This window comes from Notolabrus celidotus, chromosome 7 (assembly GCF_009762535.1).
Source record: "Notolabrus celidotus isolate fNotCel1 chromosome 7, fNotCel1.pri, whole genome shotgun sequence".
Classification (NCBI taxonomy): domain Eukaryota; kingdom Metazoa; phylum Chordata; class Actinopteri; order Labriformes; family Labridae; genus Notolabrus; species Notolabrus celidotus.
The window spans coordinates 4,179,520-4,321,705 of record NC_048278.1 but is presented as its reverse complement, the minus strand read 5'-3'; the positions used below and the strand labels follow the sequence as shown (position 1 = coordinate 4,321,705).

Sequence of the window (142,186 nt, the reverse complement as noted above, 5' to 3'; positions counted from 1 at the left end):
GTTGCGCTTGGGATTCAGGACCTCTGGACAGCTGGAGTCATGGGTTTGAGGTTTGAGGTTTTCCTGCAGTAATCACTGAATCAAGGATTCTCCTCCTCCTCTCCTCATCCATGTTGTCTTTCTAGTCCTCTGAAAACCTCTGACCTTAATTAACCAGATGCTTTACTTCCTGTCCGGCTCCATCTGCTCAGTTGAGATTGATGCGTCGTGCAAAAGTAGAAGTCTTGTGTATCTGCTGCTACGGAAAGCTCTGACAAGCTGGATTTGAAGTGGAAGTCAACACATTGACTAGAATTGAAACTGGTGCCACGACGGAGCGAAGAGGGATCTGGTGGAATTTGTCCGTTTGTACCACAGTGGTGTTAACAGAGCAGGAGTGAGGTGCTGCTGGTAGTGTCTGTAGCATCAGGGTGTGTATGTTTACATTTTACAGACATGCTCAGACTCAGCTGTTGTTAATGTTTTCTTCTTGACTTGTTATTTAATGTAGTGAACATTCCTCTTCTGCTGTGTTGGATTAAATGCAGGTGTTGAGATTGTAACTGATATTTATAGGTCATATTTTCCCTCAGATTTCAGGAGCCTGCTGACCTGAGAATCCAGAATGAAAAGCTCATTATCCCTTACCATGTGAACTTACATAAACCTGCTCCTATTGTTGTGCCAGACTTTAGCACAGTCTGGCTCTGGAGCACTCCAATCCCTAAAGCTGGCCTCAGAGCGGGGGGATGCTGACACACTGAAACCGGCCACTGAGAGCCGAGCAGAGAGCTGCTTCCTGGTCGCTGCGTCACCACACACTCTCTGTCTGTCGGTGCGAGTTGGCCTGCGTACAACAATGTGTCCGCAAGGTGTGTGAGTCATACCTAACATTGTGTGTGTGTGTGTTTGTCTCCCTAAGATAGCAGCCAGACAGTGTGTGTACCTGGCTGTGAATGCAGGTGCTGTCTCAGTCTCTTTGACGCTGACTCTGCTGACGGTGTTTTTAATGGAAAGAGTAAATTGTAATTCTTACACTGACTGGACGTTGACCTCACGCTTCCTTTGAACTGTATGAAAGCGTTCTTTAAGGTGGAGCTCCCTCGTGTGAACGAGGCTGCACACATGCAGTAGTCACAAGACTGTTTGACCCATACACAGAAGTTGCAGCAACACAAGCCCAGAGCTCCCGGGTGATTGGACGGTTCTACCAAGCAGCAGAGACTTTCAGGTCTGAAGCTGTGACCCAGACAGACAAACTTTGAGTCACATTTTCTACAACCTTCAGATTATCTGGAACAGAAACTCCCTTTCTTTAAAACACAAGGAGATCCTGTGAGGAGGTTTCAGCTGCTTATAACAGAAGAAACAAATAACATCAGCAGGAAGATAGATTTATCTTTTTTACTGCCCGACATTATTACTTATTACCAGGCTTTGTTAAATACTTGATTCTGATTGGTCAAAATGCAATAACTGTGGTGATTCATTCTCAACAACATAAGTAACGACTTGGACAAACTGATCACAAACCTCATATCAAACTGACCAGGAACATTCCTCATGTGGGAAAAACATAAGAACGGAATGGCACGCATCAAAGAAGAACAGAATGGAACGGAAAGGAACGCATCATAAGAGAACAGAATGGAACAGAAAGGAACGCATCATAAGAGAACAGAATGGAACAGAAAGGAACGCATCATAAGAGAACAGAATGGAACGGAATGGAACGCATCAAAGAAGAATGGAATGGAACGGAATGGAACGCATCAAAGAAGAACAGAATGGAAGGGAAAGGAACGCATCATAAGAGAACAGAATGAAATGGAACGGAAAGGAACGCATCATAAGAGAACAGAATGGAACGGAATGGAACGCATCAAAGAAGAATGGAATGGAATGCTTCAATGCTTGAGACAGCTGGATCCCACGTCATATCAATCCACAGAAAGTAGAACTGAATACATCAAAGAAGAATAGAATGGAACGGAATGGAACGCATCAAAGAAGAACAGAATGGAGCGGAAAGGAACGCATCATAAGAGAACAGAATGGAACGGAATGGAACGCATCTTAAGAGAACAGAATGGAACGGAATGGAACGCATCTTAAGAGAACAGAATGGAACGGAAAGGAACGCATCATAAGAGAACAGAATGGAACAGAATGGAACGCATCAAAGAAGAATGGAATGGAACGGAATGGAACGCATCAAAGAAGAACAGAATGGAAGGGAAAGGAACGCATCATAAGAGAACAGAATGGAACGGAAAGGAACGCATCATAAGAGAACAGAATGGAATGGAGAGGAACGCATCAAAGAAGAACAGAATGGAACGGAAAGGAACGCATCATAAGAGAACAGAATGGAACGGAAAGGAACGCATCATAAGAGAACAGAATGGAACGGAAAGGAACGCATCATAAGAGAACAGAATGGAACGGAAAGGAACGCATCATAAGAGAACAGAATGGAACGGAAAGGAACGCATCATAAGAGAACAGAATGAAATGGAACGGAACGCATCATAAGAGAACAGAATGGAACGGAATGGAACGCATCAAAGAAGAATGGAATGGAATGCTTCAGTTCTTGAGACAGCCGGATCTCACGTCATATCAATCCACCGAAAGTAGAACTGAATACATCAAAGAAGAATAGAATGCTGTCGGTTGATCAAAGCCAAAAAGAACAGTGATTCATTCTAGACAGAAAAAGAGACACCATGATCAACCTGATCACAATCATAACAGATCAATCCACAGATAAGGAGTCTGTCTCATTCTCCCTCTGCCTGTTGACACTGTGGTAAAAACGTTAGTGTGGTTACGCTAACGTTTGTCCAAACAGTGATTCACAAACAATCACTTCCTCACAGAGGACAGCTTCTCGATAAGAGAGCTCGCTCTGCGTCATAGTATGACGACCCGGTCCTCTGATCAAGCTGTTGAGAGAAACCTTTTTATCGTTCACAGCCGACTCTTATCTTTCCTTTTGTTGGTGCACACTCTCTGATACACCACCAACACCCTACAGCTCTTTCTCCTATAGAATACATCGACCTTAACATGCTCCATGTTGCTCTACCTCTCCCCGGGACAGCGTCTTTCTTCAGATGGTGAACAGTCATGCAGAGTTGTCAGCTCAGAGCATCTTAAATCAGCTGCTAAGCTGCTTAGGTCGCTGTAGCGCTACCTCTCCCATCTTTTCCTCTCTCCCTCTCATCTTCTCTCCTCTCCTCTCCTCTTCTCTCCTCTCCTCTCTGCTCTGAGGAATGTGAGAACAATCGGATGCATTGTAGAGTCACAAAATAACATCCAATCCTTATCAATAATGGATGAGCTTTCAATCTAAACTTCTTCCTCTCACACACACAGACTATTTAAAGTTGAATCTATTCAGCGTATTTAACTCAGCTGCTACGACAGACTGTGAACTACGAGTGGAAGCAGGTCTGCTGCTTTTGTCCAACTATCTAAGTGGAGGGGTGACGTGAACACATTTCCTTTATGTACCGAGTACAGAGTATATCTTTATACTTCCTGCAGATTTGGAGGACAGGACCCCAGAGTACACTACAAAATTAGCAGCTTTGTATGGCCTTTTTTATATCATTGTTATTTTATTATTATTTACAATTTATTGTTTGACTGTTCTTCATTTATTTTGTAATTTTAAATAATTTTCAACAAATTGTTTTCTATTTCTTTTTTTTCACATGTTTTAATTAGGTAATTTGCTTGTTTGTTTATTTCATTGTTTTTATTTAATTTAATTATTCCTTTATTATTATTATTATTGTATTCATATATATTAATTTAAATATGTGTATGTATTTATTATTTAACAATTTATTCATATGTATATTCATTTATTTTAGTCATTTGTATTATATACTTTTTACTTTTTTATTTATCTATTGCATATTTATCTATGTAAGTATTTATTTATTTATCTATGTATTTATGTATTTTAATAAATATGTCTGAGCCCCTGTTTGATGTCTTTCTTATGTCTTGTTAAAATATTAAATAATAAAATAAATGAAATAAAAAACAGCAAACCTGAAAGTAGAAGTCCACAGAGAACCTTGAACCGAACAGATGCTCTTTAAGAAGTTTTAGTAGCAGCATCTGGTAACAAAAGAGGCTCTGTAGGTAGAGTCGTAGTCTCTCAATCGGACGGTTGATATCCATAACACACGGAGGACTGGACTGTTATTGTTTCTAACTCAGTCTGAGAAGCAGAGGGAGGGTCACAGGAAGCTGGTCATCATCTCAATAAGTCAATCCCGGGTTTCCCTGGGTGAGCTCACAAGAGAGACGCAGAGTTATAATCTACAAACTTAGAGCAAACTATGAGAAGAGATAAACATGAAGAGGTTATATAACACTGGTAGACAAAGTTTGCATAATAAGACAGACAGTATCACTGCTCCATCAATATTTATGAGTATATTTAACTGTAATTGAATCCTTGTATCCCATTAAACTGAAGAGTCTTCTTCAGTTTGACAGCTCTTACTTTAACTGACACTCCTGCAGAGTCAGAGAGACTCAGGGAGGTACAACAAGTACAAGGCTCTGATCTTTCATCGTTCTCTGATGCACAATGATATCAATAAATCACAAGGAGAACAGACGTCAGATACGTCTCTCTCTCTTTCACCATTAGCTAACGGTGATGTTAAAGGTGACATATTATGCTCTTTTTCATCAATATATATTGGTCTAAGAGGTCCCAAAACATGTCTTTAAAGTTTATGCTCAAAAAAAACACTTCGAAATCAGATTTTGGTCTGCCTGAAAACCCCTCTTTTTCAGCCCTGCTCAGAACACTGTTTTCTCTCTGACCACGCCCCCTCCGGAAATGGATGTGGCCTTGGCTGTCCAGCAGGTTGATGTAATGTTTACATGTTGGCTGAATATACACGGCTGCTCACAGACCGCTTTACTTCAACCCTCTGAATCTGATCCAGAATCTGATCCTGACGGAGAGGCGCCTGCAGCAGGACCTTTCTGAAGGATTGGTCACAGATTCTGTGTTTCTTGTTGTTGTATTTGTCAGTATGTTGACGTGTGTCTTGGTACACAGCTACGAACATGTAGCTATGTGGCTATGCTAACTAGCGCTAGCACTTATCCATGATAAATACAAATCATCCACTAGATCTTCAAATCTGTAGATGTGAGGAGTAAAACCGACCTTTGTGTTTATTAAGACAGCCTACAACTAGCATGCCTCCCTCTTAAGCTCCTTGTTAGCACACATGTGTGCAGGTAATGAAAAACAGAGGAGGGGTTGAGTTGTATTTTATACAGTCTATGGGCTGAACAATCTCCGAGCTCTGACTTCCGTTAAAGACCGGATGGCGTTGTGACGTATGAAAAACACTGAAAACTGAAACGGCTGGTTTCACACACATTTACAGAAAGGTGGAGAAATCAGAACAGGGGCAGAATGGATTCTTTTCATTATCGGGGGGTTTGTAGACATGCCAGGGACACATATTTCAGGTAGAGAACCATTAAATAGTCGATTTTGCATGATATGTCACCTTTAAGCGAATATGAAAATTCGAAATGTAAAAATGGAGGTCAGATCTCCTTCGGTGGGTCACTCAGGTATCGTCTATGTGTGAGAGCTCTGACCTGTCTGCACACCTTTGTTCAGCTACAGATGGAGATGTGATGACGTCCGACACAAGGAATTAAAGGCAGAGAGCGCCCTCTGTTGTTTGAAAAAGGTATCGCTGTTCATTTTTCATCTCACTGATTTGAGTCGACTCTTAAATGTGCTGACTTTCACAATAAGTACACCGTTACACTTCTAATATTTAGTCACACAGGTGTCAACAAAAGTAGTATCCAACAATTATCGAGCAAACAGGATCAAAAAACTGAGGAGAAAAAAAAGAGGATGTTTGCAAGGGATGGGAAAAGTGTGGAATCTCAGCTTCCATGGAGAAACGTGGAGCTTCTATCTGATGAATCAGGACAAGGTCAAAACCAAGACGGCGCCAGATGCTCTGCTCTTCATCAAAAAACACAAGATACATAAAGTGGCCAACAACAAGGTCATGAGTCTTAACCACAAGGAGTGACACTGTGCAGATTTAGATTCCTGCTGTCACTATCAAACCCTCATCTTCACATTTATGTTGAGTCAATATTTCCTCTCTGCCTCAGAAGCTGCAGACGTCGCCTCTCTAGGAAACGGCAGAAATAACTTCTCCAAACTTCGCTGCGCTGCAGAAACACAAAGATATCAGACTGAGACTCAAATCCTGCAGGATACTGCATCAGCAGTCGTCTGAACATATAAAAACCATATCACCTGTTCTCTGCCACTAAGATGCTAAAATGCAGAGCCCTGTCTGCGGGAGGTTGTGTCTGAAGTGCTGACAGAATTATTTATAACTAGCTCTCAGATTATGCAATAAAACACCCCGATGAAGCCGACATGAAAAGACAGAGAGAAGAGGCCTTTTTGCGTCTGGCCATACCGAGCGAGCCTGGGAGACCTTGGTTTATCTGGCGTTATGTAACACCACTTCTCTCACGGCAATGAGCATGCAGGAAAGTATAATGTACAAGAATCCATTATTATAGTGCATGATCCCAGGATGAGGATGACTGTGAGCTGAATGTATAACAGGAGTGTTTAGATGAGGAGCTGTCTTTTAATCCCCGTTTATCACCAACATGTCCTCCTGTCGTCTAAAAAGCTTCCACACACACATTTATTCCTCACTGTTGTGTCTGACTCACGTTTTCATTAAGTGTATTAATATTCTGCATCTTCTCTTTATCAGTTTGAAGGTAAATCTTGAATCTTGAGCTTCTCTGCATGATGTAGAGCCTGCAGGAATCAGTCTTTAATCAAAGGAGAACATCACCAGCCTGAATCGGTTGCCTGCAGAATGTGAGGCCCTTACCTTTTTGTAGAGCAGTGCTTTATGTTTATTTGTCGGTGCTTGAATCATTTTTAAATCAATATCTTTGATTGTTAAAAATCGAGGGGAAAGCCGGGTGACAGCTTCTAAACCTCATGTGATATAAAGTTATAAACCTTATACGGTGTGTCAAGAAGTTTGTAATGCACGTTCTTTGAAAAGGTTAACCGGCTCTGGACGTCTACTTCTTCAAACCTGAAGCTCAGGTGCTGTTTGGCTCAGTGGTTAAATGGTGCACCCCATGTACAGAAAATGTAATCATCAAAGCAGACAGCCCAGGGTTCAACTCTGACCTGCAGCCCTTTAGCGCCTGTCATCCCCCACTCTCTATCCCACTAGTGTCCTTATCCACTGCCCAATACTCTCAGTAAAGACATAAAGAGACACAAAAAGTAATCCTTTAAAACGTCGGTTTCAGAGACGATGCTCGAGAGACTCTGAAAGAGGAACAAGAGGAAAGAAGGAGAAGAGATAACTTTGTCTGGAGGCCCGAGCTACAGCATTTCAAACAATAAGAAAAGATGACAGCAGACAGCCACTGATGCAGTTAGTGATGTCTGAGCTTCAGCTACACACAGTGCAACTACACACAACAGCAGAGCCTCTGGAGCCGAAAAGACAGACCCCTGCTCTCTGACAGTCACGGCTGATGTTTGAACTGAGCCGATGACCACGCACACGCTGATCTGCAAACTTTCACTCTGAGGAAACTTCAGTGTTACATTGAAGAGTCATAGAAATGTTAACGCAGTGTTTGCTTATAAATTGAGCAGTGTAGTTCAGCCAGGAGACAAAGGCAAGCTTGGCCGACAGAACATCAGCTGCCCTGATCAGCTTCTGCCTGTCTTCTCTTCCCGCTTCACCTCCTCCACCCCAGCTCCTCCTTTCTGTTGTGTCTGATGTATCGCCACTGATGCTCGCTCTGTTCGGTAACCCAGGGGTCTTTGCTGCTGCTCTCCCTGCCTTTGCTTTTCATCTTTGCACTTGAAAGAGAGGGGGAGGTGTGCTCTCCCCGCCTCAGGCATTCCACACAAGATTGACCGTTCGGCACAGCACATTCACATGCAAATGCAAAAACGACTGAAACTGTTAGAGTGAGCATGCCGGACCAGAAGTTGGAGGCAAACTTTATAATGAAACACCTCCAACGAACACCTGTATTAAGCCATTCTTGAACAGAGTGGTGAGGACAAACAAACAAGAAGACGACTGCACATGCACACTCGAAAACTTTTTCTGGAGAAGCGTTGATAGTCCGCAGCATAAACACAGCTGGGAAGTCTGCCATTATTATCCCCCTACTCTCACAAGGCTATTTGACTGTGAAGGTAATAAACGGGCAAATGGGGCTGTGACGTCACTGTTTTCAGGATTTACGCATTGCCCGTTTACCTGGAGGTGGAAAGGGTTGCATTTAAAAAAATTCCACACAAAGAGTTTGCATTTTCAGTCACCCAAAACTGTTTCTGCGTTAATCCATCTATGCATTATCTTGAGTGCTTATCCCAATGGGGGTCGTAGGAGGCTGGAGCCTATCCCAGCTGACATTAGGTGGAAGGCAGGGTATACTCTGGACAGGTCACCAACCTATCACATGGTTTCTGTGGAAATGAATGGCTAAAATGCAACAATAGATTAACATTTTCTACTGAAAATGTGTCTGAGTTTACAAACAGTATTTGTCTACTCGCAGTTACTGACGACAACAGCTGAGTTCCTTAAAAAATAGAACACATCTGTGTCAGCAAAGGTTAATAAAGTTCACTGCAGAAGAGACTGCTCTGCCCACAGTGCTGATACTGACATTAACTCCTCTCAGGGATTGAAATAAGTGACATACATTTTGGTGTCAAAGTCATAATTTCAAAGTTAGCTGCTCATGATTTTTTCCCTCTTAGTTTCTATCCTGCTGCTGCTCTCATGTTTACTTTAACAGTGCCGGCTTCACTCATAGCCTGTTCCCGCTGCATCCGATTGCAGGTTTACAAATTATTAAGAGAGACACGGACGCTCTCCGTATTCTGCTTTCAAACACCAAAACACAATCTAAGCCTTCCAGTGGTGAAAGTGTTCCTCTGAGCGACTGAGGAAAACCTACCAGAACAACATCCACTCTCCTAGATAATGCCTTTTTATGATTTAATCCCCGACAAACAACAGCCAAAGTGGGGTTGAATAATGAATGGATGTCTGTCGTCCTCTTCGCCAAAACACGTCTTAATTAATCAGAGCACACGCCACTGATTCCACATTTCAGCTCCTCTGTGTGAGTGATGACGCGCTGCTAAGTCATCAGCTGGTGCACTGGCACAACCTCAAACCACTGCTCTCCAGATTTGGAATATGTGATCATGCACTGCAGGCTGTTTCACCTCAGACACAGGTCAGACTGGATTACTGCAGGATACGCCACTGTTAGAGGCCTATTCTCAAACATGCAAACAGAAGAGTTCACGCAGGTACAGACAGCTGAGCAGCGTCTCAGTCTGCACTGAGGTGTGTGATTATCAGCCTTTAATGCACAGCTGCACTCAGAGCTTCTGATCACTTCATATCAAAAGTTAATAACCGTCTGCTGCTTCAGTCTCTTGGATCCACTGTGATTGAAAACAGTCTTGGCCTTTGACACTCTCTTGTCTCATTTTTAACCCCCTTTATTATCCGTTTACAGCTGCAGTGCTGGTTCAGGCTAATTAGCTGCTGGGACTAATGCATACATCAGAAACACCACATTTCCCAGCTTCCCCTGGGGTATTTTTAGCATTAGAGCCCAGAACAACCCGGCGCAGTGGCAGGCAAGGGGTCGACTTCTGCCTTCAGCCAAATGTTCACTTAGTGTGGAGACTACAAGGCTCGCCCTCCTCCACACACACACACATGCACGCACGCACACACACACACACACACACACACACACATGCACGCACGCATTCAAACAGCACCACTTAGCTGTGCTTTCCATTCACATGTTTCCTTTAGCTGTTACAAGTGTTCACCAGCTCATATTTGTCATGCACCGTTACAAAGCAGGCAGTGACAGAGACACACACACACACACACACACACACACACACACACACACACACACACACACACACACACACTTCATTTTGGCAGAATATTCCATTACAGCTTTGATGTTTCAGTTGTCAGGCTGTGATGCTTGGAGTCAGGGATGTTTACCTGATACCTAAATCGGTCTTCCTGGCTGTGCTCACATAAGAACTATGAACTGCATGGGCAAACCCCAAAGGTCTAATATTCCACCCTGACTTTAGCTAGACGTCTTCCTCCTGGTAACATTTTTATAAGAAGCGGAGTGAGCTGAAAATTTGGGAAAATTTGCTGCAGGTGAGTGAAGTTGTCCAAGTACACATAGCATTAACACCTTAAAACTTCCAATAAAAGCCTGTCCCAATTATAGGCAGGGTCCCTTTTAGTAGCCTGGCGTGGCTGTACAGTTTCACAAATAAAGGCCGGTCTCAATTAGAAGCCTTTATTCATTAACTTTTTCAGCTGGCAGTCTGTGAAATGAAGCGCTTGATTTATATGCTAACAATGAAATGGCACGTCACATTTAGTGATAACCAAAGCTGCACAGGGGAAACCTGCATTTGAAAAAGTCAAGGCTGATTTATACTTCTGCGTCTCCCTTACACAGCAGGGGCTGACGCGGACATGGGTACCACATATTTTTGCATCGATGTGTCCGTGTCGCGCAGAAATTCTCTGCTGAATTGCTTGAGGGCAGTGTGGTCTCTCTGATAGCCTGTCACCTGCTTCCAGCCCCGCTACGATTTGTTTACTTTTCCTCAGAGATTCAGAGCGTGTTATGTTAATCTACAGCTGATACATGTTGCTGTTTATCATACAGACATGATTACATGAAGAATAGAGAGGAGGAGATGACATACACTGACAATGTTCGGCCGATGAGCGGGGATCCCGGAAGTGCTGTATATGCGGAAATACAAAGCCGCCGAGCGGACCAATCACAGGGCTTGCGGTCCATGTCGATTCAACGCGTTACATTTTGGAGGAGGTTCACGTCAGCTAGGTGTGTAGGCCTCCGCGTAGGTACGGGAGCTACATGGACCTCCGTTGAGACGCAAAAGTAGAAATCAGCCTTGAGTCTGCAAGATATCTGCATGGTGTGTTCTATGTTTTAAATCTATACTTTAGTGCTCGTAGGCCCTTTCTGCTAATGCCACAAGAATAATTCAGACCTGTGAGACAATCTGAGAGGCTACACTTTGTTTATAGTCTATACTTCAAACTGTTGCACTTTAATTGGAGGACAATGCCATGCCTGTTTTTTGACTGCTGGAGAACAGGTGGTGTTTGAGATTAAGCCTGAAGGTCTGGAGGAGTTGCATAAAAGAAAAGAGGAGCCCTGTGCACAATTATTTTAACTGACATGAATTAAGTAAGTTGTTCAATTTCCTTTCTTGTCCTCGATGAAACATACCAAAAGAGGAACCACCATTTTTTCTTAACCTTCCCCAATGGCTGAGGTGCTACAACAAAATCATGCTGCACTTTGTAAGAGTTGGACAACAACAACTCTGGTTTGGTTTAAACCAATGTCCACTCCTGATTTGATGAGGGGGCATGAGCAGCATATCTTTGGTTAGAGAGAAAAAGCTTTCCTGTCATGAAATCCCAAAGACTGCTGGGTATGAAGTCATGCTGCCACTTCCACACAACGCAGCTGTGATGACCGACATGAAAAGCTTTTCATGTTGCTGAAATAAATTTCAAAACGCAGTGCCAAGAGATCAGGGAAATTTAACACATTCCTGGGTGAGTTCCACCAAACTGTCTGTACCCTCACCAAAGGACACGACACCCCGGACCATGAATGTTTGAACATTTCTGGCAGCTCCACTCCACATTTCGGCTTCTTCTGCCAACTTGCTCCCAGCTTATTAAATCATCACAAAGCAGTCGGCATGTGGACAGCTACAGCATCTCTGCAGGACTGTTCAGAGTGCACAGACTGACGAACGTTCAGAGGCACCACCACCCAGGAGATTCACAGAAATCAATAGCAGTATACGTCAGCGGTGACATCAAACAACATCGACTGGAGTGAAGAGGTGTTTGATGCATGAGAGATAAATTAGCTTCCCTTAAAAGGAGCAAGTTCAGGGAAGTTGGGTCGAGGCTCAAAGTTGGCATCAAGGAGGCAAAGCGGTGACATCAAGGGAGACCAAAAGAAGAACGTGGTTAACATCAAACAGCTTTAACCAGGACCGCCCCACTCGTGTTGTAACACTTCAGAGCTTCAGCAGGATCCAGCTGAGAGCGAATAGGAGAGATAACCTCCCTGTCTGTGTATCAGGATCAGGTGCAGACCAGCTAGTCCATGTTATCTCTTAATTTTTTAACATATCACTGCAGAAGAATGATTCAACCTGCTTCAAGAGAGCCCTGTTTCTATGAAGACGCATCAAACTCCTGACAGCCTTTGAATAAACCTGAGAGGGTTTAAAGGAATACCCAGGAAGCTTATGCAAACTTCAGCTGTTCAGGAAATCTCTCCTCTTTTGTCAGTTTCTGCAGCCTGAGTCAATCTGAAACATGTTAATGAACATCACTGCAACTATCTCAAACATTTGTCTCACCATGAATCTTTGGTTTGAGCTTCAAACTCTGCATTAACTAGAAACTTAGAGCATGTGAACGCTGAACAAAGCACATGACCGTTGAAGAGTACTCGTCAGCTGAGTTGTCAGACACAGGTGAGAAAAATAAGACACAGGTGGAAACACTCAGAACACAATCAACATGGAGGGAAAATATACAAAGACAGGAAGTAAACCTAAACCAGACACATGGGGATTAGGAACTACAAAATAAAACACTAGACTATACACGGACATGAGGGTCCAATGTCTGATTTACAGGCAATATTCTTTAAAAGTCTTCACCCTGGAAGACATTTTCCAAAACCTGTTTTCAGTGAACTTACACTCAGTTTGTGTCGACGTAACAAAATGAAAAGAACAAACTATGTTAATATCCAAACATGTGGTCGGGGCTTCAGCCTCTGAATGAGATAAGAATGAAATCACAACCTCAGAAGGTCGAGACTGAAACAGGAACACAAACTGCTTCAACATGTCTGCTTTTAAAGAATTAATAGCTTCACTGGCCCAGTTTCTAACTAGAGAAACCGTAGGAGCTCACAGGTGACACAGTTTTTAGAGAAATACCAGACTCCAACTGGGACAAACATAGTGGAAGAAAATGAAAGAGAGGCCAAGAGCTTTAACAAGTCTTTGTTTTCTCTGCAGAAGAAGAAAAAAGTTGGCAGCTAAATTCCCCCATAACAGCTGGATGTGCCAAAACTGTCCGTCCACTTCCAACCGCAGGACAAGCAAGCGATGTGTGAGGACTGTGATTATTTATTTAGGCGTGACATGCGCCAATCTGTGTTATGATGCAGGTACCAATTTAAAGGGACACAGCAGAAACACGAAACAGGCTCTCACCTGTTTATGATCTTACTGTCACAACTGGCATGACATGTTTCAGCATGTCATGATATTGTTTTGTAGTATTCAATGTTAAAGCTAGAGTTGGTAGTCACAGAGAACTAGCATTCATTTGAATGTAGCATTTCCTCAGGACTCTGTCTAACCCCTCCCCACCTCCCCTCAGAGCTCCTCCAAAACGACGCCCCCGCTCACATGCACGAGCGTTGCTGATTCGCGACCATATGATGGTGACTGATTGAAAACCGGTCCTCAGCACATGGTTTGTGCTAAAACACAAACAAACATGAAATGTACGCTTTGCAGGAGGCTGGCAGAACGGCAGGACAAGATTTGATTGGTTTCATCATTTGGCTCCTGATGGCAGGGATTGGTTGGTGTTTTCCCAGGTTTGCTCCTTTTGTTCGCTCGTATAACATAAGGGGATGACGTTCTAACAGGATAAAGTTGTCACTAATTTGCATAAAGATGTCTCCATCTTTAAAATGTAATGTTTTCTCCGTTTATTCAGTCGCCGCTGAATCATTGTTCGTGTGTGTTGCTCGGGGAGATTACACCAGTTGACGTCACACGTCTGCATGCCGAACATGTTGGCTTGTAGAGCTCCGTTATCTCCCTATCTGTTTATACATTGCATCATTTTAACTGGATTATGAAATTACTACAGGCTAAGAGCTATGAAATGTAAGATAAACACAGAGTGCATGAACTGACAGATTAGAGTGCACTGAGGCCGCTGGCTCTGATGTTTGTGCTGCTTTAATTCCCTTGTGCTAATAAATGAGATAAAAGAATCTGCAGCCTCTGGAGCACTTTTCAAAGAGTGGACTTTGGTTTATACTTTTTGTGACATCTTGCTTAGGCTGATGTGAACTCTTACAGAAGTACACTTTGCACAGCACGGTAAAGTTTGAACAGGCTTCATAACATTTATAAGATATGTCGTCCATGCAAACTTCTCTACTTTCCGATTGAAATAATTCTGATTGAAGATTGAAGATTGAATCGTGTCTGGTGTTTACATGCTTCGGCAAATTAAATCAGAACAGCTGATGGCCATGCACCAAAGAGTTTGGCGCACCCTCCTGCTCCAGTCCATGTAAAGACAGCGGCTTCAAAGTCAAACTGGATGTCGTGTGCAAAGGTGTCAGGACTCCCATGCACACACATTTGGCCCGCGCCAGGAAGTATACGACCATATATAGACGGGTGGATCTTGCAGAAAATAACCAATATAATATGGAACAGATTTTAAATGAAGACTGACAGGCGCCTCTATTGGCGAACCACCATTGATCTTAATCAAGCGGCAACCTCAGGCCGTGAGAATTGAAGCCAATGCGGAAGTGCAACTGCAGTTCCTCAAGTGTCCGCTTGAGGCTGGCTCCAGAAGTACCGGAAACTACATACAAAAATTCAAAGAAGCTGATCTTTACAGCAGAAATAAACATGTTTACAGTCTGGTTCAAAAATCAAGTGTAGTCTGGATAGCTCATTTCTCTATCGGCACACACTGTAGTGGGGGTGAATATTTTCATAACTCAGCAGTTTCCATGATATTAAGATTACACATTTTCCATAATTAGAGGCACAGCTGACTTGATTGGCAGGTGGGAACACTGTAGCTGTTAGTGAGGAGCACGTAGCTGACATGCACCTACTCCAAAATGTAACTACACGTAGAATTGATGTAGACCATAAGCCCTGTGATTGGTCCGCTTGGCGGCATTGTGTTTCCAGCATTTACAGCACTTCCGGGATCCCCGACATCGGCCATGTATTCCATCTCCTCCTCTCTATTCTTCATGTAATCATGTCTGTATGATAAACAGCAACATGTATCAGCTGTAGATTAACATAACACGCTCTGAATCTCTGTGGAAAAGTAAACAGATCGTAGCGGGCCGGAAGCAGGCGACCGGCTATCAGAGAGACCACACTGCCCTCGAGTGTTTCGGCGGAGAATTGCTGTGCGACACGGACACATCGACGCACAAGTATGTGGTGCTCATGTCCGCATCAGCCCCTGCTGCGCAGGGGAGACGCAGAAGTATAAATCAGCCTTTAGGTTGAGTTCAGCATTTCCAATATGGCTCCCGCCGCTGATCAGCTTCAAAACAGTGCTTCAGAAACAGATGGGTGATGTCACGGATACTACCTCCATTTATAATACAGGATATGATCTAAATATATAACCTCAATTAAATGATTTCACTTTTTGTGTGAAATAAACTAAATCAATGCTGACCCTAGCTTTATGGAGCTGCAGTTTGGAAAATGATATAAATGGGAGGACATTTTTCAGGATGATGATGATGAAATGACAGACACACACTTGAAAGTTAATTTATTTTCGGAGAACAAACAGAGGAGTCATTTAGACGAATAGCTCTGTTAACAGCCCGGTGTCCAGAGACAACACATCCATTTGATTCTTCCTGACAGTTTACTTAGAAAATAACTGAAATGATGCTACATGACACACTTCTTCTTCTCTTCAATATTTATCCTTTTTAATTTACGTGTTTAGGCCTTAATTATCATCATTTTAATTCAGCCATGCATACTCATAGGATCTCTCCGTCTCTGAAGGATGGAAATATCCTGGATTGAATCCTTCGCTTTGTTTAGTTTTTTTATTTCTTTCTCTTCTTTAGAAGTACTTAGCGTTTGCCCAGAAGGGTTTTTTTTAGGGTAGAGGACTCTGAAACAACATTTAGCACAACGGAAAACACCGACTGGAAAAGCTAAAATTGAGGCCAGAGGCTCAGGAAGGCTTGTAGAGGAGAGAGGAGACAGAAGCAAACACTAAAACATTCAAGAGGGACAGATCTCTTTGTGTGCATGCACTGCATTATGCAACGACCAAATAAAAACACTTTCTGGATAAAATACTCTCATTTCTCAAAAACAGAACTTTAACTGTAAAGTTTATGATTTTTAAAGCTTTTCTTCCCCCCAACATTTAATGATAAGAACTGAGATTATTGTAGATGTTGTGAGATGAATAGATGAACTTTGTTCTGCAATCACTAACTACATAAGTTTATATATATCAAATTAAAGTGCTGAGTCAACCTAAGATGAGCAACTTGAGGCGATACCAACGTTTATCTATAAAGCATCATTCATACTAAGAGTTTCACCGAGTTAAAGTGACAACGGTAACATGAGCAGCATTAAAAGAAATACGACAGAAAGCAAACGCATTAAAATATGGAATATATAAAAATATGAGATCAAGAAAGAGAATGAATAAATATGCTGCTATAGGCTTAGACTGCCGGGGGAACTGACACTGGGATCCGGTCTTTCCCTCTCTCTCCTCTCTCTGCCTGTCTCTTACTTTAACTCTTCCTGTCACATCAAAGTTACTAACCATAGACCTTTCTGGAGTCCCTGAGCTCCCTTGTCTCGTAGGTTCCTCTGGATCTCTGCTGCTGTGGACGTGCCAGACTCCAACTGCTACAACTACTACTATCTGTCTCCCCACTTTCATCTCTCTCTCTCTTCATCTCCCTCTATCCCTCTCTCCAACACGCTCTCAGCAGATATGTGTCTAACATGAGTCTGGTCCTGCTGGAGGTTTCTGCCTGTTAAAGGAAGTTTGTCCTTGCCACTGTAACTTGCTAAATGCTGCAAAGTGCTCTGCTCATGGTGGATTAAGATGAGATCAGACTGAGTCCTGTCTGTAAGATGGGACTGGATCTGATCCGGTCTTGATGTTAATGATAGAACATAGAGTACGGTCTAGACCTGCTCTGTTTGAAAAAAGTCTGAGGAGAACATTTGTTGTCATTTTCTGCTTTATAAATAAAGATTGATTGATTTAAATAAATGTATTAAAACATATCTTATCAAATCAGTCCTGTTTTTTGTGCTTCCCTTTTAAAGTCAAATTTCAAAGTCATGATTGAAGAAAAGCTTCACATTGTGTCAGTCGAGTCTCTGCCTTTTCATACAATCATTCACAAAAAACTAACCATCGCTCACTCATTATCAAATTGAAACCTTACTTTGGGAGAAATAACTATACAACCTATCAACTCATGCGAAGATCAGAAGCTGACTGGAGCTGTTCTCAAGTTCAGCAAACATGTGGTAAATGATCAGCAGTACAGTAGAGCAGCACAACTAATCACATCTAAGCTGCAAGCATCAGAGTTCTGTTCAAACCTTAGCGTCAGATATAGCCACAGAAAACATCTTGCTTGCGGTGCATAAAGGACTAAAATAACAAACCCATTTCAGACCTTTGCCCCACATGACACACGTACAGTCATCCAGCCTGCTGAATTGTAGTTTGATATGAGCAGAAGTCTGGTATGATATCACTCAGCACACTGACAAAGACAAAGAAAAGGAAGAGCCATAAAGGGAAAACGAGGGAGAAACAAAGACTGAGAGAATTATACAGGAATGACAAGCAGGAGGCCGATCCCGTCCAGCCCCCCTTCAATGACAGACTTTAAGCTTGTTAAATTTTGTCTTTGAATCCATCCATGACCCCCTAAGAAGATTTACTGAGGCTTTGATCTTTTCAGCTGCTTTTTATGCAAAAGCTTGCTCAAACTTTTGGGGATCCACATGTGTTTTACTTTGAGAAAGACTGAAACTGAAAGGAAAGGGAAAAAAAGGAAAGTATGTCAAAGTTAAATGGGGAAAAAATCCTTCAAAGAGTTGGCTTATTTTCAAAGGCTGTGAAGCTGAAACTACTCCAAATTATATAATAGTACAAGGACCAGCCTGTTGGGATTCTGCGCGATCATTAAAACTCATGAGCCTGCAGATTTCAACAATGCAGGATGAAGTCTATCCCAATCCTCAGGGTCCAATGAAATGTGATTTCTTCTAATCTCACAATGCCTTTAGCTACTTTTGTCCCAATTGACCCATATTGTTCATCAGTTTGCAAATGATTTAAGTGATGCCAAAGATACAGCCTCTGATAAACTGATTCTTGCATCGCTGACTTCAGTTACTCTGACGTCTTCAAGCAAACCACAAGAACCAGAGATAAAGGCTTAAACTTTACACATTAGCTCCTAAATAAATGTGAAGGTGATGAAAATACTGACAGTACATATCCCAACGCAGAAGCTGAGTCAGGGCTCAAGCTCCTTTTTAGAAATGGGATGGAATCCCCGCCCCAAATTCTTCACAGAGTGGGGTCTTTAAATTTGGGGATGGGATTTATTGTGATGGTAAACGTACAGTGAGGATCTTCGTGCTGGTAGGAAACTGACCAAACTGAATGCTGAAAACAAACAAAGCCATCACAACTTCTCTCTGTACAGTTGTTGTTCTAATTATACTCAACAGCGCCACCATTAGGTCAGTGTTTGACAAAGGACTTGGAAATAGATACAGAAAGGACTTTGTTTATATTTCACAGGGACTGACAGTGAAGATGAGGGATTGAGAACTGGTTCCAACTAGTTCAAGCCATCAACATCCTTCACCTTCATGTTTAACAGGTCTTTCATCCGTGCAGTCCGTTTTGTTCCACATGTCTTGAGAAACAATGAAGTCATGCGTCACGGGAGGCAGTCAGCGCCATTGACGAGGACAAGGAGTCAAGGAAGTAATAACCGCTGACCGGAGACAGACGGAGTCCAAAGTGTGGCTTAATTTTACGCAAGAGTGGAAACACCAGCAAGTCGAAACATTTAAGCATTAAATATCAGGAGTAGGGATGGGTACTGAATTCGGTACTTTTATAGGTACCGACCGAATTCCGTCGGTACTACCGAGTACCGACTCGCATCAAATCAAACGGTACCATGGTTCGGTACCTGAATGCATCCCTGTGACTGTGAGGGAGTGGAAGAGTAGGTGATTTTCCAGACTTTCGCCCTGTAATAAAGTCAGAGACTGACCGGGTGGACGTCTCTGCCCTCTGCTCTCTGCATCTGCACGGGAGCGCGCCAAACGGAGCCTGCAGCTGACGGGCGCGCGCACTCACCGCGAGGCAGAACTTCATGAGGATTAAGTTTATTTTCTACAGTCTATGGTTGAGACTGACCCTCTCGTTCCGACTACCTAACCCCGTTTATAACCGTTCCTGTGTGCGTGAATGCCCAACAAGTAAGTTGTGTGTCCTGTTATTATAAAGAGACGGAGAGCTGACCTCTTTCCGTCCGCAGGCATTCATATGTGTTACTTGATAAACTCCCGAAAGAGCAATTAGACGCCACGAGCTAACTAATATATCTAATCACCTACATAATCCTGTTTCTGTTTAAATTAAACAAATTTGAGATTATTTTTTTTAATTAATATTTATTACCACATAAAAACACAAAAGTACCGAAAATTGGTACCGTTGACTACCAGTACCGATTCCCAGGTACCGGGTATCGGTACCGTATCGGTTCAAATGTGAAAGGTACCCATTCCTAATCAGGAGTGCCACGTGTTCGACGATTTACGCCATCAGTGTATCGGTTTTAAGAGTGACCTTGTTATCTGGCGACGTTCAATGGTTGTCAGTTACAACAGCTGTTTGTTCACGAGAAGAGTCCTCATGGATGCATCCTAGTTTACTTCTGCAATATACTGACAAAATATACTCGTTCAATACTTTTGCAATAAAAGCCTTTGTGAGAGTTTTCAATAGCTGTTGTAATTACGACACCCAAAGGTGCATTTTAATGAAAGTCACCAGTTAACAGGTTGACTTTTTAAATTGAAACACTGTCCTATGCTATCCTGTGTTAACATCAGCATGAAGCATGCAGGCTGTGGCAAATTAACAAGAACTGATAAAAGAGTCGATAAAGAATTGGGTCAATAAGTAGAATCACTAAAGGTATTGGGGTCAATGTAATCTCATTAGTTCCCATCCCTGGTGAAAACAGGGAAGTTAAGACTGACAGTGAGGATAAATGCTACTCATCATGTGCCCACACTTAAGGTAAACAATGTATTATTTTACCATTACAATTAGGATATTTGCCTAAGTCATATTTAAGTAAAACAAACGAATGTTTAGAGAAAGTTAATATTGTTCAGTATTGATAGCTCATAAATATCCCATGCTTATTTCTAATAAAGACTTTAAAATTGAAGGATTAAAGTGTTAAAATATGTGGGATTGTTTGTAACACAATCTCAAACAACAGCAGTATAAAGGTTCAACAACAAGAAGCCTTTTGTGGAATAGTCCTAAAAAAAGAATATACACAATCATGTTTGTTGACTTCAATTTCTTAATTACTATAAATATTCCCAAACTTAACTCAGAAACCTTGAAGAGGTCATGTGGCGTAGTCCGATTGGTTGGTCGGTGTTCAGGGTGATTGATGTGCTCGTACCTTTCTTAAGCTGCATCCACGTATGACCGAATGCACTGTATTCAAACCAAACTGTCCTTCCTCTACAAACCTATACAAATACTTTTGTGTCCACACCAGAATGTGATGGGATTCTTTTGAAGCAAGAGTAAAAGGTTAGTTTCAGGAGATGATCACAGTCAGGGCTAAAACAATACTCCAACACATGAAATTCTCTTTCAGAGCTGCCAGAGCTTTCTGGCAGGAAGCCCTGCACGCTCGCGGGCACGTTATTCATGTACCACGCTGTCATCGTGCTGACAGCCACAGAAAGGCTTCTGTGGTTGCAATGTACTTCACGTTAAAAAACAATGCTTATAAGCTGTGCTAGCTGACAAAGAGCACAGCATGTTCATGTACTAAATGCTACATATCTTACTTATTAAATTTTTCATTGACTGACTGCCAGATCTCTCACAGGCTGAAAATAAAGTGCCTTCAGAAAGGGGTTCTGGATGTGCAATAACATCCTTAACCACTTTCAAACAATCCTGCCCGTCCCGCACAAAATAAATTAAAATACAAGGCATTCACTGACTGATTATCCTAGACTGTGTGCTCCTACCCCTGTTTGTTTAATACAATGCATCTCACCCTCCTTGGTCATCCTTTTGAAAAGGGTATCAACACTTTAGCCCTTAAACAAGGTCAGATGACACATATTTTCTCTTAAGCATAGCATGGCATTAAAACCACATAGAGAAACAACCAGACAGAAATAGCACAGAGTAATTCGGGCATTTATAAAGGTTAGATATAATCTACTACGTTAAGGGTTATTAATAATAATAATAATAATAATAATAATAATGCATTTTATTTATAGGCGCCTTTCTTGGCACTCAAGGTCACCTTACAACATTAAAAACAAACAGAGTTTAAATAGCAAACAGTAAATAAAACACAATTTAAAAAGTTTGAAGTGAATGGACAGAGGAGTTGTGGTCAGATGGAGTAAGCCAGTTTAAACAGATGGGTTTTGAGTTTGGATTTAAAATGTGGGAGTGAGTCAGTGTTGCGGAGGTCAGGTGGGAGAGAGTTCCAGAGCTGGGGAGCAGAGCGGCTGAAGGCTCTGCTCCCCATGGTAACAAGGCGAGCAGGGGGGGCAGTGAGGTGGATGGAGGAGGAGGATCTGAGGGTGTGGACGGGTGTGGCAGTATGGAGGAGGTCAGAGAGATATGGAGGGGCGAGGTTGTGTATGGATTTGAAGGTGAGGAGAAGTATTTTGTAGTTGATCCGGTGTGTGATGGGGAGCCAGTGGAGCTGTTGCAGGATGGGTGTGATGTGGTGGAAGGAGGCTGTGCGTGTGATGATACGGGCGGCTGAATTTTGAACCAGTTGAAATTTATGGAGGGTTTTGTGGGGGAGGCCAAACAGAAGGGAGTTGCAATAGTCCAAACGGGAGGTGACGAGGCTGTGAACAAGAATGGCAGTGGAGTGGGGAGTGAGTGAAGGACGGAGACGGTTAATATTGCGGAGGTGAAAGTAGGCGGACCGGGTGACGTGGTTGATATGGGAGGTGAAGGAGAGGGTGCTGTCGAGGATGACACCCAGACTCTTAACCTGAGGGGAGGGGAAGAGGGGCGAGTTGTTGATGGTTAAACATGTACTAGAACTTAAAATGTTATAGTTGATTAAAAAGTTATGGCTGATACATTGGTGATGGAGATATTGTGCTTTAAATGTAAAACAATAGAAAATAGAACCGTATACTTGATAGTGAATAAATATACCTAGAAAATATAGGATTGATAACAAAATACAATATCGAATAAAATGTGTATAAATCAACTAAATGTTTTTGAAGATAATAAAAAGCAGTCTTTTAAAGAGGTATGCTTTTGTGATCTTCCTATAAGGATGTCAGCCCTAATGTATCTGTGTAAAAATAAATAAGACAGATAATATTAGCCTTGAGAATATTGATCTTGGTTCTGACCTCTCTCAATGATACACCAGGCCCCAGGTGCTATATACTGACGTTTCATAATATGTACAAAGTATGTTATCAACGAAACAAAGGCTATTTAGATTCAAAGTGTAACACTCTAGCTAACACTTACAGGGATTAAAGCAAAAAAAAAATTAACTGGAAAAAAAATTGACACCAAATCATGCTACCCGACCATCAACCCACCATGCCACACATGTAAGAGCCTTTTTTTTTCTTCCTATGGGTCACTTCCCAAAGGTTTTCATGTAAAAAGGAGTATACTGTGTACATGCCTCATAACAGCACAGGAAACACAGACACATGCTCATATAGGTAGAGTCATTCTCAGAACAGCTAAATGAAGCCACATTAAATCACTTTGAGGGACTCTTGGGTCCCAAGTCTTTGGCACCTATATTTTGGGGGTCATGGCTGGAAAGTTTGGGAGCCCCTGTATTAGAGGACAGTATACTGTGTACATGTTCTTGGGCTCAAATTAACCTGCTGCTACTGATGCTTTTGATAATTAACTGTTCACTAACCCTAAACTTAGGAGTCATCTGGCAAAAAGAAAGGCAGAAAAGTCATTACACTTTATATTTCAAGGTTTTATTTCAAGGTTAGCTACTATTTTTGACAATATTTTTACTATAATGGGTAAAATGTACTATTTTTAGTTAACTTAAAAAAAAATACATTCTGGAAGACCTCTCCCGACCCCCCATTTGTGTCTCCAGGACCCAGGAGGGGGGTCCCAACGCACAATCTGGGAACCCCTGTATTAATAAAGCATTTGGCAGGGAGGAGGTGTGCTGCAGAGCACGAACGGCGGCTTTGTGTGCATCCTCTGATTGATGGCGAATTATGACTGCACCACGTTCCAACAGGCTGTCCATTCTCCCCCACTTCATTTAACCAAGCACATCTTCATTTAACCAAGCACATCTTCATTTAACCAAGCACATCCCCATTTAACCAAGCACATCTTCATTTAACCAAGCACATCCCCATTTAACCAAGCACATCTTCGTTTAACCAAGCACATCTTCATTTAACCAAGAACATCTTCATTTAACCAAGCACATCTTCGTTTAACCAAGCACATCTTCATTTAACCAAGAACATCTTCGTTTAACCAAGCACATCTTCATTTAACCAAGCACATCTTCATTTAACCAAGCACATCTTCATTTAACCAAGCACATCTTCATTTAACCAAGCACATCTTCATTTAACCAAGCACATCTTCATTTAACCAAGCACATCTTCATTCAACCAAGCACATCTTCCTTTAACCAAGCCCATCTTCATTCAACCAAGCCCATCTCCACTTATTTCTGACAGTTTTGTCAATGGTCAAAACATCGGAGCCTTCCACAACAAACAGCGCGTCCATGCTGGCATACTAAATTAGCTTAACCTGAAAAACACTCAAAGTACTAAGAACTGGATCCAAGAACTAGATCCAACATCAGGGGCAGGAGAGACTTCGTCGGTCAAAATTCAAGTAAAGAGAAGCCGGCCGGCTACAGAGTCAGGCAGACATAGCTGCTTCTGTCGAGTCCTCATAAACTTATTGTTATCACACATTCATCCAAAAATATCATGAAGCCATAAACGATAAGAAGGTATAAAGGTTAGCTTGCACTATACAGTATTTTATACTATAACCCTCATCAAAATTAACTTCACAGAGACTCAATAACGAATAAAAACGTACCATAGAAGCTGCTCTCAGAGAACCCACCAGCTGTCCTCGTTATGTAATATATTTCAGAATCAGAATCAGAATCAGAATCAGCTTTATTCGCCAAGTATGCTTGAACACACAAGGAATTTGACTTCAGTAAACTGTGCTCTCTTTGTACAAGGCAGAATAGGAATAAGAATAAGAACTACAATAAAAAATAAAATAAAAATATAATAACAATAACCTTAGCTATAAATACAAAGAAACAACAAATAGGCTTGACTAATATGTACAGGCTAAAATAATATGATAAAGTGCAGTGGTGAGTTGCAGAGGTAGTTTTACATTATAAAATAGTAGTTAAATTCCACAGATAATGTTAGACCGTTCCACCCGTGTTAAATTTCACCAGGTTCTGATGATCTTGCAAAATAAGCATTCTCGTACCCGGGCCCATCGCGTATTGACAAATGACCCGCCCTGCTCTGCCTCTGATTGGTTGAAACAAGGGCTCTGGCTAGCTGTATTTGTTGTCAGTTTAATAGGATAGCCTTAATGGGACCACAACAAAACACAACCGGAGTTTTTCCCCCTCTCATTTTCCGAATGACGGAAATCCGTCGTGGCAACGGAAAACTTTAACCCATGCAATTATTATGTAGAGGAGCTCCCTTCTGATTTAAGTGAACTGTGTTTGAGTCCACCATCTTTTCTATCAATCCATCTATCGATCTATCGATCTATCTATCTATCTATCTATCTATCTATCTATCTATCTATCTATCTATCTATCTCAGACCTGCCAACACTCCAGATTTAAGCGGAAGTCTACCGCTTTTTAACCCCTTCTCCCGCTGTAATCCCGAGCTTTTATTTCTCCTGATAATCACCCTATTTCAAGTTGATTTCAATCAAATGAGTGTTCCTCAATTTCTATGGCACGTGCCCCGTCAGATATTTTAATACCTTAATTTTTTTTAAACCTTAATTAATTTTATACTATATTTTTTAATAGGATCCTCTAATATCTAACCGTTTATCAAGAAGTCCTATACTTGAGCCTTATATTAGAACCCCAAAAAAGACATCCACCCCTCCTCTCAATGCAGATGGTTTGATCCAAAAGATGCTGCATGAGATTGTTTCTGACAGCAGTTACACAGACACAGAGTGACAGGTAGATCTGTGACACCGGTAGCTGAAGTGTTCATTAGACAAATTGTTACGAGTTCAACAAACTTCTGCACTGTTGTTGTTTTTTTAAAGTTGTGTTTTTGGGATTTTTGCCTTTAATGACAGGACAGCTTTAGAGAGACAGGAACCGTGGCGAACGTCGAGTAGGACATGCAGCAAACAGTCAACCATCCGGGAGTCGAACCGGCAACCTCTGCAAAGAGGACTCTAGCCTCTAAACGTGGGGCGCTTAGACCACTATAGCCCACCAGTGCCCCTTTTGCACTGTTTAAAGATTTGATCCATCCCTCATTAAAGTGGGTTAGCCCTGTTCTTGCTTGCTAACTTAAGTTGTGGTGTGCAATAACGCAGCATCCTCTTTAGAGTTCATCAGGAGAGTTTAGAGCTGTGTGAATCTGATGGCAGAGTGCTGACAGTGTCACTATCACAATATCACAGGTGAAGTTATTAATCACTAAACTCTACCTGATAACCTCAGGTGGAGATGCAGAGGAAATCTCTTCCTTCTTTAAATAAAGAGCAGAATGCAGCAGAGGCTGAGGATGCAGAGGTTACTGTAGGTCAGATAACATTTAGCTGTAGGTAATAAATAGGATTTAAAGGACCCAGATAAATGACTTTAAAAACCACATAAAGATGTAGATTCATGTTACAGAGACTCCCTCATTGAAATAATACTATACATCAAAATATGGTGTCAACACAAACCTACCTGGAATATTTGTGTGTTACTCCTCACTGCAGTGGCTCACTCTACTTTAAATCTAAAACATGTTTATGAATGTTGTCATATTTGTAAGACATGGTTTTTTTTAAATGTTGTATGTTTTCATTGCCATATTTTACTGCAAACCTTGAAACTAAAAGACATTTTAAGTATTTGACTTACATATCCGTTTATTGAATGTATTAATCTGCAATTCAGGGTTATATATGGACGGGGTTGCTGGGTATAGGCTGATTTTACTCCAGGAAATCTCCCTATTTATTACAGTCCAATGCTGGCAGGTATTCTATGTATCTATGTATGTATCTATGTATCTCTGTAATTATTTCCCTACCTCCCTACCTGTCCCTGGTCACCCCCGGTCAGTCAGGTTAGCTCACCTGAGTAACAGAAGTAGTTTCCAGGCGGGTAAAAAGCCCGCCACAGAGCGCGTGTCCATCCTCATCTCTCTCCAGAGGCGGGAAACCCTTTCAGCACCGCGAACAGCGCTCGTGCTCCAGCTGCGGTCAGACAACAGGCTGAAACATACTGAAGAGACAGGAACTCCAAACAGACTCACAGTGTTCCTTTAGTTCCCAGTAAAGGAGTGAAAACAGCGAGAAAACTCCACATTTTACTGATTAAACACAGAGACAGAGAGCGCGCGACAGCTGCTCAGACTGCTGTGGGCTCGTTCTCTGCCCTCGTGCAGCGCGGGGGCACAGAGTCCCGCCCCCCGCTCCCGATTGGCTTGACTGACAGGCCGCTCAGCCAATCAGGGGCTGTGTTGGTAATTTTTCCAGTTGGGTCGCATCTGAAATTAGAAGGCCAGTGAGCTGGATCAAATGTAACACCCACCCATGCATTATTACACTTTCTCCCCCACTCTCTGTGTGTACAGTCATGGAAAAAAAATATCAGACCACCCTTGTTTTCTTCAACTTCTTGTTCATTTTAATGCCTGGTGCCACTATGGACAGATATAATGATATCAACACAAATAGCTCATAAGAGTTTAATTTAAAGCTGGGGTTGGTCGTCAGGTGTAGATACACTTTTTGTTCCGAGGGGGGGGTTAGACGGAGTCCTGAGGAAATTCATGCTAGTTTTCTCTGGCTACCAACCCTAGCTTGAAGAGCTGATATCTCGCTAATTTCCATGGTTTTCTTGATAATACCCAAAATCACCTAAGTTCTTACATCAATAGCTATGGCATTGTACTGCAAAAACAGTGCTTCTATGCATTCCATGTTTTCTTTTCTGTCTGTTTTAGTCACATGATACACACAGGAGTTCGTACTTAATGCATAACCATTGTTTTTGATGACTGCAGCCATGCATCTTGGCATGCTCTCCACCAGCTTCTGACGTTGTTCTGCTGTCACAGCAGCCCATTCCTGTTCAACAATTCAAAGAAATGTGCTTTGTTTTTGGGCTTGTGGTTCTCCATTTTGAGTTTGATGATTTTCAACAGGTTTTTAACTGGATTTAGATCTGGTGAATGAGTAGGCCAAGGCATGGTTCGAATGTTCTGGTTCTCCATCCAGGCTTTGACTGACCTTGTACATGACCTGGTTCATTCGCTCTCGCAAAATCGCATTTGTCCTGTTCCACCCATACTGAATCAACTCCAGATCATCACCGATCCACCCCCATGTTTTACTGTAGGTTTGTAGGCTTCTCCAGGCTTCCTCCTAACCAGTAAGTTGGCTGGGGTGGGCATCAACTCAAAATTGGATTCATCACTGAAGAGAACCTTAGCCCAATCATCAACAGTCCAATCCTTGTGATCCCGAGCAAAGAATAACCAGGCCTTCCTCTGTGTGACTTCAGACCAGCTTCAAGAATTCGGTTTCGAACTGTCCTTGCCAAAAAAGTCACAATTCTCAACAGTGCCCGCTCATTTTTAAGGTCCCTTGAGGTCTGAGGACGATTCCTGACACAGGAACGGATAAGTGCACAGTCATCTCGTGGGGCAGAAAGACGTTTCCTGCCACTTCCAGCTAGCAGTTTGGTAGTACCATGTTGGGCTTATTTTTTCTTGGTGTAATGAACGGCTGTCTTGGAGATCTTCAGTTTTTTGGCTACCTGTCTCTCACTCATGCCAATTTCCAGCAGTGCCAAGATGGCTGCCTTTGTGGCTTCACATAATTATTTTGTTTTAGCATTATGTGAGAGCTGACAACTTCTGAGTTGTGCTACAGCTTGAATGTAAGCAGGAAACCACTCGAGGCCTTTGCATGTGCAGCACTGCTTATGACATGAAATGTCCTCTTATATACCCTGGGAATACAATGAAGCTTAAGCATGTCAAATAGGAAATAAAGCACGATGTAATCAGCTGCATTTTTTGTCGTGTTCATTGTATTCTTCAGGTAATATACCTTTAGTGGTACCAGGCATTAAAATGAACAAGAAATTGAAGAAAACAAGGGTTGTCTAATAATTTTTCCATGACTGAATGTATGAACTCATGGACGTCTGTACTCTTCTATTCTCCTCCTTTTCTTCCTCTTACTGTTTCTATCTCCTCCATCTGTCTGTGTCTTTCTGCTCTGTTAGACAGGACTGCACAGAGTCGCATGTGGTTGTGATTCCCGGCTGTAAAGTAGCTTTTGTGGATGTCAGTTTGCCATATGTGGCCAAAGTAGGCGTGGGCCGAGTGGAGATGTGGATGAGACTTTGAATTTACGTCAAGAGGACCCTGAGGCTGGAAATACAGGCTGCCTCAAATTCTGGCCAAGTGTACTTTGGTTTTCAAATGCCGCACTGTAAGAATGAATAAGAAGTGTATTTAATATGTACACGGAATAGCTGTGCATTCAGTTAAAGAAAATATGTAGCATTGTTTGTTTACCCATAAAATTGCTTTACTTATTATATCTGGCTGCATTAAAGCTGCAGTGTGCAGTAAGTAGATGCATTTACAGAGCAGACTTGGTAGATATTGAATATAATAATCCCAAGTATGTTTAAATTAATGCATAATCACCTGAATGTAAAAATCTTGTTGTTTGTTAACTTAGAATGAGCCTCTAATATCTACATAGGAGCAGGTCTCCATCCAAGGAGGCCGCCATCTTGCACCGCCATGTTTCTACAGTAGCATAGAAAGGATAAACTAGTGAGGGTGGCGACATTCAATCCTTTAGTTGACTCAATTCACATATCACTCATCGATATCAATACTCCACAGCAACGGACGGTATCACACATCAAATCAAAACAATCTGTTGAGAGAAGTCAAGCACTTTTTACTTCTGCCTGTTGACACTGTGGCAAAAACGTAGCGTATGGAAACTCAACTCCAGATTTCTAACGGCAGAGCAGTCATCAGCAGGAAAACAGTACAGAAAGGGAAGAAGGTGAAAAGATATAGTGATTTAGTTTTGACTTTAAGACTTTCTTTGTTCTTTGCTTGCTTTTTGAGATTTTGTATGGACAGTAGACTTCTTTAGCCCACGTACACCACATCCCCAACTGAGCGTGTTTTTTTTTAGAATTAACATTAATTTACATTTATCCCGGGTGAGCGGGTTCTTTACATGTTTTACCCTTCAGGAGGAGGAGCAGCATTTTCATCATGGTTTACCAGATTTGGATGCAAACACCCCCGAGTCAAAGCTAAGAGGCGGCTCTAGTATTTCAGATAAAATTAGCTGAAGCAACGCACAGCTGTCTAAATATCTACAGAGAGGCTTATAACAGAACATGTGTTAGTACATATTCTGTTCACTGATCTATTCTCAGCTTTCCTAATTTCTAAATAGGATTACATCCCAACCATGCAATCCAATTAGTCTGCTTTAACCATCAGTGGCATGTAGTGACATTTTTAGATAATTCACATTTGAAATTATTTCATGGGGACGATGCAATTTACCATATTTCATATACAGAGCATACAGGAAGTGAAGTTGGAGTTTAAAGACAGTTGGAGCGACTCCCAAAGATTGTCCTGCGGTGTCAAAATCAAACAGCGTGTGATCCGAGTGTTGCTAATGTTTTACTTGAAATACGGCTTCAGGTCCAGATGTGTCTTTGGATACCTGGAATCCATTTTTGTTATATATTCTGATCTTTCTGGTAATAATTGAACATTTTGACACCATCACTATTTCACTGTTTGTCTACATAATGTCATGTTATTGGTGTTGAATTGTGATGGTATAGCCCGAGCTCTCTGAAGCAGAACAGTACTACAAAATAAAACATCTTCTGAGTCATTGCTCTGTTCTGTGAGTCATCAACAGAGCTGTCCATGACTCAATATTTCAATTGTAAGACACATGAAAACACATTATAATGGTCTTATTTATACTCTGAATGTAGTGACCGTGGAATACAGGGGATTATTTTTCATTCAGCGTCCACAGAAGAAACCGACTTCTGCATGTCACCCATGAAACCTGATACTGGACACCTTGTCAGACCTCATCCCTTTTAGAATACCTTCTTTAATACAACTTATAACCTAGCTTACAAAATGTACAGCTTTCTCCTTTGGAAGATCTGATACAAGCTTCTGCTCCTGAGTTAAAGGGGAAAACGATGGTGTGTTAATATTTGTCAAACTCTTAAGCTCAGAAAAATCCCGGAGAGTACTTTAAAACAGTGATCTAGAAAGCTATATTGATCCATAAATAAATGAATGAAAGATTAAATGAGAAAATAAATGTGAATCTTCATTAAAGCATCAATAGGCGACTTACAATAAGACCAGATGTGTGAGGTATTCTGAAATAACAACAAATGCTCATAATAAAGTGAGATCCATGAGAGAGGTAACCTTAAATCACTTCTGCTTTGACTTCCAAGGGGGGGCAGGACACGGCTGATGCGCCCCTGATAGGAGGGCAGGGAAAACACTGTCCGGTATCAGGCTGAAATCTTACACAGAATGCAGTATAAAATCACAGGTAATGCATATATAAGCACTTTAAAACCACATCACCCAGTCTAGCATCACTACAGGACCACGGAACAACTCTGCTCTGCAACCAAAGAGGTCACTTGTGCTTCCCTCTGGTGCGGGCGTGCGCTCACACACACATACGTGAACATCTGAACCCAGCAGACTGTCGTATGGTGAAATATATATTTCCAGATGAAGCTAACAAGCGTGACCAGCTTGGACTGAATAAGTGTGGGAGGAGCACGCAGTTCAGTGGACCTGCGCTCGACAATGCAGCCCAGAGGAGTCGAGCGCAGATCCACTGAACTTTCAGCACAGAGCGCCTCGTCAGAAGTTGATCAAATAAATATAACATTGCGTATTTTTCGGTTCATAGGGCGTACCGAACCATGACCACTGTATCGAACGGTTCGATACAGATACACGTATTGTTGCACGCCTAGTACCTACGTATTTATTTTTCAGTGTATTTCATGGTTAATCTACAAAAAAAGTTGTTTTTAAATGAAAAATAAAATACACAAGGGATGAAGGAAAACCAAAAGATCATTTAAGCTTCTATTACTTAATTTTTTACAGAACATACACTCAACTTTATTTCAAAACAGGGTTACAAATGAGAAAGATAATAAAATACAAGATGAACACACGAAATAAAACAAGATAAAAAGGTTAAGTGTCGTGTGAAGAAAGCAAAGAGGAGGATGCAAAAAGCAGCCAAAGAAAAAGGTTATATAAGCAAAAGAGATAAAACAAAAATGTACTTACAAATATCCATTAGAAACTCTGGAGAACTCGCTGAAGAGATGGAAGACTAGAGGAGGCTAAAACAATCAAAGGATCAAGGCGATAGAAGAGATAAAAGAGATAAGGTCCTGCCTAAGATACTGTCTGAAATGGAACAAAAGCAGCGTCTGGATGATTGAAACATGCTGCTGTAAAAGAACATCTATGAAAATGCATTTTAAGGATAAATATCTCTGATCTCCTCAGGAAGGTTGTTCCATAGGGTTTGGGCCTGCTCACCTTTGGTCTTCAGCCTGGACTGTGGGACGGCAAGCAGAGCCTCGGATGAGAACCTCAGGGTACGACTGGGCACTTTTAGGGTGAAGAGATCAGATGTGTATTTTGTTGCAAGTTCAGAGCGTCTTTAAAAGTCAACAATCTTAAAATTAATTCTGACAAGTATGAGGAGCCACTGGAGGGAAGCTGAAACAGGAGTGATGTTATCTCTCTGTTTGGTTCTGGTGAAGAGTCGGGCTGCTGCGTGTTGGATGAGCTTTAAGTTGTGCAGACAACTTTCTTACTACACGGTTTAAAACAAGAACAAAGTATGACTACTGTGTCAAAGCTGTGTTTAATAATATATAATGAGAAAGTGCTGACATTTACAATTATTATCTTTATGTTGTGTTCAGGGTGCACAGTCAGGAAACAAACTCCGAGGTGCTGTTGGCCTCGAGGTCTATGCGCCCCATGTACAGAGGCTATAATCCTTGTCAATCGCTGGTTGGACTCTCAGCCTAAACCATTTGCTGCATGCCCTCCCTCTCTCTCTTCTCCTCACTTTCCCTGGCTCTCCTCAGCTGTCCTCTCTAATAAAGACAAAAACACCCAAAACATAACATGAAAGTAAAGGAACTTCTTGGAGTGCATTTTGAGGTTTCTGTTCAAAGCTGAACTCTCTGCGCTTAGACCACGGCGCTGAATGGAGACAGAAACAGTTTAAGAATCAGTCCATCATTTCCTCTGTGGAGCCGGTGTGTTTATGTTGTAGCATCATACCTGTCAGGTGAGAGGGCAGGCGTGGTACGAGTCGACCTGCAATATTAACACAACCACACAGAGTGACAGTGATGGTTTGATGCTCATTGGACATGCTGGCTTCTTCCTCCTCCTCCTCCTCCTAATGTGCACCATGAATTAGACATTAGGTTCTGGGTTTGACGGTGCAGCATGGGGAAACGTCTCAGACCGCCTGTCAGCTTCTCCTGCAGTGGAGCTTGCATTGCCTCACGCTTCTGCAACCCCTCTGCCTCCGTGCATTTTATCCTGCTGTGACCCCTGTGAGGGAGAAATATCCTCAATAACACAACCAAATGAGCGCTACACGACTCTCAGAGACTCCACCTGGGAGCAGTTTTTGTTGCCTGGTTTGTGTTTCAACTTGCAGGAGTAATAAAACCAAGAACAGCTGCTTTCCTGTTTGTCATTTCTTTAAAGCTACACTAAGGAGTTTTTTAATGGTGGTGAAAAAGACTGAAATTAAACCTGATGCCTCTATTTGACACCAAAAAAAACACAAACAAGACATCAGATGACAGGATTTGATCCAACTAGATCATAATTTTTAAACCTTGTAGCTGCTGCCGGGGCTAGGTGTCAGATGAGGAAATTAACAGCATGCTACAAACGACCTTTATATACATCCTGCAGAGCAAATATTCACAGAGAACAAACTTATGTACAGAACAAGATCAGCAAAGAGAAGAGATACCACTTTGTCCACAGGGGGCACCAAAACAGCACTATCCAAACAGTTGTTCACAGGAGCTTTAACTGAAATGACCAGGACGCACTTCTACCTGACCCTAAACTTCACTTTAAAGATACACTAGGGAGTTTTTGGAGGTTATGAAACAGTCGGTTTTATTCTGATGCCTCTTTTTAACCTCCAGATTTACAGCATGCAGAGTGTCTGTAGCAGAAATTCAGAGACATAAGTTATTAGAGATGCTCTCCATTGAGCAGCTTCAATCCTCAAATATACATCATGGTTACAACAGCAGACTTAGTTACTCCTCTGTTTCACCTTTAAAGCTCTCGTACGCTCGGCTGATGGTGACATTGATTCAGTTTGATGTTTGTGTTTCAGTCTCCTCACTTTGATCCCAGAATCCTTTAAATTGGAGCCCAGAGGGATCAAATCAACACGTCAACATCTGAGGTAGAGTCAGGACTGTTATCTGACAACGCTACTCTTACAAACAGACTCCTGAGCTTCTGAGACATGGCACGTATGCACGTCCAGCCATTACACAAACGGGACCATTAGTCTGCACGTACCGTTATGGAACGGCTCATTTGGCCGTAGCGTTAGCCGCATGCACAACTGCAAATAATTGGCCAATAAACTAATTTTGCCATGAAAGCGAGGCTGGTGCAAAATGTCATATGTCCAGGGAACCTCCTGGAAAACACAGATCCAACAAATTCAAACTGCGCATGCCTACTACGCATAAACAACAATAAACATAGCGAGCGGTACCGGTGTGACTGAGAGAAGATCAAGAAAAAACAAATTTTCAGCGGAAGATGAAATAGACATTTTATTAGAAGAAAATAGAATGAACAAACAGCTGTTACCACCTGCTACAATGTTACAATGTTACAATGTCATTTAGCAGACGCTTTTATCCAAAGCGATGTACATACGAGAACAAGAACAACACAAGCGAAGATCTTAACAAGAGGAAACAAGATCAGTACGGGTAACAGAGTGCTTCAAGTCCATTTAGGTGCAGGTACTGCCAAGCAGTGTAATGTCAATGCACAAAAGTAAATAAGGATTTTTTATTTTTTTTTTAAAATAAGGAACATCTAAAATGAAGCAACCAAACCATTTAAGACTTTCTGTTATCATCAACAATTAACATCACCACAGTAATGACCAAAGTACCAAGTGCTGGGTCACTCAAGAGCTGAACACAGATTCCCAGAGTAGAGCAGGACAGTGCGAGTCAATTGTAGCTGGACGACATGGTCTTCCACTGGGGACAACTGTGGAGAACAGTCTAGCTAAGTGCATAGTGCTTCCTAAAGAGCTGGGTCTTTAGCTGTCTTTTGAAAGTAGAGAGGGACTCTGCAGATCGAATGGAGTTGGCCAGTTCATTCCACCTGTTCCCCCCATTGAAGGATGAGGACTTGTTAACAGAGTTGTTTAGGAAGGATTCAATTCACGGTATTGCTGGTAGGTTGCCTAAGAATTATGTTGTAATAATTCATGTCAAATAATCTACAGAAGTACTTTTATTTACATAGTAATGATTTGGCGTGCACTACGGGGTGGAATTGCGTAGGAACAGCCTAACAGGTGCGGTAATCCTGCCGTTAGCACCTGTAATGGTGGGGTCTACCGCCATTAAAGGTAATGCTCTGTTGGGGCGTTAACCTGGCTCATATCGCTAATCGATTTTCTTCTAACCATTAGTACAAACGGCCCGTTTTCATTGCTAATGGCTGGATGTGAATACGGGACCTGGACTCCTCTAGACCTCTAAAGGTGTGCTGTATGTAGATGTGGTATCTGAGACATCAGCAGGAGATCCTGTGAGTCCTGAAGCCGTGAGGTGCGGCCTCCATGGATCAGACCTGGTCTCACAGACGCTGGATTGGACTGTATCTGGAGTCAACACCTTAAACTCCTCGTTTTCCTGCAGACCTCCTCCTTCCATCGCTCTGTGGTCCAGGTCTGATGCTCTCTAGACTTTTGCAGCCAGCTTCAATCGGACACTCAAGGAGCTGTTGTTCACGTCTGCATCGGTTGATGCTCATGTGACGCACATACATCTCATTACAAATAATGAAATGTTGCTATCAGCTCAGTCACGGCCTGTGGTGTAAACATCCTGAAGGACACCCAGAGAGCGGGGGTCTGTCAGTAGCTCTCTCGTGTCCCTGCAGAGTCTCTGGGCCTCTGAAGTCGAGTTGATCGTGTGCTGTGAACACATGAGCTCAGACTCTTTTAGGAGTGAATACAAAAATAAAAACCTGGGATCACTCTGCCAACAAGATCACAGAGAGGACGAGCCACATTTGGTCAGCAGTGTTTCCAAATATCCTGACACCATATGTTTTGTATTTCGGGGAAGGAAAGGTGAGAGCGCTCTGTGTCCCTGGGTGAGGCTGTTCATCTCAGTGAGGTCTGCACACTCGTCTGTCTTTAATACAGCTCCATCTCTTCTTCTTTCTTAAATATATGACTTTTCTTTTTTACCTCACAAATGTAAAGCTTCTTTTATACATATCAATAAGGATAATGGGAAATGGAAATGGGAAATGAAAGATATAAAATATACAGTTTACAATTAAGCACATGATTTGTGGAATGAAAACATTCAACGCCATTATCCAAATCTTTATCATACATTTAATCATTTCACTGTGGTAAAAACGTTAGAATAGAATGGAATTAAATAAAACAGAACACATCAAAGCAGAACAGAATAAAATGGAATGGAGTGGAACACATCAAAGCAGAATGGAATGGAAAGGAACACATCAAAGCAGAATAGAATAGAATGGAATGGAGTGGAACACATCAAAGCAGAATAGAATAGAATGGAATGGAGTGGAACACATCAAAGCAGAAGGGAATGGAACACATCAAAGCAGAATAGAATAGAATGGAATGGAGTGGAACACATCAAAGCAGAATAAAATAGAATGGAACACATCAAAGCAGAATAGAATAGAATGGAATGGAGTGGAACACATCAAAGCAGAATAGAATGGAGTGGAACACATCAAAGCAGAATAGAATAGAATGGAATGGAGTGGAACACATCAAAGCAGAAGGGAATGGAACACATCAAAGCAGAATAGAATGGAATGGAGTGGAACACATCGAAGCAGAAGGGAATGGAACACATCAAAGCAGATTAGAATGGAATGGTGTGGAACACATCAAAGCAGAATAGAATGGAATGGAATGGAACACATCAAAGCAGAATAGAATAGATTTCCTTCATGTGTTTGCTGTTGTTTCAGTTTATGAAGTTGAATCTAGCTGTCATAGATCATTTAGCCTCTCGTTTGTGGACTCACAACGTTAGTATTTCTAAACTACTGATCACTGAGACATGTCATTCAGTCTCCTGTTTGTTCAGCTAAAAGAGATATCACTCTTATATATGTCAGACACACGTTCACCAAACAGCAGGCTGTCCATGTTGTCGTGTGTGCGTGTGCAGAGGTGACCTTCCTCTGAGGGAGTACTGACCCTCATTTAGGCCATTTTGTGTCTGACAGTGAAATGTTCCATGAATTGTAGGTTAGGCCTCTCTGTCTGTCTCTCTCTCTCTCTGTCTCTCTCTCTGTCTCTCTCTCCCCCTCTCTCTCTCTCTCTCTCTCTCTCTCTCTCTCTCTCTCTCTCTCTCTCACTCTCTCTCACACACACACACAGACACACAGCTGCTACCAGAGCTTCATCAACACTCCTTAATAAACAAACTCCTCGTTAGTTGTAGTTTACCTACACAGTGTCAGCTGTGCATACAAACAGTCTGTATCATCTGGAGGGATCTGAATCACCTTCAACACCTGATCTACAGCCACAGCCTCTCTGACTGACTGTTTATCATCTTCCAGCCTCACATGGGTCAGTTTGTGGGCGGAGCTTGATACGGCAGCAGATTTCCTTTGGGGCTGTGGAAGGGTTCGAGCCAAAACCTGTCAGCATGAATCTTCTTGAAGTTAAAGAGCAGCTCTGTTCGTTAGTCCGGTTTTGTTAATTGAATGAGAAGGATCCGTGACACAGCTGGAACCAAAACCCTCCCCCGTCTCATGTGATCTCTCCTCTTCTATACTCTAACGATGAGACCGGTGAAGGTAGCGTGACATGGGATTGCAGATTTGAAAGCGTATACGTACATATGTAAAGGTGACTGATGAAGGGAATTCTTTTAGCTATGCTGCAGCAGATCTTTCCCATGCAGATTTTACAGACATGACATGACAATGCAACAGTCCTCACATGGCTTCTTTATGCATCCATTATCTGTAATGTTTATCCCGTCAAGGTTGCAGGAGGCTGTCAATAGGGACAAGGCAGAATACACCCTGGACAGGTTGCCAGCCTATCACAGTAAGATCTAAAAACCATTCATGCATAGACGCACACCTATTATTGATAAAGAGTGACCAATTAAACAGGTGAGCATGTTTTTGGACTGTGGGAGGAAGCTGGAGTACCTGCAGAGAACCCAAGCATGCACAGAGATGGAAAACACACTATCCCGGAGCACTTTTTGTTGTTCTTGAAATGTCATTGGTGCATTGTTTGTTTTCTGTATTATATGTTCTCCATGAAAAGTTATCTTATTAGTGAACATTCAGCCACATGATACATCTGATTACCCTGATCTCCTGAAAGCGATTGAGCTGTAATCTCCTTTCTGTCTTTTGGACTCTGCACATGCTCTCTCCTCCACAAACGTTCTGCTTTAAAAAGGCAGAACACAAGTGATGACGAACACACTGGTCCTCGGAGAGAGGCGAGACCTCAGGCTTTGGAGATGTGAGCTCAGCTCACACAGGAAACAGTTTGCCAACACTCATCAGAGACTGAGACACATGACAGTCGTATATATGAGACACAGTTTCACATTTCAAATTACATCATAGCCTGACTGATATACTGTAGGTCTATCAGGGATATATAACAATAGAGGCATATAAGCTTACAGAAAGATTCACATTTTCTGACAACATATAATGCAAAGCTTAGAGCGATGTTGAATTAGCCTAAAAAAATGACATCATGTAGATTAAATCGCATTTACTCAGACTGTATTTTACAGTGCTCTCAGCGCAGTGTCTGCAGCACACAGTACTAAGTTTACATTTCACCCTCTGTGACTCCATATTTCAGCTCAGAGTCAGCTGTTTCATGTCTCTGCTGCAGTGATAAGCACTATCTTAATATTAGCATCATAAGCCCGCCTACTTTTGGTGAATAGCCCTGCCCACTTTTGGGACTCCTTGTTCTGGATAATAACCGTGTCTCTCCATCTTTCTTCACCTGGCTGCTGAGGTTGTGAGCGACAGCTGGCCTCATTAATGAGGGGGACACTCGCTTTATTATTCAATGTCTTATATTTGGGTCAAATACAGTCAATAAATAAATAAATAGACCCTCATTGGCTCACTGTCAGGTCTTCACATCTGATTTTAAGCACTAAGGGCACTTTACAGCAGCCAGACTCTGAATTGGCCTCTGTTATTTTTGGTGTCTGAATGTGATTTAAGAGACCACTGACCCCCCACAGACTGAAGGTCCCTCTGAATCAGCCCTCTCTTCAGAGACAGGCTAATCGAGCTGTCAGCGTACTTGTTAAAAACCTCTCTATCACAGATCTGCTTCCTGTGATGACGTGTGTGTGAGATCCTGTGTTATAAAGAGGTCAGCAGGAGGTTACATAAACTGAGGATGCCATACGGTAAAATGACCTCAATTATCCGGCTGCAGCATATTTTAATTATGCAAATCATCACGTTTGTACATTAAGATCCTCTGACATAGAAAAAGTCAATCTGTCAGCTGGAACACGGGACCGGGATTTACCACTAATGAGATCTTTCTGGGTCACGGACCATATGACCCAGACTCAAAGTGGGTTTTTATGGTCACCCAGAGTTATGAAATAGGTTGGCTGTGACTGCTCCATTCTCGCCTGATAAAAGTTTTATGAAATGAAGATCTCATAAAAATGTGGAGGGGTACATTTTTTCATACCTCTGATTTATTTCCTAAATGCACTTTGCCCCATTATCTTTGCTCATAAAGTCCTGACTCTTGAACCACTAGCCCCCCAAGGTAAACTCTCATGACTTGATTGATCAATTCATCTTATGTTTCATATCATTGTTCTATGTTTCTCCGTTGAAGACAGGTTTTTCAAACTAATGACATATTAAGGTACGAGGGTAACCCCACAAACACCCACATCTGCAATGAAATATTTGTTTTTTTCTTTATGAATGAAACTGTTCAGTCACAATTTGCAGTGACTTCAAATTTCGAGTTGTATATATTTTCCCCTCACTCTATTCAGGTCCCAATCTCAATTTCACAGATGACAGTTATAATATGAGTGAAATGGTTAACAACAATTTAAAGTTACATTACAATTACTTGAAATAATTAAAATCAACAATGATGGTTGAATTGAGTCTTTTTTTCTTTTGTTTTTATTTCGTGGACCTTTATTTCTCGTCAAATAAGAACACAATTATAAACAATACGGCATAAATAACACAACATAGTACAAGAGGATGCAAACAAGACAAGTAACACTAACAATGTGGTTAAGGGGTCCAAAATAAAAATATGACTGACCTGTGTTAAAATACTCGATTCTGATTGGTCCATAACAGCAGGTAATTTATTCTCACTGACAAATGCAAAGCCACAGAACAACCTGATCACAAACTGTAATGTCAGATCATTCAACACGAAGTAGTCTGTCATGTTTCCCCTCTGCCTGTTGACACTGTGGTAAAAACGTTACAATAGAATGGAATGGAACACATAGAGGGAGAAAGAATAGAACAGAACAAAATGCTTCAACGCTTGAGACAGCCTGATCACACACATCAAATCACTCCACAGAAAGTAGTCCGTCTCATTCCCCCTCTGCCTGTTGACACTGTGGTAAAAACGTTATTGTGGTCTCTCAGTTAGCGGGCACAGGTGTGAGAGCAGCCTGAGGAGCTACTGGACCCTCTGAGAGGGAGAAGTGGAACAACATTCTGATCTGCTATCCAGGCAGTCTTTAACAGTGACCCTTAATATGGACTCTGTCAGGACTCGTGTCCCTCTAGAGACTGACACAGGTCTGCAGTCTGCACACTGAGGTAGAGATGTCAATAAAACAGTCAATACGAGCGGGTTATTTCCCACATGGTTGATGGTCAGTCAATAATAAATGTCACAGGGATTCTCTCAGGAGAATCGGCTGGTCAGAGAACCAATTTAATCTCAGAGCTGCTGTCCTTCACCCCCTCAGACACACCATCAGCTGAGAAACACAAAGCGCCTCATCACAAGCTAGAAGAAGACTTCAGTCCGGAGGAGAATTACAGATTCTTTTGTACCTTTCTATCTCGTTTACATGTGAAATACATCTTTGGGTCCCTGAAGCTACATTTTTTTTCATGACAGATACAAGGTGGGAATGTTTGTCCTAAGATCTGTATTATTGACTCGCATTTAAAGCAGAAACGACTGATCAGCGTGGATCCTTGTTTCCTCGTCTCCTTCAGCGAGTGAAGATGAAGCATCCTTGGAGCAGCAGATTCTCCTTCCCTGCACGTAGACCCTCATTATATTTAGCAGTGACCTTTTTCTTCATCTGGCTTCATAACCCAACGTCACTCTGGATTATTGATGCCCAGGAGCAGGAGCACCTTTGTTTTACATTATACTGTAATGTGCCGTCATTTGTTTTCTGTGACCTACATGTTTTAATGGTGTCTGAGTAAGGGACCGTCACTGTCTTTACATAACATGTGCGGAGGATTACGGCAACAGTAAGGATACACAAGAAATGTCATGAATTCACAAAAATAAATACCTAAAGTCACGAGAATAGATTTTTTATAGAATGAAAGAAGTCATAACTACATGCTTTGGTTAATCTGTGTAGGCTAAGGAACGTGGATCCTCTTGCAGGAGCATCCCCAGGCTGCCCACACTTCTTCATCACAGATTCTGTTTTTTGCACAATGGATTCAAATCCTGATCATGACAACGTCTAACGTCACACAACGCTCCTTGGTTCTTATTATAGTGCAGAAAGCTGCTCTTCTGATCTTCCCCTTCAAAATAAAATACAGGATAAACGTAGACTAAAATTATTACACATTTGACTTTTTTTACTCATAAAAGTGCACATTTTTTAAATCTAATTCTACAACTTTAATCTCAGAGTTCCCTTTTTCCCCCTATTTTGTACATCTCTTCTTGATGTTAGGTCCCTTGTCTGTCTTAAAGATGGCGCTGCGAACGCTCTGTGACGTCACGTGAAACCAAGAGCACACTGATAAGAGCTGCTGCTTCGATTTAAATGTCAAGGATCTCATAATTCAGAACATAATTGTTTCCTAATTAATGTTTGTCTCAATATTTAGATTTTTTCCTCATAATTATGACAAATTTTCTTATAATAACATATTTTCTTCTAATGATTTTGACTTTTTGTCTTATCATTTCAGCTTTATGTCTTATAATCTTCCCTTACCTTCAAAATGACAATGTTTGATATCATAATTCTGATTTACTGTCTCATAATTTGGGGTTTTAGCTCATTATTGTAACTCTTTATCACACTTTATGATTTGCCATTTGGGTTTATATTTATTGTTGTCAAGTGCCAATTTAAATTGACTCTAATGGGCTGCGACCAAGCGGCAACGTCCAGTCTCAAACTTTGAAGCCCATGTGGAGGTGTTACAAACTGCAATACATCGAGGGTCCACTACAGGCTGGCTGCAGAAACACGGGAAACCACATACACACCCATTCAAAAAGACGATTTTTACAGTATTAATAAACATGTTTACAGCCTGGTTCAAAAAACAGCTTTGATCTACGTAGCTAATTTCTCTTTCGGCACACACTGTGCAGGGTGTGATTTTTTTTTCAAATGCGACGGTTCAGAACATATTAAGATTCTGAGTTTTGCCCAAACAAGGACATGACTGACAGGCGGGAACACTGTAGCTGTAGGCGAGGAGGCTCAAACCCTGCCTCTTTACCTCACACTAAGTCTGGTTGAGTTCCGCATTTCCAATATGGCTGCCGCCGCCGATCGGCTTCAAAGCAGCGCAGGAACAGATGGGTGACGTTACAGAGACTACGTCCATTATTTATACAGTCTATGACTGCGACTGAGCTTTTTTCAATAAAAACCTGACCGAATACAGGCTCTCCGATTCAGAATAAAGGAATAATCAATCGGGTCGCTGATAATCTGATTTGTAGATGATGAAGCGGTGTCAGGATAAAACAGAGACTATTTCAACATCAGTTAAAAACTCCTCACTGTGCCTTTAAATGATCATATCTGCTGTTTTCATATAGAAAGATGTGTAAATGTTAAATAAAGAGTCTTTTATTGTTCCTGAACTCTTCCCCTCTCTCTGACGTAATCTCAGTTTCACCTCTACAGGTGGGGTCATATTTCATGCATGCCTCACCGTGGACACGCCCCACCTCCACTCCTCTTCAAAGGAAAAAAAGACAGGAGAGAAAAACCGTCTCTCAGGATCCAAAGGCCAAAACTGAGGTGCGTTTGTGTCCCAGATGGACTCCCAGACCAAAACAGGGAAGGCTTACCTCCAACCACACAAGGCCGGAAAAGTGAGTACGGACTTTCTTTAACTTTCTCTGCAGCAGTGACCTTCATTCAGGAGGGAGCTTTGAACAGGCAGCCCTGTTAATGAATGTGTTAGTTGAGATTATTGGAGACAAAAGGAGGGGATGTTTTTAGATAACAGACTGACGCTGCAGTGAATGAGTAACTAAGAGACAGAAAGAGAGAGATAACTTCAAACAACAAATGAAACAGCATGGCTCAGAGCTTCATGTGTTAAACAGCTGAAACATGTAAAGTACTCTTTCCCTGTGTTGTTCAGACCTGAGCGCGTTATATGAGAGTACGCTCTGTGAGTTTAAGCTGTCAGATTCTCTGCATTGCTCCAAAGAAACTGCACAGATGGAATCCAAGTAAACAAGTTGAAACACAGCGACACATTCCTGCACAGCGAGGACGGAAAGTTCACTCTGAGAGGTTTCACTGCAGCAGACGACTGATGGATCACTCTGAATCTCACTGTACCTGAAGCTGGAATAACACCACTAATAATCCAAATCAGAGTTTATATTTCTTTATTAAAACAATTTAAGTTATGATCCTCTAACATGCACACATTCTGTCTTTTATTTTGAAGGAATTACTGGATTAGAGGTGTGTCATAATTTGTCTTTATTTACTCTGTGACGTCTCTGGAATACTAAGAATGTATGCTGATGTGGTGACTAACGCTGACTCTGTGTGTCACATTTGGGGAGGTTGGTCCTGACAGATGCACTCACAGAGAACAGGTTTCTGTTTACACCCTTTAAAGAGATGGAAACATCTACAGCGACTGCTCCCATTGGTTTTAGACGCTCAGTTTGAAGCTTTGAGGCATTTTCAGGGTTCTTATTCAGGGGAGATGATGCAGTCAGAGAGAAGTAGGGTTGTCTGTTAGTCTCCTCATAGAAACCGTCAGAAAAACAGGCTTTAGAATAAAGACACCTACTGAGGAATGAATGACGTACTCCTCAATGGACATGACATATTTCAGAGCACAGTCATGCGTACTTGTAAATCGCAGAAGCCGTGCCCTGAAGCTTCTCCTGCTTTATGATTTGTTTGACTCTAAACTGAATCATAATGTATGAAGTAATCAGGCTCTATTAAAGAAAGACTTAAAGCTGGGATTGGTTGTCAGATACACTCTTTGTTAAACTGGTTAAAATGTTTATTATGTCCCGATGACAATAAATACATAATGTGTTCTTAAAAAAGAGGTAAAAAAAGCTGCTATCTACAGCCGGAGTAAACCTGGGAAACACCAACCAATCCCTGCCATCAGGAGCCAAATGATGAAACCAATCAAATCCTGTCCTGCCGTTCTGCCCGCCTCCTGCAAAGCGTACATTTCATGTTTGTTTGTGTTTTTAACTTTCACTATGAGAATGTTTTGGTGTTTTCTTACCTATAAGTGAGACATGAGTTGACGTAGTGCAAAACACAAAAGATGTGCTGAGGACCGGTTTTGAAATAGCCACCATCATATGGTCGAGAATCAGTGGTGCTCGGGGCGTCGTTTTGGAGGAGCTCTGAGGGGAGGGAGGGAGGGGGGGGTTAGACGGAGTCCTGAGGAAATGCTACATTCAAAATCATGCTAGTTTTCTGTGACTACCAACCCTAGCTTTAAACAAGAGATTAAAACCAGGAAAAAATGCAATAAATCAAGTGAGAAGTACACTCGTCTTCTTGTAGATTTACACCAGGGCTGTCCAAAGACTCATTTCTTAAATCGCAATTAATCGATTAATCAAAATTCAATTATTTTGCATCTGTAAAAAGTTTCTATGTCTACATTAATAATGCCAAGCAGTTCTTCTGTATGATTTGGTCTTTTAGATGTATTATTAAATAAAAGCTGCTCTGCTGCACAGTGTGATAAAACCATGACTCAGAGGAGGAGACAGCTTCACAGAGTTTATTCTGTCAGATACAGGCGTTATTATTTTAAAGATAACTCTGTTACACATGAAGGAATATGCAGGACAAAATGTCCACTCAGTGCGCAGTTACTCAGAGATAAATGTGATCACTCACTGGCGTCCACGGATCCCAGGTTAATGCAACAGCATTCACACTTTTCAGGAGTTCCAATTTGGTTGTTTTCTCTGTTTCATACGGATCCTTTATGAGTGAAACTATTGTTCCTGATGGTAAAGCACATGATATGTCACAACTCTCAACGTCTGAGATGTAGTCTCTGTGTTGATTCTGACATCAGTCTGATTAGCTGCTCCTGTAGCTTAGCTTGTAGCTGTTAGCTCATAGTACTTCATGATATTTGAGTCCTGTTTGACACAAAGTGTAGATTACTTTGAGCTGTAAACTGAGCCGTCTGGGAGTTTGTTGAAGTTAAATGTGTCGTCCAGTGCTGTTGTTATTTTCCATTGCAGCACATCAGCAAGATAGGTTGTGGCTTCAGAATGAAATGCAGAAAGAAAGAGATTAAAAAATGACCAGTTAATTACAGAACTTAATCTTATCACTTTTCATACATTAATGCTGTCTGCCTTCAATTCTATACAATATAACTACCTTGAATCAGTGGAGATGCCCCCTGCTGGTTGTTGAAAGATGTATAAAATCTGCTGGTTTCACCCTCCTCTTTTAAAGAGTCTTTTGTTCTACAGGTGTGTGAAGGTATAAACTAAACCATATATCATAAACTCATTTGTTATCAGTGTTATCCTGAGCCGTCATGATGTATTTTCACTTTCTCTTACCCATCTCTCTCTGTGTCTCCTCTCAGAAATGGAAGCCGGTGTGGTTGTCTCTCTTCCCTCACAGCAGCAGTGCAGTGGGTCGCCTGGAGATCCAGGATATTGGAGGTACAGAAACCTTTTCCTCTCACATCTTTATTTGTTCACACAAAGTGAACCCATATTTAATGTGAAGTGTTAAAAATATATCCAGACATGTTCAGAGGTGATCCCTGCAGACTTCAACACTCAGATGTCGTTTGGCTCCGGTGGATCAGAGCTCTCTGAGTTGTTGTTGTAAATGATTTCTGGTTGAATGAGAAAAGAAATAAGTCAGACATTTTAAATAATATCAAACTCTATCAAACATTTAAGTGACATGAGCCTATGTTCATCCTAAATGCTCCTCATGTTCTCTGGCAGTTGAGGTTAGAGAGAGGCTTTACCCCACTTGAGCGTGGAGAGATGAGTGTTGCCTCCGTCATGGAGAATCAGGAGGAAACAAACCACAGGTGGATGCTGGGTGCAGCAGGATGTATGAGGTGCATATGCCGAGATGAAAAAGAACACGAGGAGTGGGTTTGAAAGCTGAAACAGAGCCCAGAGCTGGTGAAGTTCAGCTGCACGATGCTTACATCAGAGCTTCATAACTTTAAGGAAACTTTTGACTGATGAACTGAAAAAACTCAAATCTTTGGATGGTCTTAAGATGCATCCGATCAATTCAATAACTTCCTGTTTCCAGAAGGAGGCACTATGAGTTTGATGAAAATTTCAGGTATGGTTGTGTACAGGTTGGGACTCTTTAAGGCCTTTTTTTGTGCTTCAAGATTATCCCCTTAGTAGTTGTTTAATTCAGAGGGATCTCTTTAAATGACTTGGTTTTTACAAAAAATCCAAATGGTTGACTTCCTGTCGGTTTTACGATATGGGTCCAATGGACTTTTGTATAGGTCTATACATGATACAAGAGCCCACCAAATTTTAGATTTCTAGGTTGAAGGTGCTGCAGGGGCTGAATGTTTGAAATGTTGTAGGGGACGCCACCTAGCCACTAAACCTTGCCCCCACACTAAACCAATATCAAACGTCTCATCCCTCCACTGGGATCATGTGTGCCAAGTTTGGTGACTCTACCTGTGTTTAAGGTTCACGAAAAAAACTACTTCCTGTATGGAAACAGTGGTAGGTGTAGACCAAGCGGCAACCTCCGGTCTCAAATGATGAAGCCCATGCAGGAGTGTTATAAACTGCAATACAGCGAGAATTTGCTTGAGGCTGGCTGCAGAAACAATGGAAACCACATAAACATGAATGGGAAAAAGACGATCTTTGCAGCATTAATAAACATGTTTACAGCCTGGTTCAAAAAATGGCTTGGCCCTATGAAGCTAATCTCTCTAATGGCACACACTGTACAGGGGGGGATTTTTTTCTAACGTGACGGTTCAGAAGCTGTTAAGATTTCAAGTTTTTGCCCAAATAAGGACATGACTGACGTGACTCCCGGTCGGGAACACATAGCTGTTGGCTAGGAGGCTCACACTACGTCACACTCTGCCTGGTTGAGTTCAGCATTTCCAATATGGCTGCTGCCGTCGATTGACTTCAAAACAGCTCTCAGGAACAGATGGGTGACGTCACAGATACTACGTCCATATTTTATACAGTCTATGGTGTAGACTTATGGGCTTAAAATAAATTTAAAAAATTAGACATTATTCTGTTTTCGAAAGACTTAAACAAATGTAGCTTATGTATTGGCACTATATGACTCATATGACAATTCAGGAGTCATTTCTTGCCATCATTTTGAGACAAAATGTATATCTGGAGTTGTCAAGGACTTTGAAACAAGATGAATATATCAGTAAAGGTTGTATTTTTTGAATGACAGACTCCTGAAGTACTCCAAAGTACCACTGAAAGAACTTGAACTTGAATTCCTCATTTATTAAAAAAATGTCTCAGAGTGAAGACTGGACCTACTAATACAGAACACCATCATAAAAGAGTTCACAACTCAGATCATCAGCCCTCAGAAAGTACCACTCAGTTGCAGAAAGTGGAGACAGGAAGTAAAGTGGTGTGTCACCGTTAATATGAGAGTCTTTGATATAAATAATGCCCTGAGTGTGTTTTTGTGTGCGTCTGTGCGGGCTACACTTCACGAGGTGAGTCCCATAGGACGAGGTAAACAGGATGTTGATGGGGACAGCAGGACTCAGGTCCACTTGGACGCCCCATGACCGAGTGAGCTGACCTGAGAGTGTTGGAGCGACCACCACAATAACGGCCGGTCCACTGACCAGACAGTCCCTTTTTAAAAACAGGAGAAAACTTCTAATAAGGGGAAATATTCTTAATAAATCATAATTATTTGCCAGCCAAACAAAGACAATTTGAGCAAACATTGATAAAAATAAAATGTATGAAGTCTCAAAAAACCTCAACAAATCATTTTTGCTTGTTCAGTTTGGATTTATTATCACCAACGTTTTCTCCCCAGCAACTTCTTAATCACTTTCGTATCCTTGTCTAACCTGAAGGTGATTCTTTGCCGTCTCTGATGAATTAAAGGACAGAGGGATTATATTTTTATTTTGTTTATTCGGTGAGGTCAGCCGGGGAACAGACAGCTCAGCAGGGTAAACAAACTTTAAGACATTAATAACAAAAGAAAAACAACAGGAGGAGAAAAGGAGAGCTGGCGGGCCTGTGAGAGAAGATGTCTCAAACTGAGAACCTCTGCTGTGTTTATTATGAGAGTTCATCTGAAGTTAGGTCTGTCAGAATCATTTAAGATGCAGGTATTATAAAAATTAATCATTAGTGACATTTGTGTCCAAAGTCTGAGTTTATCAGAGCTCAGAGTTCTTTAATTTGTTTGCCAAGTCGCTGTGTGAGGATGAAGGAAAGTTTGAAGTTACATTTGGAAATCACTCTTTCCCCTGAGGGTTGACTTTGTGTCTTTAGAATATGTTTAGAGTTATCAGTCAGAGCCAGGAGTGAAGAAATGACACTGAACTTTTGCACCTCAGATATATATTAAAGGGCGAATGGATTACAGAGCTAATAATATAAAGAATTGCACAACAACACTCCCATCTGCTCAAACTCAAGGTCCAGTTCACAAAGCAAACTGTGCTTCTGATGTTCAAGAACAAACACGCCCACAAAGGTCTGCAGCTCAGAGCACTTTGTGTCTAATTGTGGAGATGAGCTGTTAGCATCTGCTTCTTCACCTGACAAAGCTCAAATGTGTCCACATGTAGACCACGAGGTGAGCGAGGAGAGGACACATAAGGGTTTATAGTGAAGTTGATTCGGAAGGGAGCTCAGGGACTCCAGAAAGGTCTATGGTTAGTAACTTTAGTAGTTTACTTTAAGAGTTAAAGTAAGAGACAGGCAGACAGAGGAGAGAGAGGGAAAGACGGGATCCCAGTGTGTCAGTCTAAGCCTACAGCAGCATAACTAAGAGCTGGTCCAAGCCTGATCCAGCTCTAACTACAAGCTTCATCAAAAAGGAAAGTTTGAAGCCTACTCTTAAAAGTAGAGAGGGTGTCTGCCTCCCAGACCCTGAATCACTGATTGTGAAATAACTTATAAATATACTACAGTGCAGTAAGACACAGCCTGATTTAGTGCTTCATAATAATCAGTTTGGCTCATTTGTATATGTCTATAAATATGACTTCACTTCATTTTACCAGAGGGCTGGGAGGAGAAAGTCTGGGTAAAATTGAGGTTTGCATTTTCACATTTTTCAGGAGTTTGGTCTGTTCATGAACAAATATGAGATTGAGTGATGATTTCGTGTCCACAGTGTGTCTATGATGTTATCAGATATATTAAAAGGGTTTGGGGAAACATTACTCATATGAACTTTACATAAATAAACATAGACTTAGACCTCTTTTCTTCCTTAGAGTTGGCTCGCTCCTTTTCTCCTCCACTCAGAATACCTGTCACACCTCCTGCTTCATGCCAACACCCGGGGCGGACATGTTGCCTCATGCAGCGTCTCCTACATGAGAGGGTTTGTGCAGAGTCAAATCTGCACTGTGCACAGTGTGTCAGGGTGCTGAGGGGAGGTTTGGTTAACGTCATGAAAATACACAGAGGATTCATCCTCAGTCACATCTGCATCTACAGAGCTGTTAATGTACAGCGTCAGAAATCACACGTTCATTTCTCCCACTTTGTTAACATGAATAATCTGCCTCTTTGGATTGCTCCAGATAATCTTCATACAACAAACCTTCATCTGTGTCTTCGCTGTGTGTCCACCAGGTGGCGCTGCTGGAGCCGACTATAGTCCTGGGGCCAGGAGACACCACCAGCCTCAAGACAGAAAGATGAAGGTGGTCCGGCTGTCCGAGCTGATCAGCGTCCTCAGACTCCCCCCGAACGCTGAGGCTTGTCCCACGGTGGGTCTCTCTGGTTCCTTGTTTTGTTCACATTCATCAGTGAGCGCTGAGTTTATATTAAAGTTGCTCTCTGTGATGTTTGCAGGAGAACATGTCCGCTTTCTGCGTGGAGACTCAGGACAGGACGATGGTGTTCGCTGCGCTCAAAGACGACTGTGTGGAGTGGGTGGAAAAACTGTGTCAAAGCACGTTTCAGGTTTGTGAACTCTTTGAACCCTCAAGGAAAAACAGCTAACATGACAAAATAAAAACATGCATGAGTCAGTTTTTATGGCTGGAGTATGAAACATAACATCAGGGGTCGACACGCAGGCTGAAGACTGAGGGCCTGATTCATAAAAGGACTGCTGTTCTGCCAAACTTTGCAAATGAACCAAAAAGAAGAGTCTGTTGAGCTGCTGCTGATTGGATACATTATGAGCTGTTATTTATTTATTTGGTACAAACTGTGCCTGTTTCAAAGCCTTTCTGTTAAAACATGGAATTAGAGTTAATTATAACTATGCTGCAGTAATTAGAATTAGTCATACTGACCTGGGACGGGACAGATTTGAGTCCTCGCCACATAACACCAAACGTCACCATCCAGCAAGGAGAGGTAATGCCGACAGTTCGCCTCCACAATCCGACACAAAACAAGAGCACACTGCACAGAGCTGCAGGACTTTCTAAGCATGTTTGCTTTGGAAATCATCAGCGTGACACACTTTATGAATCAGACACTGAGGTCGAGCAGATAGAGAGAGAGAAATCCCTTCCTTTCTTCCTTTAACCTCCTCTGTGTTCTCTTTCAGAGAGGCGGTGTTTCAGGCTCCACTCAGCTTCGGATGGAGGAGAACCAGATATATGCTTCAGCAGAAGAAGGTACAAGTTTCTCACTACTCTTTTCATTTTCATCCTCCACTCCTCCCACCATCGCAGCTTTCCCTTCATCATTACAAATGTGTGACTTAAAACGAAGCGACAGGTCATCAAATCAGGCGCTGACCAGCCTCAGGTAGCTTTATGCTGCAGGAGAGTTCATTCAAACAGTCTCTCAGAAAGACAGTGAAATCAGAGGACACCTGCATGTCTCTGGTTTGACTGCTTGTAGCACAAAGTCTATTTCTAGGATTATAACTATGATGGTGATGATGCCCCTGAGGATTATAACCATGAACTTATATCATTACGTTCTCTTCTCTCCCTCCAGCGTCCGAGTTCTGGGTGGTGGTTCAGAGGACTGATGCAGCGGCCCGTTGCGGCCTGCAGGGGTCGTACTTGCTTCAGGTTGGAACAGAGGCACTGCTGCTGAGAGAAACCCAGAAGAAGAGTACTGTGAGAGAGTGGCCGTACGAGCTGCTGAGGCGGTACGGGAGAGATAAGGTAAGGCTTCAAACTTAAAGTCTCAGTGAGGAGTTTTGATCAGACCCACAGAGGTTATTTCTTTATTCTGGATTTTGGTCCCTGTGTTCAGGTCTAAATACGTCTATGATATTTAAGTGACTCAGACATTTGTTAGAACACTGGAGCACACATCATGACGCAGGGGCTGTGAGGGGTAACATCAAACCATTGACTGTATAATAAATGGATGTAGTCTCTGCAGGGTCACTCGTTTGTTTCTGAAGCAGCATTTTGGCCTTTAGCCTCCTCGCTAACAGCTACAGCGTGACCGCCTGTCAGTCAAGTCAGCAACGCCCTTATTTAGGCAAAACTCGTAATCTTAATATCTTCAAAATTAACAATTTATAAAAACTCCCCCCCGTACAATGTCTGCTGATAGAGAAATGAGCTATCCAAACTACATTGTTTTTTGAACCAGGCTGTAAACATGTTTATTTCTGCTGTAAAAATCAGCTTCTTTAAATGTTTATATATGATTTCCAGTGCTTCTGCAGCCAGCCTCTAGTGGACACTCAAGGAACTGCAGTTTTTGTAATTCTGCATTGGCTTCATTTCTTGCGGCCGGAGGTTGCCCTTTGTGTTTCACCATCACGTCTGCTCACCTTTTGTTAGCTGGCTAGCGGTAATAATTCAATGTTTAGTTGTTACGTTACAGTTCATAATCTGACGTAGATACAAATCAGCACATGACATCATCACTCTGCGCCCTGATAAAAGATCAACAAGGAGAAGTAGGCTTAAAAAGAATGATGGTGCTCATGGGAAATATAGTCCTCATCCTGGAGAAACAATACCGACTTCATCCAGAGGGGGTGCCAGAATCAACACAACATGAAAATTCCTCACAGTGGCTTTAAGTAACAATCCAGATTCCCCTTTAGGAGATAATGGATTACTGGATTAAAAATTCATATTATTAAAAGCAGTATTTGGATTATTAACTTGAGTTGTTTTCTGCTTCCTTCCAGCTGGCGTTCACCATCGAAGCGGGGCGACGCTGTAAATCTGGTCCTGGTACGTTCACCTTTGAGACTCAGCAGGCTGAGAAGATTTTCTCCCTGATCCAGAGCACCATCAAACGGAAGACTTCACCTGTTACCTTAGGCTCCTCGGAGGTTGAGAAAGTGATCGGCAACATCCAGGCCCACTCCCCGCTCCCCAAAGTCCCTGATCTGAGTGCGATCCTGGAGAACACACTGAGGACGCAGGAGAAGAAACACACCACCTCCGAGGAGAGTTTAGAGGATGTTGTAGGTTCACCTGAGCGTGTGTCAGCCCAACCACCTCCTATCACCCTCATGCCTCTTCCGTTAATCCCAACAGATGGCGGCGGCTCTGTCAGCCATCATGGCGGCCAATCAGAGGTTGTTTACGCTGACCCTGCTGACTGCCTCAAACCGGCACCAAAGCCTCACCCGCCCACGGCTCTGTACGTAGATCCCGCCGATTTTCTCCCCCTCAAACCTCCCAGCTCAGGAGAATCTGTCAGTCCTCTTCCGATCTCCTCCGCCTCGCAGCCCGAGCTCAACACTGCTCACCCTGATCCGGTCTACTCAGAGGTGTACGACAAAATCCATCTGGTCCAAAACAAAGAGACCGTGATTCAGAGCCGAGGAGAGGTGAAGCGTTACGCAGACAATGAACCGATTTACACTGAACCCGTGGCCAAAAAAGGGGAGGCGACTCAAAAACAGGAGATCAAACCCGACCCGTTTGCCCACCTGTACGCTCAAGTCAACAAAACACCATCATCGTCTTCTAACGCCGCTCCTTCCTGCTCTGCGTCCTCTTCCTCTGCTTCTGTCGGTCTGAGCTCAATGTTTGCTGCAGATCACGCTCTGGATGACGTGATCTATGAAAACCTGGGCATCATTTAAGGAACGAAAATCCAGCTATGATGAAACTTCACATCGAGAGCATTTCTCCTGCATGGACACGCTTTCATTTCTGTTTGTGCACAAACCTTGTAAACAAGCTCAATTTAAACACATTTCATATTTAGCTTTCTGAGCTAATCAGTATTTATGTTTTTGTATTTTTAAATCATGAGGATGAAAGTATGTCAAAGTATTATTTCAAACTTTCTTGTGAGATGGTTTTACTGTTTATGTTAGAAATGTATTTTTAAGTGAGTATGTCATGAGGATAGTTTTATGTTCAGTGCTGTTTACTGAGTATTCTTTGTGTTCATAGAGAGTCACTGACCGTGTTTGACCTTCTGTTTTCAGAACAAACTATACTTCTTTTATACCGATGTGTTTCTAATATTGTAAATAGGATGACATGTTTTTTGGTAAGACGAGACAGTGTTTTATATTTTTAAAATTTCTCACTGAATTTTGTATTTTTCTGATCTGAATATAAAAAAGGATATTAAATACTGACACATGAAATGCTTTTTGTTTTAGTGATGTTGATCCTTAAAGCTCCTGTGAGGACCTTTGCGTTTGGTGCGTCTCTTTGCTTAGATGCTACAAAAATACAGTTATTATTGTTGTTATTATTATTATTTATTATAATTCTCACTATTGATTATTTAGAGGTGAACGTACTCATAAGCTCAACAAAAGCGAAGTGAAGCGTGTTCACAGAAGGTGATCAGATACTTCATGCATGTAATGTCTCAAACTGTCCAGCAGATGGTGCTGTTTGTCTGCATGATGAAGCACTATAACCCAGAAGTTCCCAAACGTTTCAGCCTGTGACGCCCGAAGAGCGAGATGTTCCTCGCTCCTGAGGAAAAACAGGAATATACAAAAAAAAAAAAAAAAAAAAAAGTGTGGTAACAAAGAAAAGAAAGAAACAAATCAAACTGTTCTGTTTAAATTTAACAACTATTTTTGTTTAGAGTTTTAAAATTATGAATAAAATATGCTATTTTTGTTTTTTTAATTTGGAATGCGTCTTGAGACTCCCTCATCAGAGTCTCCCGACCACTTTAGGAACCTGTGCTCTGACCTACAGGTTTAATACATTATTTTAACTACAGCTCAACCTTTATGAGGTCACTTTGAGGCCTCAATGAAATCTCTGCATCCATTATCTACACCACTTATCACACTCCGGGTTACGGGGGGTCACCCCAGCTGTTGCTGGACCGACTTCCAACCTAGAGACTCTCTCAGACCCACAGAGGATTTAGAGTGACGCGTGTCTTTGGTCACCAGAGGAACCCATGGATGCACGGGGCTGGAGGGCGTCTGCTCGGCTCGGGTATAGACCGGGGAGCATGTTAGTGTGAGCCGACCAGTGCACCACCGTGCAGCCAAAATCTGACCCCCGGTGCGTAACGTGAATCACGTGTTTTAGAGAAACTGTCATCTCTCATGTGTGGTCTGCAGAGGTGTTGTTTGTGCAGCGCCAACTTAACACCTTTACTGTCACCACAAAGTGATGAGGCGTTATGAAGTCATCTTAGATCAATCTCTGTATTTTAAACTTTATGAATCTTACTTTGTTCATTTTTAAAACATTTGATTCTCATGATAAGTCCACAAAGCGTGAACATGGCCCTTGAATCCTTTGACTCGACAACAGAGACGTGCTGCAGTGTGAAATGAAGACACAAACTCACAATGTTCCCTTATTAACAAGTACACAAGTGTATTATTTCATTTTATTTATATATGCAAGCAAGTTTATGTCTTTACAAATAAAAAAAGCCACTGTCTGCCCAAGCTGTTGGCACAGATATGTACAAAAATGGAGGAGTGAGTCAGATAAAGCCTGCTACTAAGCAACCAGAGTGGAGTACAAAAAGTCTAAAGAACTATGGAGAAACAGAAAAAAACGAGAGACTACTCCAAACGTCCAAAATGTCCAACCTGACACAATGCATGGATCTGAAACAGGCGATGATCGCTTTGACGTCATCGATTTTAGATCTGAGGTTTCAGTTCACGATGGACGAGAGCTGAACACGTCCAGGCACAGAGGATCTGATTTTTCATCCTGTGATACAGAGCTGCAAAGACAGTCAAAAACAGATCAAACTCCCTCACAGGGTTACAAATCAGATTTCTTCTCATTGGAATTCATGCGTTGTTGCGCTGACATGGTTCGGTTTGTTTAATCCTGCCACGGAAAGCGTGCAGCCAGGATGGTGGGATAGTACAGTGAGTCCATGTTCAGGCGTGGTCAGCGGGTAGACAAGAAGGACGCAGGATTAGTGTGTGTCAACACTTTAAAAGATAACAAGGAGACAGGGTGAGGAAACGAGGAAGACGTAAACGAATGGAGAGCGAGCGGCTCGCATCCTCTTCCTCGTTTCAGCGGCGGACAGATCTACACTCAGCCGCTGAATCAAACACCAGTCACACCACCGGCTCAGCGTCTACAGATCTACAGAGTCCAGCCTTCAAACTGAGCAGCCGGTCGTTACCCGGCCTTCATCACAGACGGTGATTTGGCTGCGAGAGCTGGACACACTGTGCTAGTTGCCGGGTAACGTGGAGCTTTACTTCTGCATCAGTGACTCCTGAGTGTGCACACAGGAAGTGAGACATGAGTCACTGTGAAAGCGCCCGGAGCTGTGGTGTGACTGCAGCTTTAAAAAACACAGAGCGAGGAAGACGATGAGAGCAGAGGTGGGTGCAGGATGAAGAGGGGAGGGGAGGGGTGGGGGTGGCCAGAGCAATACATTACACCACATCTGCAAATCCGCTTTATTAGGAGAAACGATAACACCATGATCATATCACTGAAGACTTGCATTCATGCACTTAACGCCAGGAGAGGATGGTTTTCTTGTTTTACGTCTGGATTTCTGCTACAATATATTGCTCTGGTGGTAAACAACTGAGCAAGCAAGCTAGCTTAGCAACACCATTAGCAACAGGAACCGCAATACTGCACACTGAGAAGGTGAAACAGAACAAAAACAGCAGAACAGCGCCAGTGGAAAAGAATGACTTTTTTTTTGTATTGTTTTAATCTTAAATTATGACCATTGAATGCATAACCATGCCACAAACAACAACTAGAGTCACTGTCTTTTTTTTCTATTTTTTTAAACCTAGAATAAGATTATCTTCATTATTATGAATTCATTCGTTTTCATCATTGTTATTTCTTCAGGTTATAACCAATGCTGCAAGACTATACACAGGTCCCTCAGTGGGGATCTCAATGCACTTACACACCAAGAATAAGAGAGAGAGAGAGAGAGCTCACAATGGTCAATAAGTGCACAAAAAACTATTTTTTCTTTTATCTGAGGTTAAAAACACTGACATGACATCCATTGTCAGGCAATGAAATGATAGAATACTGTTACTGTAAAACTAGACCCTTAAAAATACTGACTGTATGCAGCCGAGACGCACCTGAACAGGACACGAGTCTGGTGGAGTCTCCCCTCATCCACACGGGTGGTACGTTTCTAACACTTGTTAACTCGGCTGCGTTTACACCGCACTGAGGAACAGGTTTCACTCCAGTTTGACCAGAGAAACACGGAGGAACAGGTTTCACTCCAGTTTGACCAGAGAAACACGGAGGAACAGGTTTCACTCCAGTTTGACCAGAGAAACACGGAGGAACAGGTTTCACTCCAGTTTGACAAGAGAAACACGGAGGAACAGGTTTCACTCCAGTTTGACCAGAGAAACACGGAGGAACAGGTTTCACTCCAGTTTGACCAGAGAAACACGGAGGAACAGGTTTCACTCCAGTTTGACCAGAGAAACACGGGGGAACAAGCATCTCCTCAGCTTCAGAGCTGATGTGGACGCTCAGATTCGAGTGTGTGACAGGTGACGTGTGAAACCTTCACATCACATCACATCTCAGAGCAGCTCACTGTTTCCTGTTTCAAAGACTGAGGCGCCATCTTGTGACCGATTCTGCTTCTCAAGTCTCAAGCAGGTGATTAGTGCCCCTAGTGGTACCTTTGGGTACTGCACGGGTACTTTAAATGTTAATTTAGAAAATATCAACCATGCAAACACTTAAATAATCACACTGTGATAAGAGCAAGGATTAAAAACATTATCTTGCCTCAGTGATTCCTCTTTTCTCTGATTATCACCTGCAGCAACTTCCAGCTATTGCATCAAATGCAGACGTGCTGAAGTTAAGTCATGCTGTGGTGTTTGAGCAATTTTTGATAGAATTTTAATAACAGAAAATCAAGAGAATAAATCTATAATCAAAAATTAAAGGGTAGTGCAGATAAACATACAGAGTGAGAAATAAAATAATTTCTCTTTGCATATTTCTGCAAAAAAAAGAATCAAACCTGCATCGAATTATGTTGAAAGAAGCACAAACATCCTTCTCTTAAATGCCTAAGCTTCCCTTTTTAATATGTATATATATATATAAACATATACATATACAGTATATTTATTAAATATTTTGAGTTTTATTTTGGTGCAAAAAATATTTCTGTCGTGCAGGAGTTTCAGATAATCTGACCCTGATTTTAAATCTTCATCTTGCAGCGACACAAAGAGTACAGGTTGTTGCACACACACGTCTGTAACACAACTCTTTGCCTGTCTTTGAGTCTATTTTTAACCCCCGGTCTCCTGGAAACCTGCTGCTGCTCCTGTGTGTGTAAACTCAGCCGTGTGAGGGAGCAGGAGTTCAGGACATTGTGACTGAACCGCCTCCTCCAGACTCTGTAACCGAATCATTCTCCCGGCTGCTCACCTCGACTGTTTCACATATATGTATATCTTTATACAGAGTTAATGCAGGAACAGTGCTTTAAAACTGCCCACACAAAAGAAAGAGGAAAAAAACACATTTCTTTTTTTCTCATTAAATGATTTCACATTTAAAAAGTTTTAAAAGTCGATAATAAAATAGTGAAATGTTATCGGTGAAAAGTAAAAGAGCAAAGAATTATGGCTCAGAGTGATGGCGGTGGTGGACTGTGTGTGTGTGTGTGTGTGTTTTATATGAGTGTGTGTGTGTGTGTGTATGTGTGTGTGCTGGTAGTCTCATCAGATCAAACCCTTCATCACCACTTTCACCATCATCATCATCATCATCATCATCATCAGCACAGCCCTGTTCCCTCTCAGTCGTCTCTACTGGCAGATAGAGAATTGTCTCTTTCCTTCACAGAACAAACAACCGTCCAAAGACGAGCTCGCACCAAGAGTGAGGGAAACATCTGCCTTCTCTTTTTACTCACACGAGTGAGGCTGCAGAATCATTTGTGTTTCTGTCATTGGATAAACACAAAGTAAAAGTTTCACGTCTGCAGACACCAGAACGCTTAAAAATCAGATCCTGCAGCAACAGAAAGTTAGAAGAGATGCAGAGTAACTCCAACAGAGTGGATTTGTACAAAGTAAAAGTTTGTGCCGTGAGACGACGAACAAAACACTTTAAAATATTTGTTTCTGGAGTTTGGATCCTTCGTTCCTGAGCCTGAACAACGTCAGGACTCATAATCTGAAGCGTGTTTTATCTGCAGCAAACATTTCCCTCACTTTTGGTCTCGGCGCACCTTTATTCTAATGGCTCAAAATAAATAAACATAATAACAAATTGAACAGCCCTGCACACTGGAAACACACCGTTTCAGTAATTCACATTAAAATCTTAAAAGTTCAAACTTCTGTCTCAAAAAAAAGGTTATAATTTAATCACAAACGGTCGAATCGGTCTACTAAAGAAAGGAGCGAGTTAAATTTGAGTTTAAATTTCAACCAGAACGATCACGTTAAAGTGATCGTCAGCAAAAAGAAGAACGCGTCCAATCAAGAAGCACCTGAGGAGATCATTAAGATACCAAATATAAACTCTGACAGCCTCTAAAAGCACGAGCATATCAGCTGGATCATCATTCACCGGTCCTCATTCTCTAAAACACACCTCCAGGTGAATCCCTGCACCCTACAGGGGAGATCAACCTCCTCCACCTAGTTCCTTCAGAGCATCACAACCTTTAACCTTTCCTCTTATCGCCACATCACACTTCCATCAGAGATGTTTCTGCACCTTCACATACTTCTGGAATCAGATCCTTCATCTTCAAACACATCCTGCTCCAACTGTCCAAGTCTCAGCCCTCAGTTTCCCCTTAAAGTCAGTGTCAGTGAATTTCAATTTAGCTTATACATGAACTGGAGTTTTGGTCACATTAGGGCTCGATTTAAAAAAAGATATAAAAAACGGAACATGACGATGAAAAGTCTCAACATGATTGGTGCATACGCATGTGTGTGTGAGTCTGTGTGTGTGTGTGTGAGTCTGTGTGTGTGTGTGTGTCTGTGTCTGTGTGTGTGTGTGTGTGTGTGTCTGTTTGTGTGCAGAACCACTGAAATACAGAATCATCACAAGAAAATGTGAAATTGTTACAACCAAGCCCGCCCCCTCCCACACACACACCTGCCCCGTTTAAACGCCCGCCCCCCCACGAATGCTAAAAGTACACATAAATAATACTGATAAAAATGTGGCAAAATTCCAAAAAGTGAGAAAAACATTATTTATCAGACTGATGAGAACATGACACACGTTAAAAAGACTTTGTGCTGCTAAGATGTGCTGTTTCTGAGGACAAATCACAAGTTTATACAAATCAGGGAGGAAGGGGAGGAAGAGGAGGAGCCGTGTTTCAGTCACTGTTTCAAGGACCTGCACTGCCAGAGCAAGGGCTTTTATTTTGAAGGGCAAAGTGAGCAAGCATTACAGAACGACTAAAGCAATGCTAGGGGGATTTAATTTAAATGTATCTGCATGTTTCATCTTTTATTAATTGATCCTTTCGGTACGAGAGCGAACTTTAACTTCCTCATTTCTAAACTTTGTCAGTGACAGGAGTTTGAGAACAACGACTGAAGCTGGACTCGAAATGAAGAGGTCACAGAGAAGAGGAGGGGGAGGAAGAGGAGGAGGGGAGGGTTTGAGGAAGAGGGAGGGGAGCAGAGAGGGGAGGAGGGGGGGGGGGGGGGGGGGGGGGGGGGGGGGAGAAAAGTTAGCAAAGCTACCCATTTGCACCCGGGAGGTGCAAACATCCTCGGGGACCATTTTTCTCTGCAGTACCAGTCATCATAATGTGGCGAAACGACACGACACAGCATGACACCACCGTACAACACTGCCTGCACAACACCGACCATACAGCCACATCTATGTGTGAGTGTGTGAGTGTGTGAGTGTGTGTGATGTGTGTACTGCAAGGGGGGGGGTACAGTGACATCGCCCCCTTGTTTCTAGATGAACTCACAGACACCAAACTCATCCGGACGTCTGGGGCAGTTTATCAGCCGTGGCGTGGCGTGCTGTTAGTTAAAGCTGACTTAAAGAAAGAAACATGTCTGACTTTGAAAAGAACAGAAACACAGCGATGGACGACCACACACCAGAACGTTTAGTGACTTCTCTTTGGGTTCGTCTGCTCATCTTTAATTTTTTGGTTTCAGTTTGTTTCTTGTGCTTGTTTTTACAAACTTCACACTTTGTTCAACTCTAAAAGTTCTTTTTTGACCTCTTTGTAAGATTTTTAGTTAAATTATAGATACTTTTAAGCACATTTTCACACGTTTAAGGACACGTTTAACGGCCTCTGTTGGAAAAATAACGTGCATGTTTAGATTTTTGCATTTGGCCAGAAGAAGCTTGAAAATATCTGCATAAATCATCCCTCCCCCAAAGAAACCTTCGGAGTAAAACAGAAGGGACTGATTGAACGTTTTAACGTGTACTTCACTTCTTCTCTCCGAGGTTCGAAGGTAAACAGTTTCCTCTCAGCGGCACTAAACATGACAAGCTTGTTTCAAGGTAAAGCTAGAGTCTTTCAATCAAAAGCAGAACTTGGATTAAAAATAGAAACTAATGAACTCAGTGAGCCGATAATCTACTGCAGACGTGAGGATGACGATGGTGTCCATGTCTTCATCATCGCTCTTCTTCATTTCTTCTCTTTGTATATTTTCTCTGAATGTGTTGTTTTATCACTCGTTTATATTCTGCATGTTTCCTCTTGTCGTTGTCAGGACCTGTGTGTGTGTTTGTGTGTGTGTGTGTTTGTGTGTGTGTGTGTCATATATTGTGTGTCTGACAGGTTAAGTGTGTGTGTGTGTCGTTTCTTGCAGGTGTGTGTTTATGTGTAGGCATTGAGGCGTTCTTTGGAGCGTGTAGAGTGGATGTCATGCAGCTCCTGCTCCTCCTTCGACTTGATGTCCTCGTACTTCTGCATCCGGCTGGCGTCCTTCAGGTAGCCCCAGTTAGCAGCCAGAGCCATCAGGAAGTGGACCTGAGGAAGACCAGGACATCAGGGTGTAAATAGTTAGGCTTCAATGTGAGACACATTGATACCCTTTGTCCCCATGGTAGCTCAAAAACTGTTAGGTGGCGCTTTAAGAACTCTAACCATCAGCAAAAACAGTGTGCTCAAAAGTAGCTTCTGAGAAAGTCATCTTACTTCATTCCTATCTTTGTCAAGCGTTGCACATGTGCAGCAGCTGGTCTGCAGAAAATTAGCCTAGCTACAAGCACATGTGACTGTTTCCTGTGCTGTTCTGAATTAACCTGATGCTACTGATGCTTTTGTTGATATATTTACAATGGGTAAAATATTTCATTTTAGATTACTTAAACATTTTTTTTTAATTTTGGAAGACTTCTCAGACCCTTCTTTAGTGTCTCGCGATCCCCCCAGGGGGTCCCGACCCACACTTTGGGAACCCCTGTTGTCTCATATCATCTCATATCGTCTCCTCGCTTTTGACATCACATCATCTTAAAGGCATAGCGTCATAGGCATCGTCTCAGTAATGATTATAGTAAAGTTAATTCAAATAAATGTTCTTAAAAAAATAGAATTAAAAAATAAAAAGACAGAATAACAAAAACATAAACAAGGAGTGACATTTATATATATATATTGAAACTACAAAATGTATGAATGTAGATCCCATGTTTTATTGTGTTGTATAATAATGTTTTTGCTTTGTGAAGTGTTTCTGTTTTCTGTTCTCTGTTTTCTGCTCTCCCCTCTATCCCTGTGCTCTGGTGCCCCCTAGTGATCAAATACAGAACAACACCTACATCACTCCTGAGATATTTCTGGATTAAATAACATCACAGTTTATGTAATTAAGCCTTTATGAATCACTGAACTTTTACCACTCTAAGTTTGTGCCTCAGTAAAGTTTGTTGTTGCATTGTTTTGTATGAGTAATGGAGGAAACCTGCAGAGTGTCGTCTCTTCACAGGTCCATGATTGTGTAACACAGATTAGTGCTTCTTCTAATGAAGGTTAATGAAGCAAATCAAGGAAGACGATTCTGCAGCCCAGAGCATGCACGTTAACAGGAAACGTTCAAACTTCTCCTCTTCAACAGTTTATATTTCTACACTTTGAGCCTGTCTTCTCTGATTCAGGTGTTTAAATGTAGTATCTTCATCCTATATGTGATGTTAAACTCATTCAAGTCAAAGCACTAAACAGAAGAATCATCCATTTTTCTCACCAAACATACTAAAAGGGATTCTTTCTGGTGGATCTGTAGCTCTGACATCCCCCTCACAGGAGAGAAGCCTTCCTACCAGCTGCCACAGAGATGAATCTGATTCATCACTCTCAGCACAGGCTGTCAAATTAGACGTCTCCTGTTCTGCAGAGCTTCTGTACTGTTTGAAAGCTTCACAATTTATCTCTGATAGAGAGCTGTGGAGGAGGTGCAGAGTGTTTCTGGGAAAGACTCCAACCCCCCGTGACTCTGACCAGGAATAAACAGCTACAGAAAATGGATGGATGTGTAATAACGCTGTGTTTGGTGGACAGCAGAGAGAACCAGCAGCTCGGGCCTTTGATGGTTAATTCCTGCGCACAGAGCAGAAGGCCGATCTCTCTCCACATCTTATAGCTTCACAGGTTGATGACTCACCGTCTATATTACTGCAGATCTCTCCGTAGGTGGCGTAGAGATCTTATTATTTCTGAGGGTGAGCGAGTTTTCTCCATGAACTGAGTCTCGATGATACCTGAGGCCAACCAGAGCCCAGTTTGATGAGCTGTTAGCAAAGATCAGCACCTGGATTCATCTAATGAACATCAACTACAGGGCTCTGTTTTCAGATGTGAACTCTCCACCAGGTCCCAGTTTCACTGTAACTAGCACAGGTGGGCTACTGACTAGAGCTATGAAGAGAGAGCACATCTCTCATGTGTTAGGTTCTCTATGCCAGCTCCCCATAAAATCTAGATTAGAATTTAAAATCCTTCTTCTGACCTACAAAGCTCTTAATGGTCCAGTCACCTTCATATCTTAAGAGCTCATAGTCCTATTGGCCCTCTAGAACACTATGCTCCCAACATGCAGGCTTGCTCATCGTACCTAAAGTCTCTAAAAGTAGTATGGGAGGTAGAGCCTTCAGTTATCAGGCCCCTCTCCTTTGGAATCATCTACCAGTCAGGGTCCGGGAGGCAGACACCCTCTCTACCTTTAAGATTAGGCTTCAAACTTTCCTTTTTGATAAAGCTTATAGTTAGAGCTGGATCAGGCTTGGACCAGCTCTTAGTTATGCTGCTATAGGCTTGTACTGACACACTGGGATCCTGTCTTTCCCTCTCTCTCCTCTCTCTGCCTGTCACTTCCTTTACCCTCTTCCTGTCCCATTAAAGTTACTAACCATAGACCTTTCTGGAGTCCCTGAGCTCCCTTGTCTCGTAGGTTCCTCTGGATCTCTGCTGCTGTGGACGTGCCAGACTCCAGCTGCTACAACTACTACTATCCATCTCACCACTATCATCTCTCTCTCTCTCTCTCTCTCTCTCTCTCTCTCTCTCTCTCTCTCTCTCTCTCAGCAGATCTGCTGGAGGTTTCTGCCTGTTAAAGGAAGTTTGTCCTTGCCACTGTAACTTGCTAAATGCTGCAAAGTGCTCTGCTCATGGTGGATTAAGATGAGATCAGACTGAGTCCTGTCTGTAAGATGGGACTGGATCTGATCCTGTCTTGATGTTGGGTCTTTGTTAATAATAGAACATCAAGGACGGTCTAGACCTGCTCTGTTTGGAAAGAGTCTGAGGAGAACGTTTGTTGGGATTTGGTGCTATACAAATAAAGACTGATTTTTGTTGAATTTCTTCTCAGCCCTGCACCTTAAACATTCCCCGACACCCGAAAAAATAAATATAGTTGGATGATTAAAGTAATATCATAAATGAATAGAAATGTCTTTATCTAAACTCTACGCCTCAACGAGGAAAGTCTTAGTCTGCAGCAGCCTGAGTGAGGGTCATGTTAATCAGTACCACTTACTGCTTCCAACTTATAACCAATCATATACAAGTGTAATAGTCCTCACCATGGCGATGACAGCAGCTCCTGCTCCTGCCAGAGCACACACGAACAGATGGAAGGTCAGGTCCAGCTGCAGAGAAATCACAGAGTCAGAGTCTCCTTACACATATTTCTGTTTGACTTATTCTGAATACTGAAGTTCCTCCTCCGTCTCGATCTCTCAACTCACCTCGTTGGATTCACACATCTTGAAGAACTTCTCAGATCCTGTGCACACCTTCCTCTCCTCAGAGATGGTCACGGCTCCTGAAGAAACACAAACATGAACACAAACTTAAGACTAGGCTCCACACTTTCCTTTTTGATAAAGCTTATAGTTAGAACTGGCTCAGGCTTGGACCAGCTCTTAGTTATGCTGCTATAGGCTTGGGGATCCTGTCTCACCCCCTTCCCCCCAACCCCCTCATCACTTACTTTGACTCTGCCTGTCCCATTAAAGTTATCATAGACCTTTCTGGAGTCCCTGAGCTCCCTTGTCCAGTAGGTTCCTCTGCAGATATGGACGTGCTGGACTCCAGCAGCAACACACTTTCCAGACCCAACTTGGTCTCAGCAGATGTGTGTGTAACTTGAGTCTGGTTCTGCTCGAGGTTTCTGCCTGTTAAAGGAAGTCTTGTCCTCTCAACTGTAACTAGCTAAATACTGTGAGGTGCAATGCTCATGGTGGATTAAGGTTGGGTAAGACTGAGTCTTATCCTGTCTTGGTGTTGAGTCTCTGTTCATAATTTGACATAGAGTGGTCTAGACCTGCTCTGTTTGTAAAAGAGTCTTGAGATAACGTTTGTTGTGATTTGGTGCTATACAAATAAAGATTGATTGATTGAAACTCTTCATCACTGTGGTCATTTTACTGCCTGAACTAGTCTCTGTACTTAAGAGAGCATTAAAGAGAGCATTATTCCCCGCAGGCTGCTGGGAGCTGACCAGTGTGACCACAGGCTGCAGCTGGTGGGGAAGCACCCTAACCTCTATTAACCAGCCGCTCTCTGTAAGTGTAAGTCTGCAGTTATTCCCCCGTGAGAAACCTTTACACACAGTAATTACTCTGCTGCATGAGGTGAGGCACAGGGTGGCCAGCAGGGGGCAGTGTTGCAGGAGCTGCTTGGTGTGTGTTTCTCTTTTTGAGTGTGCATCCTGGAGAACAACATGGTGGACGGAGCGGATACTGCGTCATATCAAAATGTACACACATTATAAAGCTGGTTGAAACGCCTTCATGACGGTCAGCGTGAATCTGCTCGTACACCTGCATGTTTCAAACACATGTCTCTTTAATCTGTCCACACACACTTCAAACTTAAAGTCCTGTCTCTCTTCACAGAGACCATTAAGGACAGTACGTTTTCTAATAACTGTCACCAAACCTCAGACTCACCTAAATGTATCAGGACTCTACGCTTCACAAAAACATGCAGAGAGTCTCTGAGTTCGATGTCTGATCTTTGAGTCGGTGAAATATTCATGGTGGCACATGGCGCTCTGTGGGTTTCACTCTGAGCTGGCCGTTTGGTTGCACTCACACAGGTTTTTCCATCATGTGAGCCAGTTTGGTGATTTGGGGAGTCGCCATGAGCTCTCCTGCTCTGAGGAGGAAACGCGTGTGAGTCAGTTATCGAGCAGAGGGGGAACGTGGGGACTTTTACTTCCTCAGAGACACTCTGCGTTCAGGAACTGAGCAGACATTTGAGAATCATTTTCTAATCATAAACAGAGTGTAAGTGCAGATTCACCTCTCTGACATAACTTGGAGCTGTGTAATGAAAGGTGTCTTCAGGTCACCTGGCCTCACCCTGACAGAGCAGATGGTGCTAAGCGCTCACATGAAATCAACGCAGGGTTTCTGAGAGCGCTTCCTCATTGAAGGTGAAGTGAGAGCAGCATCTAACCAATCACTGACACGACAAGCCTGACTTCTCAAGATCTCCCAATTTAATGCAGTGAACGATAATCTTTCTACTTAACGTCCTTGAGTTAATTTGTAGCACAGATACTTAAACAGATAAATGAGTAATCTGTCATGAATGGACTCCTAAATAAAAAGGTAAAGACCTCCTCTCTCCGTTCAGCTCGCCACGTATGTGGATTGAGTTTAGCTTCGTCAGGATAAGAGCACACAGCTCAGCTCTGCGCTGCACAGAGAGGAGATAATTTAGGTCAACTCCATCACTATCAGGAGCTAAACTGGAACAAACTGCTCAGAGATGCAGAACTCTGTGGGCGTGTTTGAGCTCTAATATCATCAGAGCAGTTTGCTTTGTGAGATAGACCTTGAGACGGAGCAGAGAGCGAGGGTTGATGCAGGATTCTTGGTGCTATCAGCAGGCGTGATTCGTTCTTAGTGAAGTGTCAGATCATTGTTCTATGTGACAATATTTCATATACAAGCTCAGCATAAACAGACCTTTAAGTTAAAGTAAAACACTGAAACACTCTCTCAAAAGCCACTAGACTCCGTTATCAAAACAGTCTCTGTTCCTTTGAGGACCTGGGAGTTGCTCGTCTGCAAGTTTAAGTCTCATTTCCCCAACGTTAAAAAACACTAAGGGTGTGGAGCCGGCTCTCCGTGACGTAAAGTGCATCCATTACACGTGGCGTTAGTTTACCTTCGCAGAGGGAAAATGAGGCTGTGATAAATAGACGTGAGGACAGCCCTATGATGGTGTTTACAGTAACTCAGACAGTAACTCGTGGAGTAAAACGACTATTTGTCCGTGGAGAAATGAAGTGTCTACGTTTGATTAAATAAGGTTTCACCTTCCAGAAGCTGCAGCTTTCACCGCCTATTTTAAAGCTGCAGGCTGGAGTTCTGGAGATATTTACAGATGCTGTCCGTAATTTTTTTGTACTTTTAAGTGATTCAGACGTGAAAATATGTCTCCGATTTAAAGTGCAGCTTCCTCCGTCAGCCCCGTGGCACCGCCAGAGAGCGTCTTTCTGTCTCACAGCGATGATATCTTTAAGAGCATGACGTCAGACTCAGCAGTGACAGAAGCCCTGAACACAAAGATAAAAATAAACATGACACATCCGTCTGTCCACGTCACGGCGTCACTCACCGAACTGACGCAGGTCCAGGCAGAGGTTGGCGCCCTCCACCAGGCTGGTGTTCTGACACATGGACCACACGTTGAAGTACATGAAGACGGGCAAGCTGGTGAACGCGGTGACGCCGAGCCACACCAGGAAGAACAGGTAGGCCAGGAACATCAGCTGCACGCGCACACACACAGAGAGACAGAGAGAGAGAGAGAGAGAGAGAGAGAGAGAGAGAGAGAGAGAGAGAGAGAGATGAAGCATTAGTGAGGCACATATTTCATCCTCACAACACAGATCCTGATGAACGTTTGATTTGTTTTATTTATTTATTTTATTTACACTTTTTATAGAGGTTTAACCAACTTTATCTTTTATTTCTATATTTTGCAATAATTTAAATTCATTGAATGAATTCATCAAAAGGTTGTAGGCGTAATGACCGTGAAATTCAGTGTATAAGACGCACTTCTGGTTCCTTTTCGTCATCTGAAAGTAGGCTGTGTCCTTTATGCTGATATGCCACATAGGCATTTGGTTGTGTTACCGTTTTTCAGCCAAAGGTGGCACTCAAATAAGCAGGCTTGATACTAAATAACACTGCTGGCCACACTTTTTAACAGCCTTCCTCCCTCATCATCAGGTCATAATCACGACATACGCCAGGTGATTGGATTGTTGCTCCAGGCTGCTGTACACTTTAAAGCCACTAGAGGTCACTGTTTGCCGAGTTAAGAGCTTTGAAGCTTCAAAGTTTTTGGCAAAAAGTGAAAGAAAGTCGAAAGGTTTTTTAAGGCGTCATCAGCCCCTCATCTTTAACTGTTCAGAGAACGCTTGGTCAGCTTTGTCCACAGGGGGCGCCAAAAATGACACAAGCTAAACGTTCCTTGCAGAAGCTTTAACTTATTCAAACTTTAACCACCTTAAATACTTTGACTATAAAGGCAGTATTATTTTATTATATAGAAAACATGGGGCATTATTGATTGATCCTAATAATTACTTTTTATGTATTCCTCACAGAGGCTGATGTTTTTAAGCTAGCAGCTCCAACTCAAAATTCATTCATATTTGACACAATTAACTGTACAATATTGTTTAATTATTAGTCATATTTCCATTTCTAAGAATATACATCATTTTATTTATTGTGGTTTGATGATCTATAATGTATTTTTTCCAGAGGCAGCGGGGTGGAAACTCACGATTACTACACGTGTCACATGCTCGTCTCTAAGAGAGTTAAAACTGCTTTCTACGTTTGTATTATAATTATTTTGTTGAATCGATTTCGTATTTGTACAATCGATTGTATTTTGACCCTTTTCTTTCCATTTACTTTTTTTTTTCTTTCTTTCTTTCTTTCTTTCTTTCTTTCTTTCTTTCTTTCTTTCTTTGTGTTTATTGAAGCAGGTCCACTATTTTTCTGACTTATTGGGATATAAAATGTGGTTACAAAAGATGAGAAAAGTAATACAATTGTCTCTAACTTTCTGTCCTTCTTTCTCAAAGCTTTAAACCTGCAAATGCATCAAAGTCTATCCATTTATTTTTACAGTTTAATGTCCTTCTTCTAATATTTCAGCTCCAGAAACAGCGAAAGAGCGATAATGATTAGTGAGGATTTTCCCCCAGAGGACAGTAACCTGTTTGTGCTTCTCGTTTATGAATCAAGTCAAACATCTGTTTCCCGTTAAAAACACTCGTTGGTTCTAAATCACAGTCATGAATTTCATCACAGAGTCAGGTGCCGTAATAATTCAGTTAAATCTTTATTATTCAAGCCGACAGACGACGAGGTCTCGCTTCTTTTTCATTTCAGCGCTCTGTGTTGGGGCAAACACCTGTGAACATCTGTGAGTGCATGAGTGTGTGTTTGCGTCTGTGAGTGTGTGAGTGAGTGCGTGAGTGTGTGTGTGTGCGCCTGTCTCCAGAGGCCTGCACACACAGCTGTGAGGAAAACATTTCCTCAGCAGATGTGGACAAACTCTGAGCTCTTGGCTTTCCTGCTCTGCATGAATCAGACGTGACGAAGAGACAGCGGCCACAGTGTGTCGGGCCGCCCAACATCATCACTGCATCATCATCTACAGACCTGAAATACTCTCACACATCCACGGAAGACACATTCATTGTTCTAAGTTATCTGTTTGGTTTAAATGTTGCACTGTCTCCAAAGATGATGCAGTTTAAATGATGACCTTTAAAGGTACAATGAGGAGTTTTCATGCTGTGTTGATTCTGGCGCCCCCTCTGGATGAAGTCGGTACTGTTTTTCTTGGATGAAGACTACATTTCCCATGACTGTGGTAAAGATGTGCCTCTTCTTCTTTATTCTACTTTTCTTTGTTCATCTTTCATCAGGATGCAGAGTGATGATGTCGTGTTTTGATCTGTAGCTACGTCAGATTATTGATTGTAACGTAACAATGACTAAACTTTGGTTTTATTAGTGTTAGCTTACAAAAGATGAGCAGACATAACAGTTAAACATTACCCATCACAGTCTTAATGTGAGCTTCAATAAGTGTCTGAGTAGTTTAACTCTTTAGTCCTTTGAGTTTGATATTTTTCTTTTTGTATCTTTAACCATCATAACCTTTAACAACATAAGTCATTAAAAAGTGCCAAAAACCCTCTTCCATCCATCGCCTCATAAAGGTGAGAGCTTTCTCTATCTGTGACGTTACATGATGTAGTTACTTACGAAAGCAGTCAGGCAGCGTCCGCAGGCGGTGATCTTGAACTCTCCATACAGATCCCTGATGGCTCCGGTGGTGAAGAAGCCCTCCACCAGCAGCAGCACTCCAAACACAAAGAACCCAGCTGCAAGCCCGTAGATGATGTACTTCAGGATATCAATACTGCACACACACACACACAGAAACACACACACGCCCACAGTGTCAGTGATTAATTAGTATTTATTAGTGTTTAAGCTAGACTCTAATCTCTGGTAGTCTCAACACACTTCAGATGAATCGACGGGTTTATTCGCCAAAACAGAAATCAGAGAGGAGTGAAGACGGAGGGCGAGCCTGGAGAGAGTTACCACAACAAGGAAAATTACATCTCCCAGTGATTTCTGAGGGAGGGTTATGAAGACAAAGATGGTGGTTGCCGAATTGAAAACGCTGACTCAACCTGACTTTTGGTCGACCTAGAAACAAGTTGAGGCGAGGTGTCCACCAACTCACCTGTGCCTGAAATTATTCAAATCTACATAAAACTGTGAGCCTTGAAGAAATCAGAATGGATGAGTTTAGTGTAAAGTATTTCCTGCAGCAGGTTGTAAACATGTTTATTCCTGCTTTGCATTTTAACAAAGAAATGAATGAGGCTTCCTGAGCTCTAGAGCCAGCCTCAAGTGGAAACTCAAGGTACTCCAGTTGTTGCACTTTTATTTTTCAACAGCAGAGGCTGCCACTTGTTGAACCTTGATATTCACACTTCCCACTCAAATATTGAGTTCACACCGGCACAAATAAAATCATTCTCTGAATAACATGTAAAGTCAACATAAATAAGCTATAAGATGCACAGTTTTGTCGGATGCACGGATGGCGTGAATTTGTGATGCATTCATTTGCGAGAATTGACAAATCTGATCTTTAGCTAATCATTGTGCCTTGATTGCCAATCAGCATCAAGATCCTCTGGTGATGTATGATAAGAAGAATGCACCAGTGGAGGTTGATTCATCTAGCAAGCGGGGGAAATATTAGAAAATCTGTGCGCATGTCCCGAACTCTACGACACCACCCGTTTTTACAGAAACAGCTCACAGAGAGGAAAGTGAGGGAGGAGGATTATCTGATAAGTTGGGAAAACCATTGTCTGTCTCTTTATTCCATCTATCGGTTGTACTAGCTGCCTCAATTAGCATCCCGGCCTCCCATCTTTGGGAACTCGCTTACACGAAGTTTAGCGTCCCAGCAGGTGGGCGTGTTGGAACTGTACAAGATAATGGACCAAGTTATAGAGATGTAATAAACTACTTGTTCCATTAATTGATGAAGTGATTAGAAAGGTAAAGCTCTTCTGGTCGTGGAGCGTTTAACGATGAGTGAGGTGGAGTAAACAGACGGTCACGTGTCCTCAGGAAGTATCCGATCGATTAAAGAGCTTGTGCACGAAACATTTGTGCCGTCCTTATCTGAGTTATATCACATTTCATTTTTATATTCTGTCCTCCTCTTCCTCTCATGGGATTGCAAGTTTGTCTGTTTTTGAAAGCACGTGTACGAAATCTATGGAGGTGGCAAAGAAGGTTTCATTCACGCTGCTACGACAGCGAGCCGTCGAAGGCTTTGTGTACCGAGGCGCTGGAACCTACGGACACACGGTATAACAACATTAAAACTTGAGGCCGTCTTTGATTGAACTTCAGATCAGGTCAACACGAGTCACTCACATGGTGAACACGTCCAGCGTCTCTCCCGGAGCTCTGATCACCTCGAAGTAGTTCTGGAGGATGGTGACGGTGCCACTCAGAGCCTCGTGGCCACACCCACAGAACAAGGCCACGCCCATGTAGAGGAGGATGGTGGCGATGAGGGAGGCCCAGGGCAGGCTGCCCACACATCGCTCACAGCACTCCTTACAGCCTGAGAGAAAGAGAGGGAGAGAGGGAAGGATTACAGAGCTGACAGTGTGTGTTATACATTCAGTGTGATGATGACAGCGGGCGACAGGATGTTAAAAGTCATGTTTGGGAAGCTATCGTTAAAAAAAAACAAGCACACGCACGATGATAGTGATGATATGAGGCATGATAAGTTCTGTAGAGGTTAAACAATTCAAAGAAAACTGCATCATCCAAATATTCATACAAACAACCAAATGCACAAACCAACCACTTCTGCAACTTCCCCTCCAAAGAATCAAAGCTGCATTCAGAGCTTTAGACTGAAACATCTCCTGACTGCATCTCAACCTGGATTACACAAATACTCGCACACATACATACACAGATATTTGTGTTATTACAGCGCTCCTCGGCTGAATCCGTACACCTCTCCGGTCTGAAACAGGAAGGATTACCCTTTATCTATCAGCAGCTACAGAACAGTCACAGCTTCACACGCTGCCTCACAAAATGTCTGAGTCGTTGGTGCATCATCTGCAGCCACTGAACAATTATATAACATGGCAGATGCACAACTCTAATTAATCTCGTCAACATATGCTAAACACAGGAGGAGGGGAGAGAAGAAAGGGATCAGAAGTTAATCTGAGCAGAAAGGATGGATCTGGAGTTATTTTCAGGTTTCCTGCAGGTCTGAGGGATTGAACCGAGCAGAGTCAGCGTACAGTTCAGGGAAACGACGTGACGCAGCAGAGGAACCACGTCAGCTGTAACACCTCTACAGTTTATATTTACTGATGACATAAAGGGAAACATTTAGAGGTGATGTTTGGAGAATGATGAAACGTTTAGGGTTTAATTTTCATCTTTTAGTTCACAGAGAGGCTTCAAAGGCCAACATGTGAATACATAACGAGAGAAAGACGGATTAAACGGTCGGCTGACATCTGCGCTCAAGAGGACGATTAAAAATGTCTATTATGTCTATTTCACGTCTTTCATTTAGTTAAATTATGTACAGTTAATATTTGACGCTTCGTTGGTATGTCGTAAAAATAATTCACCGTTAATATTTGATTTCAAACCCGACTCAAATTCCTCCCAGGTGTGAGTCTTGCATTCATCATCGCACACCATCATTCAATCAGACTTTATCAGTGTTTATGAGTCACCTGACCGCTGCTCGTTAATTGTAATACCTACTATGGCCACTAGAGGCCGCCACTGAACTGAAAACAAGTAAACAAGTTGATCCAAATAAAAGCCAAGGCTGGGCTGATCGATGAGGTCATTACTCAGCAAACATAAGGCCTGACACCATCTGAACATCATGATTTAATCTTAATCTGATGTTAACTAGGCATATAATCCCTGACTGGTTGAAATCCACAACAATCCATTCATTAATAATCAACAGAAAGTGTTCCTGCTGATACATGAGATGTTTCATTGTGTTTCTGTACGAGAGGGCAGAGGCAGGTCATGACAGAGCATCAGTATCAGGTGACCAGAGATGAAAAAGTATCAAATATTTAACTATAAGAAAATAAAAACAGTGCAGAACGTCTGAGGAAATGTGAAAATATTAGTAGACTGAAAACTGGAATCGTGGAAGTTTGTCTTCCGTGAGAATAACTACATTGTTTAAGGACGCTGTTTGTCAGCAGACATGCGAATGCAGGAAAGAGTTAGAGCAAGGTGAGAGGAGGGTTAGGGTCATAACAAAGGTGCCTACTACATGTACCTGATCAGATCACTGCAGGTGTGTTAAAGCTGCAGCTCTATGAAGAAATATGTTGCATGCTTCAGTCACCGTCAACATTAGTGTGCACGGAGGTGTGTGTCTTTTGCGTCTGTGCAGGATTGACAGGTGTCTCTTCCTCTGACAGTCAGCTGTGATGTCTCCTCATCTCACCTCAGCTCCTCTCAGCTCTCCGACATCATAACACTGATCCTAATAAACACATCTTCTCTTTAAAAGATCTTTTATCTTTGTGTCACGCTCACAAAACTTTTAGTCACATATTTAAATCAGCATGTATGTTTCCCTCCATGCATGAAATCTTCCTTCAGAACTCCTGAATCCGACAGAGTAGGCAGTTAAAGTCCGGTCTGTATGGTTTGAGAGCTGAGACAGTCACAGTAATAAAGGAATTAAACGCAAACATTGCTGAAACCTGTGGGTGTAATTTATGAAAGTCATCGTTTACCCTGAGGTTATTAGAATCTTTTAATCACACCTTCCCTGAATGAACAGAGAAACATCTCTCCTCTAAGTTTTAGGGTCATTTATGAACGTGTCTCTTCAAACAGCCGTGTGCACACCAAAGTTTGAGTGATGACTCGACTGAAGCAGCAGAGGTCAGGGGGTTGTTCAGACTTTTTAGACCGGATCCATCTGGGTCACTGACTCATGCAGGGGTGGCATGAAATATATACACACAAAAAACTGAATAAATATCATTAGATCTATGTGCAACTGAAAGCACTGACAATACGCCTTTAGCAACAACCTTTAAAATTGTGTATTTTAATAGAGGACCCGTCTCCAACAAGGCAAAAAAACAATCACGCATTGAAGTAACCAATCAGATTTAGATGGAGGTCCTGGCCACGCCTCCGTACACACCCCCGACTTAGCAGAGGTGTAAACAGCTGATCTGCCACACCAGCCAGTTCAATGCCAGATATTTGCGTCCCTGTAATGTCTCGCCTTCAAAATAAATGTCACCACGTCAGGCATGATGGTGTCTCAAACTGCTGTGGTCACCTCTCATGCTCCTGCAGCTCAACGTGAAATCGTAACGGGACACGATTATCACGCTGCTGTAGGATCAAAGAACAAAGACGTGATGACAGTGGAGCGTTGTTGAAGCACAGTCGTGGACTCTCAGTATGAAAAGAGCTTCTGATGGTGTCGCCTGAGACTCTTTGACTTTGTATAGTCACAAACGGCTGAGATACACTGTTCACCACTGAAACATATTGATTTTTAATATTGCCTTTAATTACCACTATTTAAAACATTTGTATATATATCTTAAATTTGTATCTGTATTCCTTTTTTTTAAATCTATTTTTATTTTGACTTATTTTATTTACTCATTTAAATGTAGTCTTGATTGTACTTATGTCTGGGTTGCTGCAACAACCGAATTTCCCCACAGGGATCAATAAAGTGATATCTTATCTTATCTTATATACAGATATACAGTCATTGTGTAATGGTGTCTTAAAATCTTCTGCACCGCTAAAGTCCGAAAAAGTAGAATTCTTAAAATTGTGCAGCCAAATATAAAATTTATAGAAGTAAGGTGTTATCTTGGAAGTACAATATAAGAACTGCTCAGGAGCTCCAACTATTTAAGACAAGCAGCAACCTTTAGTTCTTAAGATATGAAGCCAATGCAGAAGTGTTAAGAACTGCAGTTCCTTGGGCTTCCATTAGAGGCTGGATGCAAAAACACCAGAGGCCACATACACACCCATTCAATGAAGACGATCTTTACAGCAGAAATAAACATGTTTACAGCCTGGTTCAAAAGACGGTTCAGGTCTGAGTAGCTCATTTCTCTATCAGCACACACTGTAGGGGGTGAATTTTTATTATAACTTATTATTTTGGAAGGTATTAAGGTCACAAGTTTTGCCTGATAAAGGGCGTGGCTGACTTTAATGACAGGTGGGTCTCTTGTTAGGTCGACAGAAGTTAGGTTGAGTTCAGCATTCCAATATGGCGACCACCAACGATAAGCTTCAAAACTCTGCTTCAGAATCAAACAGGTGACGTCACGGAGACTACGTCCATTTATCACACAGACTTTGCTTTAAAATGAAAAATGAAAGTAATTTTGGGACTTTGGGTGCTCCCTAACAAAAATAAAACTTTGATATCCATTGAAATATTTATAATGAATCAGTAAATTGTTAAATTAGTCAATCTCTAAATGACAAAATGTCATTAAAAAAACTAATAAACAAAAAAATATATATATTAAATTTGATTTAGAAACAAAAAAAATGAAAGAAAAAATAGAATTGGTAAGAAGAAATTGATATTATTATTATTATTATTACTATTATTATTATTATTATTATTATTATTATTATTATTGTTATTATTATATTATTATAATATTGCATTTAGAGTTCAGATTATTAGCCCCAAAAATATCATCCGAAAAGTCTGGAGTTTATATTCTATAAAGATATTTATTATTACTGCTATCTTTATCTATGGACGACCACAGATGTGTAACACACACATACACACACACACACACACACACACACACACACACACACGCATGCATCACGTCTCTCCTTCACCTCCTTGTTGAACAGAAAGGGGGTTTGTTAGTGCGTGTGTGTGTGTGAGTCATCGCACTGCTCAGGTTTAATTGACCAGCCTTGTTGCCATGCCAACAGGGGTGTGGCAGGCGCCCGCTGACCCACTTTGCCTGTAGCGTTGTCATGGCAACAAGCGCGGCTCTGCGAGTGCTACAGTCACACTGATGCACACTCACACACACTCACACACACACACACACACACACACACACGCAGAGACGCTCTCAGCAGCCATTTAACACACAGTCTGTTCTGGTTTTTCGTGATCGTCTCAGTTTTTGAAAAATCATCTTTGAATGTTTTAATTTGTGTCCCGCCAAAATAAGAGCGCTGAGCAGAAAGGACAAAAATGGCCGCAGTGTCTGGTAGGAAGGTACCATTTTACACCGACTGACTCCATTTAACAAAGCGTGTCATGCTAATATGCTACATGCTAATTTGGGTTCTTTATGCGCTCGTCTCTCACAGTCTCACACGGAGACGAAGGCCTTGTTTCAGGGGCAGACGGAGACGCAGCGAGGAGGAGAGGTTTAAAGCGTCAGGAGGAATGTGTGAAGGTGTTTCTGAGAGACATTTTGTGTGCTGTTTTTATATCTCTCCTTTCCTACATGCTTGTGACTGTGCAGTTGTGTTTCTGACAATGTGTGTCTGTGCAGCTGTGTGTGTGTGTGTGTGTGTGTGTGTGTGTGTGTGTGTGTGTGTGTGTGTGTGTGTGTGTGTATGTCCTGAATTGCAGCCAAGTTATAATCCTCGTCATATTTCCATATTTGGGCTTAAACGCAGGAAAGACCCAATGACCCGGTAAAAACTGGGACAGGATAAACACCGACGTCTGACTTTGACGCTGTTCATGTGAGGCTGTTTTCTTTGTTTGGGGCGAGGTAAATATTCTCAGTATCAATTTACAGTCCTTTTATTCAACATTACTGCTTTATATCTGCACTGTTCAAAGATATTCATAATAAATCGAATATGTTTGAAATAAAGCCGACGAATGAATGGTGGATACACATGGGCGTATTAAAGCTACAGTGAGGAGATTTAGCTGCTCATGAAACTGACTCGGATCAATACTTGGGTCTCTTTATGAGCTACAAAAGCAAACATGATCATCAGGGACAGATTTGATTATTCCTATGTAGTCCTTTTATTGATGCCTAAAGATGCTGCCATGCAGAAGGTGTCACAGGTGATGAAGTGAGAAACAGCACACCATCAAAACAGGAGATTTTCAACAGCAAAGAATTTCAAAGAGGGGAATATTAAACTGTTAAAGAAAACAGAGAGAGACTTAATTTTCAAAATAAACTACTCACACATGATACAGTAATAAGAGGTACCACTTCTACCACAGGGTGCATAAAAAGGGAGTTCCTCACTGGAGCTTTAATACTGTTTAATGACTGTGCTGTGTTTCTGCAGACATGAACAGCTACACTTGATTAATGTGGTGTTAGAGATGTTGGGCGTATATTTTGATTTTTAAACCTTATTTTTATTGAAAAGAAAAAAGGCAATTTATCAGGGATGTCAGCATTAAATTATTCCTTTTTTACTATTTATTATTTTGTCCCTTTCAGATTACCATAATTAAAATAAATTTAGAAGTCAAGATCATAAAGGACCCACTGGTATGAATTGCTTTACATTGTTAATATGGACTTAAACACTGTTTGGAAATGCAAAATAATGAATTTTAAACATACCATCAAAATCAAGATTAACTATTTGAATTAAGCGATTAATCCTGATTAAAGAAATATTCGTGTCACAGCAGTTTTGTTTATAATTTATGTTCCTTGTCCTGTATGCTAACTTTGTAAAGGTGTGTTAAATTTAAATACAGTTAGGAAATTAGTCCAGCATCCTCATCATGTCTGATATATAAAAAAAAGAAAAATTACAACAAAACAGCATTAAAATGAATTTGATCAAATATTTAAATGATCTTACTCTAAAAAACACTTCATAATAATAATCAGGCTTTCTAACAAGTTTTTTTATTTTGTATTGTTGTGGGAAAATGTGACTGTAAAATAATTTATTGTACTGTTATTAATTTTTTATTACATTTTTTTTTTCAAAATAAAACAATAGATAGTGATAAAGTTAGTGATAAAACCGATCTGTTTATTTGTTTGTTTTTGCATTAACAAACCAAATGGATGTATTTTTTTAATTATATGTATTTAAAAAACTTATCTTTTTGTGTGTGTTGATTATAACAGTGTCACTTTGTTCATCCCACATCAGAGTTTCCTTCCATGCAGACAACATTCAACTTTAACTCCAACTGTAATTTTCGTCCCTCAAGTTTCTCGTCTTTCGTCTTTGTTTGGCGAAAAGCAAAGTGAATTTTTGCCCTCAGTTTGCTCATGAAAGTTAGCTGTTAGCTCGGATCAGGACCAGGATTTCTCTGATAGACTAACCCGTGATCTGTTTCAGCTGTGGAGCGCCTCTCCATCCATCACCGCTGAGTGGCAGCTTTAACTGTATCCAGCAAATCCCTCAGTGACTGAGAGCAGGCTCACTACAGCTGTTTGTTCCCTGAGCACATCGATTCTTCCTTCAGTTATTTACAGGTTAGACAGACGTCTCATTAACAACATCATGATGCAGATTTATAAAGAAGTAAAATTTTAAAAGGCTTTCCTTAAGACGACGAACAAAAACTTTGTTGTTTTTTTTTGTGATTTGAGCAAACGTTTCTGATTCACCTCTTGATGAAGTTTTCAGCAAGAAAACTACAACATAGCTGGCAGTAGAGGATGATAGTGAGCAGACTGTCACTGCAGATTTGTATCAAAACAAGTTAACACCAAATATTGGTAATTACAAAATGATTGATCAATACAGTCGAAAGAAACAGTCCCTCTGATTCAATGGTTGGTATCACTCCCCTGGTAACGGTATTATTATCAATCAGCCGCACACTGGTCCAAACGCAGTGTTTCCCAAACTTTTCTGCAGGGCCCTTTTTGATAGATTAAATTATTTTCACACACCTCTTCCAATCATCAACACATGGGTGCTAAGTGACACCATCAGTTATGTCCGTATCCTGTATAATAAATGGACGTAGTCTCCGTGACGTCAACCATCTGTTCCTGAAGCCGATTGTTGACTCAACCTAACTTCTGTTGAGCTAGTGTGAGGCAAAGAGACAGGCCTTTAGCCTCCTCGTTAACAGCTACAGGGTGCCTGCCTGTCAATCGAGTGAGCTACGCCCTTATTTGGGCAAAACTGGTAAGTTTAGTATCTTAAAAAATGACGAGTTATAATAAATTCACCCCCTGTCCAGTGTGTGCTGATAGAGATATGAGCTATTCAGACCTGAACAGTTTTTTGAACCAGGCTGTAAACATGGGTGTGTATGTGGTTTCCTGTGTTTCTGCAGCCAGCCTCTAGTGGACACTCTAGGAACTGCAGTTTCATATTGTAAGACAAGAGGTTGCCAGTATCTTTTGGAGTATCTGGAACATTTTCTACAAAAAGTGAAGACTTGTGATTTCAGTGGGCAGCACTGAACTGAGGTCGTCTTTGTTTAAGTAGTTGTGACGTTTGGTGAGGTTTCATTAACAGCCTTACGTTTACCTGGCAGTCCTTTTATAGAGTGCACAACCATCATAACTCCAGACCCCGCTAAGTTTACTTGCCTATTTGATAATCTATCATGAGTTTCCAGCACACTAAGAAGATATTATCAAACTGTTTCATAAGGACATTTAAAGGACACGTAAGAGTGCAGACACATTTAGATATCTTCATTCCCTCCCTCTGCAGGACCATGTTTGACCGAACCGCGGGTATGAAGATGTTGTCTGTGAGCACTGTGTTGTTTGCTGAGGTCATTTTCGAGCTTTTCAAACACACATACTTTCACTTTGAGTCCTGTTGCTCATTAGGGAGTAATTTGGCCCGCGCTGTCTGGCCTGATTGTCCAGACGACGTAGCTGCTCCGTGTTTATGGCGTTGGGATTACTGAGGTCGCTCACTCAGACACGAACATAAAGAAAGAGAGAGAAACACACACATGGCGTGGCCTGAAGATGCACTCCAGAGTCAGAGCCCTGTTCTAATGGAAGATGACAAGTTCAGCCCCACTGCACCATTTAGAGCGGGAGGCAGGCCGGCACTGTGGAGTATAACCCAGATAAACATGAATCTATGTGTGCACTGATGAGACTGGAGCTGACATCATCTGCAGGTGAAATTTATCTGATTTAAATAAAGAGAAAGTGCTGCTCCTCAGCAGGTTTTCAGAAGCTCTTTTTAAACAGAGACTCAATAAATGGGTGTTTTCTGCTCTGACACACGGAGTTAATGCTGCTGGCCTCTGCTGCCACGGCCTCCTGAAAAGATTCTCCGAGCTGCCAATCATCATTGTGTGTTCATCCAAAATTCCCTCCTCTCCTCTCCTTCCCCCTGTGCACTCAGTCTCAGCTGAGCGTGGAGGACTGGACGCCACAGAACACGTCTCTGAGTTCATTACTTCTTTATAACATGTCTAATAATAACATTAAAGGAACCGCTGAGGCCACTAAGTAACCAGGGACATACATGTACCTATTGTACTCATATTTATAAAATTAGTCAACAACCGTGATTATGCTGGATTTTGAGAATCCCCTCTAGAGTCTCGAGTTTGACTTGCTGCCATCTTGTTTTTTGGAACCTCAAGTGACCATCTCCTGGCAAGAAAGGCCACCGCTTGTTTGTCATTGCTAATGCTACATTGCTTTATTGTCTATTTAGCTCTTAATTGGACCGTAGTTTACAAATTGGACTGAGGGAGACTTCAAACTATCACATCAGAACATGGACTCGAAAAATGTTCGATGAACTCAAAGAAACGCTCATTCTCCCACTTGAGAACATTCATCTCCCTTCCTGCAACCAGTAGAGTCGCCACCTGCTGGCCGTGAGAGAGATTGCATGCTAACGCAGATCTGCATGAGGGTTGCTTTAGAAAGCATTGCTCTGTTAGTCTCCAATGTCCGTCCCTGAGAGCTGAATGAATGTAAAAATGGTTGAACGGTCTTTAAAATCACCATTTCTGAATTTTTGTTTAAGGTCAGATGTCATGAGCAGGATCATAATAAAACTGCGTTCCTGTCCGGGTTATTGACCACAATACGTTTGTTACCTTTAAAAAAAACAGATAGAGCAGACAACGTGACGATAGCAAAGATTCTCTGGCTATCAGAGAGCTAAACTCCTGAAACACTGAGTATAATGAGGGCGATGAGGATGAAGATGATCCAGAACAGTAATCTTTATGTTAGCTGCAGCTAGCTCGCAGGAGATGTGTAGTGTTGTATCAATGTTGACGTGAAATTGATTTTCGTTTGACAGTTGAAGGACAGCAGGTGGACTAGAGAGAGAGATTAGAGGTTCCACTTTGTCCACAGGGGGTGCCAAAACTCACACAAACCGAAAGTTCCTCATAGGAGCTTTAATTTCTTGTGTGTAATTAGTTTGATTTGTTCTCAGTTAACCGTGTTTTTATTTATTTGTTGCTCTAGAAATCATCCCTGCCTGATCTTCACCCTCCAGGCCTCCCTTCAGTCTCATAAAGCTGTTAATGCACCTCTTAAAAATAAAACAGGGGAAGGACAAAAGCCTTTGTTTAGTGAACGATGCATGGCCGTTTAAATTGATGCACAGAGCAGACTATAGGAATCATATGAGCCCACACATAATCAGTTTTCACTGCTCTGTCAAAGAGGAGATTAGCCGTCATCTGGTCCCAGCTCCAACAATGGAAGAGCTGAAAACTGTTTGATAATGTAATAATTCTTCTCTTTTGTTTTCCTGAACGTTTCTCTAACGGAGATATCTGCAGGACAGCCGTCTGCTGCGGTGTGAGCGTGTGTGAGCGTATCCAGAGTTATGGTGATTATGAGAAAGAGGATGCAGAGCAGCAATAAAAGAGACACGAGGGGAGGGAAGCCCAACAGGGACCAATCACAGCGCAGTGATGGATGCCTCTCAGACGGGCAGACAGTCAACGCAGGCTGTGTACAGAAGAAGTGATGATAATCCTCAATCAGCTGCAGATACTACAAAGTTACACAAACACCTGACAAACCAAGGCAGGTAGATCAGAAACTCCTGCATGTACCTGTGGAGTCTGGATGCTCTGAAGAGTCCGATGTGATGGTAACTCTATGATCAAAAGGTCTATCTCTGCAGGATCCTGAATGAGTTTAGTGTCTGCTGTTACCTTGCATCCATTAAAGCAATTTTCGGTCGTTACTTAAAATAATCAAACCTTCAAATTCCACATTTGAATCCCTCAAGTTGATTACAACTAAACCATTTAGGATCCAAGTTTTTTAAGTATCTGAATTACCTTTAAAGATTTTAGACCCACACCAATTCCCTCACCTGATTTCTTGAATTCAAGAAATGCAGCAAGTATTGTTCAAAACATTTCCCTTTTATACCCTTTTCTTTTATGCTCTTATTCTGAAAGGATAGGACAGTGGATAGAGCACGAAACTTAAAGCCTGGTTTATACATCTGTATTGATCTTAAGGCTGATTTATACTTCTGCGTCGAATCGACGGCGTAGCCTACGCCTTAGGTCCGCGTAGCTCCCGTACCTACGCAGAGGCCTACGCACGTAGCTGACGTGCACCTCCTCCAAAATGTAACTACGCGTAGAGCCGATGCGGACCGCAAGCTCTGTGATTGGTCCGCTCGACGGCTTGGTCTTTCCCGCATTCACAGCACTTCCGGGATCCCGGACATCGGCCACACATTGGCCGTGTATTTCATCTCCTCCTCTCTATTCTTCATGTAATCATGTCTGTATGATAAACAGCAACATGTATCAGCTGTAGATTAACTTAACACGCTCTGAATAGATGTGGAAAAGTAAACAGAGATCGTAGCAGGACCGGAAGCAGGCGACCGGCTATCAGAGAGACCACACTGCCCTCAAGCGTTTCGGAGGAGAATTGCTGCACGACACGGACGCATCGACGCAGAAGTATGTGGGGCTCTGTCCGCGCCAGCCCCTGCTGCGTAGGGGCGACGCAGAAGTATAAATCAGCCTCTACGCAGTAGTGGTCAACGTGGGCGTGAGCTCTATATACTGTACTTGTGTCTGTGACACTCTGCAGTACTCTGCCTAAACACTTGGGGGCAGTCGGGTCTCTCTGATAGTCGGGTCACATGTTTCTGGCCCTGCTGCATTTTCTGTTTTTCTTTTCCACAGGGAATCAGAGCCAGTATTTTAATTTACAGCTGGTGCATGTTGATGCTTATCACACAGACATGATCACAGGGACAAAAAGAGAGGAGATCAAATGTACGGCCGATGTGCAGGAAATACGATTCTGCTTAGCAAACCAATCACAGGGCTTGCAGTCCGTGTCATTTCTGCACGTAGTTACATTTTGGAGGATGTGTACATCAGGCTATGCGTGTAGGCTATTGCGTTGGACAAGGGCTATGCAGACCTGCAGCATCGATTTGATGCAGAAGTATAAACTAGCTGTACACAGGGTACGCGACTGAACCATTAGACCAAACCGACGCCCGGTGAGGTTTCTGTAAAGTCAGGCTGCTCTCACAGTGACCGCTTAAACGACTGTGATATTACATGTATATATTTGATTTTCTTTGTACAAAAAGGATGGTATTCTGTATCACTATTTATGGTTTTATTGTAAAACCTGGAATATAGTTCATAAAATGCAGTCTAAGGATTCACATTGGGTGCAACAAAGACAGCAATGTGCAGATTCTGTGCAGACGTGTAGATCTTTGTGGAGTTTGCTATCATGCTAATGACCTAAACGGTTGTTGAGCTTCACCTACAGTCACAAAAGTTGTGAGGCGCTTACGACCAATTTGTGCCGAACACCTCCACGAGTCACCGTTATCTTAAACTGACGAGGTCTCTTCTTTTACTCCACAAGCTTTATGGACTTCATAGTTCTCCGTTGTTTACTCCAAATGCACGATCGTGACCTCATGAGAGAGGAAGGTTTAACCAGAATATGGCCCCATCTTCTGGTAAAGGTACCTCTCTCTGCATTCTTGGTATGGAGGATGCAGATCACTTTTAAGATGAAGAGGAAAGGTATTAGATGTGAATTTATCGTTGAATTTGAGGGTATTTTTATAACTCGAGGATGCTTGAAATATCAGGAAACATGACTCTAAGTTAGAACCAGCATTTTGGCTTTCTTGTTTTAATTTTGATGAATAAATGAAACCCCAAATTCTTATGAGACAGATTATATAAGAACAATTTGGAGTGTAATTGGTGGAGATTATGTAAAGAAATACAGCCTGTAAATGGTAAAAATAAATATTCCATTAAAAAAATGTGCCGTAAGTCTTATTATGTTTCCATTCTTATAAAAGAGGAGCATTAGGAAGAACACGAAGCCTCTGAAACACCATCTTTAGACCCTCACAGGACTCTGAAAAAGCTCTCATCCTCTCAATCCAACCCCTCAGAAATGACTCACAAACGGATGTTAAACTAACGATCATATTTCTAATAAATGTTCACATTTTAAAAACCCTGCAGCAGAAGAATCCGTAATGAGACTCTGGTTTCCCTCCGTGTGAATGTGTAGATGGAGGCTGTGAACCACTCCCTGCCTCAGCTGAGCGCCACAGAGAGACAGACTGTAGTGATGATGTCATCCTCAGACTCGTGTTGGAGCCGCTCCACAGACGATGAAAAACTGGAAACACAGCCAGGACTCTATGACAGCGGCCTCGACGGCTTTTCAGTGATATGAGATTATTTTCTGATTCATCGCCGGACAAACACGAGTCCGTCTACAGCACGCAGTTAGCTCCTATACATCCATCAATTCACGCTACAGCGATTCATCCGGCATAGCTCGGTGTTTGTGTGATTATGTAGTGTCGGCTCCTCCGTCTGAAGATGAATAATTAAAAGAGGGGTGAGCGTCTAAAAAAAGAGAACATCCAAAAGTGCTCCACACACAGCTTCCCTGAGACAAAGCCTCAAAGCTGGAGGAGAAATATTCAGATCAGCATCTCTCGGAGAAGATTCTGGCCTCCCTGAAAACACGGCTTCAGATGGGCGTGGTTTTACAGGACGACGAAGCTTTATGGCTTTCATTTAGTCGACCCCATTTCCCCTACTGAAGCAAAGTCTGCACAGACTTAAAGCACACTTAAAAGTATGATCTTTCATTTTCATATTTTATAAGGACGTAGACATAAATCAGGGATGGCTTCCTCAGATTTAGATTCAGGCTCCAGATGCAGCTGCTTGTTTTCAAGAAACGAGGATCCTGTGAACATAAATAATAATATACATCCTCATTTATGTGCTTTACTAACTTATTCTGTTTTAATGTCAGATATATTTTAATACTTTAGCATCTCAGTGAAGCTGTCTTCTCTGTGTATCCTGTAACAGCTGTTTAAATATATTCCTGGCTGCTGTTTGAAGCCTCTGTTTTTAAGAACCCTTTATGTACTCGTTAGCTTCTGTTTTTATTGTACCATTTAGTGTGTGTTTTATTGCTGCACTACCATCAGGTTCAGTCTCTGTTTTCTGTTTCAAGGAAGTCCTCAGTCTCAGTTTTTATGTACCCTATTACATTGCTGTTTAAAGGTTCCCCTTAAACATCTAACCATAGACCTTTCTAGACCTTCATTGTAATGATCAGACACCTTTGTATCTTAAAGAGCTCATAGTGCCCTATTACCCCTCTAGAACACTACGCCGGCTCATCGTACCTAAAGTCTCTAAAAGTAGAACGGGAGGTAGAGCCTTCAGTTATCAGGGTCCGGGAGGCAGACACCCTCTCTACTTTTAAGAGTCGGCTTCAAAAAGCTGGATCAGGCTTGGACCAGCTCTTAGTTATGCTGCTATAGGCTTAGACTGACACACTGGGATCCTGTCTTTCCCTCTCTCTCCTCTCTCTGTCTGTCTCTTACTTTAACTCTTCCTGTCCCATTAAAGTTACTAACCATAGACCTTTCTGGAGTCCCTGAGCTCCCTTGTCTCGTAGGTTCCTCTGGATCTCTGCTGCTGTGGACGTGCAAGACTCCAGCTGCTACAACTACTACTATCCGTCTCTCCACTATCATCTCTCTCTCTCTTCATCTCCCTCTATCCCTCTCTCCAACACGGTCTCAGCAGATGTGTGTCTAACATGAGTCTGGTCCTGCTGGAGGTTTCTGCCTGTTAAAGGAAGTTTGTCCTTGCCACTGTAACTTGCTACATGCTGCAAAGTGCTCTGCTCATGGTGGATTAAGATGAGATCATACTGAGTCCTGTCTGTAAGATGGGACTGGATCTGATCCTGTCTTGATGTTGGGTGTTTGTTAATAATAGAACATCAAGGACGATCTAGACCTGCTCTGTTTAGAAAGAGTCTACAGATAACATGAGGTCTCCTGCAGATTAAATCTTATAGTCGGGGGAAATATTAAGAAAATAAGCAACTTGTAGGTCATGTTATCAAAGCGTATCAAAGCAGCATGCATCAGGTACCTTGATCAGGTACCTTGCCCTCTTTAGAGACCTCTTTGTGAGACCTCTTTGTGAGACTTGCAATCAAAATGTTTGTACTTCACAAAGTTAGCTGCAATGATCTCCTCAGATCCTGAGATGTATTTTACTACCTTTGGTCAGGACTGCAGCATCTGTTATGAAGCATTTGATATGTGAATTTAATTTTACAGCACTCTCCCTAATCGTGTTTTAATAATTCCTGAGCACACGTGAACATCTCGGGCTGATGTTGGTTACAGAAACTTCATGGCACTCTGCCCAGAAGCTGCTGATATGAGGATCACAGAGTTTCTGCCGTTTGCAGAGTAATAAAATAGAGCTGGCAGCGTCGGGGTTAACCTCCTCCACCCACTCGGGGTCAGCTGCTGGATGTTTAATGTGATACACTCACAGCAGCAGAGCCGTGCGTTAAGCGAGATTTCATCTCTGGTGTTGATGGAAAGTAATGACATTACCCACAGAGAGGGAGAAAGAAACCATCCCACCGGCTCTCTCTTCTGCTCCCTGGTCAGTATCGGGTTCTCTCCCTCCTTGCTCTCCCCTCTCTCCCCCGCTGTGGGCCCGCTAAGTCAATTTGTATTGACTTATTCCTCCCTCCATTAAGTTCCTTTCTATTAGTGGTCATAATAATGAAATGGATATGAGGCAGATACACACGGTTCACTCTGGGCTCTGTGACTGCAGTCAGTTTATCCACTGACATTTCCAATAAATTAGAAAGTACTTCCACAAATTATTCCGAGCGATTAATTAGAGCCTTTCAGAGCTTAGAACGCAGGAGCTCAACGTTTCCTTGTCTGACAGGCCGTCTGATAGTTTAGGAACATTTTCTCAAGCTGAGAAGATTTAAAGATACTCTCACGTGCATCAAATAAATGCACAAGCTATGATTTACCAGCTGTTAGAATGAACTGCCTCAGGTCTGTTTCTGTGAACCCTGAAGCCTTTTTTTTATCTGTGAAGCTTCAGCATCTGTTTTTTTGTACCCTGTTGTGTTTATCTTAACGCGCCTTTAGCATCGCTATGAAGCTGTCTTCTTAATATGCACTATAACTGCTTTTTAAAAGTACCCTTTAAGATCTGTTTTGATGTACCCTTTATTGTATCCCCTATTGTACTCCTTAGCTTGTGTTTTCATGCTACCATTAAGTGTGTTTTGAAGCTGCACTAACATCCAATTCAGTCTTCAGTTTTTAGGTACCCTATTACATTTCTGTGTAAATGTTCTCCTGCTATGATTTTACTATACCCTTTAATATCTGTTAAAATGTGACGCTAAGCATCTGTTTCATGAAAACCTCCACTGTATTTTTAAACTACTGTTAAGCTTCCATTTTCATGTTTCCTTCTATTTTCACAATCTGTTGAAATCGGCTTTCTAGTGTCTATTTCAAGACTTTCTGTTTTTATGTACCCTTCATTCTCTATTATTGTATTTTCTCTTTAATGTGTCAAGGTACCCTTATTGGACTGTTTAACCTGCTCTCCATCATCCATTTTAGTATCTCTTTCAGCCTCAATTTTAGCTTGTGAACTTCCTCAAGGTAACCTAAAACAGCTTGAATATTTTTAAGGTACCCAGTCACACCCATAAAGTTCATAAAGTTGTATTTAATGTCTATTTCAAGGTGTCCTTAGCCATTTATTTTTATGTTTCATGGTACTTGTAAGTCTCATTTTTTCCACTCTATCCTCTGTTTCATTAGACTCTTTTTTTATTGTTTCAAGGTAGCCTCAGTGTCTGTTTTGAGGTACCTTAACACCTTGGGTACATGTTCTCTTGGTTTCTGTTTCGAGATACCCCAAACTACTGTTGAAGTGTACCCTTTGGTACCTTTTTGAAGATAACCATAAGCATCGTGTGTTATAATTAATTCTGCGTCTGTGTTTATGTTCCCTATAAAGTCTGTTTAAAGGAACCTCAAAGTATTATACTTTTTAACCATTAAGTGTCTGTTTTTATGTTCCCTTTCATGTCTCCCACTAGTCGTGTTTTCCAGCTCCTGTTTCGGGGTACCCTTTCAGTTTTTGTGTAGTCTTTAGCACTCATGTCAAATAACTCTTAAACAGCTTGGTCATCGTTGTTTTAAGGTACCCTTAACATCTCTTAAAATGTATTATATAGTGTTTAATTCAAGGCAGCATTCAACATAATTTTATGTGCCTATATATGTCTCTTGAATGTACTCCTGAGCTTATGTTTTGGGGTACTCTATGTTCTGTGTTTGAATGTAACTGTACACAGTCTTCATTTTGAAGGTACTCTTAAAAGTCTGCTCTAATGTCTTCTCAGTGTCTGTCTCAGTTTGCCCTCAGCAGCTGTTTTGATCCGTCCTTTAATGCTGGGTGTGAAGACGTCTCAGTGTACCCCTCAGTGGTTGTGTTAATGTTTTCTTTGTGCGTGTCATGGCGCCCTTTGGCTTCTGTTTCAAGGTAAGCTTTATGACCTGTTTGAGTCTAACACTCAGAGGATGTTTCAAGGTTTCCTTTCTGATGTGTTTGTTAAGTTGTGGCACAAAATCTCCTTCCTCTGAGTCATGATAATGTTTCTTCATTTCATTTCATTTAACGACCAATTAACGGATATTTCTTTGCAACTTCTCAATTCCTCTGAAACAGAAAGCGAGTCTTTCCTCTGAGAATCCTGGACGTGTTTCATGCCTCCTGTTTGACTGAACTATTTTTAACAGTAACCAGGTAACTAGCATGAGCTGTGATGTGAGCAGAGACCGTCTCAACAGAGCGCTGCAAACTCAGAAGAAGAACTCGAGGATCAAACGAACGCAGAACACAGGCCACAGCATGTTCCTCAGACTCCTTCTGATTAACGGGTTCTTGGAGTATTTTTGTTTGTTTGTATTTTGGTATTTTTGTCATTTGGGGGTTTGATAATGTGCGCCAAAGAATTTCAATATTTTCATCTTCACAAGGTTCTTTGTAGTCTCAAGTCCAGATGAAAGATCGGGGACTGTGTCCATGGTGCGACTTGTTTCTTACAGTTTAAAGAATGGTACAAGAACTCTTCTTATTCAGCCGTCTGTCCACCCTGCTGCAGAAACTCATCTCCTGCTCATTCCAACGTCTCCTGATCTTATTGCCTGGGTTTCCTCACATGTTCTTATCACACTAAAATCATTAATGCATTGTGTTATTTGCACACAGTGAAGTTTTCCTCTCTGGTTGTGAGTCCCCCTCCACAGCTGTGGTCTGAGGTAGTCACCATGTTGGATAGCACCCTGGTTGTTTGGGCTTAAGGATGCTGGAGACTTGAGTTCTTAAAGACAACCAGTTGATAATGTTATAGATCAGAACCTCGAAACCATGTTTTTCCAACATGACTCCAGATTGCGAAAACTTAAAATTGCAGTTTGGATCTTGAAACCATCTCTAAAGTCACGTTAAACCTACTTTAATCAGCAGAAACCAGATCTGTTCCTTAAATATCGTAAACATTGACTATAATTTGTCTCATTCTTGCAGTGTGACAATAAAAACGACATTTTTTCGTTATAACTTTTGATTTAAAGACATTTTTTAGTTGCACCTTCAGTGTAACATGCAGCAGAGTTTGGGAAACACTGTTGCAGATAAATCTATTTCAGAAGAAGAAACTGGGTCAGGATGAAAATTTTAGCAGCCACTTTCTGACATGCAACATCTGATGAGTCCTGCTAGCATTAAAGTACAAGCTCAGAACTCACAGTGCTTTCGTATGAGCTTCAAATGTTCATCTATCATTCACAATTAGAAAACTGTGCAATATTTAGTGCAAATATTTTAGTTCCCATGACTTACAAACGATATTTTCTTGCAGAACAATCAGCAGATGTTTAAATGCATGTCTTATTCTTCCGTTACATCATGTTTTGTTTGCTTTGCATTGACTACAGAGGAGCAGTGTGGATAAATATCAGGTAGACAAAGGCAAACAAAACGATTTCTAGTTGAAGAAAGTCAAACATGGACAAAGGCAAAGATTCCCTGAAAGATGACGCATTACATGACTAATGAGACCGCCTGCACAAAAACCCAACAACAGTCACAGAAACGATCTATTTGAATCCATATTTTCAAGGAAATGATAAACCACGACCCCTAGTGGCTAATCTGGGGAAGGCGGGAAATCAAGTGATGTGGCATGAAGAACGATGGTATCAGTTTGGAGCGATGTACGCTCAAACTAACGTCTTGTGAGTTATGCAATTCACATAAAGAATTCAGCATACATTAGCGTAAGTTTTGGCGTCTTAAACGTTACCAAACTGAGATGGTATCCATGCAACCTGCTGCCAGCTATAGAGGCTTTTATTTTGAAGATTCCTCTGTGGGTGATATAAGAAGGTAGGAGCAGTAAACCTCTGTGGTCTGATGAGTAGGGGAAAGGTGAAAACCTCTCTGTGACGCCCTCCATCCATTATCTTCACCACTTATCCTGCTGGGCGTGGCGAGGGGCTGGACCCACAACCATTCATGTAAACACTGTCAATTGGGAGTCACCATTTAAACCGAACAAGCCTCAGACTGAGAGAGGACGCCTGAGGACCCGGAGAGAAGATGCCAACTCCTCACAGGAAGGCCGAGGCTTCGAATCAGGAACCTTCTTGCTGTGAGGAAACAGCGCTAACCTCCATCCCTCCGTGTAACACGTCCACAGTAGAATCTAAACTGTGCTGGTTTGTGTCTTCTCTGTGATACAGTCCGTATAAACCTGGGAACCTCTTAAGATATTGCTGCTAATGAATAGTTCCCATTGATCGTGGAGCACAATCAATACCTCTACTTTGACTCAGGCTCAAGTCTCATTTGTTCTGAGTTTATTCATCTGGGGAAGTTGGATGGTTTGAACATTACCAATATTTATGGCATTGGTATTTCAGATCAAATCAAGAGCCAAGACATTTCCTGTTCAGTAGATCTGAGCTCTGACAAAGTGAGGAGTTTAAATCTGATCAATGGCAACCTGAGCACCAATAACATGCCCAGACACTGCACTCTAACGCCTGTATTAAACACATTTAGTCACATTTGTTGGATTTACAGTGTAAAACAGCAACAAGCAGCTCCTGTTAGCAGCCTCCCCATGTGTGCAGAGACGAGTATCCTCGACCTGCTTTGAAACTGATGAAAACACGATGGATCTGAAGGACTGAAGAGTCTTCTGAGCTGATTAATGGACGCTTCTGCTTGATTGAAATTGGAGATAATGATATCCTTGGGAAGGGTAAGTCACTCTGAATGATATCAATAACGTGTTTCATGTTGGTGTAACTCTGAGCCGTGGGTTTTCCTGTAGCCTCTGCTGATTGTATTTTATAAACCAAATCCTGTAAGACGAGTGAAGAGGTGTGAGTGAGCACTTCACTCACCACCTTTACCAGTAAACTGTTGAAAACAGACTCCAGCCCGAATGTCTTTCAGAGTAATATTTCATCCAGGTCCTCAGTGTTTGGGAACCTTAAACACTGTTATGTTGTTGTACATGAGCCATATAATGGTAGAACAACAGCTAGCTTGTTGTTGCATAAGTCTTATTTTGGCACAGAGGATCTAACGTGTCATGATCACGGCAATGTTTCTGAAAAGTCAGACGATAGTGAAGACTCAAGGAACATTTGGGGATGTGACCGTATCAAACATGGAGTCACCGTGATGTCAGACATTTGTTTCTGAAGCCCAACATGAGCGGTCACCATATTTGAAATGCTGACTCAGTTAAGTTGACTTAGCAAGAGGCAAAGAGGCGGGGCTTCAGACTCCTTGCTTACAGCTATAATGCGCCCATCTGTTGGTTAAGTCAGCCACGCCCTTAACTACTAAAAACAGTCACCAAACAAGTCCAGACCAAAATCTGTTTTCTGAACCGGGCTGTGAGGGACGTTTATTTCATCTTCAAAGATTCTAACATTTACGTTAATGAGGAGTCGTTCACTTTTGGGGCCAGCCTCAAGTGGACACTCGAGGAACTGCAGTTTTGGGGACTTAAGCTTTGGCTTCATATTTTAACATTTGAGGTTGCCACTTAGGTAAAAACAACAGCTTATATTGGGAATCCTGAAGGCCTGAAGATAGATGTAACTGTTTATGATTATGTAACACGAGCACACATTTACAATATCAGTGAAAAATCAGATACTCAAAGTTAAGGTATCCTGATAAATCCAGCTCACAGTTGTTAAAGTCCTTTTTAATATTAAACGCTGAACAATCTCTTTTTTGACTGATGGATTTTTTTGGGATGCTTCTTATTTTGTATGTTGGCCAATAATCAGACTCTTTAACCACAATCCAGAGTCCTAATGTTTCATTTTGCACAGCTGACGTGTTAATAATTAATTGCATTAGCCGTCAACACACCATCAGTCATCTGTTCAGCCAAAAGAAGCAGAGAAACAGCCAGTTTGTGTGAAATGTCAGCGCTGCCAGGGTGTGGATTTCCCACAGAGAGCTCGCCTTGGACTTCATACTAATACCTTCTGAATCTGAGAGTGTGATCAAATATCAATACTTTCACTATAAAGATGTTTTCATGGATTCAAAATGACGTTCATGTCCATCACCTGGCCCTCTGTCTCTTTCATATCTCATCTCTCTCCACCTGATCTTCTTTTAAACAGCAGAGAGAAGCAAGGCGGTCTGACGGTGATACTAAAGGAAGCTTTGAAATAAAGAAATGGAGACTGAGAGGATGACACGGATGTAGGATGTAGGATGTAGGATGGGAACTAGTTGAAGGGATGAACAGAAGGAGAGGGGGTGAGTGCTCGGAAAAAAAAAAAGAGAAAAGTGGCTGGAATGAAAAATCATGTTTGCTTGAAACATCATGCCTCACCGTTTGGCTCTCTGATTGGCTAAAACAGGTTCCTTCCAGAAAAAACACACGAATCCGCCTATCGCACCGCGGACGACCATTACATAGCGGTGTTGCCATAGATACAGTGTTAATAAACGGTGATAAATGCAAATAATGTTTTATTTGTCTGCTGAAACATCTTCGTCTTTGGTGCATTTCTGAAGCCGTGCAAGCAGCCGCCGCTTACGTCTGATTTAAGACCGAAGGTGCGCCGAAGAAAATGGACACGCCCATTTTTTATAGCCAACAACAACAACAAAAATATGGGAGGGTACGGTTAAAAAATACGCCAAAAAAAAAAAAAAAAAAGAACTGTTGAAAGTGAAAACAGGTGATTTTATTTGAGCTGCACAAAGAGATTTGATGGAGGGAGGAAACAGTGTATGAAGGAAGAAGAGAGGGGAGGAAAAAGGGAGGGAAAAAAGAGGTTTGAGGTGGCAGAGATGAAGAAAGACAGAAAGAGCAGAGACCTGCAGAGGCAGAGCCTGCAAATGGAGTTTGAGACCTACTGAGCAGAAGAAATGAATCGAGGGAGACGAGTGATAGAGACATAAAGAAAATGGAGGGAAAGGGTAGGGAGCGACACAGACGGGTAGAAAAAAAGGGAGACATGCAGAGAGCGAGGGAGAGAGGAGAGGAAAAGGCGTTCAGACAAGCGTGAAGCATCAACAATGGAGGCTAACAAAGAAAATCCCAATGGAGGCATCAATCACTGCCCCACTTATCCCTCCTCCCTCTGATTTTTAGGCTTTATTGCAAGCTTTTTGCCCCACGCTCCCTCCTTCTATCACCCTCATATACCCCCTTCCCTCCCCCCCTCTGCCACTCCCACCTCCTCCATCCATCTATCCATCCATCCATACATGCATCCATCCATCTGTCTGTCCATCTGTCCGTCCAGCCTCCAAAACAACACCTTCCCTCCAGTGTCTACCATCTCCTCTCGTCCTCGACACAAACAATCTGCTCATTTGAGCATGTATTCATCGAACGCACCACAAAAACAGGGTTGTATAATCCGGGTGTTATCATGAGCAGACACACAGAGAGAGATGGAGAGATGATAAAAATCACAGATTACTTCATGTCTCTGCTGGAAAAAAAAACACAACCAGCACAACAATCACGAGAAAGGAAATGTGCAAACTGTAAATTCAGATGAAAATGTATGTGTTTTTTATTTCTGCAGGACACGTCTCCTCTCTCTCAGCCCACAACACACACACAAAAGAATCCCATGACACCGAGATGGATGGATGAGCAGAACAATGGCTCAACGGCACAGCTGATGAAAGATAAAATTGAGCAAACTACTGCTCCGTCCTACCTTTCTGGCTCTGCGATTCATCCATGTTTTCCTCCATTGTGGCACGTTACAGTCCCTTTGTCTCTGTTTAGAGTGAAGCTGTTTAAAGCCCCTTGCTAGCTCTCAGCACAGTGTGCGTGTGTGTATGTGGGAGGCTGTGTGTGTGTGAGTGTTTTTTTTCCCTCCCTGCAGATGATGGAGGCTCAGGGAAGTCCCTGTTTCAACACGGCTCTCTCTCTTCACTCGAGCATCCTATCTCTGCATCTATATGTGCATTTGGCTGCATGAGCAGAAAGACATTTGAAAACCTATGCATCAAAAACGCAACACATAGATGTAAAATTAAAAACATTACAGCATAATAAGACTTAAGGTTTTAATATTTCTAAATTTGAATATGATAAAAAACATGTCAGATATAAAGGTACGCTAAAGAGCTGAGGCAGTCATTCCTTTAAAGATACCGTTATGCTAAAACAGACTGTATCATACATTTACAAACACATACATCAGGGCCTGAATTTTGGTGTAGGGTTATGGTTAACCAAAATATTCAATTCCTGCAAGTCTGACATTATATTATTTGAAATATTGTCATCATTGTAAAACATTCATGTCTTGTTTGCATGGTTGTGTACACCGCAGACGGGTTGAAGACGCCATATCAGTCTGGATCGTTGTTGTAGCGTATGCGCCGCGTCGCCGTGTTGTCTTTGTATTCGGGTTTGTGAGAAAGCTGCTAACCGCCAATCACTCTTCCTCCTAAAGCCTGATTTATACTTCTGTGTGGAATTGATGCCAGAGGTTCGAGTAGCTCTCGTACCTACGCATAGGCCAACGCATGTAGCTGACGTGCACCTCCTCCGAAATGTAACTACCCGTAGAATCAACGCGGACCACAAGCCCTGTGATTGGTCCGCTCGGCGGCATTGTATTTCCCGCATTTACAGCACTTCCAGGATCCCCGCTCATCGGCTGTGTATTTCATCTCCTCTCTATTCTTCATGTTATCATGTCTGTATGATAAACAGCAACATGTCTCAGCTGTAGATTAACATAACATGCTCTGAATCTCTGAGGAGAGGTAAACAGAGATCGTAGCGGGGCCGGAAGCAGGCGACCGGCTATCAGAGAGACCGCACTGCCCTCAAGTGTTTCAGCGGAGAAATGCTGCGCGACACGGACACATCAACGCACAAGTATGTGGTGCTCATGTCCGCGTCAGCCCCTGCTGCGTAGGGGAGACGCAGAAGTATAAATCAGCCTTTAGTTGCTAATAAGTGAATACCCGAACTACAGATGGTGCGATGTAACGGTAACATATTGGACTAGCATGAACACAACACAGTCACTGAGGAGCTTCATTAGTGAACTTATTTGAAGAAGAGTGCTAACGTAAGCAAAACTAAATCAACTTACAAGATTTGACTTTTTCATGATTTTCGAGTCGGATGAAAAACTTTTTTTTTTTTTAGTCAGTAGCAAAATTTTCACTTTCATGTCTGAAGCTAAAAGTTATTTTTTTATTATTTTAAAGTCAAATGCAAAATTTTCATGATTTTGAAGCGGGCAGAAAAATGTTACCTTTTTAATGATTTTGGTGAGAAGCTTAATTTTCCTTTTTTTTCATGATTTTCACTTGAGAACTGATTTTTCACTTCTTAAAATGTTTTCTACAATTCTAACACGTTGAGTGCTGCGTGTTTTTTTAATTGATATTTTAGGGATTTTTTCTTAAATTTGATGGGACTGCTGAAAAGAGACAGGAAGTATTGGGAGTAGAGAGCAGGGGGAGACATGCAGCAAATGTTCAAGGCTGCAAACCTTTTGATGAAGACTAGAGTCTGCACGTGGGGTGCAGTCTAATTCTGAGTGGCTGAACAAGATATGTGACTCTATTGTTTGTTGCTTATTGATAGCAACACTTAATTATACTACTAGTATCTGTATTGCTAAAGATAGAGCCCTGACACATCAAGATGTTAAAAGAAACATACAGTGGATAGCAGAGGTCTACACACCCCTGTTAAAATGCCAGGTTTTGTGATGTAAAAAAATGAGACCAAGATAAATCAAGTCAAAACTTTATCCACCTTTAATGTGACCTATAACGTGAACAATTCAACTGAAACTAAATAAAATCTTTTAGGGGGAAGAATACAAAATAAAAGAAGCACCTTTTGATTTTATCACAGCACTCAGTCTTTTTCGTAGGAGTCTATTAGCATGGCACATCTTGATGTGGCAATGTTTGCCCATTCTTCTTTACAACAAAGCTCCAAATCCATCAGATAGTGAGGGCATCTCCTGTGCACAGCCCCCTTTTGTTGATTTGGATGTATGCTTTGGTTTGTTGTCGTGTTGAAAGGAGAAATTCCTCTTCATCTTCATCTTTCTAACGGAGGCCTGGAGGTTTTGCGTCAAACTGACTGGTGTTTGTAACTGTTCATACTTCCCTCCACCTTTACTAAGGCCCTGGTTCCAGCTGAAGAATACCAGGCCAAAGCATGATGCTGCCCCCACCATGCTTCTCTGTGGGTCTGGTGTTCTTTATGTGATGTGCAGTGTTTTTGGAATTGAAATTATGGCCAAAAAGTTCACCCTTGGTTTCATCAGACCATAAAACATTTGATGCTTTTGGGAGACTTCATGTGTGTTTTTGAAACATGTTGCCGGGCTTGGATGTTTTTCTTCATAAGAAAAGTCTTCCGTCTTGCCACCCTACCCACAGCTGAAACATATGAAGAATAGGAGAGATGTTGTCACATGTAGTACACAGCCAGTACTAGTGAGACATCCCTGCAGCTCCATTAATGTTGCTGTAGACCTCTTGGAAGCCTCCCTGAACAGGTTTCTTCTGGTTCTTTCATCAGTTTTGGAGGGATGTCCAGTTCTTGGTAATGTCACTGTTGTACCATATTTTCTTCACTGTGGTCCATGGTATATCTAATGCCTTGGAACATGTTTGTACCCTTCTCCTGACTGATACCTTTCAACAATGAGATCCCTCTGCTGCTTTGGAAACTCTCTGTGGACCATGGCTTTTGCTGTAAGATGAAACTGAGAAAATGTGATGAAAATCCTCCTAGAACAGCTGATCTTTATTGGGATTAATCAAAGTCACTTTAAATTATGACAGGTGGATACTGACTACTATTTGTCATGTGTTTGAATGTGATTGGTTAATTCTGAACACAACCACATCCCCAGTTATAAGAGGGTGTGTACACTTATGCAACCACATTATTTTAGTTATTTATTTTTTATTCTTCCCCCTAATAGATTTTAATTTTTTTAAATTGAGTTGTTCATGTTATAGGTCACATTAAAGGTGGAAAAAGTTCTGACCTGAATTATCTTTGTCTCATTTTGTTACATCACAAAACCTGACATTTTAACAGGGGTGTGTAGACTTGTGCTATCCACTGTAAGTCTGTATATTATTGAAGCTACTCGGGTCACAAAAAACTACTTCCTCCGTAAAACACATTCTGCAAAGATTTAATCTTTTTCTTCTTTTGTGGTCATTTTTAAACTTTGTAGTTGAATGTAAAACACAAATCTCATGAATAATTCTGTTTACTACTTTTACATCTGAATTAAAGACGGTAAAGACTTGTCAGTTGTCTCATAAAGATGATCCACATCATGAAGGGGCATCAACATGAGGACCACCACGGTTCACTTACGTTGAGATCAATAAATTGCAAATCTGTCCATTACAAATGTCAAGAGACACAAAGAAGAAATAATTATGATAACCATCCCTTCATTACTTTACCTGGATGGATAAGGTAGGGCTAAATTAGCTGGTAAACTTTGTGATGCGTACTGTGCAGACGTTACGTTGCTTCCTGTGTTTTCTGGAGCAAATCATAACACTTACATAACTGAATGTGTTTTATGTGGAGGCCTCTCTCTCTCTCTCTCTCTTTGTCTGTGCCATGCTCTTCGGTCCACAGGATGCATGCATCCACACCTTCTTCTGTGGTGGTCACTGGCAGGTCATGGCGAGGATGTGCACTGATTCTTAACTGACAGGAGAACGCTCAGTATAGGAGTGATAGAGATTCATGAATAAACACGCGTTGGTTGTTTCTAAATGTTTGTTTCTCATGTTTTAATGTTTATTATTTTGGCTGTTTCTCACCACATGGTTGTTTTTTTTATTGTTGATAGTACATTAATTATTTTGTGGCACAGTTTTTATATTTAAAAGTATTTATTTTTGTTTTTTTCTTGTGATTTTTAAGTTTTTAAAAATAATTAAATACAATAAATGTTAAACTGGTACTTTTAGGATTTTTGTGCTCAATTTTAACTTTTTTACTTTAAAACAGAATAAAAAACACTAAGATTTTAAACAAAAGGGCTCCAGCAGTGGTTTGGACCCCTAAAATATGATAAAGCTGTGTTGCTTTTGGGAATAAACTGCACAACCCTCCCCGGCATTGAGCTTAAATATGTAAGAGCCTGTGCATTAATATTAAATATATCAATCAATAACAATAAAATCACTTTGTTTACTCTCTGGGACAATTGATCCCTCTCTGCAAACTCTCGCTCTCTCTCTCTGGGTCAGAGGAATATACTGCTAAAGTCTGTTTTGCCGGTGAGACAGATGAAAATGAAGATTTGGTGTGTGCGGCTGACCCTTTCAGCTCTGATATAGTAGCAGGTACGGAGGGAGTGCCCTGACTGTAAACTGTGCAGTGAGGTGGACGGAGGAGGAGTAAATCTGATGAACTGATGGTCCTCGACCAGAGGTCTGCTGGAGAGAAGGGTCACTGCTGCTGTGAGTCAGTGTTTCTTTAACACACTGCTCAGGGTGAGTTAGTATGAAGTCAATGTCCTGAGCTAGTTTGTGTGATTCTTTTAACACACAGCATTAAGATATGATCTGCTTCAGTAGAGACCAATCTGCAGTGATGTCTTCTCTTTGAAGTTGACTTTTTACATAAATGAGTCACACGTCTCCTCTTTGAAAATTGTGTCTGTTATCTCTACCTCTTCTGGTTTCAGTGACTTTGTAGAGATCAGCAGCTGAGAAATGGTCTCTCCAGCTCTGGATCCCAGGACAGGATGTTGCTCCACTTCTCCCTCTCAGAGATGGTTGGGGTCCAGTAGCTCCTCAGGCTGCTCTCACATCTGTGCCCGCTAACTGTCATTATTTCCCCACGGGAGGGGGAAGGAGATGGACTACTCTCTGGAGTGATTTGATGTAACATGTGATCAGGTTGTTCCTGATGTTAATTTAGTCTTCTAGAATGAATCATGGTTCTATTTGGCTCGGATGTGTTCCGTTCCATTCCATTCTATTCTGCTTTGATGTTATCCGTTCCGTTCTGTTCTATTCTGCTTTGATGTGTTCCCCTCTATTCCGTTCTGTTCTGCTTTGATGTGATCCGCTCTGTTCGGTTCTATTCTGTTTTGATGTGTTCCACTCCATTCCATTCTATTCTGCTTTGATGTGATCCGCTCCGTTCCGTTCTATTCTGCTTTGATGTGTTCTGCTATATTCCATTCGATTCTGCTTCATTCCATTCTATTCTGCTTTGATGTGATCCACTCCGTTCCGTTCTATTCTGTTTTGATGTGATCCACTCCGCTCCGTTCTATTCTGCTTTGATGTGATCCACTCCGTTCCGTTCTATTCTGCTTTGATGTGATCCACTCCATTCCGTTCTATTCTGTTTTGATGTGTTCCACTCCATTCCATTCTATTCTGCTTTGATGTTCTGCTATATTCCGTTCTATTCTGCTTTGATGTGTTCCACTCTATTCCGTTCTATTCTGCTTTGATGTGATCCACTCCATTCCATTCTATTCTGATTTGTTGTGTTGTGTTCCGTTCCGTTCTATTCTGCTTTGATGTGATGTGCTCTGTTCCATTCTATTCTGCTTTGATGTGTTCCGCTCAGTTCCGTTCTATTCTGCTTTGATGTGTTCCACTCTATTCCATTCTATTCTGCTTTGATGTGCTCCGCTCCATTCCATTCTATTCTGCATTGATGTGATCTGCTCTGTTCTGTTCTATTCTGCTTTGATGTGATCTGCTCTGTTCCGTTCTATTCTGCTTTGATGTGTTCCACTCTATTCCATTCTATTCTGCTTTGATGTGCTCCGCTCCATTCCATTCTATTCTGCATTGATGTGATCTGCCCCATTCCGTTCTACTCTGCTTTGATGTGATCATCTCTGTTCTTTTCTGCTTTGATGTGTTCCATTCAGTTCTATTCTGCTTTAATGTGTTCCGCTCCGTTCCGTTCCGTTCTGTTCTGCTTTGATGTTATCCACTCAGTTACGTTCTATTCTGCTTTGATTTATTTCGCTCTGTTCCATTCTATTCTGCATTGATGTGATCTGCCCCATTCCGTTCTATTCTGCTTTGATGTGTTCCGTTCTACTTTCTGTGGGTTGATTTATTATGACATGAGATCAGGTTGTTCCTAATGTTCCCATTGCTACTGAGGCTCAATCACTGTGTTATGGTTTTTGACCAATCAAAAGCAAGTATTGAAAACAGCCAGGGGATGAAGTGATTTGAATGTTACAGGAAACAGTTGTTATATAACAAAGGATGCTGATACAGCAAACTGAGATATATATACATGAGATTTTGTAGAAGCTTGAGAGGTCAGTGGATTTCATTTGGACGTTTTGTTTCATCATTTGTTGATTAGAATAAATGTTCAACACGTGACAGCAGGGTCAGTGTTGGGAATATTGTTTTAAAGTGGATAGAACTTGTTGATGTTTGGTCCCACGTCGGTCCTTAAGATGGCGCCTTGAATGCTGTATAACGTCACGTGAAAGCCATGAATAGGAGGGTTGGTTTTTTTTAAAGTAACTAAAAGTTGTACATTTTACCCATTGTAGTTAAACATATCGACAAAAATAGTAGCTAAACTTGAAATAAAACCTTGAAAATAAAAAATGTAATGAGTTTTCTGCCTTTCTTTGTTGCCAGATGACTCCTAAGTTTATGGTTAGTGAACAGTTAATTATCAAAAGCATCAGGAGCAGCAGATTAATTCATAACAGCACAGGAAACACAGACACATGCTCATACAGACCTCACATTAAATCACTTTGAGGGACAGTGGGGGTTGCAAGTCTTTAGCATCTATATTTTGGGGTTCGTGGACTGAAAAGTTTGGGAACCCCTGCTGTACAGGATGTACACGCTTTTGGAAGAGAGCCCCAAGAGGCTGTTTTAGGAACTACAGTTTGACACCTCCATGTTAGGTAGCTGTCCAGCTTTGGAGCCTCAAAAGGTTAGTGTGCAGAAAGAAGCTTGGCTTGTTATTACCTTTCAAGAGTTACATGAGCGGTGACAAACGAAGGGTCAGTATTCGTGAGATTATGTCATTTTGAGATTAGAGCTTTAGATACATCCATTCCTGGGCAGCTGGCTTGAACTAGTGTACTAAGTTTACACTAGTTCCCTTTACACTAATACTAACTGTCTGAGAGCGTCCACTCCTCTTTCCTCACTCTACATCCAGACCTTTAAAAATCATGATTTCAAACACATTTACACAAACTATCACTCCTGATCAGAGACAAGGGAGGACTGATTCAGACTGGAGGCTCAGGCAGAATAAAGAGAAGCAACACTGTAAAGGCGTTTCCTGCGCCACAGATTGCCCTCTGCTGCCCCCTGCTGGCCTGGAAAGGAACTATCCTGATCCATAAATTACAAACTGGATGGATGGATGGATGGATGGATGGATGGATGGATGGATGGATGGATGGATGGATGGATGGATGGATGGATGGATGGATGGATGGATGGATGGATGGATGGATGGATGGATGGATAGATAGATAGATAGATAGATAGATAGATAGATAGATAGATAGATAGATAGATAGATAGATAGATAGATAGATAGATAGATAGATAGATAGATAGATAGATAGATAGAGTCAAAAAGTCTTTCTTTAATTTTGCCCAATCAGGGGATCAAGTATCAAGGTTGCACACTGGCCTCTGTTTTCCCTGTTGTCCCTGCAGGATGGCACATATTGTTTCCATTATGGCGCATAACATGAACAACAGATCTCAACATGCTCCCTCTGGCTGGGTGGAAAGTCTTTGTCAGCAGTGATGTTTGTGTGCATTAAAGACAATATGAATCATTCTTCGTTTCAAAAAGCTGAAACGAATGAGCACAAATGAGCTGAAGATACGACCTGATCTGAGGGACATCACTAGCACCACCCGTTGGTGTAGCCGTCACAATATCTGTCTTTCAAATCACTGTCATAACCTCTGTACGGGCACCTCAACTCACCTGTCAGAACAGGACTTTACCTGGTGTAGTTCAGCACCTCGGACAGCGACAGCTCCGCTTCAGTCTCACTGGAGGAGGAGGAAGTGATGGATGGACAGATGTGTGAACACTTTCTGTGGGTAAAGGTAAAAACTGAGTCAAATGTGCTCAAACACATTTGAAGTCAATGGTTTGAAGTCTTCAGTCAGTGCAAGTAGAGAGCAGGTATCAGAGTATTTAAAGTGACATCATATTTATAACCAATAAATAGCTGATCATCAGAGTTACGTTTAAACTCTCACAATGATCCATTAAGTTAAAAAAAGAAGTGAGTCTGCTGAGGGAGGGAATAATCTTTTGAAGTTTGAACTGACGGTGATGTTGAGAGTCCAGATCACCACTGTGTGCAGCTTTGAGGTCCACAGCGCTGTAACCCTGAGGTGATGCTTTCATTGTAGCATGTTGTTTAAAGTGTATATGACAAAGTAAGGACAGCAGCTCTCTGTTATGAGTGAGGTGATGCTTTGATTGTAACATGTTGTATAAAGTCTGTATGACACAGAGTAGGACAGCAGCTCTCTGGTGGGAATGAGGTGGCTCTTAAAAGAGCCTTTGTGGTTTTTGTGGAGCTGCAGACAATCTAAGCTCTCTCTCCTCGGATGCGGCGAGCCAGCTGGATGTCTTTGGGCATGATGGTCACCCTCTTGGCGTGGATGGCGCACAGGTTGGTGTCCTCGAATAGGCCGACCAGGTAGGCCTCGCTGGCCTCCTGCAGAGCCATGACAGCGGAGCTCTGGAAACGCAGGTCGGTCTTGAAGTCCTGAGCGATCTCACGGACCAGGCGCTGGAAGGGCAGCTTGCGGATCAGCAGCTCGGTGGACTTCTGGTAGCGCCTGATCTCTCGCAGGGCCACGGTACCGGGCCTGTAACGATGGGGCTTCTTCACGCCGCCGGTAGCCGGCGCGCTCTTGCGGGCAGCCTTGGTGGCCAGCTGCTTCCTGGGGGCTTTGCCTCCGGTAGATTTACGGGCGGTCTGCTTGGTTCTTGCCATGATTCCTTCTTGTTCCTCTCACTCAGAGTCTCATTGAATAGAAAGAAGCGCCGCGCTGGTCTTAAAGCGGGGGAGCGGAAGAGACACGGTGACGCTGCTGCACAGCTCCGGCTCCTGATTGGAGAGAGGCAGCTCAGCCCCGCCGAGGAGGGGGGGGTCGGTCCCCGCCTGGAGCTCCGCTGCTTATTGGAGAGATTTGTTCAGAGTGTGGAACTGAGCGCGGGCCGCCCTCTGCTGCAGCTGGAAGCCTCTTCTCTGGTTGGTGCGCCGGGACAAGGCGCGCGCCCCGCGGCCATATAAGCGGGGTGGAGTCCGTGTAGGTTCTCACTTCTCTAAGTCCAGACTTTAGAAAGAAATATCAAGATGAGTGGAAGAGGCAAAACCGGCGGAAAGGCCAGAGCAAAGGCGAAGACCCGCTCGTCCCGTGCCGGGCTCCAGTTCCCGGTGGGTCGTGTCCACAGACTGCTACGTAAAGGAAACTATGCCCAGCGTGTCGGTGCCGGTGCCCCCGTCTACCTGGCGGCTGTGCTGGAGTACCTGACCGCTGAGATCTTGGAGCTGGCAGGAAACGCTGCCCGTGACAACAAGAAGACCAGGATCATCCCCCGTCACTTGCAGCTGGCTGTCCGCAACGACGAGGAGCTCAACAAGCTGCTGGGCGGTGTGACCATCGCGCAGGGCGGTGTGCTGCCCAACATCCAGGCCGTCCTGCTGCCCAAGAAGACCGAGAAGGCCTCCAAGAAGTAGAGGGTCCCCAAGGACCCCCTTAAACCACAACGGCTCTTTTAAGAGCCACACACACCACGAGAGAGCTCACTTTCTACACATCTCTATCATACTTCATTATACTTTCTCAGTGTGCCCCTTGCTGTATTTTATCATCTCACACAACCTGAAGAGTTTGTTAAAGCAATATAGCCCATAAACATGTGGGGTAAGAAGTGGCAGACTTATACCAGGAGACTATCTGAAAAATATGAACTGTTATTTTTATTTTGTTTATGAAAAATTATGAGGATTTTCCGTGACCATCATCATCAGATGATTCGAGAAAATGATAGAATATTATTTAGTACCTTCGTATTTTTTCAAGAGCTTTAAGAGAAATTGACTCGTACTGCATTTTCAAGATTTATTAAATAGCTTTCCACAATGTTTCCTTTTTGTTAGCTTCTAGTTAAAGTTGGATCAGGCTTGGACCAGCTCTTAGTTATGCTGCTCTAGGCTTAGACTGACATACTGGGATCCTGTCTTTCCCTCTCTCTCCTCTTTCTGCCTGTCTCTTACTTAAACTCTGCATGTCCCATTAAAGTTACTAACCATAGACCTTTCTGGGGTCTCTGAGCTCCCTTGTCTCGTAGGTTCCTCTGCGAGTCACAGAGAGAAAGAGTTTCTAAGTGTGTTTTGGAATGACTTATGTGAACTCAATATAAAGAGGAATTTGTACTTGTTCATGCCTCTCTTGGGATAATTCACTTAATGTAATAAAAACATGTAGGAGTAGGATGAGGAGAGTTGTCCTTGAATTCTCAGATTATTTCAAACAGTTTGCAGTGGATGACAGAGACGTCTATGTCCCTGTCTGGGTGCAACAAGTGAAACGTCACACATGTTTGAGTTCAGTCCTGTCACGTGGGCACATGTACGTTACTGGCCGTTGAGGCCAAGCCACAATGAAGCGCGTAAAGCACACAAAGGAACAGCACAGATGTACGGAGGCCCCTGGGGGACAAGGCCAGGGAACTCTGCAATGTGGATCTGATTCTAAATCTCTCATTCATCACTCTTTCTGTGCTCAATCCAGTCTGTAATGTTGTTCATACACTTACATGTTAACGTGAGTCACATAAAGACAGATCTCTAGGGGGACATTTTGTTCCTGTTCCCTCCACCTCTGTGCGTAAAGGCGCGCTCCCTCACTCCCGCTCACTCTGTCAGAAGTTATGTTAAAGTTTTTAGATTTAAAGCCTGGTTTCAGACAGGATCTCATGTGAAGTAACGTTCAGGATGCTCAAAATCTAATGATCTTAGTTCTGTGTGGGTGCTTGTGTTTTTGTGAGCTCGTGCGCAACGGTGGAAAATGTTGACGTTGCATTACTGCAGGATTTTCACCAAGTTACAGACTTCAACAGTAAAACATTTATCATATGTCAATGTTATGAATCTACTTATTGTCCAATAAATTGGAGCAGTCTGCACGTCAGTTCAAACAATTAAAAACAACAACAGTCTCTGCATGGAGATGATAAACAGTCAGAGGATGAACCCGTGTTTACAATCTGTGCGCAAGAGTCTGCAAACCGTGATCAGCAGTCTATGTATGAATCGGATCAAATGATGAAACTCAATAGAGTTTATTAGAGAGGGAGAATATTAGAATTGAGAGTGTTCTATCTGTCATAATAATGATCAATGATGCATTTGATCACTTCACCTGATATTAATAACCAGATTGACAAACATAAAAAATCTTAAAGCTGTAAAAGAAAAATATCTTCAAGCTCTTCTGATATTCTGAAGTCTGGAGGAGCCTTTAAAAGACTGATTCTTAAATCCCTCATCCTTCACGAGCCTGATTTCTCTGTGATCAATGACCATCTATCAATAAGAGTATAAACAGAACTCATTAAGCAGGGCATCTCTGAGTGATTTGGGACAAAGCCTGAACCCCCCTCTGGGTTCAGGCTCAAGTAGCTCCAGCCAATCCTCTTCGAGCAGCAGCGCAGCGTGATTTCCATGGAGCACACTTATAATCAGCGCCCCCACCATCTATTCTCATATTACTGTGACTAACCTCAGTCAGTGACCATGCCTGACACAGTGAAAGCACCCAAGAAGGGCTCCAAGAAAGCCGTCTCTAAGGCCACCAAGAGCGGCAAGAAGAGGAGGAGGACCAGGAAGGAGAGCTATGCCATCTACGTGTACAAGGTTCTGAAGCAGGTTCACCCCGACACCGGGATCTCCTCTAAGGCCATGGGCATCATGAACTCGTTCGTGAGCGACATTTTTGAGCGCATCGCCGGTGAGGCCTCTCGTCTGGCTCACTACAACAAGCGCTCCACCATCACCTCCAGGGAGATCCAGACCGCAGTCCGCCTGCTGCTGCCCGGAGAGCTGGCCAAGCACGCCGTGTCCGAGGGTACCAAGGCTGTGACCAAGTACACCAGCTCCAAGTAAACAGCTCTGCTGTTTAATCAATCAAAGGCCCTTTTCAGGGCCACACACCAATCTCAAAGAGCTACAGTCCTATCACATCCGCACCACATAATTTAGTGTTTGCAATGCCGCGGCGGGTAATGATCACTGTAGCGCTCCACTTTCACACAACACATTCAAATTCTAAGAATGAAAAAAACCATGTAGCACGAACATCTTACATATCAGCTAAAGTAGAAACCTCTTTTTCCATTCATTAGCTAATCAGTGTAACATCATTAGTTGATGGCCTATTCAGCTTTTTCACAATATTTACATTTTATAAAATTAAGAGTTTTCATGAAGTGTAAACCATCACTTTCACAATGTTTTATATAAATCCATTTTTAATGAGTTTAACTTATTCAACTGAACTCCTTTTTTATTAATATTTGTAATGTATTGATTCACCTGCAATTGGAGCCTGTTCTGTTATTACAGTATTTCTCAATTGCTAAAACACTAAACCCTTTTGTCTGAACCAGATTCCTTAGCCGCCTGAACCCATGTATTGAATCAGTCCCTCTTTTGGTAAAACCAGAAGCACTTTTCACCTGTTAGACTTCAACCATATCCTCACTCACTGAAACACGTGTTGCACTGTGATGCACTTGTGCTGCATAAAGGTGAGCCCAGGTAGCAATCAGAGGTGGGTAGAGTAAACGGAAACAGTACTCAAGTAAAAGTACTGTTACTTTCTAATGATGTTACTCAAGTAGAAGTAAGAGTACTCATAGAAATAAGAACTTGAGTAAGAGTAAATAAGTACCTAAAAAAAAACTACTCAAGTAATGAGTAACTTGTGAGTAGTATCATATATAAAATTGTACTGTATTGGAAATGCTAATAACAATGTGAAGTGCTCACTGCCTTTAATAAAGTGACATAAATAGGAAAATGCCAAAATGAATGCTGTTAGGCATGGTTTACTTTCAAACATTAAAGAAAGAGAAGCTGCAATGTGCACAAACTAATGTAACCGCTTTCATTTTTTAAAACAAGCTAGAACTTCAAACTGTCTAAGATGTCATCAGAACTCCAGAACATTAATACTCCAACATTACAATAAAAAATATATCTATGCTTTCCAAACTTTCTTTTTTAACCTTTAACTTATTTTCAGTACATCTTACTTAAAAACATAACTTGAAAATACTAAAACAACTTGGAAGTGTTTAAAAAGGCCATGAACTCAGTCCTGAAGAATCTCTCTGAGGTGACTGTTGGGCTTCAGAAGCAGCTGTTTTTATTAGCATGCTACCTTACTGCTCTTATAAGTTACTTTAGATTACTTTCCAACATTTCTAACATGCTTTTAAGATTTAATGTTAACCAGTATGATCCTAAGCTTACCTAACTGTACCTCACCATGACATGCTTTTAAGATTTAATATTAACTACTATAATCATTAGCTTACCTAACTGATAACTAACTATAACATGCTTTTAAGATTTAATATTAACTAGTATGATCATTAGCTTACCTAACTGATAACTAACTATAACGTGCTTTTAAGATTTAATATTAACTAGTATGATCATAAGCTTACCTAACTGATAACTAACTATAACATGCTTTTAATATTTAATATTACCCTGTATGATCCTTAGCTTACCTAACTGATAACTCACCATGACATGTTTTTAAGATTTAATTGTTCTATAAGCTCAAGATTTCCACCGTATAGACAAAGTAAGCAGCGCATAATGTGACTGTTTTTCCTCGTCATTTAGAAGTTATGAGAGAGTCTGGATTTTGGGTACAGGGTAAACATGTTCCTCCAAAGGGGACGCAGGTATTACGCAGCCTCTCTCCCCAGCTGTAGGTGGAGGCGGGGGCGGAGCTACTTCTCCGTTCATTCAGTGTTGAGGCTATTTATAGCTCTGGATCAGAAGGAGCCGCGTGAGAGATCGGCTGAGTATAAAACATATAAAATGTAGAAAAAAAGGAACGGTAAAAGTAGCGACTGGACAGCCCAATGTAACGAAGTAAAAGTACATATTTTTTAACACAAATGTACTTGAGTAGGAGTAAAAAGTACTCTGCAAAACAAATACTCTCAGAAGTACAATTTTTTGAAAAAACTACTCAAGTACATGTAACGGAGTAAATGTAACTCGTTACTACCCACCTCTGGTAGCAATAATAACACATTTGAAGCACAGGAGTCACATCTTAAACACAACCACTCAGAACTGATCACACTTGTGGCTAATGATGTGAGGAAACCAGTATAAACCAGTTCAGAGAGCCCTGGTTGTTGAAGGTTGTTCAATGGACAGAAATAATCTGAGAAGCAGGAAGAGTGCGTGTAAGAGGTGGTCGAGGAGGAAGAGGAGGGGAGTGAAATGGAGAAAGACAGAACAGTAACTTCTGATGAAATCTGAGCTACTGTGATAGACCATGTTCTTCTCATTTATATTTGTGTTTACTTTATTGTTACTGAATACAGGAGCTACATTCAAAGAGGATTTGTTTTTTTGTAAAATCATTTTAGCCTGCTGTAAACATTATAAACATTATTCCTACAGCTTCATGTCCTGATGTGTTTTCAGTTGTTTGATGTAGTGTGTAATGACTCCTCAGGTGGTACTTAAATAAAGATAGAGTAAAGTAAAGTAGTGAGAAAGAGTGTGTGTTTGTTAATGTATGTGTGTTTCATGACTGAAGCTGTCCAGCAGAGGGCGAACATGAATCACAGAAGAAGAGGAAGCTCTGTGTGCTCTGACACGTCCTCATGAGGTATTTAAATCTCTGTGGACTCAGTGTCTGACATCACTTCGTATCTAACCGATCATTGAAAATGTCAGGAAGAGGAAAGGGAGGTAAGGGACTCGGCAAAGGGGGCGCCAAGCGTCACCGCAAAGTCCTCCGTGATAACATCCAGGGGATCACCAAGCCCGCCATCCGCAGACTGGCTCGCCGCGGCGGAGTGAAGCGAATCTCTGGCCTGATCTATGAGGAGACCCGGGGTGTGCTCAAGGTCTTTCTGGAGAACGTAATCCGGGACGCCGTCACCTACACCGAGCACGCCAAGAGGAAGACCGTGACCGCCATGGATGTGGTCTACGCTCTGAAGAGGCAGGGCCGCACCCTGTATGGCTTCGGGGGTTAAACAATCCATTCTATGAAATTAAACAAAGGCCCTTTTCAGGGCCAACCACTCCTACTGAGAGCCTCAGTCCTACAGATAGTCATTGATTAATCTATCAGAGGGATAACCAGGGTAATGTTTTCAAATCTTACATTTCTTTCCTTCTATGAACTAAATATTCAACAGTATTATTTCTATCACAGGGGATACAGCTTTATATTAGCGAACTTGTTAATTATAATACAATTAAAAGTTATGAGACTAAACAAAGATCCTCTCAGGGCCACGTGCTGATGTGGCCCTAATTGAAAAAACTGTATTCCTTGTGTTTTATAACCACCGTGTTTGCATTAAGTGTTTCAACTATTGGCTTTCCATATCTTCACTGATATTCACGCTGAACCTAAACGCACTGCAAACACAGTACACAATTGTAATTAATTTAATTTAATAGTTGCCTTCAGGGGAAATCGAATATCTTTTTAATCAGTTGAATATTAAAAGTTGCTGTTCTAATCTGGCATAATTATCTATTCAAGCCTGTAATTGTGTATTCATTGATTTACTGCAGAAAAGGAAAGCAATATATACACATACAAAAAAATATGAAATAAAATACATACCACATCTTTAAAAATATATACCATGGAGCTCAACAGTAGGCTATAAATTAGTTGTGTTTGCTTTCCTGAATTACAACTAAAATAAGGATCTGTGAAAATGTTAAAAATATTTAAACTTTTTTTTTAACTTTCTGAATGAACATTTTGAATTTTATATGATAGTCTTGTTTTAAGAGTAGAGAAACAAAGATAAATACTATTATAGTTTTTCTCAATTGCTTAAACACATTTCTTAGCATCCAACATGCTTTTCTCAACACTAAGCACAAAACCCAATGTTCAAACTACATTCACCAAATCTCTGACTCTTCCTGCAAAACCAAACAATGTTATCAGATCATACCTGAGTCAATCAGAATTAAAACAACACTGAGGAGTCATTACACATTACATTAAAAACTGAAAACACAATGCTCAGGACATGAAGCTGTAGGAATGTTTATTGTTCACAGTAGGATAAATTAATTTTACAAAAAAATAAATCCTCTTTGAATGTAGATCCTGTATCCAGTAAAAATAAAGTGAACACAAATTTAAATGAGAAGAACATTACAGTGTAATCCACAAAATCAAACTGCTTACAAGTGCTTACAATATCTACAATCATTCAGCCACAGCATCAGGTCTACGTGCTGGGTCAGGGCCACAGGACTTCATCCACATCACAGGCCACACGGGGAAAAACCCAGGTGTACCAGATCCAGCCTCATACTGGTTTCCTCACATCTATAGCCACAAGTGTGATCAGTTCTGATTTACAGTCTATGGTTCTGAGTGACTCCTGTGCTTCAAATGTGTTGCACTTTTTCTACCTGTGCTCACCTTTATGCATCACAAGAGCATCACAGTGCAACATGTGTTTTAGTGAGTGAGGATATGGTTGAAGTCTAACAGGTGAAAAGTGCTTCTGGTTTTACCAAAAGAGGGACATGGGTCCAGGCCACTAAGGAGTCTGGTTCAGACAAAAGGGTTTAATGTTTTAGCAACTAAGAAATACTGTAATATAATACACCCAGGAGATTTAAGTGATACTCCAGAAACAACTTAGTCATTTAATTCACCCGTTAACAGTATAAAAAATACTTTGGTCATTCAAATGTCTCCTTTTATATTCAGCATACTGTGTCAAAGGAAAAGACTAACTTTGAAAATAGGAAATAAATCGAATATATTTATGTATGTACCATTCAGTTCTAGCTCTTCAATCAATCAATGTTGCTTTATTTATAGACCACCTTTCATACAGCCATTTAAAAACTAAACAAAAATATTTGGAAATGAAGTATGTATATAAAATGTATATAAATATACAACACAAGGAAATAGTAAAGAAATAAGTAAATACAAGATAAAATATAAATACTTAAGACAATAAAAAGGTAAGGATAAAATAAATGAAAATAAAAAGTTAGATAATAAGAATTTAAGATTTAAAAATAAATAAAACACAAAAATATCAAAGTAAATATAAAGTAACTTTTAAATGATAAATACAATGAACTCATAAACCTTAGTTCAGCCTTAAGACCATCACATCCTGATAAAGAGATTGCGTGATGGACGATAATATCAGAAATCTGGGAGTTGGATTTGATCAGACTGCAAAAATCTTACTGTTACTTCTGTCAGAGAAACATCAGCAGACTGAGATCTTTACTATCGACCCCTGAACTCCAGATGCTCTTATATGCTCTCATCTCTTCCCCTCGCTCAGCATGTCTGCCCTCAAACACCTCCTATAAGTACAGACAGATTATTAACAGGTCAGAAATAATGCATCATATCATCCAACACTAAGACGTTTATTTATCTATTTTAAACCGTCTGTGTGTTTATCTGTGTAAAGCACATTGTGACGTCTTTGTCTGTGAGATGCTCAATATAAATACAACTTTCATAGTTGTTATGTATTATTATTATTCTAAACAAACATCTTAAACAGTTTGCTTTGAATGAATCTTCGACTCTCTGATCCTGTTTGTGACATTAGGAGCTCAGCAGCTTTGACCCTGTGTTGATCAATGAAGCTGTTTACATGTTAAAAGGAAGCTTATAATGCTCTGATTAAAACATCATGACTGATATAAAACTCTGTAATGAGGCAGTTTGTTCAGTGGGTTCATCAATCAAAAGTCAAATCAAACTTATTATGTGTTTGTTTTGAATATCTTGCTCATTTGTGTCACTGAGAGCTGAGAGAAGAAAGGATGTGAAGCACAGGCCTCACCCTCCATCACTGTGTTTGCTCCTCTCTACAAAACTGCAAATTAAAAAAAAACAGACTTCAGCACTTTATATTTTATGTTCTGTGTCTCTGAACAAACTTGTGGGTCGACAGGAAAACAAGTTTAATCTGAGCTGTGAAGCATTTTAAATAACTTTATTAAAGGAAAGAGGGAGGCAAGACAAGGAGAAGTTGTTGTCATGATGATCAATGTGTGATGTTTGGAGTCTCTCTGATTAAAAATAAAACCTCTCCAGAGTTCATCATGACTGAAACATGAAGGTGAGAGAGTTTACTGTCTGTTCCCTTCATCAGAACCCTCCTGGGACTTCTAATCTTTGAGTTTGAAGTCTTTTTAGTGAAGGAGAAAACACAAGTTGACCGATTTTAAGACCGCACACAGAAGCCAGGCGGTTGGTTGAGTCTCTACGGTTCTCATGTGAGGTTTAAACACACCCTCTGGCTCCGGTAATCACAGCACTCATCTCTCAGACTCTCAGAGTGACAGTGAAACTCTCAGAGTATCAGTGAAACTATGGCAGAAGAAGCACCAGCCCCCGCAGCAGCTCCGGCCAAGGCAGCCAAGAAGAAGTCTCCCAAGCCGAAGAAGAGGAGCGGGCCCAGCGTTAGCGAGCTCATCGTGAAGGCCGTGGGCAAGTCCAAGGAGCGTAACGGGGTGTCTCTGGCTGCCCTGAAGAAGGCGCTAGCTGCAGAAGGATACGACGTGGTCAAGAACAACGCACGCGTTAGGATAGCCGTCAGGAGTCTGGTGGCCAAGGAGACCCTGGTCCAGACCAAGGGAACCGGGGCCTCCGGATCCTTCAAGTTAAACAAGAAGGTCGCAGAGAAGGTCGCCAAGCCGGCCAAGAAAGCAGCTCCCAAAGCGGCTAAGAAGCCTGCAGCCAAGAAAGCTGCAGCGGCCAAGAAGCCCAAAGCAGTGGTAGCCAAGAAGGCAGCAGCCACTAAGAAGTCCCCCAAGAAGGTCAAGAAGCCCGCAGCGGCCAAGAAACCTAAGGCAAAGACCCCCAAGAAGGCAGTCAAGAGCCCCAAGAAGGCCTCCAAGAGCCCCAAGAAGGTGGCCAAAAAGGCTCCAGCGGTCAAGAAAGCCCCCGCGAAGAAGGCAGCCAAGCCCAAAGCCAGGAAGACCGCAGCCAAGAAGAAGTAAGAGGATCAGAGTCATCCCTAAAATAACAAAGGCTCTTTTAAGAGCCACCCACCTCTCCCCTAAGAGCTCTCTCCTGATCCATCACATCAGATTACATGATATTATAGAGTTATAATGACCTATAGGCCACTCTATATTTGAAAGAAGCGCACTGGAGGTTTACATCATTAGCTCACTGAACAATGTAGTCGCACACAGGGTTGCCAGGTCCACGGTTTCCCGCCGAATGCGGCAACATGTTTCATGTTTTCTATTGTTGTGTGGATGTGAGGAAATGTGAACGATTAAAGTCATGTCCGTCTGCACGCGCAACAGTCAGTTAATAAACAGTTAAGCAGAAGAAGGTGACAAGAGTAAGATAAGCAACATGTACAGAAACTTTACAAGCAGCTCTGTTAAACCGAGTTATTTTGTAAATATTGCAAAATGTTTTTAGATATCTAGTATACTAATGACAGTATGGTGTGTAGGATTACATTACACAGGAATATTTTCATCATTAACATTTACTAATCTTCGTGGCACTTTGCTGGTTGTGCCGCCAAGACCTGGCAACCCAGGTCACACAGATGTGTGTTTCCAGCTCATACATGTTTATTATCATTATTGTGCGAAAATGCAGCATTTAGCCTTGTGCTGTAATAAAGAATATGATAACTGGTTATTCAGGCTTACATACATATTCAGTGTATAATTACATTTATCTGAGTAGTTTTATATATGAAGACGTTTTGTTTTGGGATGTTGAAAGTTATTTACCGTCTTAAGACAACTTGAAAATTAACTGCTAGTCATGATGTTCACATTATGAAGAGAAAAAAAATCCAGCCTGACAAGATAAGGCAAACAAAACAAATAATACTAATGGAGGCAGATGTGACTGCATTATGAGCCCTAATGTGTTACACCGAGAGGACAAATTATGGTGTTACCCTCGGGGCGGATGCAGCCTCATTACAATCATAAACCAGTTTAACTTGTTGAAACCTGAATTAAATTATTCTGGCTCTCTCACCATAATATGACGCTTATTTCAGTTCTTGGAATTTTATAGCCTCCAGGATATTTTTATTTGCCTCATTGGTTTACATATTCAACACCAAATTCGATTTCGGAATAAGAACGCTGTAGTTTGAGGTGTGTGGCCCTGAAAAGGGCCTTTGATTGATTAAACAGCAGAGCTGTTTACTTGGAGCTGGTGTACTTGGTCACAGCCTTGGTGCCCTCAGACACGGCGTGCTTGGCCAGCTCTCCGGGCAGCAGCAGGCGGACTGCGGTCTGGATCTCCCTGGAGGTGATGGTGGAGCGCTTGTTGTAGTGAGCCAGACGAGAGGCCTCACCGGCGATGCGCTCAAAGATGTCGCTCACGAACGAGTTCATGATGCCCATGGCCTTAGAGGAGATCCCGGTGTCGGGGTGAACCTGCTTCAGAACCTTGTACACGTAGATGGCATAGCTCTCCTTCCTGGTCCTCCTCCTCTTCTTGCCGCTCTTGGTGGCCTTAGAGACGGCTTTCTTGGAGCCCTTCTTGGGTGCTTTCACTGTCTCAGGCATGGTCACTGACTGAAGTTAATCACAGTAATGTGAGTGAAGATGGTGGGGGCGCTGATTATATCTGTGCTTCATGGAAATCACATTGCGCTGCTGCTCGTAGAGGATTGGCTGGAGCTGCTGGACAGACTCTCAAAAACAAAAACACAAGCACCCACACAGAACTAAGATCATTAGATTTTGAACACCCTGAGCGTTACTTCACATGAGATCCTGTCTGAAACCAGGCTTTAAATCTAAAAACTTTAACATAACTTCTGACTGAGTGAGTGAGCGGGAGTGAGGGAGCGCGCCTTTACGCACAGAGGTGGAGGGAACAGGAACAAAATGTCCCCCTAGAGATCTGTCTTTATGTGACTCACGTTAACATGTAAGTGTATCGACAACATTACAGACTGGATTGAGCACAGAAAGAGTGATGAATGAGAGATTTAGAATCAGATCCACATTGCAGAGTTCCCTGGCCTTGTCCCCCAGGGGCCTCCGTACATCTGTGCTGTTCCTTTGTGTGCTTTACGCGCTTCATTGTGGCTTGGCCTCAACGGCCAGTAACGTACATGTGCCCAAGTGACAGGACTGAACTCAAACATGTGTGACGTTTCACTTGTTGCACCCAGACAGGGACAGAGACGTCTCTGTCATCCACTGCAAACTGTTTGAAATAATCTGAGAATTCAAGGACAACTCTCCTCATCCTACTCCTACATGTTTTTATTACATTAAGTGAATTATCCCGAGAGAGGCATGAACAAGTACAAATTCCTCTTTATACTGAGACAAGTATGAATAATAACCTACACGAGCTCACATAAGTTATTCAACACACTAAGAAACTCTCTTTCTCTCTGTGGCTCGTATCCAGACGAACCTATGAGACAGGGGAGCTCAGGGACTCCAGAAAGGTCTATGGTTAGTAACTTTAATGGGACAGGAAGAAGTAAGACTGGTAGATTATTCCAAAGGAGAAGTGAAGGCTCGACCTCCAATACTATTTCAGGAGACTGTAGGTACGATGAGCAGGCCTGCATGCTGGGAGCATAGTGTTCTAGAGGGGTAATAGGGCACTATGAGCTCTTTAAGATACAACGGTACTTAAAAATATTCTATCACTTATTTGAATCATCTGATAATCGATGGTCATAAATCTAATTTTCATAATGACAGTTCATATTTTTCAGATCATCTTCCGTTGTAGGTCTGACATTTCTAACCCCACATGTTCATGTCCTATTTTATCAGGTTGTGTGAGATGATAAATTACAGCAAGGGGCACACTGAGAAAGTATAATTAAGTATGATAGAGTTGTGTAGAAAGTGAGCTCTCTCGTGGTGTGTGTGGCTCTTAAAAGAGCCGTTGTGGTTTTAGGGGGTCCTTGGGGAGCCTCTACTTCTTGGAGGCCTTCTCGGTCTTCTTGGGCAGCAGGACGGCCTGGATGTTGGGCAGCACACCGCCCTGCGCGATGGTCACACCGCCCAGCAGCTTGTTGAGCTCCTCGTCGTTGCGGACAGCCAGCTGCAAGTGACGGGGGATGATCCTGGTCTTCTTGTTGTCACGGGCAGCGTTTCCTGCCAGCTCCAAGATCTCAGCGGTCAGGTACTCCAGCACAGCCGCCAGGTAGACGGGGGCACCGGCACCGACACGCTGGGCATAGTTTCCTTTACGCAGCAGTCTGTGGACACGACCCACCGGGAACTGGAGCCCGGCACGGGACGAGCGGGTCTTCGCCTTTGCTCTAGCCTTTCCGCCGGTTTTGCCTCTTCCACTCATCTTGAAGTTTCTTTCTAAAGTCTGGACTCAGAGAACTGACACCCTACACGGACTCCACCCCGCTTATATGGCCGCGGGGCGCGCGCCTTGTCCCGGCGCACCAACCAGAGAAGAGGCTTCCAGCTGCAGCAGAGGGCGGCCCGCGCTCAGTTCCACACTCTGAACAAATCTCTCCAATAAGCAGCGGAGCTCCAGGCGGGGACCGACCCCCCCTCCTCGGCGGGGCTGAGCTCCAGGAGCAGCCTCTCTCCAATCAGGAGCCGGAGCTGTGCAGCAGCGTCACCGTGTCTCTTCCGCTCCCCCGCTTTAAGAGCAGCGCGGCTCCTCTTTCTGTTCAATGAGACTCTGAGTTAGAGGAACAAGAAGGAATCATGGCAAGAACCAAGCAGACCGCCCGTAAGTCCACCGGAGGCAAAGCCCCCAGGAAGCAGCTGGCCACCAAGGCTGCCCGCAAGAGCGCGCCGGCCACCGGCGGTGTGAAGAAGCCCCATCGTTATAGGCCCGGTACCGTGGCCCTGAGAGAGATCAGGCGCTACCAGAAGTCCACCGAGCTGCTGATCCGCAAGCTGCCCTTCCAGCGCCTGGTCCGTGAGATCGCTCAGGACTTCAAGACCGACCTGCGCTTCCAGAGCTCCGCCGTCATGGCTCTGCAGGAGGCCAGCGAGGCCTACCTGGTCGGCCTATTCGAGGACACCAACCTGTGCGCCATCCACGCCAAGAGGGTGACCATCATGCCCAAAGACATCCAGCTGGCTCGCCGCATCCGAGGAGAGAGAGCTTAGATTGTCTGCAGCTCCACAAAAACCACAAAGGCTCTTTTAAGAGCCACCTCATTCCCACCAGAGAGCTGCTGTCCTACTCTGTGTCATACCGACTTTATACAACATGTTACAATCAAAGCATCACCTCAGGGGTACAGCTACATGAAAGAGCTAAAAAACAAAAAAAGCCAGATATGAGAGTTTTATTTTCACCTTTCATACAGTGATAAATCTTCTTTCAAAATGAAGTAGCCCTCTTTGAATCAGCATGATGAGAAATGTCTGGATAACTAAGATGAATCTCCTTTTGAACAGAGTAAAACTGATGAAGTGTTGAAACAAACTGTAGATGTGACAGCTTTCAATTCAAGGTTCTACAGCAGAATAATGTGATAATCAATCACCTCTAATCGATAAATATTTCTATGTTGTCTTTTAGGTCAGATGGGTTTCAGCAAAACCAGTTTCCCTTGTATATGCTGACAGAGCAGAGAGTGAGGGTTTATAATGATAAAATCAGCGAAAAGCAATACACATATCCCAATCATAGTCTATTCCTCTAAATGTGAGAAAGTGACTTTTAAAAATTCACTCTACATCTTTATGACGTCTTGAAGTTAAATTTGGAGAAATGTTGCTGTTATTTTCGCCATGCACAACTTTACAAATGGCGCCCCATGGATATCTGTGTGTAAAAGCACCTAACTTAAAGATGACATATTATGCTCTTTTTCATCAAAACATATTGGTCTAAGAGGTCACCAAAACATGTCTTTAAAGTTTATTGCTCAAAAAAACACTTTGAAATCAGATTTTGGTCTGCCTGTAAACCCCTCTTTTTCAGCCCTGCTCAGAACAGGCTGTTTTCTGTGTCTGTGCCTTTAAATGAGAATGAGCTCTCTGACCTAGCCACCTCAGGAAGTGGATGTGGCCTCGGCTGTCCAGCACGTTGATCTAATGTTTACATGTTGGCTGCTCACAGAGCCGCGTTACTTCAACCCTCTGAATCTGATCAACAATGTGATCCTGATGGAGTGGTGCCTGCAGCAGGGCCTTTCTGAACCATTGGTCACAGATTTTGTGTTTCTTGTTGTTTTATTTATCAGTATGTCGACATGTGTCTTGGTACACAGCTACTAACATTTAGCTATGTAGCTATGCTAACTAGCACTAGCACTTTTCCATGAAAAATAAAAATCATCCACTAGATCTTCAAATCTGCAGACGTGGGGAGTAAAACCGACCTCTGTTTTTATTAAGACAGCCTACAACTAGCATTGCTTCCCTCCTAAGCTCCTTGTTAGCACACGTGTGCAGGTAATGAAAAACAGAGGAGGGGTTGAGTTGTATTTTATACAGTCTATGGGCTGAACAAGCTCCGAGCTCTGACTCCGTGACAGACCGGATATTGTTGTGACGTAACAAAAACACTGAAAGCTGAAACGGCTGGTTTCACACACATTTACAGAAAGGTGGAGAAATCAGAACAGGGGCAGAATGGATTTTTTTCATTTTCAGGGGGTTTGTAGACATGCCAGGGAAACATATTTCAGGTAGAGAACCATTAAAAAGTCGATTTTGCATGATATGTCACCTTTAAAGAGGTGAGAGGAACCACTTTGTCCACAGGGGGCGCCATAATAGACTAAACCAAGAGTTCCTCACAGGAGCTTGAAGTACGGGAGTCTTGTTTATTTGATGTTTTACGAACAATGTGCGATATAAAACAAGGTTTACACAAATAGATTAGTTTCTGCTTTAATGTAAATAAAAACAACATGATGATTTAAAAACAGTGAAACCCAGCGTGTCTCTGAAAACAGCTAAAAAAAGATGACGGATCAAACACTGAAGCTGAGATATTTCTCGAAAATGACTGTTTTAAATTTGATGTCAGCAACCCACTTCAGATGAGTTGAGACGATGCCATTAAGATATTAAATTACAGCAAAAAGACGTGAGAGTTATTAAGCCACCGTCTTTTCACAGATCCAGATGTATTGATCTTCACACTGGATGTCATTCCAGCTGCTTCCGTTGATATTGGGCCTTATTTGAACACAATCTTCCTTTTGGCCTCCATTATTGTTCGGCTCCCCAGGACCCCAATAACTGAAACAACAAAGAAACTGTATTTATTTTAAAAACGAACAAGTTCACAACTAAATTCCACCAGATCTGTATTCGATCCATCTCATGGCAAAGAGCTGATAGCTTTTAATTCTACTCAGTGTTTACTTCCTCCATCGTGTTTCTGCTCCGTCTCAGCTCCGACAATCCGAGCCTACCACAGTGGACACGGAAGACTTCAATATGTGTCGGAGCACAACGCATTAAACAGCAGGGACAGGAAGTCAGCCATTGAAGCTACGTTGAAACATCCTGTTAATTTTCAGAATAAAACCGTCACAGCACAGGATCTGATAGGTTTCTATTCTAGTCAATGTGTCAGACGCACAAGACTTCTATTTTTGCCGGATGCCGGAGCACAACGCATCGATCTCAACAGGGCAGATGGAGCGGGACAGGAAGTCAGGTTTCACCAAAACAAAATGAAAACATCTGGTTAATTTTCAGAATAAAACACTCTGTGTTATCACCAGAACATATTTCACGGATGGATGAGGAGAGGAGGAGGAGGAGAATCCTTAATTCAGTAAATGCTTCGGGAAAACCTCTGTCAAATGACTCTAGCTGTCCGGCAGTCCTGCTCTGTGCTGCGATCTGAAAATACAATTGGTGGGTGTTGACGGACGGGAGAGCACGGAGCTGGACCGCAGCGGATTGGAAATGGACCAAGCACAGATCTGGTGGATGTCTGGTATTAGAGGCAAAATGCTTCGTTTTAGAATGATTTAGTTTGGTGTGTGTAAAAGAGAAACGTTTAAACCTTTGGGTAAGCGGGGTGCCATCCACCCATATCCACCTCTTTAGTTTCCCTTGCCAAGTCAGTCCGATCCACAACATCCCGCTGAACTTTCTCGTAAAGTCCTGAAAAGCAGAAATCAAAGATCAACAGAGCAGCTGGAGTCAATCTCTAACTCTGTGTTTGACTTCTGCTCATGAAGACACACACATGCTCCTCTCTGCTGTCGATGATCACCAGGTGTGCACCTCGCTGCAGACAGTCCTTTCTGCTCTCCTGCCAGGACTTCTTTACAAAGGAAACGTAATAGAGACTCAGACCAAAGTGAACCCATCCTTGTTGGAAATAGTGATCTGAAGTGGATAAGAGCAAAAAGATTGTTAAGATCGAGAGTTCAGATCTGAATTCAGAGTTTTAAAAGTGTTCTGTCTCTTACCAGATGCATGACAACAGTTATAGTTTAAAGTTATTTTATTGTTGTGTCATGCATATAAACATAATAACATAACAATAAAAAATGAAAATGCACACTACTTAAAGAGACTATCTTGTCTTCTTCTCCAGGATTTTGAGACAAAATTAGCGAGTTTGAAGACAACAGTTAGCCTGTTGGCATGGAGGAGATTCCGCTAGTGCTGCAGTTGGATTCACTGAATCAACACTTGGAAGGAGATGAGCGCTCGAGACAAAGAGGATTCAAAACGCCTGAAACACTCGACTTAAAGCAAGAAGACAGATTTTAATGTGAACCCTGTAGTTAGCGCTCTAACCCCAGAACAAGTGAGTGCTAAAGGATGATATCAGTCTCTTTGTTCTTGTTGATGTTTATTAACTTTAGATTTTATCGTGTTGAGTCTTTTCATTGTGGAGATGAGTGTCATCCCTGTACTTACCAAGGTCAATGTGACGTCTCTCTGTAATGTTCTTACAGCTGGCCTCGACCTCTGGAGCCACGCTGTCCCGACTGTCTGAAAGAGCAGAAAGCTTTCATGGAAGACTTGTCTTTTAAAACATGAAGTCACATCAGAACAAGGTTTTTCTTGGACCTAGTCTCTGGGATGTCACTCATTGTTTTCAGAAGAAGCATCACAAAGCAGTGATGATGCTTTCCAGTTTAGAAAAACAGATTCAACCTGAAGACTGGTTTGGACTTCTGTGTTGAATCGACGGTGTAGCTTACGCCGTAAGTCTGCGTGGCCCTGTTTCTCTCTTTCAATATATTTATTCTTAAATAAAGATTTCACAATACACAAAAACCCCACAAAGAAAATAAACCCATAATGCTCACAGAAAACATTATCAAAACAAAGCAAAACAAGACAAAAAAATAAAATAAAAGACAAATTTTTCTTTCACAGTGTTAGTACATGCAGCAAACACAACCTGAAACATGTATACATTTAACATTTTAATGTGATACATTTGATACCCCTATGCTTATTACTCTTACCCATTCTTCTTTCAGATAACTTGCTATTGGTGACCAGTCTGTTATAAAAACTTCAAGAGTGCCTCTGAGAACATGAGATAATCTCTCTAATGGTAAAATAGACATGAGTTTTTCATACCACATTTTAATGTCAGGAGGCTCTTCATCCAGCCACTTCTGAAGAATAGTGAGCCGTGCCGCATAAAGAGCAATTCTAAGAATGTATCTGTGTTTTCGTAGATAGGTTGAATCTAATCCCAATACAAAACTAAATGGGTTTAAAGGAACATCAATTTTAAATATCTTCTTCATTTCCATTTGGACAGATTGCCAAAAACTTTGAACTTTAGGACAGGACCACATCAGATGACTATAAGTACCACAGTTAGTTTTACATTTACAACAAAATGATGAGCACATGGAATCATATTTACTTCGGATAGCTGGGGTAACATGCAGTCTGTGAATAATTTTGTATTGCGTTTCATAGGATTTGTTAGAACATGTAATTTTCTTTGCATTTAACAGAATATTTTTCCACATTACATCATCTAAGTGGGACCCGAAATCTTCGCTCCAACTTGTTTTACTCTTTATATTAGGAATTTTAACAAACATTTGAGTATATAAATAACTTAGAATGTTCTTCTTTAAAGATGAGGCCTTAAGTACCGTCATTTCAAGTTGATTCACATTCAAACCATGTTTATATATTGGAACAGCTTGGATGTAACTCCTAAGCTGTAAATAACGAAAAAATTGTGTTTGAGGAAGAGAAAAATCAGCCATAAATTGAGAAAAGGATTTCATAGTCCCACCTAAGAGGAGGTCTGGTATTTTAACAATACCAGCATCCCTCCATGCTCTAAAACCCAGATCTGAACAAGACTGAGCGAAATCAGGATTACAGAAAATAGGCGCTAAAACAGAATATTTATTCATAATCCCAAAATGTCTTTGTACAAGGTTCCATGTTTTCAAAGTATTTCTGTTTCTAATTTATTGAAGTGCTTGTTCAACTCAGCCAGCGCAACGCAAAACAACAATGCAGCCGTTAGACTCAGAGGCAGATCTCATGCACCAATATTTCATTAGAAATAACTAGGAAAGATTGAAAGTAAATGATAAATGAATAAATTAAAAATGAATAAATACATCCATCCTAAATAAATAAATACAAATTTAAAAATTAATACATGAATAAACACTAAATTAATCAATTAAGAATCAATAAAAACATAGACACTAAATTATTAAATATTTTTTTAAATAAATAAATAGATTAAAACATCTAATTTAACATATATGATTAATTATACAAATCACAATAACAATATATACACATTCAATAAACAGTAAAGAGCGTGGCCCTCTTTCAACACAGAAGTCTGATGTGCTCTTCCTCCAAAATGTAACTGAGTTGAAACGATTCAAGCCCTGTGATTGGTCCACTGGGTAGCATCATATTCCCTGTGTTTACAACTTTTCAAGAATCACTGCACATCACAGTACATCCCAACTCCTCCGACGTCTCCTCTCTTTTCTTCTTTGTAATACTTGTTTGGTGCTCAACGTCAACATTTATCATCTCCAGTTTAACACAGCCAAGTATACGTGCAAGTTTTTCATAATCAGTCCTCTTTAATGTGACTCTAAGCAAGAGACCAGGAGCTGTTTGATTCAGCTTCATATTTTCCTTTTTAAAAGAATGAAATGAAACCAGAAAGCCCCACGCTCTTCTTACCTCATCTTAGAGTATTTCTTCAGGTTTCCTGAAACTTCTGCTTTTTTCTAAATGACTGAATTACTGAATCTAACTGAAATGGACTGAAGCTGCATTTTCAGGATTTATTAAACTTCCTCCCAGAAACTTTCTTTTTAGATAAAACTTATAGTTAGAGCTGGATCAGGCTTGGACCAGCTCTTAGTTCTGCTACTATAGGCTCAGACTGCTGGGGGAACTGACACACTGAGATCCTGTCTTTCCCTCTCTCTCCTCTCTGTGCCTGTCTCTTACTTTAACTCTTCCTGTCCCATTAAAGTTACTAACCATAGACCTTTCTGGAGTCCCTGAGCTCCCTTGTCTCGTAGGTTCCTCTGGATCTCTGCTGCTGTGGACGTGCCAGACTCCAGCTGCTACAACTACTACTATCTGTCTCACCACTATCATCTCTCTCTCTCTCTCTCTCTCTCTCTCTCTCTCTCTCTCTCTCTCTCTCTCTCTCTCTCTCTCTCTCTCTCTCTCTCTCTCTCTCTCTCTCTTCATCTCCCTCTATCCCTCTCCCCAACAAGGTCTCAGCAGATTTGTGTCTAACATGAGTCTGGTCCTGCTGGAGGTTTCTGCCTGTTAAACTGTGGACCCACAGATCAATATCCAGTTTGGATCTCAAAACCTCATGCCCACTAAGTCTGCCCGGAATCTGGGTGTCATGATCGATGACCAGCTAACCTTCAAGGTTCATGTTGCCTCGATTGCTCGGTCCTGCCGTTTTTCCCAGAACATGCAACACAGCTTCTGGTTCAAGCTCTTGTAATGTCACGCATTGACTACTGCAACTCTCTACTGGCAGGCCTCCCTGCATTCACAGTTAAACCTCTGCAAATGATCCAGAACGCAGCAGCACGTCTGGTCTTCAACCAGCCTAAGACAGCTCATGTCACTCCCCTGCTCATTTCGCTACACTGGCTTCCAGTTGCAGCTCGCATCAGATACAAAACTCTATTCATGACTTACAAAGCAGTCACCAAAACCGCTCCAGTTTACCTGGGACCCCTCATCCAGGTCTACTGCCCTTCTCGCCTGCTACGCTCAGCCTCTGAAAAGCACCTAGTGCTTTCAGCACACAAGGCCTCAAAATCACTAGCTCGACTCTTCTCTTCTGTGCCAGACTGCTACAACTACTACTATCCATCTCACCACTATACTCTCTCTCTCTCTCTCTCTCTCTCTCTCTCTCTCTCTCTCTCTCTCTCTCTCTCTCTCTCTCTCTCTCTCTCTCTCTCTCTCTCTCTCTCTCTCTCTCTCCCTGTATCCCTCTCTCCAACACGGTCTCAGCAGATGTGTGTCTAACATGAGTCTGGTCCTGCTGGAGGTTTCTGCCTGTTAAAGGAAGTTTGTCCTTGCCACTGTAACTTTCTAAATGCTGCAAAGTGCTCTGCTCATGGTGGATTAAGATGAGGTCAGACTGAGTCCTGTCTGTAAGATGGGACTGGATCTTATTCTGTCTTGATGTTGGGTCTTTGTTAATAATAGAACAAAGAGTACGGTCTAGACCAGTTCTGTTTGGAAAGAGTCTGAGGAGAACATTTGTTGGGATTTGGTGCTTTATAAATAAAGATGTATTGATTGATCATCACATCTCTTCTCTGAAGCTGTAATCCCAGAGTTTCAAAGAAGCAAACAAAGAGGTTAACTTAAAGTGACTCACAGAAAGCGAGACGCAGAGAGACGTTGAGAACAACTTGTAACATGCAGAGGAGTCCAAAGCTCAACGCAGCCCGTCTGAAGAGTTTTCTCTCTGTGTGAAGGAAGAAAGAGATGGCGTAAGTTTTCTGCAGCCTTTTCATTTAAACCGGCTTCTGGGTTTATAACTACAAACACCAACTAGTACCTCAAACAGAATTTATTAAACATGCATCTTTGTTTTGGGAGGCCAAAAGTGGAGCTTTCTACGGTGGCCCTGAAGGGCAAAACATCATCTCTATGAACCAGCAAGTACAGCTTTAAAGTGAAAAACTTTAACAAAGCAGGATTTTTACATTCAAAACACAAAGTTAAAATGAAAACAAACTTGTATAACACGTTTAAATACACAGGATCTCTTCTTTGTTCAGTTCCACATTTTAGAAAATCTTTACTCACCAGTCGCAGCAGCGGTCGCTCCAGAGCAGCGCTTCAGGCCCTGACTCCTGTCCGGTACATTCACATAATCCAAAGGGATCTCAGGATCCTCTAACCTCACCATGTTAACCAACAAACTGCAGACTATGAATGATAGAGAAAGGGCTTTTCAAGAACATACCAGTTGGTAAACCAGTTCTTCTGCTTTTTATGTTTCTTTGCCAAAAAAAGGGTCACACTATTCTTCTTCCTGTTTTTTCATGGTTTAAAAAACTCCTGATTTCAACACGCGTGAAAGCTCTGTTTCCTGTTTTGTATCTCTAGGGTATGAAAAAACATTTCCTAATTATAAAGGATAAAAAGCTGAATACACAACATAAATAAAAGAATAAAAAACAGATAATCGCTCACTCTTTTCCCTTTCAGCCACGACCATTTAAATATTTTTATTCTCAGCTTTAACTCGTGAATAATGACTGAGTTTGAGTCTCACCTTTGGGGGACAGTCTTTTTATCTTTTAATGATAACTATTACACCTGAACACATCATTGAAGGCTCTAAAGCAGGCATGTTCTATGTCACAGCCTGTGAAACATGCTTTCTTCATTTCCTTTACATGTATGGTGTTTTCCACTCTTGCGTTCGCCTCTTCCTCTTTTCAAAGTCTGTACAAGTCGTCTTCAGTGTCTTTGCTCTCTCTTCAGGATCTAAAAGTGAAGGAAACTCGTCTGCAGATGATGGAGGGGACGGAGATGGATTATGTTAATGAACGACCAAGTCCTGAGCAGAAACACATCAAGGGTGAAAACCAAAAAGGTAATTCAGACTTCACTTTGTGGTCATGTGCTTCAAATAATTAAGGAGAGCAACAAACTGCGTCTCAGCTAACAGCTGTGTGAACATGTTCATACTTATGGCAACATGGAACATGTTTACAGGCTGTCTTCTAAGGTTTAAGATGCAAGATATTTAGTTTCAGAATTATTCAGTTTGGTGTGTGTAAAAGAGAAACGTTTAAACCTTTTGGTCAGCGGGGTGCCATCCACCCATCTCCACCTCTTTAGTTTCCCTTGCTGAGTCAGTCCGATCCACAACAGGCCACTGAACTTTCTCATAAAGTCCTGAAAAGCAGAAATGAACGATCAACAGAGCAGCTGGAGTCGATCTCTCACTCTGTGTTTGACTCGAATATGTCTTTATTCAAAGACACTCCACGGTGGACTCATCCATACCGATCACATTGAGAATAAGGCCCCGCCCATACGTACATGGATATTTTTGACAGCATAGTTTTCTCTCTGTTTTGGTCTCACGTCCTCACGCAAACACTTTCAGGTTTTCAAAAACGCTTTCCAAGGTGGAGACTTTTGAAAACAGTTTTGTCATTTTCGTGCAGAGACAAATATTTTGGGAAATGCTGACGCACCTGGGCATGGGAAATGTTCGTTATATGTATTGCGGATTCATCGGGCTACTGGTTTGTTTACTTCTGCTCAGAACTGTTAGGTTTAGTCCATAGACTGTATGAATAGTGGACGTAGTATCCGTGACATCACCGTTCTGTTCCTGAGCGCTGTTTTGAAGCCGATCGTTGGTGGCAGCCATATTGGAAATGCTGAACTCAACTTAACTTAGCGTAAGGTAAAGAGGTGGGGTTTGAGCCTCCTCGCCAACAGCTATGTGTTCTCGCCTGTCAGTCAAGTCAGTCATGTCCTTATTTGGGCAAAAACTTGTAATCTTAATATCATCTGAACCGTCGCGTTAAAAAAAAATACAGTGTGTGCCGATGGAGAAATTAGCTATGTAGACCCAAGCCGTTTTTTGTACCAAGCTTTAAACATGTTTATTTCTGCTGTTAAGATTGTCTTCTTTGAATGCAATAGGAGGTGGGAAGTACAGTGATGTGCCTACAGTGTTGATTCAACACAGAAATTTAAACCAGGCTTTAGGTGGAGTCAGTATTTTTAATGTGTGAAACCATGTGAGTGTATGAGCCCTGTTAGTAGATAATCTTGCTGCTGGTTCCCTTACTTTATGAAGTACTAGTTTATATGTTTTGTATTGTGATGCATCAACAGTTAATGACAGCGTCTTCTTGTTGATGTGTATGAATGTTTATCTGTGCAGGTTTTACAGAACGGAGACTCTGTATGCTGCTCCTCAGCTTTGGTGTGCTGTGCATCATACAAGCCACTCTCAACGTGTCTCTGCGTCTCAGTCGTGAGTATGGACTCTATACGTTACGTAACTTCAGATGTGCTCACGCTGTTGCACAGTAGTTGCAAACCCACAAACTCTGCTGTAATTCAACTCATTGCACACTTTTTCTTCTGCAACACAACCTGAGAAATGTCAGCATTTTCCTTCAAACAGTTAAAATGTAACTTTCTTGTGTTTGTATTTAGTGTACTCGAGGAGCAGATCAACTCCCTGCAACACATCCCAGTTTAAAGACCAGACACAAGGGGTGCAGATAGACTGTGAGCGAAGGAGGAACAATGCGTTCAACATGTTACAGGAGAGATTCAACGCGCAGGCCCGAGACAAAAACCTGCTGGAGAACCGGATCAGCGAACTGAACAACATGATCAAGACTGTGCAGGAGGAGCGGGACAGACTTAGAGTGAGGGTGAGAGGTGAGGACAGACTAGCACCCTCACTTTACTAATACAAATCTGTCCACCACTCACCTGTTATGAGACAGTCCTGCACCTCTTCATGTAGTGTTGTGAAGTCGCAACTCTTCTAGTGTTTTTGTAGAAGATGCACGAGCGAGACAACAGATCTGACTTCACAATCTGAGGCTCCTTTAATGACACTATACAGAGTCAGTCTGGGTTCAGAGAGTCCATGGTTATGAGTCAAACAGCCGCCCTCCCTGTAAAACAGAATATTAATAATGAGGTCTTCTTCTCTGGTTACTCGAACTGGACTGGGACTCGGGGTCGTTTATGGTCACAGATATGACTTACTTGTCATCCTTGTTCACTCTTTGACATTTCTCCCGTGACGTCTACTCATCGCTGCTATCTCTTTATATTTCCCCGTCCAGAGCTGGAGGGCTGTCTGTCTGACTCTTCGTGTCCAGCAGGTTGGAAAGAGATCAACTCCAGATGTTACTTCCTCTCTACAGAGAGTAAAACGTGGCAGGACAGCAGGAACTACTGTCAGAGTCAGGCCGCAGACCTGGTGGTGATCAACAGCATGCAGGAGCAGGTAACGTGTGGTTCAGTGTTTGTTGGTGGTGTCACAGGAGAAGTGTTGAAGTCACGCTTTCTTTGATCTGAACTGACAGAGGGCACTGTACCGTCTGGATGGGGATTCTTATCTCTTGTTCTGGATTGGTCTACATGACACAGCGGGGACCTTCAGATGGGTGGATGGATCCGCGCTGGCTGCACCGTGAGGCCTTTAGACCGTAGAATAAAACCTGGTTATTAATTACAGTCTGTGAACAAACCTGAATGTGTCTGCAGGAAAAGTCCATTATAATGAGAATTTTGGACTTAATAGACCTTCATTTGTCTACTCTAGACAAATCTTAAGGTGCATTTCGACCAGAAGTTCCAGGAACTTTTAGACCCAGAACTTCTCTTCCAGGAACTAAAAGGTTCCTGTGGCCCCATTATTCTCTGCTTTTCGACCAAGGCCTAAAGTCCCATGTAAACCAGACCAGTGACATGTGGAGAAAAAATAAAGTATTTGCACTACACCGTCAGACCAGTAGAGGGCAGTAAAACAAAGGCCATTAAACAAAGATGACACCATTGAAGGAGACAGACAGACAGTTAGTTAGCCTGTTAGCATGGAGGAGATTCCTCTTGTGCTGATTTTGATCAAGCTGTATTACACATGGATTCACTGAATCAACTCTTGGAAGGAGAGGAGCGTGAGTAGCAAAGACATTTTAACACACCTTTTAAAGCCGTGTCAGAGATGGACTGGTGTTCCGGTTTAAAGAGTGACCCTGTTAACTGGAGACTCTCAGCCGGATGCATCCCTCATAAACGTCTTTAGACGATCATTAAATATCTGATGAGGATATTTGGACATTTGAATAAAAACTCAACTAGGCTGCATTCCCGAGGACTCCTTCTGTGTTTCAACAGCTGTTGTAAACTCCACAAACACTGACACATTCAGCTGAAGGTCTCCAGTTTACAGGGTCACTCTTCAGACTGGAACACCGGGAGCTCACAGAGACGCATTCACACCATCAGGCTCAGAGAAGACCAATGATCAGGAGGTATTAAACCAAGTAAATCACAGGTATGGGTGTGATGTTATTGTGGACAGAGGGGGAAATAAAAACACTGAAGGTACTCTACCGGTCAGAGACGTTCAGCATTGCAGGCCCGCCCCCAAAGTTCCTGCATCTTTGAAAAGTACTACCCCCAAAAGGGACTTTTCAGAGGAGAGATTAACTACCCAGGAACTCAATTTGGTCGACATGCACCTATAGACGAGACCATATATGTCTGCATGATATATATTTTTTCTGTATACATGTTTAAACCATACGCCTTTGTCACTGTCCTGTTGTTAAGATTCTGGCAGTCTGGTCAGCCGGATCATGGTGGTCCTAACAACATAGAGGACTGTGTTGAGATGTATCATCGTAGCCCAGAGCTGGCCAATTGGAACGATGCCCGCTGTGAAGATAAGCGAAAGTGGCTGTGTGAAAAAGCTGCTAATACTTGTTAACACGAGCTGAAGGAGGTAAAAATAAGAGATTGTGCTTTCGTATGAAGAAGAAGGTCACTGTTTCCTCTGGGTGTTGTTTGACCGCATTGTTGTGCCCTTGTTGTTTCAGGCGTCACTCGGCCTGAATGGATGGTGGACCTCTTCGTATGACAGTTAATTCAACTTCCCCTGTTCCCAACGCCACTGCATCTGCCACCACCTGTCTCTCCTCCTCCTCCAGTTGACATCCACCAATTGTCCACCGCCCGTCTTCCCTCCGATTCATGTTTAAAATCTCTGTTCTGGATATCCAAAGCTTTTGTGATGAAACTGTGTTCTGTGCCTCTCATGCTAACATGACTGTTCGTTGAAACCCTTTCTTCGTGCGACTGTAAGGTTAGCTGGTTTAGTTTCTTCGGGTGTTTTGGGCTCTAGGTTTCTGGTTTCACTCTGGGTTAAGATGATCCTCTTTGTAAGCCTCTCAGTAGCTTATGTTGGACCAGGTGAGTTTACTTTAAGGGGTTGTAGTTTACATAAAGAAGCTGATCTCTTTGTTTGATTCATTGTTTTGGCGCCTTGTGCAGCCCTTCCCTTTGTTTCCTGCCTCCTTTATGGATTATAAATTAGCGAGTTTGTGGTGAATTTATGTTATTGTTGTTTTTGGTTGTTAAACAATAAACAGTGTATTTTTGTTTGATTCAATCAAGAAGCACTTTGGATTTTTTTAGGGGGCGCTGGTGGCCTAGCGGTCTAAGCACCCCACGTAAAGAGGCTGTAGTCCTGGTCGCAGAGGTCATCGGATCGACTCCCAGCCGCGACCATTTGCTGCATGTCTTCACCCACTCCCCACTCCCCACATTTCCTGTCTCTCCTCAGCTGTCTTATCAATAGAGGCAAAATGCCAAAAAATATAACTTTAAAAAATAAAATGAAATTTCCAGAGGCTTTAAAGATGACTTTCTTATATTCTTCAAAGGGCTGACGGCTCTTCGCACAGATATTTGAAGGACGGTCAGAGAATCAAACATTAAACAACTTTAATTTAATACTTTCTCAAACTTATGAAAACATTTGTTAAACATATTTATTGATCAAATTGTACAACTGATGTGAAAATCACCTTTAATATTCTTAAATCAGCTTAAATGTCACAAAATAACTGAACTCGTATCATGCATTAGCAATACTCTTAAAGCCGATCATAAGCTACACAAAATGTTACATTTAAAGTCAACGTAGAGACACGAGTTCTGTCCGGGCAATGGGAATGACGTGAATTGTTCGCACAAATGAAGCGAAAGCGATGTACGAATGGTGTGAATTCGAGGCGTGTTCATCGCTCCACTCGTTTCATTTGCAAGAGTTCAAAATATGAACTCAAGCGAAGGACAGAGTGAGGAGGATTATCTGCTGAGTTGTGAAAACCTCACTTGATTCCAGCTATCGGTTATACTAGGAAGTTAGCTCCGCCCCCTTTAGCATAACTGGCTTCACCGTTCAATGTAGTCGAGCTCAACCTTGTTTGATGACGACAGACTGGAGCGGCGTTTGAAGGGAACCCCTCCACTCTGGTGAAAAATGCCAATGGAGCAGGTTTTTCGTGTGAATTAAACAAGTTAACCCAAATGTTCGTACACGTGCAAATTAAGCGATTTTTCATGAGCGTTTGAGAGAAAGCTGCTAACACATTCACTCTTCCTCCTCAGCTGCTAATCAGAGGATGCTCTTGCGAGCTAAAGCCAATTTACCCGTGTTGCAGATCCAGCGATGGGTTAATCTAACTGGAGCATACACTTGGGCCAGCATAAACACGTCTCAGTAACTGAGTAGCTTGATTAATATTTGCGAGCTAATCAGCGTAAGCTGAACTAAACTATCACTGTAGCTCCTCTGTGTCGGTCTTTAACGTTTGCTCCAAGGCAGACACAGAACGTTAACTCTACAGAGCAATCGTCTTCTCACAGATCCAGGGTTTTTTAATTTGGCACGGAGAATCATTCCAGCTATTTTCCCGTTGATACTGTCGTGTTTCAACGCAGTCCTCTTCAGATGCCTGATGACTGTTTGGCTCTCCAGGGTTCCAGAAGCTGAAATCCAAAAAGGACAAAAAAATTTAACATTTTATATTTGACCAAAATTAAAACAACCCAAATACACAACGTCTAAATACTAGATCCCAACACTTGATGCAGCTGAATGAAGAGACTGACGATGACTCAGAAGCAGCTGGACACACTTCAGCTTGTAGTTAGAGCTGACTCAAGTTTGAACCAGCACTTAGTTAGACTGCTATAGGCTTAGACTGCTGGGGGAACTGACACACTTGGATCCTGTCTTTCCCTCTCTCTCCTCTGTCTGCCTGTCTCTTATGTAACCCAGGTCCCATGTAATTAAATTTAAAACTAGAGTTGTTAATACTATGGGACAGGGCCTGAGCTCTTTTAGAAAAATACAACTCTAATAAGGTGTGTAACTTTAATAAGGTTTGTAACTTTAATAAGGACCACCACAACTGTACTTTAAATGCAAAACCTTCAGAGGTATTTATTTATACAAAATGAAATAAAAGGTAAAAAAACAACAATAACAAATATATAGAATACTTGAGTTATATTCAACAGTTCTCTGTTACTTTCCAAACACTAATATATCAATAAACATTTACCTGTGGGCCCACACACACTCACATGAAACACACAACATTAAAACAACCTGGTATTCAAAACTTAACCCGTTGCAGGCCTGTTGAATGTAGCTTGGGTGCGGTGTGGCCTAAAACGGTGATGGCCGCTTCACTCTACTGAGCTTAAAATAAAAAGCACGTGCACAATGTTCAGTTAGTACTCACAAACTTCCAGTTGGATTAGTATGGATAGGCGGGGACAAACAATGCAGTCTCACGAGGGCAATGGCGCACAACAGCGAAGTTCAAAGAAGACGTAGGAAAACAGCAGGGCCGTCTGTTGGAAAAACCCGTCTCGACCTCTCTCTCCAACGTCCGCCCTTTAAACATATCATTCAGTTAAGCCTCAGTATCAAACACTATCTCTTGTTGACTTAGCATTAGCTCGCTTTATGCATCTTAAATGCTAAGGCTACGATACACAGGCACATTAACACTGTATGCTACCGCTAATTAGCATGTCGCTAACCACGTTACACATTCAGTCTCATTAACACTAACAGTTAGATATAACACGAAATACAGGCATACACATTATATTCACCTCTTGCAGGTCACAGAAGTTTAAATCAGGACCACGAGTAGTCGACCTTCACGATAAAACTTAACTGCTCCCCACTCAGAATATCTCCGTCTCAGCTCTCTGATCGATAGCGTCTGCGTCTCTCCTGCTGCATGTTCACCTTCACCCCACACTAACCTGCACCACTAGTCCCGCCCCTTACGTAAATGGTGTACTCTGATTGGCTTGTGAGGTTGATAACAACCAAACACAACACAAGAATGGAATGATTGACATAAGACAGGTATCAAGTTAGATTACACACAGAAACTAAACTGCTTCTTCATCTCTCCTTCTTTCCTAATCACAAATGTTTTAAATGAACTTAAGACCTTTGTAAATACTTTATCTTTTAACTGTAAATAGTCAAATGTATTAAACTGAAAGTATTATATTTATTCCCTTTTTACAACACTTATTTTAAACAGTTTTAAATCTTATGAATCTTCTCTTGAACATATTATGAACTTTTAATACAACTATTTATTATACTTTTAACATTTTATTTTATGTACTATAACCGAAATGATTTTGTACAGGGCTACACCCTCCCCCTTCTGACCGTGTAGATGTCCTCATCACACCTTATGTCTCTCTTTAACTCGGAAGGATGATACATTGTCTCCTCCTCTGCGAACCTTCTGGACGTTTTGCACCTTGTTTTTGGTTCGTTTGTCCTGGTCTGGAGGGTTTAACTTGAGTTGAATGACCATACCATGGTGCATGATGGTAACTGGCTCACAGGATGGGTAACCAGGTTTCTCATAAGTTAATCTCACAGCTGGTTTTGTTTTCCTCAGTGATTTTCGGATTGTGGAAGATTTGTCACTGTCATGTCTTGCACTTTTAGAAGCTTTGACATTTCTGGGTCTGTTGGACGTGAATGAGCTTGCTCCCTCTAAATCTTGTTCTTCCACAGAATCGTTATTTGTCTCTTGAACATCAGAGTCTGACAAAGGAGGTGCAACGCCGTCGGACGATCCCTCATACTCTGCTTCTGCAAGTTCTGGACTTTCTGAAACTTCACAGTTTTCATCCTCTTCAGACTTCTCGTCCTCTTCAGAGCTTTGATCCTCTTCAGACTTCTCGTTCTCTTCAGAGCTTTGATCCTCTTCAGACTTCTCGTCCTCTTCAGAGCTTTGATGTTCAACTGCCAACTGTCTTTGGACTTCATCCACATCAAAATCAGGTTGATTATGGACAGTTTCAAACTCTGAGTCTGATGACTCTGTGTCACTTTCCTTTGCTAGGTCTGTATACTTAGCTTTTGGTTGACGTTGCCGGGTAAGTTGAGCTCTCGTGACAGGTCTCCGAACAGGTTCTTTATCTTCAGACGGATTAGACATCCTGACCATATATCCGACGGGTAACAGGTGGTTTCGATGGAGAGTTTTGACTGCACCTGGGCCATGTTCTGGTTTGACCTTGTACACTGGCAGATTTGGCAACTTCTCCACAACAACATACGGTGTTGATTTCCATCGATCTTGGAGTTTATGCTTGCCTTTTAGACCCACATTGTGAATGAGGATTCTGTCACCAACCTCCAACGGTAAGTCTCTCACACGACGGTCATAGTGTGCTTTGTTTTTCAGATGACTCTTTGTAGCAGCGTCAGATGCCAACTGATAGGCTTTTTGCAACTCCTTCCGCATCCTGGCGACGTACTGTTGGTGAGAGGACTCACTTTCACCGTTTGGTGAGATTCCAAAACAAATGTCAATGGGTAGCCTTGCCTCTCTTCCAAACATGAGATAATAAGGTGAGTATCCAGTAGCATCATTTTTGGTACAGTTGTACGCGTGTACCAGGTAGGTGATGTGCTGGCTCCAACATTGTTTCTGTACAGTGTCCAAGGTACCAAGCATTGCGAGGAGCGTTCGATTGAATCTTTCTGGTTGTGCATCCCCTTGAGGGTGGTAGGGGGATGTTCTTGACTTCCGGACGCCAAGCATGGACAAGAGCTCTTTTATCAGGCGACTCTCAAAATCTCGACCTTGATCTGAGTGTATCCGGGCCGGTAATCCGTAGTGCACAAAATACTTATCCCACAACACTTTTGCCACAGTGATTGCCTTTTGATCTTTGGTAACAAAGGCTTGTGCATAACGCGTATAATGATCTGTCACTACTAACACATTAGCAACACCTTTTGAATCGGGCTCTATCTGTAAAAAATCAATACAAACCAAATCTAGGGGCCCATTACTTGTTATTTGGTTTAAGGGCGAGGCATGCTGAGGGAGTGTCTTCCTGGAGATACATCTTCCACAGGTTTGAATGTACTGTTCGACCTCAGCTGTCATCCGCGGCCAATAAAATCTGTCTTTGATCAGTTCGGTAGTGCGTTCCACTCCCATGTGTCCACACTCATCATGAAGAGATTTTAACACCATAGGGCGGTATCTCGCTGGCAAGACAAGTTGTTTGATCTGTTTTCCAGACATTTTTTCTTTTACTCTGTAGAGCAATCCATCCTTTAGTTCCAACTTGCGGCTTTCTCGTAACAACAACACCATCTCAGGTGAGTCATTTTTTGAGCGAGTGAACCCTTTGTTGTTCTCCATTGCTTTCTTTAACGGCCCAATTGCCGGGTCTATATCCTGTGATACCTGGATATCTTTCGGGCTCAACTGGTCAAGGGTGTTGATGCTAAAGTTCACTGGGAACATGTAGGCTTCTGGTACTGATGTGGCAGGAGCTCCCAGCTGATCCACAAATCTGTCGGGCACATCTGCCTCTTCACTGCTGCAGGCTTGTTTGCAGAGGGCTTTGATGCCAGCAGGCGGGACACTGATCCACTCTTTGACCTCCTCTGGAGCATACTGTCGAGACAGCAAGTCAGCATCGATATTTTGCCTCCCAGGACGATACTGGATGGTGAAATCATAGGTGGCAAGGGCAGCTAACCAGCGATGTCCGACTGCGCTGAGTTTGGCAGAGGTCAACACATACGTTAATGGGTTATTGTCCGTTCTGACAGTAAACTTGGCACCATACAAGTAGTCGTGAAATTTGTCCACGACAGCCCATTTTAATGCAAGGAATTCCAATTGGTGGACTGGATAGTTGTGCTCAGAGTCTTTAAGCTTCCGACTTGCAAAAGCTACGGGTCTGAGGCCCTCAGGGTATTCCTGGTTCAGGACAGCGCCTAACCCATTCATACTGGCATCTACATGTAATATGTACCTTTTGGTTGGGTCGGCGAATGCCAACACTGGGGCATTGATGAGGCAGGCACGGATTTGCTCAAAAGCTTCCTGGCAGGCTTGAGTCCACCGTTCTCCAAAGGGCTCGGATTGCTTGAAATAGGCTTTGCTTTGGCCACCACTCTTTTTGGACTTGGGATCTTGCCAGGTGGGGGCATAACCCTTGGTGAGCTCGGAGAGGGGGCGGACAATGGCAGAGTAATTTGCAATAAATCTCCGATAATAACTGCAGAATCCGAGGAAAGACTTGAGAGGCTTCAGGTGAGTGGGTACTTTCCAGTGTTTTACTACCTCCACCTTGTCTGGATCAGAAGCTATTCCATCCACAGAAATGAGGTGACCCACATACTTGACTTGAGGTTGACAAAACTGGCATTTGTCAATGGAAACCTTCAGTCCGACCTCCTCTAGTCTGTCCAGCACTTTGAAAAGACGTTGCTCGTGTTCTTCAAGTGTTTTGCCAAAAATAATAATGTCGTCTAGGTACACAATGGCTTCCAGAAGGTGCATATCTCCGACTGCCTTCTCCATTAGACGCTGGAACGTCGCAGGCGCTCCTGTGATTCCCTGTGGCATGCGCTCAAATTGGTAGAAACCAAGGGGGCAAATGAACGCTGTCTTTTCTTTGTCCTCTGGTGCCATCTCTATCTGGTAGTAGCCACTACGCAGATCTAGGACCGAGAACCATTGGCTGCCTGACAAAGAGTCCAATGCGTCGTCAATGCGTGGCATTGTGTACTGGTCTGGTGTGGTGCGGTTGTTGAGTGTTCTGTAGTCGATACATATTCTTATTGTCCCATTCTTTTTGCGGACTACAACGATCGGTGAGGCATAGGGACTGCGGGACTCTGTGATAATCCCATTGGCCAGCAACTGTTGTATGTGTCGCCTCACATCATCAATGTCTGCAGGGGCAATTCTCCTTGATCTCTCTCTGAAAGGTCTGGGATCATGCAGGCGAATGTTATGTTCAACCCCTTTGGCCACACCAACATCCCACTCATGCAATGAGAAAACATTCTGCCTCTCTGCCAACTTCTGCTGAAGTCGACTCTTCCACTCTTCAGGGATAGGGGAATCTCCGAAATTGAAGAGACTTGGATCAAGGGTTTCTGATGAGAGGTCGGATGGCTGGATTGGGGTAACTGTGTCCACAGCATACAGCTCAGCAATGACGGCCCCCACCGGTATGGAGGTCGTTTTTTTGGACTCATTTTGAATGAGCACAGTGAAACCGTTACTGTCTATATCAGTGTCTGGGAGCACACCTGGCTGTACCAGCACACCAGCGGGGAGACACTGGGCAGTGGGTGCATCAATCATCACAAGATCTTTGGATGGGGCACTCTTTCTGTCTACTGAGCAGGTTGCATAATACTTTGCACCTGGAGCAATAGAGAGTGGATTGGGGCCTTTCCACTTAATCTGTCCCAAAACTTCATCCTTAGTTAACTGCTCTTGTGCTTTAGCTGGGGCGTACACTGACTGAATTCTCATGGAGTGAACAGCATTCTGGTCTCCTTTTGTCTTCACCAGCTCCCACAGGCGGCGGAACAGAGATGTATTGGTTCCAACCAGCACAGGGGTTTGTTGCTGGTTTCTTGGCTCAGGACAAATCAAGGCGAGCACTTCTACGCGCCCTGATACACCAGTGATCTCCTCAGTAAACTCCATCTCTACGACAACGTACCCTTTGTACGGATACTCTGTGTCAGCCAGGCCCCAGAGTCCAAGGCAGGAGAGGGGTTTTATTGGGACATCTGACAAGTGTTCGTTGTACCAGCTTTCAAAGATAATAGTCACGTTGGACCCACTGTCGATGAGAGCATCGCAGACCACATCATTGACTTTGATGGTATGAATAAATGATGGACCTACAAGACCCTCAGGCAAGTCTGTGTTAGTTTCTGGGACTTCAATCTTGTTGGTTCTAGCTACACACTGCTCTTCAGCCGTGGGCTTTGGTTTTCTTTGTTAGGGTCAGAGGAGCTTCGCACCAAGCGTATGAGCTTGCTAATGACTTTCCGGGGGTTCTCCGGGGCAGTACATCTAGTAGCTATGTGACCATTTTCCCCACACCGATAACAAAAACATTCATCTTCCTTGGATACTTTGGAAGGAGTGGGCTTATGACCTGGAGCTCCTTTGTGTCGGTGGGGCTGCATTTTGTGTTCTCGTTGGGGTTCTGAGGTGTATTTCACTGTCATTACACTCAGTTTATTTTCCAACGCCTTCACTTGTTTTTTCAGAGAATGTAGTTCGCTCTGTGATCCATTCTTCTGGTTTTGCTTCTCTTTATAGCCTTTGAAGGAATCATCAGGTAGTGATTGAGGTGGCGAGTTGTTTCTCTCTTCCAACTGCGCTCTTAGTTCTCCAATCTGCGCTTGTAACTCACTCCGAGAAGCTGAGTCAGATTCTTTCTCTTTTTCTGCCTGGATGGTGCGTACACGCTGGTGACGCGGGGGTGCCACTTGGCTTAGTCTGGCTGATTGACGACTTTCCTCTTCCATCACTTCTCTTAACAGGTTCAGGAATGTAGGGGGATCATTTCTCCGCTCCCTAATTTTCAACTGAAGCAACATGAGCTCAGAGGTGGATCCTCTAATGAGCTGCTCTATACGAGCACCGTTAGCTGCGCCGACAGATAAACCACCTCCTTGTACTACTTTGACAAGGGATCTCTCTAATCTTCGCAGGAACTCAGACAAACGTTCACCAGGCTGCTGGTGGAAGGCTCTGAATGACAGGTATAGTTCTTCTGCAGACTCTACTGTACCAAAAATGCTCTCTATAGCCTCTATGTACTCACGCGGGCTAGCATCAGGTTGAGTCAGACGCACAGCTTGAATGATTTCAAAGGCGGGCCCTTTGAGACTTTCCAGTATCCGGCGTCGTTTCCCTTGATCTGAGCATTCACCTTCATCTACTAAGAGTGTTGCTTGCTCAAGCCAGTTGTCTAAGGACTCTTCTCCAGCGGGGGTGGGACCGGTTCCGGAAAATGTCCGTAGACGTCGATATGTGTGGCCGTCAGGCTGTTTGTTGGTTCTTCGCATAACATCACCGACTGCACGGATGATGTCTGCTGGGTTACTGTTACCTTCTTTGGAAGGGATACTTAAACCTTGGATGTCCTCTAAGGTTTTCCCTTCGCCCTGCAGAAAGGTGAGTAATTTCTCTTCAAACACATCATGTTGAGGCTCAGTGTAGTAAACAGCTTTCCAACCACTTCCGCCACTTACAGGCATTATCTCTGGGGGAATTCTGGAGGGGTGGATCTCTTCACGACACTCGCATAACACCATCAGCGATTGTTGTTGAGGGTGAAACATTTTGCCCCTAACTGCAACTCTCCCCAGGGATTTGATAGTCCCTGCTGTTTCTTCAATGTCTTCTGTAGGAACTCCTTCAGGCACTCCAT

General features: G+C 42.2%; 14 protein-coding genes and 1 long non-coding RNA gene across 21 annotated transcripts in view; 7 read left to right on the top strand and 8 right to left on the bottom strand.

The window, feature by feature from the left end:
• Window positions 1–26,990, bottom strand: part of glra3 (glycine receptor, alpha 3) — a 59,922-nt gene extending 32,932 nt beyond the window's left edge. For both annotated transcript variants that reach the window (XM_034688806.1, XM_034688808.1), the window contains exon 1: window positions 26,697–26,990. In XM_034688806.1, coding sequence (XP_034544697.1) covers window positions 26,697–26,761 — 65 coding nt within the window. In that variant the 5' untranslated portion in view covers window positions 26,762–26,990. The remainder of the gene's footprint in view (window positions 1–26,696) is intronic.
• Window positions 26,991–43,280: 16,290 nt separating this feature from the next.
• dok1a (docking protein 1a) lies at window positions 43,281–54,255 on the top strand. 2 transcript variants are annotated; one of them, XM_034686818.1, is made up of 7 exons: window positions 43,281–43,352; window positions 46,097–46,175; window positions 50,340–50,476; window positions 50,562–50,672; window positions 51,271–51,340; window positions 51,669–51,841; window positions 52,831–54,255. In XM_034686818.1, the coding sequence occupies exons 1-7, from the start codon at window positions 43,296–43,298 to the stop codon at window positions 53,737–53,739; spliced, it is 1,536 nt and encodes a 511-aa protein (XP_034542709.1). In that variant the 5' UTR covers window positions 43,281–43,295; the 3' UTR covers window positions 53,740–54,255. The 2 variants fall into 2 exon arrangements, with proteins under 2 accessions (XP_034542709.1, XP_034542710.1); XM_034686819.1 differs by lacking the exons at window positions 43,281–43,352; window positions 46,097–46,175 and adding an exon at window positions 50,132–50,211.
• On the bottom strand, window positions 45,317–50,682 carry LOC117815230. The gene is made up of 4 exons (XR_004631777.1): window positions 49,960–50,682; window positions 46,071–46,354; window positions 45,883–45,971; window positions 45,317–45,763 (listed from the first exon to the last, which is right to left on the bottom strand). It is a non-coding gene; the product is annotated as an uncharacterized LOC117815230 (long non-coding RNA).
• Window positions 54,256–60,294: 6,039 nt separating the features above from the next.
• Window positions 60,295–95,949, bottom strand: LOC117816099 (neuronal membrane glycoprotein M6-a-like). The gene is made up of 7 exons (XM_034688211.1): window positions 95,804–95,949; window positions 72,578–72,770; window positions 70,871–71,027; window positions 68,187–68,340; window positions 65,300–65,376; window positions 65,135–65,200; window positions 60,295–62,078 (listed from the first exon to the last, which is right to left on the bottom strand). The coding sequence occupies exons 1-7, from the start codon at window positions 95,838–95,840 to the stop codon at window positions 61,926–61,928; spliced, it is 837 nt and encodes a 278-aa protein (XP_034544102.1). The 5' UTR covers window positions 95,841–95,949; the 3' UTR covers window positions 60,295–61,925.
• Window positions 95,950–104,581: 8,632 nt separating this feature from the next.
• LOC117815235 (histone H3) lies at window positions 104,582–105,128 on the bottom strand. Its single transcript, XM_034686825.1, has one exon. It carries the CDS (start codon window positions 105,110–105,112, stop codon window positions 104,702–104,704), a length of 411 nt encoding a protein of 136 aa, XP_034542716.1. The 5' UTR covers window positions 105,113–105,128; the 3' UTR covers window positions 104,582–104,701.
• Window positions 105,129–105,456: 328 nt separating this feature from the next.
• Window positions 105,457–105,911, top strand: LOC117815467 (histone H2A-like). The gene has a single exon (XM_034687202.1). The coding sequence runs from the start codon at window positions 105,476–105,478 to the stop codon at window positions 105,857–105,859; it is 384 nt and encodes a 127-aa protein (XP_034543093.1). The 5' UTR covers window positions 105,457–105,475; the 3' UTR covers window positions 105,860–105,911.
• Window positions 105,912–107,907: 1,996 nt separating this feature from the next.
• On the top strand, window positions 107,908–108,334 carry LOC117815469 (histone H2B 1/2-like). Its single transcript, XM_034687204.1, has one exon. It carries the CDS (start codon window positions 107,921–107,923, stop codon window positions 108,287–108,289), a length of 369 nt encoding a protein of 122 aa, XP_034543095.1. The 5' UTR covers window positions 107,908–107,920; the 3' UTR covers window positions 108,290–108,334.
• A 2,748-nt stretch (window positions 108,335–111,082) lies between these two features.
• LOC117815470 (histone H4) lies at window positions 111,083–111,468 on the top strand. Its single transcript, XM_034687205.1, has one exon. The coding sequence runs from the start codon at window positions 111,112–111,114 to the stop codon at window positions 111,421–111,423; it is 312 nt and encodes a 103-aa protein (XP_034543096.1). The 5' UTR covers window positions 111,083–111,111; the 3' UTR covers window positions 111,424–111,468.
• Window positions 111,469–114,742: 3,274 nt separating this feature from the next.
• On the top strand, window positions 114,743–115,719 carry LOC117815464 (histone H1-like). The gene has a single exon (XM_034687198.1). The coding sequence runs from the start codon at window positions 114,785–114,787 to the stop codon at window positions 115,412–115,414; it is 630 nt and encodes a 209-aa protein (XP_034543089.1). The 5' UTR covers window positions 114,743–114,784; the 3' UTR covers window positions 115,415–115,719.
• Window positions 115,720–116,454: 735 nt separating this feature from the next.
• LOC117815468 (histone H2B 1/2-like) lies at window positions 116,455–116,982 on the bottom strand. The gene has a single exon (XM_034687203.1). The coding sequence runs from the start codon at window positions 116,966–116,968 to the stop codon at window positions 116,600–116,602; it is 369 nt and encodes a 122-aa protein (XP_034543094.1). The 5' UTR covers window positions 116,969–116,982; the 3' UTR covers window positions 116,455–116,599.
• Window positions 116,983–118,297: 1,315 nt separating this feature from the next.
• On the bottom strand, window positions 118,298–118,752 carry LOC117815466 (histone H2A-like). Its single transcript, XM_034687201.1, has one exon. The coding sequence runs from the start codon at window positions 118,731–118,733 to the stop codon at window positions 118,350–118,352; it is 384 nt and encodes a 127-aa protein (XP_034543092.1). The 5' UTR covers window positions 118,734–118,752; the 3' UTR covers window positions 118,298–118,349.
• Window positions 118,753–119,091: 339 nt separating this feature from the next.
• Window positions 119,092–119,826, top strand: LOC117815465 (histone H3). The gene has a single exon (XM_034687200.1). The coding sequence runs from the start codon at window positions 119,105–119,107 to the stop codon at window positions 119,513–119,515; it is 411 nt and encodes a 136-aa protein (XP_034543091.1). The 5' UTR covers window positions 119,092–119,104; the 3' UTR covers window positions 119,516–119,826.
• A 1,339-nt stretch (window positions 119,827–121,165) lies between these two features.
• Window positions 121,166–130,448, bottom strand: LOC117815463 (CD209 antigen-like protein A). 5 transcript variants are annotated; one of them, XM_034687193.1, is made up of 9 exons: window positions 130,322–130,448; window positions 128,652–128,752; window positions 128,124–128,411; window positions 127,652–127,774; window positions 127,218–127,307; window positions 123,254–123,328; window positions 122,571–122,713; window positions 122,385–122,485; window positions 121,166–121,606 (listed from the first exon to the last, which is right to left on the bottom strand). In XM_034687193.1, exons 4-9 carry the CDS (start codon window positions 127,752–127,754, stop codon window positions 121,462–121,464), a joined length of 657 nt encoding a protein of 218 aa, XP_034543084.1. In that variant the 5' UTR covers window positions 127,755–127,774; window positions 128,124–128,411; window positions 128,652–128,752; window positions 130,322–130,448; the 3' UTR covers window positions 121,166–121,461. The 5 variants fall into 5 exon arrangements, with proteins under 5 accessions (XP_034543084.1, XP_034543088.1, XP_034543083.1 ...); XM_034687197.1 differs by lacking the exon at window positions 130,322–130,448 and having other exon boundaries at window positions 122,421–122,485; window positions 128,652–128,845; XM_034687192.1 differs by lacking the exon at window positions 130,322–130,448 and having other exon boundaries at window positions 128,652–128,837.
• Window positions 128,276–133,016, top strand: LOC117815462 (CD209 antigen-like protein A). The gene is made up of 7 exons (XM_034687191.1): window positions 128,276–128,447; window positions 129,759–129,851; window positions 130,037–130,267; window positions 130,684–130,847; window positions 130,927–131,033; window positions 132,179–132,350; window positions 132,445–133,016. Exons 1-6 carry the CDS (start codon window positions 128,366–128,368, stop codon window positions 132,333–132,335), a joined length of 834 nt encoding a protein of 277 aa, XP_034543082.1. The 5' UTR covers window positions 128,276–128,365; the 3' UTR covers window positions 132,336–132,350; window positions 132,445–133,016.
• A 7,686-nt stretch (window positions 133,017–140,702) lies between these two features.
• The window catches only part of LOC117815502 (paraneoplastic antigen Ma1 homolog), a 3,383-nt gene continuing 1,899 nt past the window's right edge, over window positions 140,703–142,186 (bottom strand). Inside the window, exon 2 of the mRNA XM_034687258.1 lies at window positions 140,703–142,186. This exon is cut by the window's right edge and continues 866 nt beyond it. Coding sequence (XP_034543149.1) covers window positions 140,703–142,186 — 1,484 coding nt within the window.

Excerpts from the sequence above, each read along its gene's own strand:
- dok1a (XM_034686818.1), top strand. The coding sequence starts at position 43,296 with ATGGACTCCCAGACCAAAACAGGGAAGGCTTACCTCCAACCACACAAG. Across the intron at positions 50,477-50,561 it reads ACGCTGAGGCTTGTCCCACG|GAGAACATGTCCGCTTTCTG; the intron begins GTGGGTCTCTCT and ends TGATGTTTGCAG. Across the intron at positions 51,842-52,830 it reads GGCGGTACGGGAGAGATAAG|CTGGCGTTCACCATCGAAGC; the intron begins GTAAGGCTTCAA and ends GCTTCCTTCCAG.
- LOC117816099 (XM_034688211.1), bottom strand. The coding sequence starts at position 95,840 with ATGGAGGAAAACATGGATGAATCGCAGAGCCAGAAAG. Across the intron at positions 71,028-72,577 it reads ACGCTGGACGTGTTCACCAT|TATTGATATCCTGAAGTACA; the intron begins GTGAGTGACTCG and ends GTGTGTGTGCAG. Across the intron at positions 62,079-65,134 it reads GAGCTGCTGTCATCGCCATG|GTCCACTTCCTGATGGCTCT; the intron begins GTGAGGACTATT and ends GGTCTTCCTCAG.
- LOC117815235 (XM_034686825.1), bottom strand. The coding sequence starts at position 105,112 with ATGGCAAGAACCAAGCAGACCGCCCGTAAATCTACCGGAGGCAAAGCC.
- LOC117815467 (XM_034687202.1), top strand. The coding sequence starts at position 105,476 with ATGAGTGGAAGAGGCAAAACCGGCGGAAAGGCCAGAGCAAAGGCGAAG.
- LOC117815469 (XM_034687204.1), top strand. The coding sequence starts at position 107,921 with ATGCCTGACACAGTGAAAGCACCCAAGAAGGGCTCCAAGAAAGCCGTC.
- LOC117815470 (XM_034687205.1), top strand. The coding sequence starts at position 111,112 with ATGTCAGGAAGAGGAAAGGGAGGTAAGGGACTCGGCAAAGGGGGCGCC.
- LOC117815464 (XM_034687198.1), top strand. The coding sequence starts at position 114,785 with ATGGCAGAAGAAGCACCAGCCCCCGCAGCAGCTCCGGCCAAGGCAGCC.
- LOC117815468 (XM_034687203.1), bottom strand. The coding sequence starts at position 116,968 with ATGCCTGAGACAGTGAAAGCACCCAAGAAGGGCTCCAAGAAAGCCGTC.
- LOC117815466 (XM_034687201.1), bottom strand. The coding sequence starts at position 118,733 with ATGAGTGGAAGAGGCAAAACCGGCGGAAAGGCTAGAGCAAAGGCGAAG.
- LOC117815465 (XM_034687200.1), top strand. The coding sequence starts at position 119,105 with ATGGCAAGAACCAAGCAGACCGCCCGTAAGTCCACCGGAGGCAAAGCC.
- LOC117815463 (XM_034687193.1), bottom strand. The coding sequence starts at position 127,754 with ATGGTGAGGTTAGAGGATCCTGAGATCCCTTTGGATTATGTGAATGTA. Across the intron at positions 123,329-127,217 it reads CTCTCTGCGTCTCGCTTTCT|ACAGTCGGGACAGCGTGGCT; the intron begins GTGAGTCACTTT and ends CTGCTCTTTCAG. Across the intron at positions 122,486-122,570 it reads TCGACAGCAGAGAGGAGCAT|GACTTTACGAGAAAGTTCAG; the intron begins GTGTGTGTCTTC and ends TCTGCTTTTCAG.
- LOC117815462 (XM_034687191.1), top strand. The coding sequence starts at position 128,366 with ATGATGGAGGGGACGGAGATGGATTATGTTAATGAACGACCAAGTCCT. Across the intron at positions 130,848-130,926 it reads TCAACAGCATGCAGGAGCAG|AGGGCACTGTACCGTCTGGA; the intron begins GTAACGTGTGGT and ends CTGAACTGACAG. Across the intron at positions 131,034-132,178 it reads GGATCCGCGCTGGCTGCACC|ATTCTGGCAGTCTGGTCAGC; the intron begins GTGAGGCCTTTA and ends CCTGTTGTTAAG.